The 106888-nt window shown below is 31.6% G+C and overlaps 1 protein-coding gene across 6 annotated transcripts; it reads right to left on the bottom strand.

Annotated features, from left to right (window-relative positions):
* Positions 1-10309: 10309 nt before the first annotated feature.
* Positions 10310-103275, bottom strand: LOC139517757 (fibronectin type-III domain-containing protein 3A-like). 6 transcript variants are annotated; one of them, XM_071309138.1, is made up of 25 exons: positions 103205-103275; positions 92554-93048; positions 50716-50879; positions 46665-46866; positions 42040-42183; positions 36372-36499; positions 35861-36009; positions 33842-33901; positions 33480-33618; positions 32385-32438; positions 30489-30610; positions 29980-30139; positions 29396-29482; positions 28944-29082; positions 25609-25674; positions 24257-24369; positions 23192-23297; positions 21781-21953; positions 21288-21479; positions 20704-20778; positions 20157-20410; positions 19470-19670; positions 18996-19162; positions 17605-17729; positions 10310-16714 (listed from the first exon to the last, which is right to left on the bottom strand). In XM_071309138.1, the coding sequence occupies exons 2-25, from the start codon at positions 93032-93034 to the stop codon at positions 16367-16369; spliced, it is 3849 nt and encodes a 1282-aa protein (XP_071165239.1). In that variant the 5' UTR covers positions 93035-93048; positions 103205-103275; the 3' UTR covers positions 10310-16366. The 6 variants fall into 6 exon arrangements, with proteins under 6 accessions (XP_071165239.1, XP_071165237.1, XP_071165238.1 ...); XM_071309136.1 differs by having other exon boundaries at positions 50704-50879; positions 103205-103272; XM_071309137.1 differs by lacking the exon at positions 103205-103275 and adding an exon at positions 95448-95584 and having other exon boundaries at positions 50704-50879.
* Positions 103276-106888: the final 3613 nt, after the last annotated feature.

The following is a 106888-nucleotide window of genomic DNA, read 5'->3' as shown; positions in this document are numbered from 1 at the left end:
GGTATACTTTGTAGATTTCTGGGATTTTTGTTCGGATTCATGATGCTCTATCTAGTTTATGGGTATACTTTGTAGAAGTCTGGGATTTTTGTTTGGATTCATGACGCACAATCTAGTTTATGGTATACTTTGTTGATTTCTGGGATTTTTGTTCGGATTCATGATGCTCCATCTATTTTATGGGTATACTTTGTTGATTTCTGAGATTTTGTTCGGATTCATGATGCTCAATCTAGTTTATTGATATACTTTGTAGAATTTTGGGATTTTTGTTCAGATTCATGATGCTCAATCTAGTTTATTGATATACTTTGTAGAATTCTGGGATTTTTGTTCGGATTCATGACGCTCAATCTAGTTTATGGGTATACTTTGTAGAATTCTGGGATTTTTGTTTGGATTCATGACGCACAATCTAGTTTATGGGTATACTTTGTTGATTTCTGGGATTTTTGTTCGGATTCATGATGCTCCATCTATTTTATGGGTATACTTTGTTGATTTCTGAGATTTTTGTTCGGATTCATGACGTTCAATCTAGTTTATGGGTATACTTTGTAGATTTCTGAGATTTTTGTTCGGATTCATGACGCTCAATCTAGTTTATTGGAATACTTTGTACAATTCTGGGATTTTTGTTTGGATTCATGACACTCAATCTAGTTTATTGGTATACATTGTAGATTTCTGGGATTTTCGTTTGGATTCATGACGCTCAATCTAGTTTATGGGTATACATTGTAGAATTCTGGGAATTTTGTTCGGATTCATGACACTCAATCTAGTTTATTGATATACTTTGTAGATTTCTGGGATTTTTGTTCGGATTCATGACGCTTAATCTAGTTTATGGGTATACTTTGTTGAATTCTGGGATTTTTGTTTGGATTCATGACGCTCAATCTAGTTTATTGGTATACTTTGTAGATTTCTGGGATTTTTGTTTGGATTCATGACGTTCAATCTAGTTTATGGGTAATACATTGTAGATTTCTGGGATTTTTGTTCGGATTCATGACGCTCAATCTAGTTTGTGGGTATACTTTGTAGATTTCTGGGATTTTTGTTCGGATTCATGATGCTCAATCTAGTTTATGGGTATACTTTGCAGATTTCTGGGATTTTTGTTCGGATTCATGATGCTCAATCTAGTTTATTGGTATACTTTGTAGATTTCTGGGATTTTTGTTCGGATTCATGACGCACAATCTAGTTTATTGATATACTTTGTAGATTTCTGGGATTTTTGTTTGGATTCATGATGCTCAATCTAGTTTGTGGGTATACTTTGTAGATTTCTGGGATTTTATGTTCGGATTCATGACGCTTAATCTAGTTTATTGGTATACTTTGTAGATTTCTGGGATTTTTGTTCGGATTCATGACGCTCCATCTATTTTATGGGTATACTTTGTAGATTTCTGGGATTTTTGTTCGGATTCATGACACTCCATCTAGTTTATTGAGATACTTTGTAGATTTCTGGGATTTTTGTTCGGATTCATGACACTCTATCTAGTTTATTTATATACTTTGTAGAATTCTGGGATTTTGGTTCGGATTCATGACGCTCCATCTAGTTTATTGATATACTTTATAGATTTCTGGATTTTTGTTCGGATTCATGACACTCCATCTAGTTTATTGGTATACTTTGTAGAATTCTGGGATTTTGGTTCGGATTCATGACGTTCTAATCTAGTTTATGGGTATACTTTGTAGATTTCTGGGATTTTGTTTGGATTCATGACACTCAATCTAGTTTATTGGTATACTTTGTAGATTTCTGGGATTTTTGTTTGGATTCATGACGCACAATCTAGTTTATGGGTATACTTTGTTGATTTCTGGGATTTTTGTTCGGATTCATGATGCTCCATCTATTTTATGGGTATACTTTGTTGATTTCTGAGATTTTTGTCGGATTCATGATGCTCAATCTAGTTTATTGGTATACTTTGTAGAATTCTGGGATTTTTGTTTGGATTCATGACGCACAATCTAGTTTATGGGTATAATTTGTTGATTTCTGGGATTTTTGTTCGGATTCATGATGCTCCATCTATTTTATGGGTATACTTTGTTGATTTCTGAGATTTTTGTTCGGATTCATGATGCTCAATCTAGTTTATTGATATACTTTGTAGAATTCTGGGATTTTTGTTCGGATTCATGACGTTCAATCTAGTTGATGGGTATACATTGTAGAATTCTGAGATTTTTGTTTGGACTCATGATGCTCAATCTAGTTTATGGGTATACTTTGTAGATTTCTGAGATTTTTGTTCGGATTCATGACGCTCAATCTAGTTTATTGGAATACTTTGTACAATTCTGGGATTTTTGTTTGGATTCATGACGCTCAATCTAGATTATTGGTATACTTTGTAGAATTCTGGGATTTTTGTTTGGATTCATGACGCACAATCTAGTTTATGGGTATACTTTGTTGATTTCTGGGATTTTTGTTCGGATTCATGATGCTCCAACTATTTTATGGGTATACTTTGTTGATTTCTGAGATTTTTGTTCGGATTCATGATGCTCAATCTAGTTTATTGATATACTTTGTAGAATTCTGGGATTTTTGTTCGGATTCATGACGTTCAATCTAGTTTATGGGTATACATTGTAGAATTCTGAGATTTTTGTTTGGATTCATGATGCTCAATCTAGTTTATGGGTATACTTTGTAGATTTCTGAGATTTTTGTTCGGATTCATGACGCTCAATCTAGTTTATTGGAATACTTTGTACAATTCTGGGATTTTTGTTTGGATTCATGACGCTCAATCTAGTTTATTTGTATACTTTGTAGAATTCTGAGATTTTTGTTCGGATTCATGATGCTCAATCTAGTTTGTGGGTATACTTTGTAGAATTCTGGGATTTTTGTTTGGATTCATGACGCACAATCTATTTTCTGGGTATACTATGTAGATTTCTGAGATTTTTGTTTGGATTCATGACGCACAATCTATTTTCTGGGTATACTTTGTAGATTTCTGAGATTTTTGTTCGGATTCATGATGCTCAATCTAGTTTATTGGTATACTTTGTAGATTTCTGGGATTTTTGTTCGGATTCAAGACGTTCAATCTAGTTTATTGGAATACTTTGTACAATTCTGGGATTTTTGTTCGGATTCATGACGCTCAATCTAGTTTATTGGTATACTTTGTAGAATTCTGGGATTTTTGTTTGGATTCATGACGCACAATCTATTTTCTGGGTATACTATGTAGATTTCTGAGATTTTTGTTTGGATTCATGACGCACAATCTATTTTCTGGGTATACTTTGTAGATTTCTGAGATTTTTGTTCGGATTCATGACACTCAATCTAGTTTATGGGTATACATTGTAGATTTCTGGGATTTTTGTTCGGATTCATGACGCTCAATCTAGTTTATTGGAATACTTTGTTGATTTCTGGGATTTTTGTTTGGATTCATGACGCACAATCTAGTTTATGGGTATACTTTGTAGATTTCAGGGATTTTTGTTCGGATTCATGATGCTCAATCTATTTTATTGGTATACTATGTAGAATTCTGGGATTTTTGTTTGGATTCATGACGCACAATCTAGTTTATGGGTATACTTTGTTGATTTCTGGGATTTTTGTTCGGATTCATGATGCTCAATCTATTTTATTGGTATACTTTGTAGAATTCTGGGATTTTTGTTTGGATTCATGACACTCAATCTAGTTTATTGATATACTTTGTAGATTTCTGGGATTTTTGTTCGGATTCATGACGCTCAATAAATTTTATTGGTATACTTTGTAGAATTCTGGGATTTTTGTTCGGATTCATGACACTCAATCTAGTTTATGGGTATACTTTGTTGATTTCTGGGATTTTTGTTTGGATTCATGACACTCAATCTAGTTTATGGGTATACTTTGTTGATTTCTGGGATTTTTGTTTGGATTCATGACACTCAATCTAGTTGATGGGTATACTTTGTTGATTTCTGGGATTTTTGTTTGGATTCATGATGTTCAATCTAGTTTATTGGTATACTTTGTAGATTTCTGGGATTTTTGTTCGGATTCATGACGCTTAATCTAGTTTATTGGTATACATTGTAGATTTCTGGGATTTTTGTTCGGATTAATGACGCTCAATCTAGTTTATGGGTATACTTTGTAGAATTCTGAGATTTTTGTTTGGATTCATGACGCTCAATCTAGTTTATTGATATACTTTGTAGAATTCTGGGATTTTTGTTTGGATTCATGACGCTTAATCTAGTTTATTGGTATACATTGTTGATTTCTGGGATTTTTGTTCGGATTCAAGACGCTCAATCTAGTTTATTGATATACTTTGTAGAATTCTGGGATTTTTGTTCAGATTCATGACGTTCAATCTAGTTTATGGGTATACATTGTAGAATTCTGAGATTTTTGTTTGGATTCATGATGCTCAATCTAGTTTATGGGTATACTTTGTAGATTTCTGAGATTTTTGTTCGGATTCATGACGCTCAATCTAGTTTATTGGAATACTTTGTACAATTCTGGGATTTTTGTTTGGATTCATGACGCTCAATCTAGTTTATTGATATACTTTGTAGATTTCTGGGATTTTTGTTAGGATTCATGATGCTTAATCTAGTTTATGGGTATACTTTGTAGATTTCTGGGATTTTAGTTCGGATTCATGACACTCAATCTAGTTTATTGGTATAAATTGTAGAGTTCTGGGATTTTTGTTCGGATTCATTAGTACGCTTAATCTAGTTTATTGGTATACTTTGTAGAATTCTGGGATTTTTGTTGGGATTCATGACGCTTAATCTAGTTTGTGGGTATACTTTGTAGATTTCTGGGATTTTTGTTCGGATTCATGACGCTCAATCTAGTTTATTGGAATACTTTGTAGATTTCTGGGATTTTTGTTCGGATTCATGACGCACACTCTAGTTTATGGGTATACTTTGTTGATTTCTGGAATTTTTGTTCGGATTCATGACGCACAATCTAGTTTATGGGTATACTTTGTAGAATTCTGGGATTTTTGTTTGGATTCATGATGCTCAATCTAGTTTATAGGTATACTTTGTTGATTTCTGGGATTTTTGTTCGGATTCATAACGCTCAATCCAGTTTATTGGAATACTTTGTAGATTTCTGGGATTTTTGTTCGGATTCATGACGCACAATGTAGTTTATGGGTATACTTTGTTGATTTCTGGAATTTTTGTTCGGATTCATGATGCACAATCTAGTTTATTGGTAAACTTTGTAGATTTCTGAGATTTTTGTTTGGATTCATGAGGTTCAATCTAGTTTATGGGTATACTTTGTAGAATTCTGGGATTTTTGTTCGGATTCATGACGTTCAATCTAGTTTATGGGTATACATTGTAGAATTCTGAGATTTTTGTTTGGATTCATGATGCTCAATCTAGTTTATGGGTATACTTTGTTGATTTCTGGGACTTTAGTTCGGATTCATGATGCTCCATCTATTTTATGGGTATACTTTGTTGATTTCTGAGATTTTTGTTCGGATTCATGATGCTCAATCTAGTTTATTGATATACTTTGTAGAATTCTGGGATTTTTGTTCGGATTCATGACGTTCAATCTAGTTTATGGGTATACATTGTAGAATTCTGAGATTTTTGTTTGGATTCATGATGCTCAATCTAGTTTATGGGTATACTTTGTAGATTTCTGAGATTTTTCTTCGGATTCATGACGCTCAATCTAGTTTATTGGAATACTTTGTACAATTCTGGGATTTTTGTTTGGATTCATGACGCTCAATCTAGTTTATTGGTATACTTTGTAGAATTCTGAGATTTTTGTTCGGATTCATGATGCTCAATCTAGTTTGTGGGTATACTTTGTAGATTTCTGAGATTTTTGTTCGGATTCGTGACGCTCAATCTAGTTTATGGGTATACTTTGTAGAATTCTGGGATTTTTGTTTGGATTCATGACGCACAATCTATTTTCTGGGTATACTATGTAGATTTCTGAGATTTTTGTTCGGATTCATGACGCTCAATCTAGTTTATTGGTATACTTTGTAGAGTTCTGGGATTTTTGTTCGGATTCAAGACGTTCAATCTAGTTTATTGGAATACTTTGTACAATTCTGGGATTTTTGTTCGGATTCATGACGCTCAATCTAGTTTATTGGTATACTTTGTAGAATTGTGGTATTTTTGTTTGGATTCATGACGCACAATCTATTTTCTGGGTATACTATGGAGATTTCTGAGATTTTTGTTTGGATTCATGACGCACAATCTATTTTCTGGGTATACTTTGTAGATTTCTGAGATTTTTGTTCGGATTCATGACACTCAATCTAGTTTATGGGTATACATTGTAGATTTCTGGGATTTTTGTTCGGATTCATGACGCTCAATCTAGTTTATTGGTATACTTTGTTGATTTCTGGGATTTTTGTTCGGATTCATGATGCTCAATCTATTTTATTGGTATACTATGTAGAATTCTGGGATTTTTGTTTGGATTCATGACGCACAATCTAGTTTATGGGTATACTTTGTTGATTTCTGGGATTTTTGTTCGGATTCATGATGCTCAATCTATTTTATTGGTATACTTTGTAGAATTCTGGGATTTTTGTTTGGATTCATGACACTCAATCTAGTTTATTGATATACTTTGTAGATTTCTGGGATTTTTGTTCGGATTCATGACGCTCAATCTATTTTATTGGTATACTTTGTAGAATTCTGGGATTTTTGTTTGGATTCATGACACTCAATCTAGTTTATGGGTATACTTTGTTGATTTCTGGGATTTTTGTTTGGATTCATGACACTCAATCTAGTTTATGGGTATACTTTGTTGATTTCTGGGATTTTTGTTTGGATTCATGATGTTCAATCTAGTTTATTGGTATACTTTGTAGATTTCTGGGATTTTTGTTTGGATTCATGACACTCAATCTAGTTTATTGGTATACTTTGTAGATTTCTGGGATTTTTGTTTGGATTCATGACACTTAATCTAGTTTATGGGTATACTTTGTAGATTTCTGGGATTTTTGTTTGGATTCATGACACTCAATCTAGTTTATGGGTATACTTTGAAGATTTCTGGGATTTTTGTTCGGATTCATGACGCTTAATCTAGTTTATTGGTATACATTGTAGATTTCTCGGATTTTTGTTCGGATTCATGACGCTCAATCTAGTTTATGGGTATACTTTGTAGAATTCTGAGATTTTTGTTTGGATTCATGACGCTCAATCTAGTTTATTGATATACTTTGTAGAATTCTGGGATTTTTGTTCGGATTCATGACGCTCAATCTAGTTTATTGGTATACATTGTTGATTTCTGGGATTTTTGTTCGGATTCAAGACGCTCAATCTAGTTTATTGATATACTTTGTAGAATTCTGGGATTTTTGTTCGGATTCATGACGTTCAATCTAGTTTATGGGTATACATTGTAGAATTCTGAGATTTTTGTTTGGATTCATGATGCTCAATCTAGTTTATGTGTATACTTTGTAGATTTCTGAGATTTTTGTTCGGATTCATGACGCTCAATCTAGTTTATTGGAATACTTTGTACAATTCTGGGATTTTTGTTTGGATTCATGACGCTCAATCTAGTTTATTGATATACTTTGTAGATTTCTGGGATTTTTGTTAGGATTCATGATGCTTAATCTAGTTTATGGGTATACTTTGTAGATTTCTGGGATTTTTGTTCGGATTCATGACACTCAATCTAGTTTATTGGTATAAATTGTAGAGTTCTGGGATTTTTGTTCGGATTCATTAGTACGCTTAATCTAGTTTATTGGTATACTTTGTAGAATTCTGGGATTTTTGTTGAGATTCATGACGCTTAATCTAGTTTGTGGGTATACTTTGTAGATTTCTGGGATTTTTGTTCGGATTCATGACGCTCAATCTAGTTTATTTGAATACTTTGTAGATTTCTGGGATTTTTGTTCGGATTCATGACGCACACTCTAGTTTATGGGTATACTTTGTAGATTTCTGGGATTTTTGTTCGGATTCATGACGCACAATCTAGTTTATGGGTATACTTTGTAGAATTCTGGGATTTTTGTTTGGATTCATGATGCTCAATCTAGTTTATAGGTATACTTTGTTGATTTCTGGGATTTTTGTTCGGATTCATGACGCTCAATCTAGTTTATTGGAATACTTTGTAGATTTCTGGGATTTTTGTTCGGATTCATGACGCACAATCTAGTTTATGGGTATACTTTGTTGATTTCTGGAATTTTTGTTCGGATTAATGATGCACAATCTAGTTTATTGGTAAACTTTGTAGATTTCTGAGATTTTTGTTTGGATTCATGACGCACAATCTAGTTTATGGGTATACTTTGTAGAATTCTGGGATTTTTGTTTGGATTCATGATGCACAATCTAGTTTATTGGTAAACTTTGTAGAATTCTGAGATTTTGGTTTGGATTCATGACGTTCAATCTAGTTTATGGGTATACATTGTAGAATTCTGAGATTTTTGTTTGGATTCATGATGCTCAATCTAGTTTATTGGTAAACTTTGTAGATTTCTGGGATTTTGGTTTGGATTCATGAGGTTCAATCTAGTTTATGGGTACACATTGTACAATTCTGAGATTTTTCTTTGGATTCATGACGCTCCATCTAGTTTATTGGAATACTTTGTAGATTTCTGGGATTTTTTGTTTGGATTCATGATGCTCAATCTAGTTTATGGGTATACTTTGTAGATTTCTGGGATTTTTGTTCGGATTCATGATGCTCAATCTAGTTTATTGGAATACTTTGTAGATTTCTGGGATTTTTGTTCGGATTCATGACGCACAATCTAGTTTATGGGTATACTTTGTAGATTTCTGGGATTTTTGTTCGGATTCATGATGCACAATCTAGTTTATGGGTACACTTTGTAGATTTCTGGGATTTTTGTTCGGATTCATTAGTACGCTCAATCTAGTTTATGGGTATACTTTGTAGATTTCTGGGATTTTTGTTCCGATTCATTAGTACGCTCAATCTAGTTTATGGGTATACTTTGTAGATTTCTGGGATTTTTGTTCGGATTCATGACGCACAATCTAGTTTATTGGTAAACTTTGTAGAATTCTGAGATTTTGGTTTGGATTCATGACGTTCAATCTAGTTTATGGGTATACATTGTAGAATTCTGAGATTTTTGTTTGGATTCATGATGCTCAATCTAGTTTATTGGTAAACTTTGTAGATTTCTGGGATTTTGGTTTGGATTCATGAGGTTCAATCTAGTTTATGGGTACACATTGTACAATTCTGAGATTTTTCTTTGGATTCATGACGCTCCATCTAGTTTATTGGAATACTTTGTAGATTTCTGGGATTTTTTGTTTGGATTCATGATGCTCAATCTAGTTTATGGGTATACTTTGTAGATTTCTGGGATTTTTGTTCGGATTCATGATGCTCAATCTAGTTTATTGGAATACTTTGTAGATTTCTGGGATTTTTGTTCGGATTCATGACGCACAATCTAGTTTATGGGTATACTTTGTAGATTTCTGGGATTTTTGTTCGGATTCATGATGCACAATCTAGTTTATGGGTACACTTTGTAGATTTCTGGGATTTTTGTTCGGATTCATTAGTACGCTCAATCTAGTTTATGGGTATACTTTGTAGATTTCTGGGATTTTTGTTCGGATTCATTAGTACGCTCAATCTAGTTTATGGGTATACTTTGTAGATTTCTGGGATTTTTGTTTCGGATTCATGACGCACAATCTAGTTTATGGGTACACTTTGTAGATTTCTGGGATTTTTGTTCGGATTCATGACGAACAATCTAGTTTATGGGTACACTTTGTAGATTTCTGGGATTTTTGTTCGGATTCATGACGCACAATCTAGTTTATGGGTACACTTTGTAGATTTCTGGGATTTTTGTTCGGATTCATGACGCACAATCTAGTTTATGGGTACACTTTGTAGATTTCTGGGATTTTTGTTCGGATTCATGACGCACAATCTAGTTTATGGGTATACTTTGTAGATTTCTGGGATTTTTGTTCGGATTCATGACGCTCAATCTAGTTTCTGGGTATACTTTGTAGATTTCTGGGATTTTAGTTTGGATTCCTAAAGCTCAATCTAGTCTTTGGGTATACTTTGTAGATGTCTGTGATTTTTGCCTGCTTTATTTGGTATATAATATATGCCCTTCTTTCAACATAATATTTCTGATAGCTCCCTTCGTATATTTTGTTCTATTGACCACAGATATGTTCAAAGCAGCAAAAAAATAACAAAATTAAGTAAATAACATAAGATTTGAAAGTTTTATTGATAGAATATATATAATATATATTTACTTATGACCCAACATTACAGCATAATAAATATATTAACAACTATTTTGAACAAAGACGGGCATAAATTGTTAACTATTTCATCAATAGACCAATCCATAATTATTCATTTGTTTTGGATATCATTTAAAGCTTCAGGTACGAACAACATGACAGATAAACCATTGTCTTAGAAGAAGATGTGTAAGGTAACTGGGCCAATATTTCACAACACATGTATTTAAAGGCAGTGAATCAACGAATATGTAGGTTTCATAATGTAAGATACACAAATCGTTACATTTCATCAATTGCTGATTTTAAACAAATATCAAGGTCATGAAAGATGTTCTACAGCAATATTTTTATTTAATCTTGTACTTTTATGTAATTAATGTGTAATTTTTACTTATTTCGAATAGTTGATTGCTAAACTTAGACATTAAAAACAAAATATCAAGAAGTTTATAATACCTCAATAATAGTTTTTAAGCTTAAGAAAAATATTAATAATATAAAAATAAAAGCAGAAATTACTGATATGCATTTATTAAGTCAGATTGAAAAGACAACTAAGATTTTATCTATTTATAAAATAAATTTTTTTCCAACTATCTCTGACCTCTGCCTTAACAATGTGCAATTAAAAGACAACAATTAATTTGTTCAAGAAGTTCTGGAAAGAGACCTACACACTAAGAAAATGTTATCTAATACTAAACATTTTGAAATACAACCAATGCAAATCATATTTGAAATTTAATTCATCTGTATCAAAAATTTGTGAGTTTCTATATATTAACACTATGCAAAAATATTTGATTCAGTTATTATCAGATAAACACACTTAAAACAAATCACAAAAATATCCTAGAGATTCCTCATGCAAGACTTGCCCTACCTAATAACAATTTGTGGAGACAGTTCTAGTGTGTGAACATTAAAAGTGATCAATATATAAACAAAATATAGATATGCAAGAGATATAGAATAAATGTCATGCTTAATGAACAAATATATAAGAAAGACAAAGGTACAATGTATAATACCAAACAAATAATCTCTATATATATTTTTGTTTACTAGTGGAAAAAGGTTTGTTTGGTGGATTCTTAAATAAGTTTTTTCTAATGTTAACATTTTCATCAAATAACAAATTAACTAAATCGTAATTTTTTTTGATGAAATAAAACAATATTAACCTTTGTATATCTTCAAATTTGACAAAATAAAACTTTTATCATTAACTTGTAAATATGAGAAATACAGTTCTAAGTTTTTCCAATTTATGTAAGCCCAAAGAAATTGGAACCATCTATGAGACAACCTAATCTGGCAAGAAAAAACATTCTCTACAGGTTAAATACATCCAGAGTCTTGTATAAGAGTGCTCACTATGTCAGATCATTCTTTATTAACTATTTATAGTTTTATTTTTTTCCTGGAAACTGCACTCCTTAATACATCTGGATCTGCCTAATTTTTACTTCTAATTCACATAATATCTATAAATAACATTAAATTTTTAGTTGCTTTTCAAGGAAAAGATAAAACTTCTTATTGCACTCAATACTGGCCATTATCTTACAACCGAAGTTTGGTTTACTATTTAGATGAGGGTTTACAGAAGGTAATGCAGTAAGTTTTGTAAAGAGAGACTTGGTTATTAACAAAACACCACATAAATGGTTGTTCTACAGTGTAATCTGTCTGATTTTACCATTGATAAAGCAGTTAACAATAATTTACATCTAATAAACAATTGATTAAGTTTTGAAGAGACATGAAAACCAGAAAACATTTAATAATGAATAAACCCCAATCCTAGATGAATGGTTTCTCTACACTAATGACCACATGATAAATCATGTGATGTTTGTTGTTCAGCACCGTGTTTACAGGAAATAAAAAGATCTGGGCTATATTAATACACATAAAGAAATTTGGGTCACAAACACAATATTCACAATTGTACATTATTTGCCAATTCATTTTTGTACATTATGCACAACTTCATTTACAGATCATATTTCAAAATAACCTGGAGACAATAAATTTCACACTTATGTTTCTGTTCAGACTGCTGCAGCATATTTATTCTACCTCTAAAGTTAACCCAATGTTAAAATATGCAACCTGCCAATGTTTAAGTAAAAGTTTTTATAAAAAGTTGTTGGTCATAGTTGCTTGCCCCAAATGCTTTTTAAACCAGACAAGCGTTTATTATTTGTTTGGGTGGCAAGCCTATCCCACTCCTTAGCATGCAATCACATGCACTGCAGCATGATACTGTTTTTCGGTTTTTAGTCGAACCAATATCTTCATTGTTTTCCAACCCAATGTAAATTAATGTCAAGGTTGAAAATGGAGGAACATAATAATATCAATTAGAGATTTTAAGATAAAAAAAAAATTAAAATATGGGGAGCAAAAATTCATTTCATCAAAAACAAATCATTGCATGTAGAAACCTAAAAGCAAAATCATTAATATCACTTGTAAAATGGTGTGGTCCCTTGTCATTGGGAAATAAACTCCCTTTTCTGTAAAATATCAGTATAATATTGGAAAAATGAACGGATATAAAGGAAGATATGCAGATGCATATATGGACAGTTGAACAAAACATATTATATTTATATGCAGTTCGCAAAAACTGTAAATTCTAGAGTATAACAATACCCTGCATTCTTTTTTTACACATACTATTAGCTACACCTTATATTGTCTAATGGAACATTTCATTGCCATAGAATTAATAATCTTAATTTTATATTAAAAATTATATATATTGGCAACCGTTCCAGTGTATATCACCTTGTCTTAGGCACAAATTTAAATTTTATTTTCTTCTTCTTTTGCCTCTACTCCTAAAACTGGTCTGTCCTACTTAGTTATGCCCCTTTTCAGTCTAGTAACATTTTATTTCATCAATACTTTATTACCAAATTTTGACTAGCTCTGTTACAAATTGCCAAGTATATTTCTGTCCTCCATGTTCTTTTGTTCACAGAGAGAGAGAAAGAGAGATACATTTATGTCTCCAGAATTTTGAAAATGTCTGTTTGATAATGATGCATTGAACATTTACATGCAGAAAATAAATCTCCTGATTGTTTTGCATTATATAATCACAAAGTTTACAAATAATTTGAAAATATAATACAAATACTATTAGCATTTATGTTTGACTAGTGTAGTATAGCTCCATGTCATTTTAAGATTTCAATCCCAAAAATACAACCTATAAATAAATAAGATGAATATGATTAATTATGCATTATGAATTATAATAAAGCAGACCTCTGTCAAAGATACTAACAGTGTGACAAACAATCTAACAGCCCAGTGTACATTATCCAGAATATGATAGCAAGTTTTATTTTCAAACTTTACAAAAGTATTCTTTTGTACAAATTTTAAACTGTTGTAAAATTATACATATCTAATGTAAATACGCCTTAAATCTAACAATATACCATGAACAAATACATGGTAAAAAGTGGTGCGAAAAACCTCACTACAATTTATTAATTTACAAAAGTATAAACAGACTTCTTTTCCTATTAAGAATGATTGATAAGTTTTTTTAAATGGTTCTTATACCACATATAGCTTTCATATATTATGATATTTAATCATGTACATCATTATACACTGAAATGGTGAATGTTTGTCACACAGTTTTACAAGAAGCAAAACATATCCCCTATCTTAATTTGTTCCATATGATTGTTCTCTATTTTTTATCAATAAAATTACAATGCATGAATTTATGAAAATGAATTTAGCTGATCCCTCTTAACCAACTCTTAAAAGAAAAAATGATTTAATGAGACTGGACTTGACGGTCAAAATCTTAAAATGACATTTACCCCTAAAAATGCCTCTGTATTTATGAATAATCACATGGTAAGTTGTAATATATTGCTGTAACTGTATACATATTTCTCACATGTACATTTGGAAAATATAAATCAAAAGCTATCAGCATTACTGTATACTAGTAAGCTTTCTTTCTGATGATACATAATTGAAACTTACACATTACTAGCATTCATTATCAGGCTTTGATTTAATTTCAATTTTTTTTTCTTCAGAAATTGCTTCTTATTTAAAAAAATTCTGTTAGTGGAATTGGTCTAGGATACTCAAAAAATTCACAACAAAATAAATTCCAAAATTTTTATCATTTAGTTTCAAGGTATTTTGGTCCCATGGAAAACCATTTTATATGCAGACAAATTTCTTTCAATCATAACCAAAGTAGAATATATAATACAGTGCTATGTTTTAATAATAAGTACTGCACAATACAACAGGATGTCAACTAAAGGTCACTAAAAACATCCATCATCTCAGGACCATTGATATCAAAAGTAACAGTAGACACAGTATTGTACTTTACAGAGCTTGAGCAATATAAGTTTATCTTATATAAAGGGAGGTAACCACAGCAGATTTGTAAACTTCCATAAATCATTTCTTACCCAAGAAATATTGAAAACAGTTACAGCAAAACATACAAATAAGAATGATGCTTATTTTATACTTTTTATTGCAATCATATATACAATATATTATCCTTTAATTATCACAGTTGTTAAATGTATAAATGAATTTTAACTTTGATTCAAATATATGAATATTATCAAGTTGATCTGTAAAACATTACTTCACCATTTCAGCTGAAATAATGAAAGTTTGCTATTCGACTGATGCTGTACAGAATCGAACAAATCTAAGAGTACTTTGTTCGTGAAAAGCACACATGAATATAGTATTGCTATGGTTTAAAATGATTTAATTCATTATACTTCTCATTTCATACCTTTAACAATGTATTAATTGGTTGACCAGTAAGAAATAGTTTGTGTAATAGCCTTGTATATATGATTGTAGATAAAAAGATATGTAACAAGCTTATATAATGTATCACATGAATTCAGTAGTTCTCCCACACAAGTATTGATGCATCTCTCACTGGTAATATTACCATTATATAAATAGTTCTCTGGTGGGATTGGTTGTATTGTTGATTGTGCTCATTGCACTATCTACTGTATAAAATAAGCTGAGAAGATATGGCATACTAATTCTAAATAGATAATCTTCAGGTTCCTGCATACATTTATTTTTCTTGTCTATGTTTACTATGTGAAAATGTTTATTTATATTATTTATGAATCAAAGTTTTTCGAAATTGATTATTTGAGTAATAGATTATACATTTTTTAGGCAAAATTTAAGATAAGAAATTTCTTCAGTATTGTAAATAAAAATTTAATATAATATATATTTCCATTACCTTAAATAATAAATGCATTCATGTTTGAATGTCCATCGGGACCCTATATACAATACAGTGAGAGATGCATGCAACATATATAAAACTTCAAACAAATAATCTGTTCAATAAATACCACAAATAAAATATATTATTGATTTTTTTTTTTGGCAAAAATTTCACATTGACTACTTTATTCTACCATTTAGACTACAGAAGCAGTTATTCTAACAATCTGGTCTGGGGAAACCATGTCATGGAAGCAGTTTTAAATGTCAAAAAACATTAAAATTTGTTACAATGATTATGATTGGTCAATATTTATAATCTATTCACAGAAAGCTACAACAATGAGCTCATAACAACTGTCAGTCAGCCAATCGAATCACATTTAACAGGTAAACAACAATTTTTTTTAAAATCAGCCAATCATGTAACATGAAATATAATAAATACCCAGTAGAATGAATCCACCAACAAAAAGTTTTAACAAAATGGATTTGACTTGACAATAGCAATTTAACAAGTGTAAAGGCAGAAAAAATACCCACTGTGGAATACAACAAATATTTCCTTCCACCGGTGAGGTTAAAAATTGTAAAATGAATGACTGTATTCCACTCCAACCATGTAGTAATGCAATGAACACAAGTATACTTTGATGCCTCTGTGGCACCAATTCCTCACCCAAATGCTGATGCAATATCATCCTATTAGTTTGGAGACAATGAAGCAAATAGACTCCTTTCATAATATATCGTCCTCTCTATTTGAATGCCCACTTGACCATGAAATAATCTGTTGCAGCAAAATAGCTACAAGAATGGCTAAAAACACAAATGCACACAAAATAATCACAGCACACTGTTGATCTGTCAATTGCTTTGGTTCCACAAATTTTGTTTCTGACACACGTGTATCCGAGGAAGATATAGGTTCATGACCTCGTGTCATAAATGTGTGACTAGGACTGAATGCACCTATGACGTCCCCTGAACCATCGGAACAATGTCTTATTGCACAAACTCTCAACATGTAGTCTGTCTTAGGGTTTAAATTAGTCAAAAAGAACTGTGATTCAGGTCCACAATACACCTACAAAAGTAATTATAATATAGTAGTATGTCAGATCTAAATGTCTATATTCTTTTGCTAGATATTGTATGTGAAAGATATCTTTAATTTTTTTAAGGTATTGTATGTATAACATACCTATCACATTTGTATCTGTAATATAGTAGACATATTGTTTGCTAAGTATTGTATGTGTCATAAACCTGGCATATTTGTTGTGTAATATACCTGGCATATTTGTTGCTAAGCATGGTATGTGTAATATACCTTGTGTATTTGTTGCCTAGTACTGTATGTAAAATATATTACACATATTTTTTCTTAGAAAACATATGTGTAATATACCTAGCATATTGATTGCTTAGCATTGTATGTTTAATACTCTGTGTATTTGTTATGTCAAGTCCAACATGATAGAGGTCTTTGTATTATATTCCAACCATCATTTTTTGTTGCATGCCTAAAATATCTGACGAATGTATTCCTTTATATTGTATGTGTAATATATCTTAAACAAGAATGTGTCCATAGTACATAGATGCCCCATCTGCACTATCACTTTCTATGTTCAGTGGAACGTGAAAATTGGGTACAGTCTCTAATTTGACATTGAAATAATAAAGATCATATCATAGGGAACATGTGTACTAAGTTTCAAGTTGATTGGAATTCAACTTCATCAAAAACAACCTCGATCAAAAACTTCAACCTGGAGCGGGACAGACAAACAGACTGATGAACAAACAAACTGACGGACAAACTGACCCACAGACCAGAAAACATAATGCCCATAAATGGGGCATAATATGCATTCCTTAACATTGTATATGTTATATACCAGGCACATTGTTTATTTAGTATTGTATGTGTAACATACCTGGCCCATTGTTTGTTAATTATTGTGTATTTACCTGTTTAAAGTCTTGATCTCTACAATATAACTGTAATATGTATGATATGGTATCAGAACCCATGGGTTTACATCCTTGCCATTGGACAAAACAGCTATGTAACTGAACATCCTCTATTGTGGGAGCTGAAATTAATATTATTAATATATTATAACAGGTTCTATGTTGTATTAATTACATGGTTACTTTTATGTATTTCGCTTTATCCTGCATTCCACAAATGAATAATGCTGATTTCTGTTTTTTTGCAATTTCTTTTGTATTTTAGTGATTATTACAGGAGGAATAACTTCTCTGGACATAATATTATTTAATCTAATGCAATATCGTTTGTAACTTTCATTTTGATTGGATAACGTCACTAATTTTCATGGCATCAATTCACAAGTAATGTGTCGCCAGTGAACTTAATTTGAGATCATCAAATCACCAATTGATGCTGTCAGAGCTTAAAAACAATACAGTTATCACCTAAATGCTGAATCTGCATATCAACTTTGTTTCATGGTGTAATTTTAATTCTTTTATTTGATTTCTTTACTTTTACTGTAATGCATCAAATGTAACCTTTCATGTTCCTATTCTTGTGTATGACAAACTTGTGTTTTATGTCACTAGTAAGCAACACATATTTTTATAACTAACATAACCAAAGGGCCTTTCTATATAAAAGTCTCCAAATCTTTTGCATTATATTTCAAGCTCATTTGCTATGAACTTTTGGTTAGTTGTTTACTCTTTAAGTTTCCTATTTGTATATCAAATTTGTTGTTTGTCATTCGAAAAGACTTAACAGCGATACTTTAAATTTACTAACATAAGACAAACTAATATCTAAATAATATTACCCTTGATGCAGGAATTCTTAAAATATTTCATTTTTTATAAAGGTATAGTTAACAACTAATGTTCTTAATGAACATTTTTTTACCACATTTCATCATTTTTAAAGGTAAAGTTTTAAAACTTATGTATTTAATTAGTACTACCTTTGATGCATATTTTTTTACGACATTTCATCTTTTTATTAAAAGGTATAGTTTACCACTTATGTTAAATTATAGATTCATTTATTCTTTATATTTACAAATTATTGAGAATTTCCATAAAGAATATTTTTACAATAATATTTTTACACATACATTTGAACAGTTAAAAAAAAATGTCATTGTTTTCATATACAAAAGTACAACAATATAAAAATGCTGCTTCTTTGGTTTGGCATTTTATTAAGCAAGCAATAACTTCATTAAAAGCAATTCAAAATTTGTAACAATAAAATTGAGAATTGAAATGAGGAAAATGTCAGAACACACCAACCAAAGAGCAGATAACAACAGTCCAAGGCCACCAATGGGTCTTCAATGATTGGTTAAAATAATGATTAATACCTTTGGGAGCAGGAGGTGGTGCTTTTAATGTGGTAAATGTATACACTTCTGAGTATGGTCCACTACCAGCAGCATTACTGGCAAATAATCGCAAGTCATAACTTGTCATCTCTTGTAATTTGTTTATTTTGTAGGAATTAGATGTGCCTTGGTATACCATTTGGAAGCTAAAAGAAAACAAAAATACTTTAATGGAACAATAAAGCAAACGGGAGATAAGTGAAAATTTTAATCTATTTTCTTGAATTTTCAGTTGATTTTTATATTAAATCATTTTATTTATTATACAATTAAGTTATTATTTTTAAATGACTTTGGTGTACTTTTTCACAATAAGAAAGAAAGTTCATAAAAACATAACAATCAATACATTTTCTGCCTTTAAAATGCAAGGATTTGACACTTTGGCATTAATGAAATTGTACAAAAGAATTAATCAGATTCCAGTCCTGTTTAAAAAGACGCCATTCTTACTTTCCATCTTCTTTTTCCATCTCTAAGGTGTAAGTGAGTAGATCCAGGTTACGACCATCACCCCATTTTAACTTGAGACTGTTAGGTGCGTATGATACGCATTCTAATCTTGATGGATTAGGAGGAAGAGGTCGAGTAGTAACCTTTACTGGAGAACTGAAAGCACCTACACCAATTCCATTTACAGCTTGTACTCGTATTCTGTAAATGTAAGAATGAAAATAATATATATATAACTGTTTCATACTAGACATTTATTAATTTATTCATGATAATTCATTATATTCATTTTGAATTACATTCATTCTCATTGCCAAACACAGATGCTCTATTCATATTAGTATAATAGGAACTGATTTATCAGGAAACCTATAACTAATTAATGAACCATAATAATGAGGTCATGATCAGATGAACCCAGTCAGACAAGCCTGTAACCCTAACAACCACTTTCACTGCTAACAATAGTTAATACATTACTTTTAGAATAAGAGGAACTCACCATATCATGATATTTGTTGTCAATCAATAAACCATGAAGTAAGGTTAACCCTTTTGGATGTATTACTGATCTCTACAACCAGACTTACACTCAATCTATGTTTTAGTCTGGAAATGTTGATTTTAACTAACTTTTAATGGACATACTATTGATGAACAGCTTTAAGTTAAATACACCTCACTTACTTATATGAAGTTTCAGGAGCCAGCTCCTCAATAGTATATTCTGTAATGGCACCAATAGATATCAGTTGTTTCTCCCCAATGTCTAGGTTATATCCTATAATGTCACTTCCGTTACAGTTAGGATCTTTCCAGGTGAGATTAATGGTGGTGGCAGTAGCACTAGAACGTATGTGTATTACAGGCGAAGGACTAGAGGGGGGCGTGACCGTTGTGGCTACAGGACTGAAGGGACCAGCCCCAGCACTGTTGATTGCCTGTATAATGAATAAAACACATCTTTAGCATACAATACAAAGTGTTAGAGGAATTCATCAGAAAAAGTTAAATAATAAATGTCTAATAGTAGAGTAAAAGTGAGTCCGTAAACTTATATAAAAAATCACAGAACAAAAAAAATTATTCAACAATGCCCATTTTCTTATGAGCTGTAACCTAAGAGCAGAGCTTGTTCATACAATAATTCCTAGTTAATGGTAAATGTATAATTTATCAAATATATAGCAACATTTAACATTTAAGAACATACTTTCTAATTATAGTTTCTTACCTGAACTCTAAAACTATAAAGTGAAGCAGCAGTCAGACCTTTGACCTCATGACCCAGATTTGGACCAAGATATAACTAAAACAATAAACAAAGTCATCATAATATAAACAATAAAAAAATACTTATTATTGTAGATTATAATATATGAAACACTGATGACATAGCAAAAGAATTGTCACTCATCAAATAAAGTTCATCATTATCAATCTGAAAATACTTAAATGTTACCAGGTTGCTAAATATACATCTTAAAAGTAAAGTTAATCTATTAAAAGAAAATCGGTGCAGTAAATACATCATTAACTATTTGTAATAGTATATAAATACACAAATTAAAATTTTAAGAAGGTTGGATTGCCTCCCCTGACTCACTGCAATAATGAATGAACAAAAGTGTATAAATAGTATACAAGATTATTCAATCCATATTGTATGGAAAAGGATTTATATGGGCTTTACCCTTGTACAATCCATTTGTTTAAATGAACATTTGACATTTAATTAACAAAATACTTCATAATATTTTACAAGAAAACTCCCAAAAAGAGATCTACTAATAAATATAATTCTTAGACAAACTATACCTGCATGAAATCTAGATCTGACTTGTGTTGCCATTCCACTCGATATTCTGTTATTGTAGCACCATTATTGACAGGGGCTTCCCAATTAACCATTGCACTGTGTGGAGACCGACATATAACCATAGGGGCTTTAGGTGGGTCTGGGACCCCTGCACCACTTACAACCTCTAAAGGGTCAGACCATGGTCCTCCCTAAAAATGTTATCATATGTTATCAATGCAATATATAAGTATAGGAATACATTTAAACAAAACAATCTTATTATATTGAAATAAAATTCTAATGGAAGTTTAGTTTCTCGCATAAACCAATCAAATAATTGGTTTCTAAAGATGGTAAACAGTACATGTATCTCATATGATCCTTCTTTAAATTTCTAGAAATAAACAAAAATGATAATAATCTCAGCCTTAAAGAATTGCTCTGGTTGATTCCTTCACAAAGACGTTAATGTAAACAATAGTTTGAAATATCATTATTCTGATGACTTACCCCAACACGATTAATGGCTCGAACTTGGAAGAGATATGGTCGACCTGGAGACAGACCAGCAACTATACAGTCAAGGTCACGACCTTTATACACCTCACGACTAGTGTTATCAGGTGAGATCAACTGGGCAGCAAATTCTGTTATGGATGCCCCACCTTCGTATTCTGGGCAACCTGGAAAATTAAAACACCATTTTTAAATATTTTTCTATACTTAGAAAGAAGTGTTTTTGAATTATCAAAACATTTTTTAGTATTTTTAGTTTTTACAGAACAATAAATCCTTTTATTCTATATCTTTTGTTGCTAACCACTAGGGATATCAAAGTCTTTCTAATTTTGATTATAGCATTGATTGTAAACCTGTCAAGAAATCTGCATGGCAATGAAAGGATCAACATAACTCTAACATGGAACAAACAAGTAATAAATAATTTCATGTCTTTTCTTTTTTTAATAAATTTTCTCGTAGACCAATCTTGAGCTGATTTTTTATGAATGAGTTTCAATGGTTCACCTGGGAACGTTAATCTGTGTGAGTATTGTCATTGAACATTTGAAAGTGGTTAAACTGTTAACATTTAAATAGTCAGCACATGACATATCTTGTTAAATTTTGCCAATGGGTCGCTCAGTTAGTGTCCAAATGATATTTCCCACGCATCTCCTTATATTCAGATTTTAGTTGTAATAAAAAATTTAGGTTAAAAAAATTATTTTCAATAATATCCAAATGTTGAGAAAGATCTTGTCAAGTAAACCACATAAGAATAATGGATTATTTTGATATCACAAGAACATACTCATAGGAAGGTCAGAGGGCTGGTTCACATCCTCTTTTGTCATAAAAAGATATACACATATAGGGAAGTGGTAGATCAATGTAAACCAAAAAAAAATACTTTTGGTTCCTGTGTTTCTTGGTACATACCACAATTTAAGTTTATTATTCACTTGACAAACATCTCCAGATGGTATATGTGGTGAATTCCTTAGGGGACAATTGTTATAAAATGTTTTTTACGTTTTTTTATCTCAATAATGCTCTCAATATCAAACTTCAAAATAATGAGTTTACAGCAATAAGATCAAGCTTTGTAATTTCCAAAAAAGTTGAAAAGGGGCAATACTCTGGAACGATCCGTGCATATGACTCACTGCCTAAATATGAACACTGCTAAGTTTGGTTCTTAGCATTATGTAAGAGTTTTATGAATATGGATGTCAAAGTAAAACTTAAATTATGGTGCAGAAACTAAAATTGGACAGACGGATGGAAGGACAGAAAGATGGTCAATGTTGACACTTAAAATGCCCCAGTTTGTTATGGAGGTATAAAAATATTATCTATATTCTAATGGTCAATTATTTTACAGAGACCATCCTATAACCTACTAGGTGACAATACTTACTCCATCGTAGATGTAGAGACGTAGCTTTAGGTTTGCCTTGTAACTTTGGAGCTTGACATTGTCCTGGCGGTACAGCCTGTGTTGTTGCTATACATTGATCTGAAAACTGAAACAAAGAAAACATGTGATCGTGTGCTTCATGTTATTTATGTGTCAATCTGATATAGCATGGTAACTGGAGATGAAGAATAATGTTTAATATTATATTTTTTTAAGTGAAGTTTCAAGGATTTTTTGTGTAATATAAGGGATGTTTTTGGACACAAAATTACTGAAGTTGAGAGTTTAAAGCATCTTGAATATGTATTTATCAGAGGTAATAAAATTCAAAACAAATTCAGACTACTCATTAACAATAAACATTTGTTTGTATCTTGATAAATTTATAACAAAAACAAACAAAGGGAAAAATATAGGCTTTTCAAAGCAAATTTCCAGTCAAATTCAACAATTCAAAAATCTAATAATCATTTTGTATCCTTTTCTGCTCTCATGATAAGATTCCTGTTCAAACGAATTCTCCAATTTAAATTTCCTCCAACACTTTTATATCTTTCATTTTATTCATTTGATAAATGAAATATTCAGTGTTGAAGTATGTAGTACATGTATTAAGGATGTCCGCTTGTCATGTTTTGGAATTTTTGTTAGATTTTTGGAATCCTCTGGTATTATCCATTTGATTGCCTTAAAAAAAATGCCCATTGACCCCAATTTTTTTTTTTTTAAATCTTTTACATGTATAATGAAGGATAAGCCATCTGTTAAAGTCTTATAAAATTTTTAATTATTTTTTAATAGTTTTTGAGAACTTAAACTTGTCAATTATAAAGCTAAGAAAAGTCAAGAGAGAACATTTTCCTGCCAAAATTTCAATGGCTAATATCTAAAAAAAAAAAAAAAAAAAAATTTTTTTTTTTGCTCTATTGATTCCTTTATCAATCCCCTATCAATATAAACTAGTTTTTTGAAAAGCTTATTATTTTAAACTGAGAAGCAAACTCCCTTAAGAGAGAAAGTCCAGTAATATATTGATCGTAAAATTTAAATATGAGGCAGATTTACCTCACTGCGTCCACCAGCACTACAACACGCTACTCGTACATGGTATGTATGTCCCGGAATAAGATGATCACAGATATGTTCTCGCTCACTACCTTCGTACAACATTTCATAACCTGCAACATCAAATCATACAACTATAAAGTATCATTATTTTACTTTTGTTGCTTGATGATGATAGTTAATTGTCTTGCAAGAGAAATGCCATTTTATAAGCAATTGTATTAAAGTTAGAACGGAAATGTAACTATATCTGATATATTTCTCAATTTGACAGAAAAAGGCTGTTTCCAAAAATTTAATTTACAAAATAATTTTCAAGTCACTTGAGCAAGAAAGAGACATATGGACCCTGAAAACTGCATGCAATTAAAATGCTCATTGTATACCAAATACAAAGAATGTATCACTAACACTTATTCTGAAACAGACCTTTTCATAAAACTCAACATCAATATGTTGATGATACTCACTGCAATCTTAAGGGAAAAAAAGACATTGACACAACATTAAAGGCAGGATAAAACTTCAATTTTCTGTATAAAGAATTTCATGATTTCAAACATCACTTTTAATTGGCTTATCAAATACAAAATTAAGAATATTTATATAGATAAAATGCAGCAAATAACCTTTAAAATTTTTATAACTTCTCTAAGTTGCATGTAAATAGTACTAGCATTGAAAATATTTCACATAATATTTATGTCTGTTAGACAAGCATCTAAATTAAAATGTTAACTTGATTCAGATGGGGAAAACTTAGTGGTCTATTCTTCGGCATATAATAACAAAGAATTAGAGGACATGCAATTAAAATCAAAATAAAGAGAATTTGAAAGGACTTTTTTCAACAACATTTCATTTTACAGAAAAGTGATAACATAAGTACAACACCAGTATAAATGAAATTATTGAGTAAAAATGAGCAAAATGTAGACTGAGAAGGAATGTGTTTAAAGTAAACAATTATAAAAAAATTAAACTGCATAATTATAACATCCATTTTACCTCCTCCTTTTATAAGCATTTTAAAATCAATATGTAATTAAAATTTCACATAAATCGAAAGTGTGTTTAATATGTAATGTAGTCTTACTCATCAACAAAATATAAAAACATAACAATTTTAAATTAAATTCTTCATTTTTCTATCATTAGATTTTATTTTTGTCATTTATAGCTTTTCTTGTTTTACTTATTACTCCTGTAACTTACACTTAATCATTTTCTTATGTACATGTGACAGGTTGCACTAACTGTTTGTAGATCTAACAATCTTTTTTTGCACTGATTTATATTCTATTAATGACATGTTGGAATCATTGTGAAAAGATCAAATAATCGTAACATACCTTTTCCATCGTCCAATTCTACGATATATTTTGTAATTTCTGAGCCACCATTATCTTTAGGAGGTTCTGAAACAAAATTTATCATCATTATTTTCAAAGAAAGTAAGATTGGTTTAATACCAACTGGATAATCTTTACATTGTGATGTTCTTATTATGGCAATAACATAAAATAAATGGTTATGATTAAGAAAACAGCAAACCTTTCTTGTGATATTAAAAGGGGAATCAGACTAAGTAAACATGAATAACAGTTGTTTGACACTTTACTGAACCAATACACCTGTTTTTTTTAGTCTTCTTGGTGACTGTAGTCAAATATAATGGTGAATTATGTTACATTTTTTTCTTCTTTAATTCAATTTGTGTTAGTATAAACCTAACTTAAAAAGCCCTTTCACTATTTATACTGTGAAAGTACTTTAGTTTGTGGGTATCAATTTTCGTGGATTAATTCGTGGATTTTAGTTTTCTTAAAAAAAGTGAAAAATTGAAGCCAGTAGAAACGAAGGTTACAAATTGTCTGGATTGAAGGAAATTGCAAAGTAAACATTGACAAGTGAAAATCGTAGTGATCACCTAATTAACCCAAGATAGAGTGGTCAACAGATTAATACCATCAAAGGTGTTAATTAGGCCATAAACATGTCACCTAAAGAACATGCTATAAACATATCTTTAATCTTAAAGTAACTCTTATCAAAAGCATGCCCAGCAAGAAATTTTTATTTCCCATACATACGAGAATTATAAGGATATAAAATGAACACTTTATCATAGCATATCAATACTGGAAATCTGACTTTCATCCATCAAAAATATTTGTTTATGAGAATTAAAAGATCCATGTTTTACAGTTTAGGTTTTTAAAAATTAAATGGGTATACTCCTGCCTGCAGCTGAAGTTCATATGCGTTTCCCATGTGACTACTATTATAGTATTCTCAGATTTGGCCATATTCAATATATTCTCTACATCATATCAGAAGTCAAACCTACATGGGAATCTTACCATGTCTTAATTTGGACAACAGTTGTTTTATTTCGTTGGACACTTAAATTTGTGGATAAGGTCATCCACGAAAACCACAAAAATTGGTTTCTAACGAATAAAAGTACTTTCACAGTAATACAAATACAATTATGTTCTTTGCCTTAATTCACGGAATATTATAGGATTAAACACATTTTTTCTAGAGGTTATTGATGTGTAAACTGGGGCGATTAAACTCACAAACTGAATAAAAGTCTTCGGACTTTTATGTTGAGTTTGTGAGTAAAAGCCCCGGTTTACACATCAATAACCTCTAGAAACTAGAGGCTCTAAAGAGCCTGTGTCGCTCACCTTGGTCTATGTGAATATCAAACAATAGACACAGATGGATTCATGACAATATTGTGTTTTGGTGATGGTGATGTGTTTGTAGATCTTACTTTACTAAACATTCTTGCTGCTTACAATTATCTCTATCTATAACAGTACTTTCTGTGGAAAATGTTATTGAAAATCTTCAAATTTTAAGAAAATTGTTAAAAATTGACTATGAAGGGCAATAACTCCTTAGGGGGTCAATTGACTATTTTGGTCATACTGACTTATTTTTAGTTCTTACTTTGCTGTACATTATTGCTGTTTACAGTTTATCTCTATCTATAATAATATTCAAGATAACAACCAAAAACTGCAAAATTTCCTTAAAATTACCAATTCAGGGGCAGCAACCCCATAACGGGTGGTTCGATTCATCTGAAAATTTCAGGGCAGATAGATCTGGACCTAATAAACAATTTTACCACATGTCAGATTTGCTCTAAATGCTTTGGTTTTTGAGTTATAAGCCAAAAACTGCATTTTACCCCTATGTTCTATTTTTAGCCATGGCGGCCATCTTGGTTGGTTGGGCGGGTCACCGGACACATTTTTTAAACTAGATACCCCAATGATGATTATGGCCAAGTTTGGTTAAATTTGGCCCAGTAGTTTCAGAGGAGAAGATTTTTCTAAAAGATTAATAATATTTACGAAAAATGGTTAAAAATTGACTATGAAGGGCAATAACTCCTAAAGTGGTCATCTGACCATTTTGGTTATGTTGACTTATTTGTAGATCTTACTTTGCTGAACATTATTGCTGTTTACAGTTTATCTCTATCTATAATAATATTCAAGATAATAACCAAAAACAGCAAAATTTCCTAAAAATTACCATTTCAGGGGCAGCAACCCAACAACGAAATGTCCGATTCAACTGAAAATTTCAGGGCAGATAGATCTTGACCTGTTGAACAATATTACCCCATGTCAAATTTGCTCTAAATGCTTTGGTTTTTGAGTTATAAGCCAAAAACTGCATTTTACCCCTATGTTCTATTTTTAGCCATGGCGGCCATCTTGGTTGGTTGGGCGGGTCACCGGACACATTTTTTAAACTAGATACCCCAATGATGATTGTGGCCAAGTTTGGTTAAATTTGGCCCAGTAGTTTCAGAGGAGAAGATTTTTGTAAAAGTTAACGACGCCAGACGACGACGGACGACGGACGACAGACGACGGACGCCGGACGCCGGACGCCAAGTGCTGAGAAAAGCTCACTTGGCCCTTTGGGCCAGGTGAGCTAAAAATGTGTTTAATCCTTATAATTCTTCAGCCAAACATTTGTGATATTTAATAAACATTTGTTTTGTTGATGGCTACTATATATATTTACCATCAAAAGCACAATGGCAAGTCGTAACTTGACTTTCTAAAAACCATAAATGTCCGATAAATACAACGGAGCTTACATGTAAATGAAATAGCACCTACCTCAAAAACTTCATTTTAATTAAATGTTATCCGAATTTGAAGCGTACACGTAACGAAATAATCTTTCCCTTTAAAATTTCCATTCGTATGACGTCGTGTTTTGCCATGACGTAAATTCGCCAAATCCTTCATGAAATTTTGCGGAATTTTATTAAATTGTATTTTTATACATTTTCGAAGCTTTAGTGCTTTAAATTTCTTTCTTTTTTTTTTGTTATATATGCACTAGAATATTCACAACTGTTATGCAATTGTTTTTAAATCTCAATTTGCTGAAAATCCCGGAATCACTGCAAGCGTGTGTATCGCGCATGAATAGATTACAAAAGTAGTTTCGGAAACATGGTTTATCGAAGTGTAAACTTAGAAAAAAATTCTAATTGACCAATCCAATTCAAGTATTTATAGATATGCAAATCATATAAGAATTATAAGTATATGATAAGTGAATTGTGTAACCATGGACCTTTCATAATATATTTTGCCCTCCATTTACTTTCTTAATCATCTATACAAAATTGTGTACTTACCCCACACAACTTTAAAACTGTGAGCATGTATTTTGCCTTTAATCTGGGGTTTTGGGGGTGCAGCAGGTCTATCAGGCAATGTTTTATATGACACAGCATCACTCCATTTACTTTGGCCCTCGTCATTTATTGCTGCTAGCTGTAAACACAAATGTGTATTGTTTTATTATGAAGTGCACCCTAATCATTTAAAGTAAGTAGCATAAGAATTTACAATTAAATGATTTAGGCAAATAATCAGAGAAATTTTACAATATTCTACAGCCTGAGTGTCATTGAAACATTATCAATAAATAAATCTAGAGTTTTGAACTCTGATAATGAAAATTAAAGGAAATAATACTTATTTACTCATATAAAATATAAAGTTAGGCCAAAGTACTATTAATTAATCAAAATTAATGAATAATGTACATGTGCACTTGTAATTTTTGGTTTGTTATATTACCTACCCGATATTTATAATCTGTATTTCGACGTAGATTTTTTATTTTGTATGATAAGTTTGTACCATTATATACTGGAATAAAACCATGGCCCTGAAAAATAAACACAGAAAAATTAAATCTCAGAATGGAACATTACATATATTGACACGTATAAGTGTTTGCTGACTCAAAATAAGAAACACAAATACTTCTTGTCCCTAATTTATTGTAAGCAGTATAGGGTAGCATGTAGTACTTGTAATGGGTCAATGACAGTCCTTAAACGTTGTACCGATTACGGATGTTGTACCACTCCACAACTAAGTGTTCTATTTATAGGCTTGTCTTCAGGTTAACCAGAGCTAATGATGTAAAACTAAGATAATATTTTATTAATATCAAGTGTTTTAAAACCAACATGACAAAGGATCTGTATAAGGTGCGACAAAATAAAAACATTGAAATAATCTAAATAGAAAACACTTACAAATTCAAGTTATCAGATTAATCAAAATAATTTCATTTTTGGAGTATAAGTTTACTATCAGAATTTTTATTGTCTGGTTTTTTTTTTTGGTATATTTTTTTCTATCTACGTCAAATCTTACTGTTAGTTCATCTTCCATCTGTAAAAGGAATGAATCTTCATTTGACCTTTTGATCCATGATATGAGAAGAGAATTAACAAAAGCTTCTGACAACATGGGAGGATCTGGTAGGTTAGGAACACTGCCGCTGGTGTAAAATGCCACTGGCTCACTGTATTGACTGGAAGAGAAATTTTATAGTTTTCATTCTCATTATTTGTAAATTGTAAGGAATAAAAAATTATTCATCAAGATATATTTCTATACCAACATTTTTTTTTGTACTGGAATTGTTTAGCGAGGCAGAACTACGATTTATATCTGACAGCTATGAGTTGGAATAATTTATTTATCTAATGACTATAACATCATCTGAAAATTCCAGAAGTCCTAAATAGGAATGGTGATCTCTTTAATTTCCCATTCATATCAGTTTTAAAACGCACCTTGCACTCAGCTGATTGCAGGTAAAATGTTAAGCATATATAGGCAATATTCAAGATTAAATTTCAGCATGATAATGTACTAACCTTTTCCCAACATTATTTATTGCAGCTACCCTAAACATATATTTAGTAGAAGCTTGTAACTTTGACACTCTGTGTTGTCTCTGTAAACCATTATATACCTCCACAAAACCATCTCCTAGACCCTATAAAACAAGACAAATGTTTTCATTATAAATAGGTTTCATTTTGAGTTTAAAATTTTTTTTTTAGTACATTGTACAATCTTTTTCTTTCCTGTCTAATTCCAAAAAAAAAAGTTTTAAAAAAACACGCTGTTGGTTTTTTCCTTTGATAAGTTTTATATTTTGTCATTTTGGGGCATTTTATAGCTTTCTTTACAATGTGGATTTGGCTGTACACTGAACTATAGCTGCTTAAATCTATGGTGGATAATTGTTTCATTGGCAATCATAAGACATCTATTTATTTTTATATAAACAAGAGGCTGTCAAAATGACAGCAAACTGGATTTTACTTGTACTATTTATATCCTTGAAAAATCAATAAAGGGTCATAACTCATGAACAGCAATAGTGAAAATTAAAAAAACAATCTCCACCTTCCTTTTTTTTTTATAGGATTCATAATTCTAAGTTTTCACATGGAATCAACGAAGGATTTCTACTGTAAAAGTTTAACCTAAGCCTGAGAAGTTCTGCAGCACCTTATAAATAATGCATACTAGGAATTAATGTAGCAATGTTCTGATGTCACTTGCAATGGTCATATGGGATTCAAAATCAAAAATAAATTCCAACAAATTGACTTAATGTGTGAAATCCTAAATTAAATCAGCTGCATATGTGCACTTTTATCCCACGCTTTTTAGGATGATTTGATTAAAATTTCTATAATTGGTTTAACATTAAAAAAAGTCCAGTTTGACAGATTGAGTGTTACATTACTCTTTATTCATCTGGTACAATACAATTACTGATGTAAATTACTAAGTAACATCCTCTTTTGATTTAATAGTGACACTATCATTTAAAGATGAAGAAAGAAAACATAACATATTGAAAGTTGTACCCTATTTCATAAAATTTATTGACATTTATACACATGAAATAAATAACTTTTTCCTATAGGCTAAATGAGAAAAAGTACTTATTTTAAACAGAAATGTTGAACAAGAATCATTAAACCTCTTAAGCTTTTATAACTTTTGGTACACAAAGCAATTAGATATATATAAGGCACTTGCCCTTATGTTAAATACTTGTCAGGAAAAGATTTTTCAGCAGTTTTAACTGGCTATAATGTTATTAAGTTTTTGCATGTGCCTTCCTTATACTTTGTTTATAATTTATAACCATTACACATTAAATTTCACCTGTCTGATCTAAATATAGCTAGGTCTACAGAAATAAAAAATTTCATGAACAAGGGCAAGTGAAATTTGACAATACAAATTAACACCATCTACTAAAACCATCCCTTAAAGTTATGTTTGCACTAAAACTTGGCATCGCTATCATAATTGTATAATAGCTGCACCCAACCATACAGTGTCAAAAATTCCCAAAGCTATTCTTAATCAAAATATTTCCTCCTTCAGCTGCATGTATTTGAACTGCATAAATAAACCACAACATTCTCTTTAGTTTGTTCTCTTTATTTATCTCTATTTCATCTTGAAAACTAATTAATCCTTGTTTATTTTTGTTTGTTTAACATATTAATTTTCATTATTGCATCTTTTTTTTTAATCTTTAATGACATACATGGTTATCCACAGGTGTTTTGACAATTTTTAGTATTAAGAAATAATAATAAAAAAAAAATTCTTTTTGTAATTTTGACATGACTGACTGTCATAAATCCTTAAAAGATAAAATCATTAACAGTTATGTAACAAGTGTGTAGAACTCTAAAAAGGGCATGTGATAAAAGATATTGAAATAGATAATACCATACCTTATCATAATCTAGCATATAAGTAGTGACCTTCGATCCATTCTCACAGGTTGCCTGAAATAAACAATGAATATTATATGGATTATACAACAATGACTGTGTCTAATCTCTTACATACTAAATCTTTATTTTCTGAGTCCAATCCCACCCTTATAAAAGTTAAGAGCAATAAAGTGACTAAAACATGATAAATGCAATCTATTTTACCAGGGCTACCATTTTTAAGAGTATGCCTGCATTATAAGTAAGAAAATTACAAGAAACTGGCTCGGTGCCAATCTAGGACCCCCATCAATGATACCTATCAGTTTACCTATCACCAACCTGCTAGTCTGAACCAATTATAAAGAGAAATAATATCATCTTCTGGACTTCTCATCTGCAGATAAAGTTAACAAAAAACTTCACCATTTCAATGATAATTTAGAACTTTTTGTGGTTTCTTTATTGATATTGATGGCGGCATTTAGAACAAAATAGTCAAATTTGATTAATTTTTGCTGAATAAGATGGAAATACCAGAAATTAATGACTGCAAGGTTAAACACATCTAACAGTTAAATCTGATAAAGAACCTAATATCTTTTCTACCTGTAATAATAAATTTGTTTTCCCTTACTGTTTCTACCTCAAATTTCTATATGGAACAATTGAAATAATGAAAATAAAAACCTCAATATTGACATAAAATGAACGTTACAAAGCATTACACAGAAAAAGGCATGTATGAGTCAGATCTATTGTACTACAATCTAAATCTAGCTTTGCTCTTAAATATTAATGTAATGAGTACAGGTCATAAATAAATTATCTCCCTTTGATTATAACACAGACAAGCTCTAGCTTAATCTAGGCTATTTTTGGTACATAGCATAATTGTTCAATTACTCTAATCTAAACTTAATGAAGAATTGTTGTTTCTATAAATAAATAAGTATATATATTGAAAACCTATATCATGAAAAAAAAAATAGCATTTAAGGAAAGGGTAAAATAAAATAGACATATTTGTAGATTTTGTAAAGATGACAATTTTCTGTCTTACAAGTTTGTTGGATGGTATAATAATTTTGAAGAAACTAGTCCCAAACTTACATTCCACTTGAGTGTGATAGAAGTTTTAGTTTTAGATGACAGTTTAGGAGGTACGGGAGCATCAGGTTCACAAGTACCCGTTGTAAACTGGACAGCTTTTGTAGGTTTACCCTTCAAATCTTCCAGTGAAGTACACACTCTGTAAAAATAACAAAGCACATGATTAAATAAGGTTATAATGTTAGTCTGTTTATAGTACATATTCCACCTACCAATTTTTCATTAAATATAAAAAAAAAAATTAATTCCCTTTTTGCTAGTATGCCATTTGCATTTAATTCAGAATGAATATCATATAAAAGTTTGCAATTGATCAAATGTAATCATTCAGACGACTGTGAAGATATAAATAGGTAACCTACCTTAGGAAGTAATCTGTAGCAGGTTTTAAATCTTTCAATGTTATTTCTGTGGCATCACCACTGAAAACAAAGAATATATTATATTGCCTATTACGATATCATATATTATAAGGGTAGGTATTATATTCAGGACTCCTTTATCAATCACAAAATTTCAAGACTGACCAATGAACCATGCATATGAGGTCAAGGTCAGATGAACCCTATCAGACATACAAGTTCACCTTAGAATCTTTCTAAATACCCAATATAGTTGACCTATTAATCATAGTACCTGAGAAATGGACCTAATTATAATGTTGATCACTGAACCATGAAATGAGTTCAAGGACAGATGAATCATGTCTGATGGACATGCAATATGTCGGACAGACATGCAATAAATTATTTTCACATAAAATGCCATATTTTGATTGGCTAATACGAGGGTGTTAATTTACTCTATCACATGGCTGAGCGGGTGACAATTTTTTTAAATGTTACCCTCTCGTCTAAACCAATCAAAAATCGATAATTTAAAGGACAATAAATTGAATTTACATCAAGTAATTAAATACAATGCTTAAGTTCTACGTTTGGCTCAGATTTTATTATTTGACTGTCAAAATAAAAAAAAGACAACATCTTGCCTAACTTTTGTTGTTTTTTCTTATACCCATGACGTTGTTAAGTATGTGGCATCATAGCAAATACTTTTAAAACTAAAATTAATCTGTAACAGACAACAATGATAGGACATTCAGTATAATAAATTAAATAACACATAGCTGAGTAGGTGATAGAGCAGATTGGTACCCCTCGAAAAAGCATTGTCAACCTTGGCTTCGCCCCAGTTGACAATGTTTTCTCGGGGTACCAATCTGCTCTAACACCCTCTCAGCTATGTGTTATTTATATAGTATCAAATATAGTTGTCCTTTTACTAATTACAACTGAAAAAACTAAAGTGATAAAAAACTATAGATTTTTTAAATAGTTATTGGACCATAAACATGAAGTCAAGGGCAAAGTAAAAATGCCAGACAGAAACCTCAGACCAAAATGCAACTTTGTACTAGATTTCAAATATTCCGCTCTTTTACTTATGGAAATATGAAGCTTTATATAAAGAGAACCATCATTCTGCACTTAAAAAACTGGTGATTATGTTAATCTAAATTCACTTTTTAAAATAGGTGTCCTTCATAATGAGACATACCATATAAACCAAGCTTGATATTAACAACAGAAGGAATGTTTCATTCACAAAAACCAAAATAAATATCCGATTATGTCATACTTTTGAAATGCATTAAACCGATTCACATTTAAACTTTAATTATTTTGGAATTTTAAAGTTAACCTATTTAATGTCTTCATACTACAATGACCCTTTTATTTTGCAAAGTAAATAAGTTATTTTTGTTATGTAATTATCTCTCAAAGGTCTGATCTTTGGCAATATTTTGGGGGTCAGAAGACCTTAAATAAACTGGTTAAATCTACTTATTAAAGTGACTGGGAAACTGTAGGGGGTCAAAATTATGGTCATTTAAAGAAGTGCACATGAGTCACATTAAAAGTGATCATAGCTGTAAATAAACTAATATGTATTGGTTAGTTTGGGCATATCAAAAGACAAGTATCCTTCCATCATAATACAATGAAAACTTTTGTGAGTGAACCACTTATTTGGTCTTTCCCTTTTACTGTAGAAATAACTCTCTAGGTTTTGTTCCTTTTTTGGTGCACAAGCCAGTTTTCTGTTCTTATAGGTAAAGTACAGACAGACAAGAAACACAACATAACTGAAAAATTAAGAATTGAATAGCTCTGATGAAAACCAGCATCGAAGCTTATAGCAACAGAAGATTTAGATTAAGTTGCTATAACAGGAACAGAAACACAGACAAAGCTGGAACAAGCACAAAGTTAATATATATAGATGAAAAGATTGATTATCCAAATGAAATTTTGATCATGAAAGATACAACTAACTATATATATGTGTAATGTATTCTCAAATGTTATAAATCTTACCTATACACTAGTTTATATTTTCCCTCTTTGCCTTTATCTGATAATAACAATTCATAACGAAATTCTCCAGGGTCAATCTCGAATTCACTTTGGTCATATTCTGGAGGTGCCAACTGTATCAAGGCACTTCTTGATTCAACTTCGCTTACCTAAAATCAATGAAAAAAAATGTTGTTTTTTTCAATTGTTTTTGGTTTTTTTTATAAGGACAAACCAAATATCTATGGTCTATGAACTCTGATGGATTGTTGTCTCATTGGCAATTATACCACATCCCCTTATCTTTATTTTTTTGTTATTCAAAATATTAAACCCCTTTCTGTGTAAATTTCAGATGGTATCATACAAAGAAATACTGGTTCCAAAATCTATAACAATCACAATGAAAGTGTATATATTCTGGCATGTTAGATAATTGTTGTTATACTTATGGCAGGTTCTGGCATGTTGGATAACTGTTGTTATACTTATGGCAGGTTCTGGCATGTTAGATACTTGTTGTTGTACTTACGGCAGGTTCTGGCATGTTAGATAATTGTTGTTGTAGAATTTTTCTTTCTTCTTCCAGTTCCTGGATCTGTCCTGTATCTGGAGCGGCAGGACATGGAGTACTGTTACTGTGTATATCTCCATTCATACCTGCATATAAAGTATTATGATAAAAGGTACAGTATAACTTGTATCATATATGTATGCTACTTATTGAGATTGGAGTTGAGTGCTCCCGCACAAATGGGGTTTCGAACTCACAACCTCACTGTTGACTGGCAAGTGATTACAGCAGTGGAACTACTTAGACCACTTGGCCACTGAGGCCCCTCACCCAGTGGAGAAGTATCATTTCACACATAATGCAGTGTTACAATCTGTTTTAGTTTTGTTGTTGTTGGGTTACTGTCTAATTGACATATTCCTCTCACTTGCCATGTACTGTTATCAAGATGAAATTATGATAAATTCAAGTTTGTAACAGACATTTTAACAAGTGGCGAGGTCAAAATTATAAGTGTTTTGATTGTTTCAAAACCCTCTGTCTGGAATGATATAAAAATTATTTTGTACAACAAACTCTGCATTGGTTCCATGTGCTTATATGTACCTTTAGAAACCAGATTAATTGATACAGGTAAGAAAGGAGCACCAAGAAAGATATAATCTGTTCCTATTAACTTTACCAACAGTATGCTAAATATTTCATCTTAACTGATTATCTAGTGTACATTGAACAAAATTGTGCATTGTTCTATAATTTTCCAAAACTCATTTCTTTCTCTGTTTGAAAATGAAAGTAAAGATGAAGCATATCAAATTTAATGATTTTACTTTCCATAAGCTCTGATGTCTGCTCATATGAAAGTAACTTCATAAAATTTCTGACTCAAATGGCTTATTAGATTATCAATATAAGGCAAAATTCATATTGAGAAGCTTGCATACAGCAACCCATCAAGTTTGTGACATGTCAGAGAAAAAGATATAAAAAGTGATTCACTTTAAACATTGCAAGCACAAGACAAAACTTTTGCTGTGTATCAATCGAGACAAAAAGTTTTTACTCATTATTGATGCATTTTTGTAAGCTTTCTTGTGGAAGTAAACAACTTGGACATATTTTTAACATTGCATTGTAAAAGACTGAAATGTAATAATATGTCTGGGTGAAAGATTTATATCTTGTTTTCAACATATCAATTGAGAAATTTAAAATGGGTCAAATATCTCTTATGAAAGACATTTTATTAAGTCTACAGTTAGATAAAGACATAAAAGCACATAAGAGACAAACTTTAATTTCCTAATTCAAAAAACTCAGAAATTCTTGTAATGAAATAAAAATGAAAGAAAGTTTCACTCCTACACAGTAAATGTCATGTGTGGTAAAAATCTGCTGATTAAGGCGATTTTTTTATTTCTTCTCCATCAAATACTTGCAAGTCAGCAATAACTAGAATCTCTTTAAGATACTAAAATCTAGACTAAAGATACTGTGTTACATTTTCTTTTATGAAAATTACATAAACCTATAAAAATTAATGAATATGTCAGGAACTCATACACATGCATGTTTCCTAAATTAGTTTTCACCGTGTAGATCATGTAAATTATCCATCATGTTACACAAACTTCCTTTTCAATGCCTTACAACGTTATGATAGGTTAACAATTTAGTACAGTCGACACTGCTGAAATTTCCCATCAGATATGCTGATTCAGCAATTTAAAGCCAGCAGACAGTGTGATCCATTATTAATACACCTTTCTCCTTAACACATTCTTTAATCTCCCAATGCCAGTGTTTAAGCATAAACCCAGTCAATCAATAGAAAAGATAGAGATGGTAATGTGGTATTCCCCTTTTTGTGTCTGCTTTTTAAAGGAAGACGTCTTTAAGGCCACCACTTAATACATACTTTACCATTTACCATTTTTCATTAGGTATATTTTGAAAGTTGTAGACAGTTTTTAAATTGGTGAAATTTCTCTTTCTTTTCAATAATAAACACTAGCCAGCGATATAAACTTAAAGAATTGGTAAAACGACAAATAGTTTCAATTATCAAGACATTCATGATTACTTCCAGAGTGGAAAGCCTAGTCCATTGTAGGAAGAGACTGGTCTTTTTAAATACAAAGATTGTTTCTTATTTGGACCTACTACAACATCATTCTTCTAATAAAAGACCTTTTTCCTTAAATTCGACACTTTTGGTGGGAAATTTAACATGTTATGTTGTTATGAGTTGTATATAGTTATAGATATATGAATAAATAGAAGAACATAAATTCATACAATGTATCATTTTTTTATTTTTCAATTGACAACTGTTTTACACTTGAAAGTACAAATCCTTTCCAATAAAATAAATATCTTCCCTCTTTTAACAAAACTTTCATTTTGTGAGATTTATCTTCAATCTATTGGCAGGCAACTTATTTCCTATGAAAGTGACAGTTTCTAACTATAAATCCTATAGAGAAAGACTATGCAACAGGATGTCTGCAAGATTTACCAACACAGTCTATAATTGATTAAATCTCTTTCCATAAAAGGATAGTAAAAGACATCCATTTAATGTGTCTGTAATTGAGGGACAATAATCTTTTTCTACAACTCCAAGTTGATCCAGTGAGACAAAAAATAATCATACCCTATTTTCCAGTATGATAAATTCTGTAGTAGTAAAGTGACACAAAAAATGTGTTAAAATCCCACAATTATAACCTGCAGCATAAACTTGAGACTTAACTAACGATTTCACTAGCAAATGTGTGGGAAATAAATGTACTCTCACAAAGAATTTTACGTACAGAATTACAAATGAGACTGAACTATATGTTGAATTTAATAGTACATTATTAAATATAACTACCTTTTAAAGCATTATTGTTGTTCTACAAAGTACAAGTTCAAAACTAAAATATTTATGAAAATCTTATTTCTTTCTCAATAGTGACCTTGAACTTTTATTCTTATGCAGATGGCAATCTTTATTTGTCTGATTTCTGATTGTGAGTAAACGAAAAATGATAAACATTAACAAGACAGGTATCCAACAACAATTAAAGTCTAAGGGTCATATTGTGGTCTTCAACAATAGACAAATAGCTATAAATACAGATGTAAAACACCTTCTACAGTCAGCTATGCTATTCATACAAGGCTTACAGCAAAATATTTAACATTACGCCCCCCCCCCCCCCCCCTTTTTCCCCCTTTGGAGAATAGAAATATGGTCACTTGGTCTTCTTCCAATCGGCAGTAAAAAGCTTCAATAAAAGGCTTGCTAAAATGAAGCGTCTGTTCGGCTGTGCAGGATCTATCAAGTTTGCAGCCAAGTCAGAATGGGGACATTAAATCCAATGTCTTGTGTAAAGAGAGTGCCACGCTCTTTGCACTTTAAGAACTCTTGCAACAACTCTTTGAGGGGTCCGTAGGTAAATAAGTCATTTTTTATTAACATGAACAAAACCAGTGACAGTCAACCACAAACTAACTATTATGTAATTCAAAACAAATTATATTCTATTTATTTTTCAATGGCCAATTATGTAATAAGTCTCATTATATTTCAATTAACTTAGTGTCATTTTTGCCATTTCAAAATGACTCAACATTCTTTCAGCATATAATTATTCCCATTGGGACAAGAAGCCATCTAAGTGCATGAGTACTTAACCATTTTGTTCATCAAAACTATGAATCATACTTGTGCATGAAAACCTCAAAAGCAAGATATTAACTTAAAGTTAACATTTCAAAGAAAAACATGATAAATCTGTAAATTCATTCCATACAGAGCTGGACAAAAGCCAGAGAGAAAGAGAGAGAAACGCAGGTAACCCTGAGAGGTAACCATGTTTATTTAGGTGTCCAGTATCAAGGTCATCTTTAATAGGTAAAACCCATCAGACACAAATAATCAAAATCATTAGTGGTTGGAAGAGTTCCAGACCCGCCCTAAATACAAATACAGATAAATGTACCTGAGAATACTTCAAGGGATCATATACAATACTTTCCCTTCTTTTATTTTGTTTGTCACCTATTTGGCAGATTTAACAATTGTAAATGAAATACATGTCAAAGGCTGTGAAAAAGTCATTTCTTAGGGCCTTTAAAATTAATCAATTTTACAACTTTATCCTTAAACAGACTTAAGTTAAATTTACCTTAAAATACTCATGACAATTTGTATGTACATATTTCACATCACTGTATTGAGGTACTATGCTTTTGATATATGTACATGTTATCATAGCATAATCACCAATGCATATTTGCCAATGAAAAATGATGATTTTGAATTACTTTTTCTTAAAACTTTCACCTCTTTTGAGATGAACATAGTCATAGAAAAGCCCTTGAGATGAACATAGTCATAGAAAAGCCCTCTAGATGAAAAAAGTCATAGAAAAGCCCTCTAGATGAAAAAAGTCATAGAAAAGCCCTTTAGGAACCTTCATGAATTAAAATTTATAAAAGAACAGAATAATGTGTTCGTGGAATCCAAATACCCAGGTTGTAAATTATATATGACAAATTCATCATTTTTTTTTTGTAAAGGGAAATAACTGAAGAACAGTAAAAGTGACTCCACTCAACTTGATCTTTGTTTGATCATAGTTAGCCTTGTGTATAAAATTCATAACATTTGTTTGAGGCAAAGTTCAGTTAGAATGTGTAAACAGCAAATTTAGAAAATGGTTTTTTATCTTGATTTTGTGGTAATAAGCATTGTGTGTAAGTTTCATAACCTTTGGGTAAGGAAAACTTAAGTCAAGAACAGAAACAAATTTCAGAACATACATTAGGAAAGATGGACAGACAAATATGCATCCTTTCTCAAGCTGTGGGGGAAAACAATTTCACAGGGTTCTGCTGAGCCCTGCGTTGCCCATGCAGGACAAAAATACATTATACTGTCTGGTGATTTAAATAACATTATAAAAATTAAATTTCACTAACAAAAGTTGTACTTTTCTTCCAAAGCGCTTAAATTACAAAATAATTACATTCAATATTAAAAAGCTTTTACAGAAATAATAAATGATATAATATTCTCTCCTCCTGGGGGATAAAAACTGAATAGTGTTACAATCATGCAGTCTGTCTATAAATATTGACTCAAACATTTTAATGCCAGGACATATGTTTGGTCTTTTTTTCAATAATCTGCTGAATAATTCATTACCATGATTAAAAATTAGAACTTCATGCTTTTAATAATCAACAAGAAATGCAGATATGATAGTGTATAAACATGTATCATATTAAAATTCCATGTTAAAATCATGTAGTAATAAAAGTGAGATGTGGTTACACTGACAGGTAATATGTAATAATTAAGGTTGTCTTTGTGAAGCAGGTGGTGATAAAACATGCAAAACATAACATGCTTGTGTGTTCTCTAATTAAATAGAACTGTATAATATCCCTTTGATTAGATAATGGTGACTTAAGGTAAATGTGAACTTGAATTAAGACTCAGAAAATACATTGAAAATGATGTAAACTCATTAATTTACCATAATTTTTAAATGGAATTATAGATCTTGGGGGATAGACATGCCTTCCTTCCCCTTTAAAGTATACCAGTCTCACAACTAAGAATATAAGAATAAACCCTTGAATAGGATTTTTACCCACCAAGTAAATTAAAGTAAATATTTGAATGTACCTTTTTGTTTATTGACTCGACTACGAGGTGGAGGTCTGTTTTGATTTTGATAATGGCCCTCTTCCAGCCTCTGTAGGTATTTTCTCTGTATCTTCTCCCTCTGTCTACTCGCTCGACCCTCCATTGAATTTGGCCTTGTTGGTCCTGTAAAAAGAAAATGTTTCATACAGGTTATTTCATAAGCTTTAGAAAATGAATTTTTTAAATGCAAATATATTATGTCAAAGTTTTTAACCATACTGTTCCTGATGTTATGCTAAATTATAGTTTTTAATTAACATCATTGCATTCCAGTAAATTTCCTTACCCCCTGGGAATTGTGGTCAACCAAATAATCAAATATATTTCTCATTTGCATAATGATAAATAATTCTTAAAATTAAACAACAGTGAATTCAGCAAGGACTGCATTTTTCCTGAGCCTCTCAATACAAGACAGTATTTTGGCCACATTTCTAACTGTTGTAAATCAAGTTATTGGAATCCAATGTGCATCTACAGAACTCCCAATTTAATTTGGTTTTTGTGAAGTAAATTTCTGGAAAGACATGTTTAAACTGAAAGTAGATTAAGATAATATGTCTAGTTGACAGTTTACAAGACTATTCTTTGGTCCATGTATCCATCATGTAAGTCAATTAACAGGTGATTTATTTTGACAATAAAGATTTATGTATCAAAGGAAGTCTTAAATTAAGTCCCAGTCCTAAGAATTTCAGCCCAAGTGGATGAATATTATTTTAATTTGTACAGGAGCTGTTATTTAAGAACAGATCAGCAATAATAGTGCATTTTTATTTGGAAAGAACAATTTTAAATTTGTCACATTCTACTTAAGTTAGTCATCCTTTATTCAAACAAAAACACAATAAAATGCAGCAAAGAGTGACGCAATAAAGGAATAAACACAGTTAGTTAAACAAACAGATATGGGGTCAATTAATGATCAAAATAATCATGTTATTAAATCTAAATCTGCTCCATAACCTTTTCTTGAGAATCTTTCAGATTATCCAATAAACATCAGAAACCTTTCAAGTTCAACTGACAATCACAGATTTAAACTAAAACAAATTTAACTTAGAGTACATGATCATTTTACAGGTAAAAGACATGTCTGGGGATCAAAGACAAACCTCTGAGAGATCAAAGATAAACAGCAGGTAAATTAAAGTCAAGTAAGGATTGACACACCCTATTCTAAAGCTCACAGCACATCCTAAAGTCAGTCTCTGAAATCTTATACCTATACTTATCTATTTGAATGTTGGTTTCACCATCTGATCAGCTGATTGATGATCTGTCTATAAACCAGATTTATCTACAGGTGTGTTAGATCAATCTAAAGGATATTTACATTTTCCATGATGTTAAATTACTTTTAAAATAAGAAGGTAAAAAAGGTATCCATATGCCAATGTCTAATACTGAAACAGCTGTACTGAATACAAAAGCAATTTTACTAACAGTAGCATTTGTTACATCCTCAATCTTTTATAAATGCAAGACAGCTTTTATGCGGATGTATCTCCCATAATTCAACGAAAAAAAGTCCAAACAAGAGATCCTTTTGGGGAATGAAAGGCATGGGTAACAATGTTTGGCTTCCCAAGGGGCCTTGCAAAGAAACTAAGTAAACATAGAACATCAAGAGACCAAATTGATGTACCTTAGGGATAAAATAAATAGTTGTTTCAGTTAGTATGCCATAGTGCCAATTCTAGCTGATGAAACAAAGGTTTTTTTCAGAATGGTATTTTTGTGCTTGTTCTTGGTTATTTTGCAAATTTGTCCCATAAACCAACAAGATATATTTGAACATCTTTAAATTTTCCTAAAGTTTAAACTTGTAAAATGAAGATCATGACCATTGCTTTGATTCAGCTGGTTAGTATGTCAACATTTTATTTTCAACAAGCTTTTGTTCAATATGAAAAAGAAATGCAATTGGTTTTTATTATATTTGTATATCATTTATTATACTTTTCAATTATCTGAATTTTTGGCTTTCAATATTGGATTCTAAAGCAAAGTCCTCTGGTGTCTCTTGAAGTATTGCAGTTGATTGATAGAGCCACTAAAGTTTGTCACTGGGCCACCCTATATATATATATCTATAGTCGTTATCAACCCCAGGCTGAATTCACAGCTCATATCAGCACAATTTTGCTTTACAAATTGTAAATATACCTTGAATGATCTAGATTTAATATAGTGATTTCAGAAATTTCATTATTCATTTATTGGTGTGATTTAAAAATGCAAGATTAATTATTGATATTTCAGCAAATGGGGCATACAAGTAATGCCATCAAAATTTTAAAATGCAAATTTTAATTTTTGTGTAACTGCAAAACTTTCTACAATATCTAAAATTTTGTTTATCGTTTGTTATTGCAAACTGTGGGTCCATGATTTACATTTTAAAATATTGTTTTTGCTTTGATTATATTTAAATGAGTAAACCAATATTAATTATTCTTTTTGGATTGTGACAGTTCTTTTTTAAACTGTCTGACTTTGGACACAAATCTGTGGTTCCAGAAGAATCACTTCATTGTAAGCTTGGTTGTGCCAAAAGGCAGATTTATGTATGGAAGGTTTAAGTACTTGAACCTAACTTCAATAACAAAAGTCTGTCTTAATGTGATCCATGTAGTGGAGCTTTGAATGAACTGTCAAACATTCAAACAATAAATCCTGATAATGGATAATGAACTACTTCAGGCAGAACTAAACATCTGTTAACAGACTGGATCTCATCCAAACATCATACACCTCTCCAAAAAAATTGTTTCACTGCCTGGGTCACAATGCTTTAATGAAGCTGACATACTGACACATATTAAATTTGTAAGCTGTACTTACAAACAAACAGTAGGAAAATTAGTGCTGTCAGAAAATTAGTTATTCCACAATGACCAATATCAAATTTTAGACACCAATTCTTTTCTCTTTTTTATGGACCACAGAATATGGAAAATATTCATTTCCCCTCCATTTAAAAAAAAATTAAATATACATGTAAATTTAACAAGTTTTGTGTTATCGTATTAAATCAATACAAATCTACAGGAAATCATAATACAGCTCCTGTACATGTGTAAAATTTTATAAAAAATTCAGACACATTACAAACCAGAAAAGAAATAATATCACTGCCATTTTGGAGAAGATTTTGCATCATCATGGCCTATTCATTATTAGTAAACAAAAATTGACTCTTCTACCATTTATGCCTCAGGAGTAAAGTAACTCAATGAACTTTTAGCGTGTATCCCTGAACATAATTTTTTAATAGAGTAGCAAAATTGCTGAAGCCTCTAACTTCGGCCTGCCTTATCAGAGCTCTTAGCTGGAGTTCAAAGGATTTTAAACACTAGTGATGTTTGCCCAAAAAAATATGCTTTATAAAACCAATCAAGAACCTTTCAAGATAGCAGTAGAAATTTGCCACCATATGCTGCTAAAGTGAAAGTCAATAAATATTCAGCAGCACTTTAATCAACATAAAGCCAGCTTTGTCAGTTAATCAATTTTTAAGCATTCATAAAATGTGTCTACCTGTCACCTTTATTGCAAAGGTCACCAGACTGTTTTAGAACTAAAACTGCTGATGTGTCAAACTGAAAGTTGTTGTGTATTCCCTCCAGATACAGGAAGTTACATCACAGGATTAGACCTTCTGTACCTCCACATAAAAGATCTCCAAACACCTGTGACACAAAGTTCATTTCGTACAGGTAGAAAAGATATACAGTGATCCCAGTTGACAAAAGAATTAAATTTAAATACCTGACCACAATCGTGACTGCTACAGACTAACAAAAGGTCAAAAATTGGGTTGACAATATCATGTGCTCAAGATATAAACTATGCAGGAATGTGTAAAATGAATGAATTTTTAAGAAACTTGTTAATTCATTCATGCATACCTTAATTTATTATTACAAAAAGTCTAATATTTACACTTTTCAATATATTTCAACCAATTGACTATGTAATTTACAAAGATGAATACATGGCACTAGGGGGCAAATATCTTGAAAATAAATAACAATGTACTTCTGTCAAGTATATGCAAATTATAACAAAATAATCTTTTTATGTATTGAATTAGGAGTCAGTTTACCCCAAAAAATATGACTAAGATTGATCAAAAGTCATGAACAATTCAGTTTACTTAGGATTAATCTTAGTCGTAAGTTTTTTAGTGAAACCGAATCCAGATTAGATCATACTGAATCAAAAAGCTGTGAATATAAATGGGCACCAAAAGGACTACATGTATGATTCATCTCATCATGTATATCTCAAATATTCTTCTTCTTTAGTATAAACAGCCATTATGTGCTTCCCTCCAGGATTTGAATAATGTACTGTAAATCCAGAAGTTATTGCAATCTTTTTAATCTACAGCAAAATTTGCAACAGTCTTAAGTACTAAGGCAATAATAATAACTCACATTCATAATTTCAGTAGTCATTTTCCTCCATAAATTTTTTACAATTACTAGTACATTACTAAGTACTAGGATTTAAATTGCATGAATGCATTTATTTCTGGAGTTACATTTACAGTTTTCCATGGTACCTAGTTGAAATCACATGTAAGAACTAATTACCTTGAGGGTGAACTGGTCCACTGGGATGACTGTTACAACTGTTCTGTGGTGGTGGTGGTGGTGGTGGTGGTGTCCCATGGGTAGGGCCACTAGGATGTATGTGTGATGGATGTTGGGTGGGATGATGATGAGGAGGGTATGGAGGTGTTGGGTAGTGTGGTCCGTACGGATAATACTGAGGTGCTGTGTTGTTTGGTCCTCCCTGAAAAAAATAACTAAACAAATTAGTTCAAAATATAAATGATTCAAATAATATTAAACAAAATTCAAACATTTGGTACATGTATATATAAAAAAAAAAGGACAACAGATTCACCTAAAATATTTTGTTTATACAATTGATTCAGCATACCCATATAGAAAGACAACAATTCTCAGGTTTTTTTTTACTTTTGTTTATCTATAATGTTGACTGCCGGCCTCATGCCTTGACCTCCAATTTTTATTTTTTTTATCATTATTACCATGTATTAACTATCATAGTTGCATTTTTCTTTTTAAATAAAGTAATTAAATTATTGTTGCAAGATACAAATAGCATCCTTTGAACATGCATGGGACAGTTCAAGCTCCACTATATCAGGGTTTTTCTAAGGTTCTGTTATTGCTTATAAAAGGACAATTTTTCTTTACTTGATTATACTTTCATTAACTTCGCCTCTACGTGTTAATTTCACATACATGTACAACACTGACATTACAAATACACAAGTGCAATTACTGTTTACATGTATGTAAGTTCATAATTTGATAATTTATAATTAACTAAAACATGCAGACTCCATAACTGTATATAAGTATCTATTTAAAGCACTTTTGATACAGACAGCAGTTAAATATTCATATACAACAAAGCCACATATAAATATATATAGGGACTACATATACATAAAGACTTGGGGCTACAAAACTGATTTTTTTTTTCATCAAAGGGGGTAATAATTGTAGGCCAATAATCAGTTACTGTAGATTCATTTATTTGCGTGGATTGCTGAACACATCCATATTCGTGGATATTTGATTTCGTGGTTTTGCCAAACTCTGTATGCAAAGCCTATTAAAAATATGATATTCGTTGAACATTTGAATTCGTGGTTCACATGTACCCACGAAACCCATGAAAATTGGTCTCCAACGAATAATAATGAATCCACAGTAACTTTGACAATTTATACACAAGTTTTACATATGATATAAGTACACATGTACTTAGATTTTAAAGAACTCAATTATCCCAGTTTGCTTCTTTAATTTTACCATACAAACATTATAGCAATTACACATAATACTTGAATAACTTGGGCTGTTTCCCAAACTTCAGAATATAGTTTAGAGGACAATTTTTACTAAAAATCTATAGTGTAGTATTTAATCTTTATTGATGTTTTTATATGAAAAAATGAACTTGCTGTCCCATAACAGGTAGAAGATACATTATCTTTATTACAACTGGTAAATGTCTATAGTGATTTGTGAACAATCATCTGATAACAATCATCACAGTGAATATAGATTGACAATTGTTTACCCCAGAAGCCAGTAGCAGGTAATGTACATTTGAGAAACAAAGTATAGGACATTTGAGTGCTTAAATTTTAGGACATCTTAGCAAAAACAAAAAAAAAGCATAGGACACAGTACCCTGGACATGCCCAATTTTGTAATTAAAAATAAATGTCTGGTCACAGTTTAAAGAAGACTTTATAATTTCTTTTAAGGCTAAGAAAAATAAAATATCTTCCTTTCAGTAAGTTAAGTCTGTGGAAGAGTGTATTTGGCATCTTGTATCAGTTTAAGTTGTAAGTTATGAACAGAAGAAAATTATGTTTGGTTTAGAGTCCAGATATGGATATCAATAAATGAAGATGAGGACATTTGGAGGTGAACATACAGTTTCAACTATAGACATTGTTGTACTATAAATTATCTGATAACATTAACCCCCAAAAATACCGTAAGCAGTTAAGTTATCTAACTACAAGACTTTAATTATAATCTTTATCAATAAGTCTACTAAGATAAAACAAAGGGATTTTAGAGACAAAGATAAGACAGAAAAGAAAAATTGACTATCTGAAAACTAAAATCCTGTTTATCATATAGTTCTTTGATCTAACAAATATAAACAATGGCCTATTTATATGCTTATCACAAGTTATCATTCATTTTTAGATCATTCTGACAAAAGAATAGATTAAATTTTTATTTTTAATTTATTGTTTACTAAATAAAGAATGTAAACTTGAATTTAAGGACATTGCAAACATCAATTTTTGAAGATGCATGTTGACGATTTACTACAATTCATTGTTGCATTAGGAGAGTTATTGAACTTACCACAAATTCAAGTCATTATTTTCTTACTTTGTGCATTTTATAATAATGCTTTGTAAGACAGTTTCTATCTTCAATGCAGCATTGTATACCTGTGTTCTCAGAGGTTAAAGTGATTTGAACATATATTTGTACTAATAGTTAAATTAACAGAATGAGGGGTTAAAAACATGTATATCAATAACTTTTTTTTCATTCAGTGGTTGTCATTTGTTTCTTTTTGCCACATTTGTTTTTTGTTTAATAAAAGATTTCAGCATTAATCATGCCATTTTGTTTTCTCTTTTGCTTTGTTTTACAGTTTTGTCCTGCTGGGTGTTCATAAAACTTACTTATACAGTATAGAGTTTTTCATCATTCAAAGCGGACTGTAGTGACCTATTTAGTTGTTTACATCCTACCCCTTTGATATCTGATGGACATTAGTTTCATTGACAATAATACCACATCTTCTAATTTCTTATTGTAGCTAAAAAACTAAAGTTGAACCTCAAAATTACACAAAGTTTAAATTTCATAATATAGACTGCACTTAATCTTAACAGTCTGCAGTAGATTTTGAACACAAATAAATATCTTTTCTTGAATGGCCTTGAAGTGAAGTGGAAATTCCAGACAAATCTATAAGCCTGACTGAGATTTCACCAAGATTTAGAAGATTACATAAATATTGGAACAATCTTTATTCTTTGAAAACCAAATTACATAACCAGACATCTATGCAAGTGGTTAACATGGTAATGTCTGCCACATGGTGTTTACAAACAGAATCTTCCTGGTGAGCAGCATTCAATTCATGTCTCAACAAATTGACTACTTAAAGTACAATGCGTTTTTGGTCTGAAATCTGAGAAATCTTAGCAGTGTTCTAGGATTGCCATTTCCAGTAATATGAGAATTTCTTAATTTAGACATGAGAAAGTACAATGTCGAGACACTATTGTTCCTTTGGCAAACAAAATTGATTTTAGATAAATGTATATTTCAACTTAACTGATAAAATAGGACACTTTTAAAAATATTCTGTAGACCTTACGTAAGAGGAATATGACCCCACAAGGAATGTGAACGGACACAGGGTTAATCATGATACAAGAAATAAAAGTTAATTCAAAGCATCAAGTATGAAAGTTTTTTTGGTCAAACTTTTACATTGGAAAGTTGAAGACATCGAAAGATCGTAAAGCACTAGGGTTACAAGGGTTGCTGTGGGTTGATAAGGACTGCGATTCAACTTTGAAAAATTTGGGAAGATGGTGGATTTGGTGGCACTCTTAGTTCATCTTAACAGGGGAAAGAATACAATCTACGATAGAAAGGAACTACCTCAACTCAGTTAGGTGTTATTCTTTCTCACTTCAAATGGGACAAATAATTTTAAATCCAAGCAATTACAACAGACAAACATTCAATACATTTATAGTACAAAGAAAACTACATTATATCCAAAATCTTCCTTTTTCCTGTATCTAATTATAGAGCATTGTGAGATGGTCTAGGTGGTTACATTCATTAAAAGACAAAATATATACGATATACATATTAAATATACCTCTTTTCTGCCATAACAAACAAATACATGTATACCAAGAGACACAGCCTCATTCTCAACCAGGCACATGCATGTTCAATAAAGCTAGGCATTCAATCCCAGCATTCCAAGGTCAGCTGAGGGTGGGAAGGGAGAAAAACAATAAATACATACATAATATCCTACCGTCATTGGTTGATTGGGCATGCCTGGTGGATTTGGTGATAAGATGACATGGGTTAGGATCCCATGTTCATCAACGATCTGTTGAACCATGTGACCTGGTGGCACCTGCATGGGCATGGGTAATGGAGGCCCGTTATTAGATACCATTCTTACTGTAGCAGGACCTGTAAGAAAAAAAATATATATAATTCATCTCAAATTTAGACCAACAATGTTAGATCTAATGAATGTTTAATTCTCCTCTTAGCGGGATTCAAACCTTTGCTTCTATGACATTGCAGGAACACTACCTGCACCATGTCCAGTGTCTTGGACCACTTTACCACCTAAACTACATAAAATTAAGCTTTCAGTGGTCGTTAATTGTCCTGTCTTTCCTCATAAGCTTATATATATATATATACATATATCACTCTTTGTTTTTAGAGTCATTATAGTAGACATAATGTTAAATCTTTAGAACTGAAGTATCTTAAAGATCTCATTTCTCAACATTCATTGCATTATACTCCTCACATTTCAATTGTCTATATGATTAGGTATATAATGAAATAATTATTACATCAAGTGCCAAAGTGGCTACTGTTGCAAACTAAACATTTACCTACAAAAAAAATGTTTCAAAACTGTGACCAGCACATACAATAAACCTTCTTAATGTAGAGGAGCATCAAAAACTACTGAGAATGAAAAAAAATACATAACAAATTATAAAATACAAATGTTTTATGACAAATAAAATGATGTTCAATCAGTCAAAATTATAAAAAAATGAAAAATGTTGTGTCTTACTTACAATGAAATTTTTTTATATTTGAACAATAAAACAATAGATCTTCAATAAATGAATGAGTATTTATCCATCCTAAGAGTGTCCTTACTTACTGAACAAACAAAAAATATGTAACTTATGTATTAACCTGGGGGGACTAAATAGTCAAGACACAAATAGTCATGTAACAACTATTTTATATGGAGACATACAAATCGATTTCTGACTAGCTGACATTAACATTTGTCTATTAAGGATACTATAATCAGTTATATAATTCACTTATCATATTTCATAAATACTTAATCTACATTTATCGTATAATTTAAATATAATTTAATTTCTAGATGGATGAATAATCTGTAGATAGTTTAAATTCCTCTTGGGGGATCTCAAATCAGATTTTTTTTACACAACTTGATGCCAATATAGTTTTCATAAATTATGTACGTGTCCAAGGTTTTTTTTATGACAAAGTTTTGAACATTGTTATCTGATTGCACTTTACAGAAATTCAAGTATTTTATAGCTGTTTCTCATCTCATGATCCCATCTTGGCCTTCAGATCAAGTGACTTTAAAAGATATATTCAGGATAATATATACATAATAAATTGCCAGAAACTATATTATTATGGTCATTTTCATGTAATCATGATGCAGCATTTTATTAGTCCTGATAAACATATCCTGATTTTCTATAACAACTTTTAATAGTAGTTTGTCATACTGTGGATACACTATCATACTTATGGATACCTATTTTATACTTATTGGGTACCTATTTTATACTTATGGGCTACCTATTTTATACTTATTGGCTACCTATTTTATACTTATTGGCTACCTATTTTATACTTATTGGCTACCTATTTTATACTTATTGGGTACCTATTTTATACTTATTGGGTACCTATTTCATACTTATTGGGTACCTATTTTATACTTATTGGCTACCTATTTTATACTTATTGGGTACCTATTTTATACTTATTGGGTACCTATTTCATACTTATTGGGTACCTATTTTATACTTATTGGCTACCTATTTTATACTTATTGGCTACCTATTTGCTACCTATTTTATACTTATTGGGTACCTATTTTATACTTATTGGGTACCTATTTTATACTTATTGGCTACCTATTTTATACTTATTGGGTACTTATTTTATACATATTGGCTACCTATTTTATACTTATTGGGTACCTATTTCATACTTATTGGGTACCTATTTTATACTTATTGGGTACCTATTTTATACTTATTGGGTACCTATTTTATACTTATTGGGTACCTATTTTATACTTATTGGGTACCTATTTTATACTTATTGGGTACCTATTTTATACTTATTGGGTACCTATTTTATACTTATTGGCTACCTATTTTATACTTATTGGCTACCTATTTTATACTTATTGGGTACCTACGTTATACTTATTGGCTACCTATTTTATACTTATTGGCTACCTATTTTATACTTATTGGGTACTTATTGGCTACCTATTTTATACTTATTGGCTACCTATTTTATACTTATTGGCTACCTATTTTATACTTATTGGGTACCTATTTTATACTTATTGGCTACCTATTTCATACTTATTGGGTACCTATTTCATACTTATTGGGTACCTATTTTATACTTATTGGCTACCTATTTTATACTTATTGGGTACCTATTTTATACTTATTGGGTACCTATTTTATACTTATTTTTATACTTATTGAGTACCTATTTTATACTTATTGGGTACCTATTTTATACTTATTGGCTACCTATTTTATACTTATTGGCTACCTATTTTATACTTATTGGGTACCTATTTTATACTTATTGGCTACCTATTTTATACTTATTGGGTACCTATTTTATACTTATTGGCTACCTATTTTATACTTATTGGGTACCTATTTTATACTTATTGGGTACTTATTTTATACTTATTGGCTACCTATTTTATACTTATTGGCTACCTATTTTATACTTATTGGGTACCTATTTTATACTTATTGGCTACCTATTTTATACTTATTGGGTACCTATTTTATACTTATTGGCTACCTATTTCATACTTATTGGGTACCTATTTTGTACTTATTACCTATTTTATACTTATTGGGTACCTATTTTGTACTTATTGGCTACCTATTTCATACTTATTGGGTACCTATTTTGTACTTATTACCTATTTTATACTTATTGGGTACCTATTTTATACTTATTGGCTACCTATTTTATACTTATTGGGTACCTATTTTATACTTATTGGCTACCTATTTTATACTTATTGGGTACCTATTTTATACTTATTTTTATACTTATTGAGTACCTATTTTATACTTATTGGGTACCTATTTTATACTTATTGGCTACCTATTTTATACTTATTGGGTACCTATTTTATACTTATTGGGTACTTATTTTATACTTTTTGGCTACCTATTTTATACTTATTGGGTACCTACTTTATACTTATTGGGTACCTATTTTATACTTATTGGCTACCTATTTTATACTTATTTTTATACTTATTGAGTATCTATTTTATACTTATTGGGTACCTATTTTATACTTATTGGCTACCTATTTTATACTTACTGGGTACCTATTTTATACTTATTGGCTACCTATTTTATACTTATTGGGTATCTTAGTATTTTCGATAATTTGATGGGTAAACTGTAATGAACCATAAGGTTAATTGTTCAACAAAGTATACATTTCTCTTAGAATTGTATGCAAACTTTGGAAAGACCATACCTTGGTCTCTTTTCACAAAAAATTATTGTGACAATAATTGATGTGGAGTTTTTATAGCGAACTTATGCAATCTTTGTTTTGCTCATTGTTGAAGGCTGTACAATGACCTATAAATGTTAACTTCTATGTCATTTGGTCAGTCTTACAGAGAGTTTTCTCATTGGCAATCATACCATATCTTCTTATTTTTCATGCTGAATTGTTCATTTTTTTAAAGAATTTTGTGAAATCAGTTCCTGGAACTGTATAACAACAAATATTTACATTCTGTTAAGCTGAGAAAATGTTTATAGTATTTCCACAGAAAACAATTGATTATACTACCTAATTGCTGGAACAGCAGACTTATAACATTGTCAAATGACATTACCCTAATGATCAATAATAAGTGTACTCATTTCATAACTGACTATTTTATAATCAGTCATTGTATTTCTAAGTTAATCAGGGGTAAAAGGAGGTCAGACGTCTCGCCAAGGTGATTGGCAAATTCTCCATCTTTCATTAACCATATAAGACCTTTGATTCAGATTGAGTTGAAAATTGAGAAAAGTTTGGCCCTTACCAGTCAAGAGGACACTGAGGCAACACTTTGTTCATAAATGTAGTATTTCGAAACAATTGTTCTTTCTACTGATAATTACATCTAATAAACACAAATTAGTTCTCTAAGAAATTTTTATTTTTAACCAAACATGAAGACTTACAAATCAGAAAATGAGACGCTATTTGTATTGGTTTTGGCTATCATTTGAAGACATGGTGCATGGAAAGATATTGTAAAATAGATGAAAGGACATCCCATTCTCTCCTGTGCATCTATTTCTTTTGATCTTCCCTTGCACCAGTATAAGAAGATTTATCTTAATGCACTCCATCTTCATGTTTACCTCTCTAAAAGTGCGTATAGGTTAAGCTGTTGACTCTTTGTAAAAAGGCAATCTAGACTAATTACTTTCAGTAATTGAATACTATAACAATTCTGGCATCAGATTTCATGTTAATGACCTGTCAGTAATTAAAAAATCCAACTTTCCTTTAGATTAAACTACCCACATAAATTGTTCCTCATCTGTGGCAATAATATGATGAATAATACTTCTACAGAATTTTTATATTGTATCAGTTTTGGAAATCTTGTAAACTGTATAAATAAAATTAATTACTGTTTAAGAGTATAAAAAAAATTCATTGTAAAGTTTTTTTATATCAATATTTCAAAATTAAGTGTGCTGTGATTTTATGATATCTTCTGTAACAATTATTTAATACTTTCAATTTATATATGGTATTTAATTTTATAATGCTTTTAAAATTGCATCCCATGATTCATTATTTTTAATTTGAAATAGTCATGGAGTGGAGCTGTCAATTGTATTTCTAAGTCACGAAGTTAAACTTTTTAAAGAACAATCAAATTGTTTCATTCATCAATGGCATGACTTCAAGCTTTTCAATGACCATGAACAGGAAACAAATGTTGTCATGTGATGGTTATTTGAAGTGGAGGAAGACACTTATAGAAGAAAAATTGTGATCAACAAATATTCTAATGTGACCTAATAAATTATGTAGAAATCAAAAAGTTTCTACATCCCACAGTCAGAAAAATAATGTTAATGTAAGCATGTTGCAGAATTCCCATAACCGATAAAACAGAAACTTGTCTTACTTCAATAATAATATCAGGTTGATTTTTTCTTTGACAAGATTGCCATATGTTTAATATTAAAGTTCATGACTAATGGAACCTAGACCTTCATTATATAATAGATCCATCAAAGTTGGAGCCAATATTGGAAGAAGTTAAAGACACTAAGCCTCTTTCTATAAAATAAATCATATATGTCCATCAGTACAAAATAAAATGGCAAAGAAAAATAATGAGTTACATAATCTACTGCACCATTTCTAATGTCATGACTTATTATTCTGCTGACTCATACCTCTCTCCCAGACTAACTTCATCAAGGTTTAGATAAGTGACATTACAATTTCTAGATATGACAGAAGAAAATCAAAGAAGTGAACAATTACATTGGTTCTTGATAAATCAATTATGACCAATGTCTAGTCAGTATGTGTGTTGGTCTACAGACTCAGTGATTAGCTGTCTCACACACATATCAAGATATTGCAGCCTTCAATTAGAGCTGCACTGCAAATAACAAATACTAAAACACCTGCTGATCTGCAGAATAAGTTGCCAAAAATCTTTTTTCAAACCGGAAAAACATATATTATTATAAAATTCTTCTTGTCAACGGTTCCTTATTTCTAGAAGCAAATATTTTTTGAATTTATGTTAAATAAATAAGATTGAATGAATCTATTTCCCATGATGTTGCAAATAAACAGAGAAATGGAATTGATTTTGCAATAAATCTTAATCATAAAATGCAGTCAGCTGCCTCCCAGAAGCGCTCAGATGTCTACAATCTTGATAATTCCTATATCTTTAACATAAAATCCAGCACATGGAGGATTCAAGGTTTTGGCTAATAACCACAGTAACTGTCAGTTTCACCAACACACCCATTTGACTTACTGCTTTTTAAAGTCAATGCCCTTTTTCGAAATTTCCTATAGTTTCAAGACATTTATTTCATGTAACTTGAAATAACATTGCCTAGTAGTATAACATGAATAATGAATACCTTGCAACAGATGCTATCCTTAGACATACAAATTGCAGCATTGGTGCTTTAACAATGAGCAAATTTTTAAAAATATCTAAATCAGTAAAAATAAAGCACATACAAGCATACAGGAAAAGACACGAAGCTACTAACTAAAGGTACATTTTTTAATACCTGTATACAATTTTAGCATTGTGTAAATATAAGTACTGTTCATATGCCTTCAACATCTCTGTGTATAAATATGCATTTATTTAATAAATAAATCAACTAATTCCAAAATTTGATGTTTGGCTGGAAAGAATAGCTGTTTAATATCTGTAGAGATTTGGGTTTTGCAAACATTGCAAAAATTTCACTTCGCAAAATGGTGACAAGTGATTGATCAGACACATTAACTTACTTATTCCTTGATAAAAACTGGCACTGTAAATTATTCTTTGACATATAGATATATTTGCTGTATATTCACAAGAATTTGGTTTGTGTGTCACTGACATTTCATGTTATTTATAAATCACCAGCTGTTACTACTTATCATTTCTGTTGCTAAAATATTTTGGAAATTTTGCATGTTATTATTTCCATGCTGTGTATATGTGCATACAGATGTCTGTTTACATTCTTTATTGCATGACAAATCTGAAAAATATTTTTAAAAGATTTTTGTCTCCTAAATAAGACTGTATATTTTGCAGAGAACAGGGAATTATGAATGTTATATGTATCTAATTAAATGTCTGGGGGTTGGACCCCCTTTTTATGGACAGCCCTACTTTAATGGGTCTTTAACTTCAAAAGGTTTCATCACAATAAAACCTTTCTTTAAATTTACAATAAAAAAAAGAATTCTATACCCAAAGCATAATACTCCTTAATCTGGTGTGGTTGTCTAAATGCATACTATCTTAATAATATGATCATAATTGATCAACTATAACTGCTTCAAAGTTTATCTTACTGAACTGTGCATTACCAACAGATTTTTGTTACTTGGACTATATAACTTGACACATGTGACATCATGATCATGCTTTCTGTAAATGTCTGAAATACCAGTCATATTTCACCATTCTTATCACATCAAAATTCCAGTATTTTTTTCAGCATTGGTATATTTTGAAGTCATAGCACCAGTTTAACCTCATAGTACTAGTTTAACGTCATAACACCAGCATTGTCATTTTGTGACACCATAAAACCAATATCACAGTTTTGAGCATTGTCATGTTGTGACTCCAGTTTACTAATAATGTTTTCAGCATTGGTATATTCTGACAACATAATACCAGTATAGTTTTCTGCATTGTTATGTTGCGACACAAAAAATATAGTTATCTACATTGTTATGTTGTGACACCATAATTCCAGTTCTGTTGTCTACATTGTTAAGTTGTGACACCATTATTCCAGTACTGTTGTCTACATTGTTATGTTCATGGTGTTGGCTATGTTTTCAGCATTGGTATTTTGTGAGGGCTATGTTTTCAGCATTGATATGTTGTGAGGGCTATGTTTTCAGCATTGGCATGTTGTTTTGGGCTTTGTTTTCAGCATAGATATGTTGTGTAGGCTATGTTTTCAGCATCGGTATGTTGTATGGGCTATGTTTTCGGCATTGGTATGTTGTGTGGGCTATGCTTTCGGCATTGGTATGTTGTGTGGACTATGTTATCGGCATTGGTATGCTGTGTGGGCTATGTTTTCGGCATTGGTATGTTGTGTGGGCTATGCTTTCGGCATTGGTATGTTGTGTGGGCTATGTTTTCAGCATTGGTATGTTGTGTGGGCTATGTTTTCAGCATTGGTATGTTGTGTGGGCTATGTTTTCAGCATTGGTATGTTGTGTGGGCTATCTTTTTCGGCATTGGTATGTTGTGTGGGCTATGTTTTCGACATTGGTATGTTTTGTGGGCTATGCTTAAGGCATTGGTATGTTGTGTTGTGGGCTATGTTATCGGCATTGATATGTTGTGTGGTCTATGTTTTCGACATTGGTATGTTGTGTGGGCTATGCTTTAAGCATTGGTATGTTGTGTGGTCTATGTTTTCGACATTGGTATGTTGTGTGGGCTATGCTTTAAGCATTGGTATGTTGTGTGGGCTATGTTATCGACATTGGTATGTTGTGTGGGCTATGTTTTCGACATTGGTATGTTGTGTGGGCTATGCTTTAAGCATTGGTATGTTGTGTGGTCTATGTTTTCGACATTGGTATTTTGTGTGGGCTATGTTTTCAACATTGGTATGTTGTGTGGGCTATGCTTTAAGCATTGGTATGTTGTGTGGGCTATGTTTTCAGCATTGATATGTTGTGTGGGCTATGTTTTCGACATTGGTATGTTGTGTGGGCTATGCTTTAAGCATTGGTATGTTGTGTGGGCTATGTTTTCAGCATTGGTATGTTGTGTGGGCTATGTTTTCGACATTAGTATGCTGTGTGGGCTATGCTTTAGGCATTGGTATGTTGTGTGGGCTATGTTATTGGCATTGGTATGTTGTGTGGTCTATGTTTTCGACATTGATATCTTGTGTTGGCTATGTTTTCGACATTGGTATGTTGTGTGGGCTATGTTTTCGCATTGGTATGTTGTGTGGGCTATGTTATCGGCATTGGTATGTTGTGTGGTCTATGTTTTCGACATTGGTATGTTGTGTGGGCTATGCTTTAGGCATTGGTATGTTTTGTGGGCTATATTTTCGGCATTGGTATGTTTTGTGGACTATGTTTTTGGCATTGGTTTCTTGTTTGGGCTATGTTTTCAGCATTGGTATGTTGTTTGGGCTATGTTTTTGGCATTGGTATCTTGTGGGGGCCATGTTTTCAGCATTGGTATGTTGTAATACCATTATATCAGTATTGTCTCCAGCATTATTGTACCACCACTATACCATGATATCTTTTTAAAACTAAAATATATGGTGTTTTCTGTATTGTATACACAATACTTCAAGACTCCAATGACATTAAAATTTCTTGCAATAGAAATAATAACAAATTACTCTGTCTTCATTAAAATTAATTTCCCTCCAAGTCTAAAAATCATTAATATTGCCTTTAATTTTACTGGGTCATATTTCTCTTGTCAAAATAATGCAACATGTTGAATGTAAACATTGATTTTTCCTCTTTATTATTTGAAGAACTATCGATTAAAAAAAAAATGGTAAACTTGTGGAAATAAACATAAAAATACAATCGATGTTCATTTGGACCTATTAGCACAGCATCAGAATTGACAATTACTGCCGAGTTTCTAGTGACAATTCCTTTCTTCCATTCTTTTAGATATAGTGTTTGATTGTTGTCAAATCAATGCTTGTTTTGACTGGGACTTCTGATGTTACACAATTGCTGATAAAGAATATCTTTCCAAAGCATAGAATATCTCACAAAACCCAAACAATTGCTGCACACTACTACTCTTTATGTATATAATTATTTTTTTTGTTCACAATAGTTTTCCTGAGTCATATAATACACATGGTGTGATTCCTTACAATGCTCACTTTTCTAAGTGTTTTTAATTCTTACAAAGTTTTAATTCTTTTCTGATTTTGTGACTGAGTAGACTCATTACAATTAAGCACCTAAATTTTTGACAGAGTAATATCTGACACAATTACAGGATGGAAAGAAAATGACTTGGAAGCACCTTGATCCAAAGTAGTCCAAGATTATGGCCCCATAATAGATCGAAAGATGGGAAAATGCAGACTCATAAAAAGACCTTGTGAATACACTATCAGCATTCAATACTAAAAATTCACAAATATAAACGCTGACAACATGTCTTTTATTACAGGACTTTTTTGTTTTTTTGTTTGTTAAAGAACATCAGTCAGGTAGATACAATCATACTAAATATCTTTTACTTCTCAGAGCTGAGATTGGCCACCTTTTGAATTCAAAATGAAAATGGGCGATGAGCACATGATTATATGCCTATATTTTTTTTTCAAAGTTAAATTTTATCAGCAAGCCCATTTTCCTTTCCATGTAATTAACTAGCTCTGTTTAAATCAGATTGAATTAGCAGACCAGTATATCACTTCTTTGTTTAATGTAAGTTCACTGCACCCACTGTGGCCATTCACCTTCAACCTCTGACAACTTTAACCTGTATAATGATCTTAGAAAATAACAGTCTATTATTTGAACTTGGAATTATTTTTAACTATGGAATTTGCTTAATTTCTTGTTATTGAAATTTTTAATAAATTCCATGTTTATTCTGTATTGAAATGTCCTGTGCTGCGCACAACACTTTCTATTACAAAGAAAATAGTATATTTTCAATAGAATGTACTGTGCCGCGCACAACACTTTCTAACCAAAATACATTGTATGGAAAGTGTTATTAACCGCTCAAAAGATCATAAAACAAAATAAACATGGAATTTATAAAAAATTTTAAACACAAGAAATTATGCGAATTCCATAATTAAAAATAATTCCAAGTTCAAATAATAGCCTGTTAAATGTTTTTTACTGCAAGTTACATTTGATGTTTAACACACTTTCTCTGTTGGATTTCCCTTCAATTAAACTCAACAGGTACTTGTCAAACATATGTTCTTTTATTCTAATATAATCAAATCTGAGCTATACATTTTTTAGGTCACAGACATAAAGTAAAGTACATATTCAATGTACAAAAATGTACTCTTTATGAACAGTCTCACTATTGTAATGTATAATATTTCAAATATTTTATTTCCAATTCTACATAATGAAGGAGATGGAAACAGCACACAATATGCATTGTGATATTTTTGACAAACTCACTATGAGTTAATCTTTGAAGAATTGTATAGCAGGTTTCTACGTAACTTAATCCTTTTGATCTGGTTGGCTAAAGTTAGACATTATATGGTATGACACTTAGCCTTGTCCTTAGTATACCCCCAAGAAAAACTACAAGATCCCATGTCATGTAAAAAAACGACTGCAAAAGACATTAGATTAATGAGCCCAGATTGTATTTACCTTTTACAAACATGTATAAAAAGAATGCAATATCTATAAAGAGAAGAAAAGATTAATGACCATGGATTGTATATATACCTTTTTAAACAACATGTCATCAGTTAAATATTCCTTTTAAAGAAAAACATTTACTTTGTCTGGAGGTCATCAATGTTTCCCATACAAAATTGTAATAAAACAATTTATACCGGTACGGATATCAGTTTACATGCTAAATAATGAGACATGTACACTGGATAAACCTTGTAAGCATACAGATGATGATTACTGTACTGTCAGCAGTGCCTTAGCAGTGTCAGGATGTACTGAGAAATAAACCTTGTAAGCATACAGATGATGATGACTGTACTGTCAGCAGTGCCTTAGCAGTGTCAGGATGTACTGGTCAGAAATAAACCTTATACGCACACTGATGATGATGACTGTATTGTCAGCAGTGCCTTAGCAGTGCCAAAATGTACTGGTCAGAAATAAACCTTGTAAGCATACAGATGATGATGACTGTATTGTCAGCAGTGCCTTAGCAGTGTCAGGATGTACTGGTCAGAAATAAACCTTGTAAGCACACTGATGATGATGACAGTATTGTGAGCAGTGCCTTAGCAGTGCCAAGATGTACTGGTCAGAAATAAACCTTGTAAGCATACAGATGATGATGACTGTATTGTCAGCAGTGCCTTAGCAGTGTCAGGATGTACTGGTCAGAAATAAACCTTGTAAGCACACTGATGATGATGACTGTATTGTCAGCAGTGCCTTAGCAGTGCCAAGATGTACTGGTCAGAAATAAACCTTGTAAGCACACTGATGATGATGACTGTATTGTCAGCAGTGCCAAGATGTACTGGTCAGAAATAAACCTTATACGCACACTGATGTTGATGACTGTATTGTCAGCAGTGCCTTAGCAGTGCCAAGATGTACTGGTCAGAAATAAACCTTGTAAGCACACTGATGATGATGACTGCACTGTTAGTATTGCCAGGATGTACTGGTCAGAAATAAATACCACCCACAAAAGATGTTTACATTCTTTATACATTTCAACATCCTCCATGTACATCTATAATTAAAATATATTATCTATGTCTGTAGCACTGATAATTAGTATCTCTAAGTACTTGTTTCACATATAAAAACCAGGTGCTCCGCAGGGCGCAGCTTTATACGACCCCAGTGGTTGAACCCTGAACAGTTGGGGCAAATTTGGTCAAAATATTCAAGCTTGATACTGTTTGAATTTGGATTATGATCAAATTTTTGACATAATATAGGTTTTTGTCACAAACTTAATGTGGTCAAAGATCTAACAAATCTATTGCACAATACTGTGCAATTGAAGATTTCTTCTTAAAACTTTTTCAAAATTTGAAATTTGAAAATTTTGAAAAAAAAAAGGAATCCTTTAAAAAAATGGTAAACAAAATATACCCCCCTCAATGTTTTGAACCCCCCCCCCCCCCTTGGAGCAATAACCCTCAAACTCAATCTCATGCTTTCCTTTGTAAGTATTGAACCTTGTACATGTAGTACAATTTCAGAGAGATCCATACACTTAAACACAAGTTATTGTCATGATTGTTTGGAAACTAGAAACATGCTTCTTTTTGGCCCTTTTTTGGTCCCTAATTCCTACATATTTTGGGCAATTAACCCAAAACTTAATCCCAGCATCCCCTTTGTTATATGGTACATTGTGGTACAATTTTAGAGAGAACCATACAATACACTCAAGTTATTGTCTGGAAACTAGAAAAATGCTTGTTTTGGCCCCTTTTTGGCATCATAATTCCAGTATTGGACATCATAATTTCAGTATTGTTTTCAGCATTGGTATATTTTGAAGTCATAGTACCAATTTAACATCATAACACCAACATTGTTATGTTGTGACACCATAAAACCAGTATCACAGTTTTAAGCATTGTCATGTTGTGACTCCAGTTTACTAATAATGTTTTCAGCATTGGTATATTCTGACAACATAATACTTGAGTATAGTTTTTCTGCTTTTTATGTACCAGTTATTTTCCTTTAAGTACATGTTATTTCCCTTTATGTACAAGTTATTTCCCGTTATGTAAAAGTTATTTCCCTTTATGTACAGGTTATTTCCCTTTATGTACAAGTTATTTCCCTTTATGTACAAGTTATTTCCCTTTATGTACAGTTATTTCCCGTTATGTAAAAGGTATTTCCCGTTATGTACTATGTACAAATTATTTCCTTTTATGTACAGGTTGTTTCCCTTTATGTACAGGTTATTTCCCTTTATGTACAGGTTGTTTCCATTATGTAAAGGTTATTTCCTGTATGTATCTCCCTAAAGCCTCTTAGGAGTTCCTATATTATATAAATTACTCCTACTATGATCCTGATCATCTGGTCACTACTGTAAGCATATTCCAAGAAAGACTTATAAAAAGCCAATATATTGTAAAATTTAATGAGCTGTAGTAGTGACTGGTATACAGGCCTATTATAATTATCATGTCACTAGTTATCAGGATGTATATAGATCATCATGTCTGTCTACAGAGCTTCCTTTTATTAAGGCCACACCATAGGTAATTCTTAGATTTGATTCCAATCCTTTTATTAAGGCCACACCATAGGTAATTCTTAGATTTGATTCCAATCCTTTTATTAAGGCCACACCATAGGTAATTCTTAGATTTCATTCCAATCCTTTTATTAAGGTCACATAATAGGTAATTCTTAGATTTCATTCCAATCGACTTTACATATTAAATATAAGTTTTTGTACTTGGGGTGATCAGTTAAAAAACTTTAGACATTTGCAGAAGAGAGCAGGTCAGAATGCAAAGTATCAGTACAAATGTAACTGAGTTTGATATTTTAGTACTGATGTGAAATTCATTTATGAAAAAGGTGGGAAATTTAGTTGCATGCATTGCTGATCACAGAGTTAGTATATGAGTAAACAATGCCTTTGTTTATAAATCTGTCATTCTATAAGATAATTATTGCATTTGTTTTTTAGAGCTTTAAGTTTACAGTGAATGATAATTGGTGTTGACAAGAATATAAGGTTATGAATGTGTGCTGTTTAACTCAGCTGTGATATCTCTTTTTCACAGGTACAAGGAGCTTTAGGGGCTCTTATGCTGACAGGTAATATATGTAAACCATTGACACCTTCCTAAAAGAAGTTTCCTTCAACAACTTAAATTTCCATAATAGAACCTATAAAAAGTTGCATCTAACCTAAAAAAAAAAAGTTTCATACAGGGAATATTCTTATAATAGACTTCCAGTCATCCAGTGTAAGATTTTGAACTCTATGTCAATCATGCATTTGTCATACATGCAGTGGTCCCAAGAAATTACTATTCCTAACTCTTTCAATTTTTCCTGACTTTTGATAGACACAGCAGACCCTGGATCACAGCAGAACTCATGGTCACAGACCCTTTATATAAAATTAGGAAGATGACTGGTATTATATTGATTGCCAATGAGACGACTCTCCAGAGACCAAGTGACACAAAAATTACCAACTGTAGGTCATTATACAACCTTCAATGATGAGTAAAACCCACACTACATAGTCAGCTATAAAAGCTCATTTCTACCATCAAAACTCACATTGAAGAGTCCTGATCATATCAAATCTCACAAACAAACCTCAGACCTGAGAACATAAAAAATCCTCCTGATTACAACCCTGACCAAAGCAATACTCATGATTACTGTAACCCCTGACCACAATGAAAACTGACAAGATCATATCAAGTTGATTTCGAAATGAAATTTGCTTTCTGATTCACCATCTGGTGAACTTATTATGTTTTTTGTATTTAAAATGTATAATTGTTTGATTGTATTGCTTGACCCTTATGGGTGTAATTTTGCAATAAAGATATATATAATGAGACAACTATCCATCAGAGTTCAAGTGAGGTCACGGAGTCAGTAATTATAGGTACACTTATACTAAAATAATAAGTAGGTCAAACCAGACTAAAGTTCAAGTATTTCCTTTGATATTATAGACAATTTTGATGATTGACCATCACTAACTCTATCTACTTCAAGAGAAAACATAAAATAAATTTAGTAATCTTTATTAACTTGACATGTTTATAACATTTATCATGTATTATATGTTTCTTGTCACTTGTGTATATTATGTTTGCATTTTAACCCATTAGGGTTTCACTTTTTGCAATAAAGTTTTATTATAAAAAAAAAAAAATGTTAATTCAGCAAAAACTATTTAAGACAATTTTCAACGAAAAGCCTAAATGCACGGAGAATTTTAATAATTACATATGAGGAATTTCTTAATTTTTCTTCCTTAAAACACAGTTCTTAAAGTTTTAAGAGAAGGATTTTCTTGCAAAAGATCTTAATAAAAAAAACTTTGTAACTGTCCAACTGCAACCTCCACAAAAATCACTGTAATACTGCTGTGGATTCACAGAATCTTTCTATAGGGTTTGATTTTTGTATCTTGAAAGTTTACACCATCAATGTAAAATTGCGATCTTCTATTTCAAATAATTTTCAATACAGACAAGCAAAAACACACAATTTTATATTGAATCATACTTCCTATTCTGATATTGCAAAAAAAAAAATGGTGCCTCATTTTTTGGTAGTTGGCCAATGTTACAGAATGAGCCTTTGAAGTTTTATCGGTTTTACAGTTAATTGATGTAGGTAGGTATACAGACACACCTTTCGTTAACTAAGTCCAGATACTCCTCTTACATACAATTTTTGCATAATCTGGATGTTCTTGTATAAGCTTTTTATGACATAAAGATGTTCAACTGTATTGAGGTGAAGCAGTACACTCAAACCTACAGATCTAGGAAATAACTGTCCTATTCAGTTCCTTCTATCAATAGATCTATACATGTATAGCAACCATGATTTTGTTCAGGTAAAAAGAATACATATATTTCCCTGTTAGTGGGTCATTTACAGAGCTTTTATACAAGAATATCAATTAGTCTGCAGAGAAATGTCTCAGAATCTTACATTTGTCTTATGTAGGCAGGAGTTAAAAGGTGGTTATTATTAATTCTTGAATTTTTCTTTGTTAAATAGATTTCCTCAAGTAGATATATTTTTATTTTTCAACCAGAAAATACAGAATTAAACAAAATATACATTAATTCTAAGCATTTAAGTATTTTTGGATGAGTAATAACCATGATAACATATAAATACCGAAAATGAGAGTACTTTATGCCTAATACCAAATGCATTGAACTGTTACGTAATAGATGTATTGAATTGTTACCTAATAGATGCATTGAACTGTTACCTAATAAATGCATTGAACTGTTACCTAATTGATGAACTAATAAACTGCAATAATGTAAAATATAGATTTGCTTCCTGCAGTTATCTTTTGAAAGTTAAAAAAATAATGAAAAATAACCTAAATTCAGGATAAAAGTACTATCTTAACATTTTTAAAAATGACAAAACAATTTTCTAAAATATCTCAATTGCACTTTGCATCTTATAAAAGCCGTCGGTTATTTTATTTTTGACTTTTTTGTTTATTTTTTAAGGGTAAAGCCAATTACGTAATGAGTTGCTAATTCTGTTAAAACTTACCAGGGGAGATTCCCTAGTGTACTCAAATAGATCTGCATTATTATGTAATTGATTACTAAGAATTTTCATGCAAGCTTGCCAAAAGGAAATTATAATTTCCCAATTTACCCCAATGGGAAATATGCGAGGAATGTACACAACATTCAGAACTAATAGCATCTGTTCATTTGGAACTGTTTACAAACAAATAAATATATTAATAAACAAAAAGAAAAACCAGTTACCCACCTCCATAACCTGCATAAGTTTCTTCAATACAAATGCTGCACATCACTTTTGGAGCAAAGTAATTCACATCAGAACACTTCATTTAGAACTAAAGTAAATCTCGTCCTCAAAAAACAAACATATGGCACTTTAGCCAACTTCCTTTAAAAATGGCACACCTTTGCCAAATTGTTGTGGTTGATAATGTACAAGTATATCCGTAATGAAAGTTTTATAAATGATTGTCACTGTAAATGTTCCACTTAATTCGCTATGAATGAAAATATAATGTTATTTACAATACTGCACTATTAAACGCAACCTAGATTTTTGACTCCTGGTAAAATTCCCTCGATCTGACAGATGTAATTTATTAGCCTATAAACATGAGAAAATTTGTCTTTCTCATGTAAGTTCATGTAGACATTCATGTCTTAGCCATCTCAGGCTTATTATCCTCATAAAATATTCAATTTTTCACAAGGTACTTGAACTAGAGGTGTGAAACTTCTATTCTGCCTCTCAACAGTGTTCCTTATGTCTGGAGTAATAATTTACTTCTAATTAACTTGAGAATATTTATACTTTGTTGTTTATAAACTGTCTACAAAACTCACTCTCTTATTTTTTACTAATTGTACTTCCTAAAGAACCACTGACTTCTTAATCAACAACACTGGATCCCTTCAAAACCAAGAGCTCACTTATAATAAATTCACAAATATTCTGCCAATAATTTGCCCTCTGTGTGTTTATCTGAATAGATATACAGATTGAGAATTATACTTATTTTGCTTGGAGTCAGATTACACACTTCTTTACTGCAGAGAACCTTGAAGTATATTAAGGTAATCCTATTACACAATATGACAAACCACTAGGCTACATTTTTTTCTTCAACAATTAACCACTCAATAAATGTTATTTTCTGAAAACCCAAAAGAAAAGTTCCTGTATTTATCACAATAAAATCCCAATTTATATGTCCAAGATAATAATTGTATGTTAATTTATCACCACGTTGTATAATTACACTTTTGTATATGTTAATTATATATAGTTCCAAGGTACATCATGAAGCATAAGGTCAGCTGACCTTTTCCTGTCTGAATTATATGACTATTACCAAGTGGACAAAATGAGAACACAGTGATCAGATCACACACCATATAAATATATAATACCCATATAAATCACAGCTATCAAAATTGTTAAAGCAATATAAAAACAATATGTGTAGATATGTCACTCTTAAGTCCCATTAATCATCCAAAAACTCCACTAAAAATGTCACTGACAGATGTTTATTAAGAACTTGTCCTCCTGCCCTAAAACTTGAGGGTTACACCTGGTCAGTTGTCTAATCACCTTACATAACACTCTATAATCTATATCTGATAATGATGGCTATTATTATAAAACTTAAAACTTCTTCCACATCCACTAGACCTTAAAACCACAGATGGAGAGAAATCTGGTCAAGAATTAAATATCTTACATTCCATGTCAGTCAACTGTGAACAGAGTGTGAACATCGTGATACCATACAGTTATAAATAAATCTACGAGACCATCTAAATGATAATTATAACCCAATTTGTCCCCGATATATTTTATTATTAACTTATGTATGTAGTCTGTTCAATCAGCCATTTTTTCAGCCAACAGAGGTCATGTTCATTTCTTTCTGCAGTCACTGTGCCTAAATTTACATATTTCTTATATAAAATCAAAACTTGTTTACCAACATTGATATAATCTTTGACCTCAGGTTATGTTTACATATTTATCAATTTATCAAGTAAATATATAATAGCTTTCATCTAGTAAATATGCTCCTCATTATAAAACATTAATCTTTGTCAGGATTTATCCTAAAGCCTTGAAGTCATCAAAAATCTTAAATCAAAATAACAATTAATTATGAACATATGCGGAATTTTGAAACTCATAAGTCTATAAAACAAAACACAGAAACACAACACATTTATGTGTATGAATTTCATTAAATTAAAATAATGTAGATCTTTGTCTCTTTATAAAATTCTAAACTTTATGTTAGAGGAAGAAATTACAGTCTTATATTTGTGTTCAGTTCTCAGGTTTCTAATTAAATTATTACAGATTTAAGAAATGTTTTCATAGAATTGCATTCTCAGCCATATTTTCTGGTTTTAGTCTAGGTTTTCATATTTTCATTAAATTCTTAATTATAATGTCTGAACACAATATAAATGTGAACAAAATGATGAGGTGACAAATACTCTCTATTCCACACATTATGCTGAAACCATTATCTAGAGGCTAGACATTTTATCACTTTACTGATACTTTAATTTCCTGTAAAAGGACTATAAAAACATATAAATTATATTTTTATAGCCAAGATCAGAACTTTACTGCTTCTACATTAATATTAAAATGTCTGAATTATGAGCCAACTAAAATTCTCCAGGTACAAGCCAGGAGGAATTATCTCCCTTACTATGTATGTTTATATCTTGAATCAATACCTTAGTCATAGTCACTAATATGAATTATTTACTATATATTTCCCTTCTGTAATATGAATAATCATGACCCAGGCTTATAGAATTTTCAAATATGTCTTGTGACCACAATGCATTTCCGTTACATAATCCAGTTAAGGCAGTTTAGACAAGCAATAAAATGACATTGACCTTTCATACCTTATCCGGATTTACCAACTTGATACAACAATTAAGATTTGTTGAAAGTACGCCAGAAGTATTCCATTGACATACATATTTTCATTCATAAGATGATTTACCAACATATATTTAGTTTAAAATACAAGAGGCTCCTACTTCTTCTATAAGTTAATATAAAAGACTAAAGATTCACCAATTGTTACAATGATTTACCTGTCCTTCAGCTTTTTAGAAATTATAGATCCTTTATGAGCACTCTTACATACCCCATGCCCAAACATTGCCACTTGACAAACAAAATAACCCCAGATTTTTAAGTTTTAGAGACTCAAAACTCCAACAAAGTCAACTGATGAAAATTCTTGTGAACATGCACATCTGCATAATATGGCCTAATTATCTACAAAGTGCCATGAAACTATGTTGTGTGATTTCAGAGAAGTTGCGATGAAAAGCTGTTGCAGTAGTATATTAAGGCCTTAAAATACTATATTTAAATGGGCTTAATTTCTAGAAAAAAAAGAATCATAATTTCCTGTTGATATGCACATCTACATAATATGTTCTTATTATCTACAGAGTGTCATGAAAATTTGTGTGGATTCACAAGAGTTGCAATGAAATCTGTTGCACTATCACAAAGCCAAATTCAGAGTTCAAAGAGGCATAACTCTTAGAAAAAATCTCTTGGTAGGGTGTGTTAATGAACAGGATTGTCAGTTTTCATGAGGTAACATGGGTTGCTGGTTCTCTCAAAGAATTACAAACAGTGACCAGAAACTCATTAGTGCCTGAATCTCTCACTACTCAAAATGTCTTTTAGAGTATTTAAGTAAAAGGCAAGAACTTTGAAAAAAGTAAAATATCATAATTGGTTCACATCAGCTATAACTCAAATAAGGAATAATCCAACAATTTCTCTCATTTTGTCAGTTTTGCAGCTCTTGTTTTTCCTTATCTCTTTTGCTATTAACCTTTCTTCCTATTTACAGTTGTCAAGACATTAAAAGGTCTTATGCTTTTAATTTTTTTTTTTTTTTTTAAAGAAATATTATTTTCTCTTTTTTTTTCTGTAATAATTTTAGAACATATAACCTCTTAAATCTTAACCTTATCAGGAAACCACTACCGCTTCAAATTATCAACTTGCATTCAAAAGGAATAAAGATACTGACAATAATAATAGAAATGGTAGTCACATGACTGTAGACAATTAGTCACTTGTTTATTAAGTCTATTCTGATCAGGTCTAAGTTGGGAATATCTATTTCCTTTATACATGGATACAGCAATAATCAAGTTGATATGAAAATTGATTTTCCTTGACAAAGATTTAATCAATTTTCAGCACTGGAACGAAAGGACAAGAAAAGCTAAGTGTATTTAAAACTGTCATTTAAAGTACAAGAAGACAGCACACTGACACTTCTACACATTTCAGCTGTCAAACTTTATCCTAAGTATTGTTAAAGAGGACCAATGTTTCACTTAAGTAAAAGAAATATAAAGCATGTATATATAATAAACTCTTCAATTTATAGCTTATTTCTTGTAGAAAATTAACGTGGTGTCTTCTTTTAAAAAGAGTTTCTTCCTGAACAACCAAGCATTTCCATTAAGAATATTTCAAAAATGTATATTTATTCCCATTTCAACATGACATATTTTCTTATTATATCGGGCTGCAAAAATTCATACAATTCTGGAGACATTTTCCCCCAAATGTTACAAGACAGTATATATATGACACTTTTTTGAGGAACAAATAAGTTTCAGTACATTTCTTATTTCCTAGTCTTATGTCCAACTGGTATAAAAACAAAGATTGAGCTAATAAAAGAAAAATTAAAACATCTGAAATCCAGACAGATGAAAAATAAATGCAAAATTCCAATAAATAAACAATTACAAAGGAAGGAGATTATATGTCCAATCACCTCCCCTAATCTACTGGTTGTAACTGACTTGTTGCTTATCAAGCATGTAGATTAAAGGATAGACATATTTTTATCTTAATCAACTTCACCTTTATCAAACCTACAAGATAATGTAATCACTAACAGCCTTTCTCATGGTTTCTACAAACACCTGTTTCTAAATGATATCTACGTTATACTGGTACAAGGAAATTATTCACATCTTTTCAAAACAATACAAAATCCAGAACAACTACAAGTCACTCACCTCCTTTAACAATGAGCAAATCTAACACCTTGAAGAATTAGCCTTCAGGTGCAGAATTTTCTAGCTGCGTTGAAGACCATTGGTGGCCTTGGGCTGCTTTCTGCTCATTGGTCAGGTTGTTGTTTTTTGAGACATTCTCAATCTTATTTTTAAGGCATGACATTAATTATGCCGCATGTGGATGACAAAATGGGAAATAATTGAAAAAAGAAAAGGAAACTGTAACAGGGCATAACACTAAATTGGTAAAAGTCATGCCACAAAAGTTCAAACTTGACCTGTGTTTAGTGGTAATTAAAGCATTGTGTGTACATACGTTTCATAACATTTGGTTGAGGTAAACTAAGTAAAAGAGTGGAAACGAGAAATTCAACATTTTATTTTTTCATTTGTACAGGGGATAACTCTTTGTGGTAATAAGCATTGTGTACAAGTTTGATAGCATTTGGTTGAGGCAGCATTTGGTTGAGGCAAACTAAAGTTAGAGAAGAGACAATTTCAGGACATATGGACACAGATGTAAGGATGGACATGAGCAAAACTTAATGCCCCCTCTGCTATGACAGGGGCATTAGAAGGTTGTGACAGACACCAACCATATTCAGCTGGATTATATGATTTGAGCTTTATACAGACACATTTTAAAAGAAAATGTAACAGGATTACACATAGTTGTGAGCCCTGAACCCTCCCCTAACCATGAGCAGGTGTCAACAGCCCACTGTAAAAGACACTTGTAAGGGTCCACAGGAATAGTTTTCTTTGTATTCAAACATCCCCTCAAATATGTCACTGGAAATATCAAATTGCATAAGGCTATCCTGTTCCGCAAGAAGTGCAACAATAGTTCATAAGGTCAGTCAGAAAAAATAGTACCATGATTTACTAAAAAAAAAAAAATAAGCATAAATCTGTATTGAAATATTTGAAAGATTTGAAAGAGTTCCTCAAAAGACACCAACCCAATGAATAATGACATAAATACAAGATGACCATTACCGGTATATATGTCAATGAAAGGGACAGGTAATAATCACCATTAAAACTATAAGTTCCCTGTACAGTATATGTCAAAAGACTGCTCATCCCATCTATTTACTATATCTACTGATAAAATGAAAGAAATTAAAATCATATTCCTACCAATCAAATACATGTATCCTTTCCAATGTATATCCATAACACAATCAAGAAAACATGAAGCTTTCAACATCAAAAAGAATGTTGAAAAAGACAATTTGGGAGTTGATCCAAGGCATGTCAAAAATTAGTGCTTGGCAGCTGACAGAATAGTTTCATTAAAGTTCTACATTCCACTCTATCACAGAATAAATAAATTTCAATTTCCCATTTAGAGATGATTATTATACTGTTAAGTATTTCTGACCAACTGAATTATTGCTTCATGTTGGTTTCTGCAAATTCCATGAAATTCGAACCTCTTTTTGTTTATATGGATTTCTATCTCTTAGAACTTACAATTTTCAAATCCTTATGTTTTAATTTCTGTGAATATCTGAAATTTGAACTTTATTTCGTCTCAGACACAACTTTATTTCGTCTCAGACACAGACTATTATGCAAATGAATTTTATATTAATTTTTCCTTCTGAAAAAACAAAACGCATGTATGCATCTTTAAAATGTTCAAAATTGATATCAGTTTCTTAATTACTGTTGATGTATAGTTTTGTACTAAAAACATCATCACAAAACAGGTTTATATTAAATCAGTTGTCAATAGAAGATTGAATACATATCATTGTTCGGAGATGTATACTTAAATCAAAACATATAATACAAAAAAATATCTTTACTATAGAAAACATTAATTATGATTGATCTTTTAAACAAACAATTAACATTGTATCAATTATAATGTTCACATTTACGTATCTCATAATTTGGTTTACTTGAGGTTAATAATTCACAGTCTTGGAGTTCACTTTGACACAGACTTTAATCAGAATATTACCATTCCTTCATAATTTAACAAGATATTCAGGTAACAATATTTACCTACAAATACTGAATCAGTTTGATGGTCAACTTACTATACTGACAGACAATCCTTGGTTATTGTATTATTTTTGCAAGCTTTGCAGAATTAAAACAACCACAAAAGATGATATTTCATACGACCACCCTCACATATTTCATAACAATATCTAAAGATTAGTGTAAAAAGGATAATCTACTTTCATTATGAGTAATGCTACTGCTATATTGATGAACATGATATATAAGATATCTGTCTATCATGTCTAGCATGTATTTAGATTTGTTTTATGGAGTACACAGGAATTTATTTTTGAAACATGCTCAGCACAGCAAAATAAATACCTTCACACTTCTTTTTTTTTTGTCAGTCTAATATATAGATTTTATATATAACAGCTTAGTTTTATAGCAATGATTGCCATGTAATTTAAAGCAGATTTCTATTATAATTTGTTGATATAAAACACTTAATGTGTTCAAAGGGTCATAACTCTTGTATTTGTCAACTTCTCAATTAGTTGGGATGTTATCATAATAAATAAATAAGTAGGTGAATATGGGTCCACAAAGTGCATACTGAATATTATTTAAAAAAATTCATAGCACAAAAATACTTATCAAAGGTACCAGGATTATAATTTAATACGCCAGACACGCGTTTTGTCTACATAAGACTACCGGTAATCAGTGACACTCAAATCAAAATACTCCCGTTATTAAGCCAAAAAAGGGACATAATTCTGAGATTTGGTAACTGACCAGAATGTCCAACTAATATCAACATTGAATTAGTAATTACAATGTACAAAATCTCATGAACATCTGCTGAAATATGTAATAGGAAATGAGTCCACAAAAAGAATACTATATAGTATCAGATGTGCAAAAGGCATGACTCTAGGATTTGACAACTGACCATTATGCCTTTCCTATTATAACTTATATATCTTCTATGATAACTGGATCTTACATTGAACAATGTACAAAGTTTTATAAACATCTGCTGAAGAATTTAGAATGACATGTCTTAAAGCATGAAGTGCATAATGAAAAACATGAATTTTGTAAATTCAGGGGCATAATACCAGATATTATACTTGAGTCTGGGAGAACAGGGTTCATTTATTAGTTACAAATTGGGCTTTGAACTAGCTTTCAGTAAGTCAATACCTGTATTTTTGTTTTCATTTCAACTGCATAACTTGAAGGTGCACTATTCATCATGTTAGCTGACTCATTATATGATGATCTTAACACAAATATGACTTGATTAGTTGATATTTGGACAGTTTTATTTAGTCCTGACATGAACAACAATCTATTGATTTTACTCTCAAATATTTAACCATTTTCCTGGTAATTGCTATCATATTTCATTGTTTACTGCTTATTGAAGTACATTTGTTGGAGAAGTTATTCTGACTTTATCAGGGATGAAAGCCAATCTTTACTGGACTAAGTTATATGATTCTTATTTCAGGCTCCCATGGGATCTACTTGTCAAAATTCTGTTTTTTTAGACAAACCCTAAATTATGTATTATTTTTACTCCTGGCCCTGCATCTTTTTTTTAAATGTGTAATATGTCATCACAGAAATAATGCTTACATGTTTAAGGTCAAATGTAAAGCATGAATACATTAATTGAATACAAAATCCTTATCACTAGTTAGAAAACCAAATTCTAACTTGAAGACCTCTCCCCCCTTTTCTGCTGAACATTGAAAGATATTTAATCTTCTTTAATTCTGCCATTCAAATTTAGATAACTGAAAATTAATTGTCAATGAAATGCTTAATCCATTGTTATATTTTAATAGGATTGGTTTTAATCATTGGCATTTGATTACCAGGTGATTTGTTCTTTTCTGTATAAGAAATCCTTAAAGACTATTTTCATTTATTTACCTGGTGTGTTTTGATATTTTTTCATGTTGCCAAAGCAGCTATTGCCCTGTAATATGGTATTTATAATCAAGACAACAATGATCAGGATTCTCAAAATTAATTTCCAATAATATAAAGGTCTTCAAATTGTATTTACTATCGTTTTTTTATTAATTATAAAATTTAATCAATACAATTACCTTATGTCTCCATTAAAATCTCCTTAATATTACAATGAAAACTGTATTGACTCTGATCTTTAAGTTGATTAATGAATGAACTTAGTCAAATACTCCCCCACTAATTTCTTAGAACATTGTTATGAATTTTCTATTAAAAGTTGTAGCCAGATAAGGAAAGACTGAATGAAGACAATCCATATACTATTTAACCTGCAGGATATTGTAGACAGAACTTAATGTAACATTATTGATCTAACATACATCTCAAATACATCACCTATTGGACAAGACTTGGTGGCATTTTGAAAAAAAAGTTTGATGCTTAAAAAGGTGAGAGAATTTGTTGGTTTTTAGGTCTTCCATTATGAATAAACTCATCATAGATACCAGGACTAAATTTTGTATATACGCCAGACGTGCGTTTCGTCTACAAAAGACTCATCAATGACTCCAAAAAAGTTAAAAAGGCCAAATAAAGTACGAAGTTGAAGAGCACTGAGGACCAAAATTCCTAAAAATTTTGCCAAATCCAGCTTAGGTAATCTACATGCATGAGGTAGAAAAGCCTTAGTATTTCAAAAATTCTTAATTTTGTAAACAGTTAATTTATAAATATAACCATATCACGTCAATACCTATAAGGTTTGTCACATATGATTTCTATACTTGATATCACATACTGTATTGCCTTTTAAACAGATGTTACTGAGGACAATAACTATAAAAGACTTTAACAGACTTATTAATTCATACATTGATACTACTACTATTTACGTCAAACTGACTAATGTATACTCCCACTCTTTTGAGGGAAGGGAATTACATAAACCAAACAATGTTAAAGCAGACAACAAAACAATGATAAGGCACATAGGGTAAAACCTTTAGACAATGAGAGCTTCAGAAAAATATCTAAAAATCTCTTGGGCTTTTAACCAAAAAATACAATAGAAGTCTCTATTCTTTTAGGTTTTAAACTTTGCTTTAGCGATTTATTAACTTATCTGCTTTATCCTTTCCCTTTGCAAGGTTAAGGCTAAGAAGTCCATCTACAAAGGTTGTCAAATATCAACACAGGTCTTTCAAGTTCAGTTTTCCTGTACACCTACTTTTGGCTTTCCATAAAACTTATTTCCTTTTGGATCAAATATCAATCTATGAAATATAAGTTGTCATTTACTTGTCCAACAAAATTTTCCTATGGTAAAACTGGACAATCTAACAAGCATTATAGTGAAGGAAACTGCAATTCAAATCAAGCTGCAAATATCATGTATTTATTTCACAACATTTGAAAAGGAAATATTAGCTTAAAATTTGCAGAGGAAAAAAACAAAAAAACAAACAATTGTATAACATATAAATCTTAAAATCTGCAGAGGAAGAAAACAAAAACAAACACTTTTATAACATATATATCTTTAAAATTCATTCATACAAAAAAACAGACTAAAGAATTTTGAAGATTTCAAATGTTTGGGTCTTGTGTTTACATACATGTAACTGCAGACTATACACGGCAGATTACGGTAAACACTTTGATCGCCATTTCAAGCCAAGTAAATTTATATTTCTTGCACTAAATTGTGACTATCATTTTGCAGTCTTCATAAGAATCCTAAGTGCCATTGGTTCAGCTAAAAGTGATTGAGCTATGTTCCTGGTCTTAGTTGGTTTCAGATAATGGTGGAGATAATAATAACACGTCAGTTTGGAGCTAAAGAGTCATTAACGATGAAGGGTATTAAACAATAATTATAACTCTCACACGGTCTACAACGCAGTCACATTTTATAAACTGTTGAAAAAATCAAAGGGAGATAATAGATCGTTTGAAACATTCTCAATTTAACTTTCATTTCATATTTTTTAAAAGCTTTCAGACAAATAAAAGTATTTCAATAAATCTATGTTTTATATCAGTGTGACTAATCCCAAATTTCGATTGCCTTTTAATGATAGGCAAATAGGTAAACTTGAGACAATCTGAATGATTACAATTGCTTTATTTATATTCTAACTGGGCAAGCTTTGAATTGATATTGAGGAATCAGTCAAGCATTGTTTCTGTAGCTTTCAAACCAGATGCTCCGCAGGGTGCAGCTTTATACAACCGCAGAGGTCAAACACTGAACAGTTGATACAGCTCTGAATTTGGATTGTGATTAAATAGTTGACACAACATAGGTTTCTGACACAGAATGAATGTGGTCTAAGAACATAAACTTAAAAACTTTAAAATTTTAAATTGGACATTTACCTATTATGGTCCAATATCCAAAATCTAAATACATGGTTAGATTCAGCATATCATAGAACCCCAAGAATTCAATTTTAGATGAAAGCAAATAATGGTCAAAACTCCCAAAATCAATCCCAACCTTCCTTTTATGGTCATACACCTTGTGTTTAAATTTCATAGATTTCTATTCACTTATACTAAAGTTATAGTGCGAAAACCAAATGTCTTTGGAGGACGACGACGCCAACGTCATACCAATATACGACCAAAATTTTTTTCATTTTTTGCGGTCGTATAAAAAGGTGGGAAATAAACCATATATTTGTATAAAATCTTAAAAGGAAAAATAATGTCATCCACCATAAGGAATATGCTGTCAATTCAAAAATCCAGCATCTCAGCGATGTTAGTTTGTGAGAAATGACTATGGTTTCTATCTAATTTATCCTACACAAAATACAAACATTTGTTTCATTTTCTGGCTTTTTTGGCAATATTTTTTTTAATTATTCTAAGAAACAGTATATCTTGTCTCTTCCCAAATTGGACCCTGAGTGTGGAAGTCCTATCAATACCACAGAACATGTAGTAAAATCTCACAATTTTAAGTTCATCCCATTTCTTCAATCATCTTTCAAAATTCTTGTTTTCCCCCTGGATTATGAAGATTCTAATTTTTTTTCTGTATATAAATCTGTGGAGGCAGATGTTGATTGTTGTGTTTTAAGCTTCCTCATTCACACAGAGAATTGATTTTCTGTTCACACCAATCCATTCTCTCCTGACAAGGATATCCTTAAATGAATGAGATTTCGGTGACACGCTAAATGTCTTTATTTGAAAATTATTCATTTCAAAGAGACATACTCAATAAACATAGCTCCAATTTTGTGTGCATCCTACCCATTTTTTTACATATAAAAATTCTCTTCCCATCCTCCCTCAAGATTTGCAAGAGATTTGTGATATTGTTGATAAATTTATCAATTATTTACTGGTCTCTAACTCATCAATAACTAATTAAAAATACAATACTTCTGAAGTTACAGGTAATGTCAAAGTTGCTCAAAATAGAGAAACCTTTATACTTCCATATGAACTAAATAATGTCTTTATATTTATTACTAATATTCTAAATAGAACAATAAGAAAATTAAACAGCAATATCATGGAACTTTTATTATCAATATATCTAAAAGGCTAACACTTATTTTCAAATCTAATTTCATTTTCTGTGATAATTTTGTTGTCATCACTGTATAAAAGACACCACCTACTCAATTACGTCTTAAAAAAAAATCACTCAATGACTGGCATTTTCTTTTACTATTTACCAAAACAGAGTCAAGACATATTTGTATTAATATAATTGATTGTTGTTTGGTGCTAAATGAAAACTCAGGCTCCTTACAATCATTGGCCAGTTCAACCTCATTTTTTATACTGAAAATGATAATGGATATAAGTTCATGTAACTGGGTAAATTTAATTTGTAGGTTTACTTTTACAGCATTGAAAGCGAGGCCTTTTTTTAATTAGATTACAGATTACACAAATTTACACCATTACGTTCATCAGCATAACTTTCAGCCATATCTATCAAATCCTGTCTAAACTGTTTCAAAGTTGAAATCTGTGACCAAGAAAAGCCAACAAAATTAAAAAACCTTTCTCAAGAAACTCTGAAGTTCATGATCATCTATTAAATATTTTGTATGTGTGTGGCACAAGGAAATAAAAGGAGAATATGAAGTGTTTTCATTATTATAGAGTCTTGATAGGCTTGTTCTTTAATTGACCTCAACATGATTTCAACAACTAAGACATTAACAATTAACATGTACTTTGTCCAAACAGACATTCTGGCATTTTATATTAGCATTCACCATTCCCACTATACATGCATTAATTCAAAACAGCAATCATTTAACTTCCTTCTTCAAAACTATTAAACAAGTTTAACTGTCTTTCACCATTGGGAAACCTTTACACTAAAATTTAGAATGGAAAAAAAGAATTGTAATTGAGTATTTCTGATAAGGTTACATGTATATTGCAGAATTCTCTATTCAATAGTTGATCATTTTTGTAAATCAAACTTAAAACTCTTAAGAGTAATGAAGCTCCCTCTGGGAAAAGGGCTAGTTATTTTAAGGTCAATATTGATATATATGTATATATCCCTCTTTGATTCTGATATTTCAACAAGGATTAATACAAAGTTCATACAAAGGATATAAAGGATATGCAAATTAGATATGCAAAGTTAATCAAGAAATGCAAATCAAACCAAGCCTTTTTTCAATCTCGCAATTTACATTTTACAGCAAAAAAAGAAGCTGTATTTACCAAAAATATTGAACATGTGTATAATACAAGTATCTTAAATTACAAGTTCAAATGAACATAGATAAAAAAAAAAAAACTAGAGGCTCTAAAGAGCCTCTGTCACTCACCTTGGTCTATGTGACTATTAAACAAAGGAAGCAGATGGATTCATGACAAAATTGTATTTTGGTGATGGTGATGTGTTTGTACATCTTACTTTACTGAACATCCTTGCTTCTTACAATTATCTCTATCTATAATTAACTTGGCCCAGTAGTTTCAGTGGAAAATGATAGTAAAAATTTACAAATTTTATAAAAATTGTTGAAAATTGACTATGAAGGGCAATAACTCCTAAAGGGGTCAACTGACCATTTCGGTCATGTTGACTTATTTGTAAATCTTACTCTGCTGAACATAATGGCTGTCTACAGTTTTTCTCTATCTATAATAATATACAAGATAATAACCAAAAACAGCAAAATTTCCTTAAAATTACCAATTCAGGGGCAGCAACCCAACAACAGGTTGTCAGATTCATCTGAAAATTTCAGGGTAAATAGATCTTGACCTGATAAACAATTTTACCAAATGTCAGATTTGCTCTAAACGCTTTGGTTTTTAAGTTATAAGCCAAAAACTGCATTTTACCCCTATGTTCTATTTTTAGCCATGGCGGCCATCTTGGTTGGTTGGCCGGGTCACCGGACACATTTGTTAAACTAGATACCCCAAAGATAATTGTGGACAAGTTTAATTTGGCCCAATAGTTTCAGAGGAGAAGATTTTTGTAAAAGATTACTAAGATTTACGAAAAATGGTTAAAAATTGACTATAAAGGGCAATAACTCCTATATGGGTCAACTGACTATTTCGGTCATGTTGACTTATTTGTCAATCTTACTTTGCTGAACATTATTGCTGTTTACAGTTTATTTCTATCTATAATTATTTTCAAGACAATAACCAAAAACAGTAAAATTTCCTTAAAATTACCAATTCAGGGGCAGGAACCCAACAACGAGTTATCCGATTCATCTGAAAATTTCAGAGCAGATAGACTTGATAAACAATTTTACCCCATGTCAGATTTGCTCTAAATGCTTTGGTTTTTGAGTTATAAGCCAAAAACTGCATTTTACCCCTATGTTCTATTTTTAGCCATGGCAGCCATCTTGATTGGATGGCCGGGTCATCGGACACATTTTTTAAACTAGATACCCCAATGATGATTGTGGCCAAGTTTGGTTTAATTTAGCCCAGTAGTTTCAGAGGAGAAGATTTTTGTAAAAGTTAACACAGGACGACGACGGACGACGACGGACACCAAGTGATGGGAAAAGCTCACTTGGTCCTTCGGGCCAGGTGAGTTAAAAAAGAAGAACATGCCCAAGGAACACAGATGCGCCAGTGCTTGGTAATATAAGGAAAATTCAGCAATTTTTCCATATATAACGTGTCAACTTGAGAACAGTGCGAAAGTGACCCCATCCAAATTTGAACTGATCTGCATTTACAAGTTATATATAATTACAGTGTAAATATTAGCTTGGTTCATGAAGCAATGTAAGACTAATGCCTTTATCATGCTTATACTTATAGAGCATTAACAACTGCAGAGTAATATGTACATTTTTATTTCATCCTGAATTGCATGAAATATTAGTCACTTGACATTAGATCTACCAACTTGAAAATGTCCTATTTAACTACAAAACTTGTTAAAGAACAGATGAACATTTGAGTATTGTTTTTAATAGATCTTACTGTAGGTTGTAAAATAATACCTCTAAAAGTACTTCTAAATTAAATATCATGTATCAAATTTTCTCATTTCCTCTTTGTCATACCTGAAATATTGTCATGTCTGCTGTAAATTGTTAAACGGAAGTAACTATTATATATAATTAACCTTAAGACTTATGTAGCCATATTTAGTTTTTCTTTTTTATTGTTTTCATGTCTGCATTTCTTTATATTTTATTATATACAAAAAAACGCCCCAGAAAGTCTTCATAATCATAAATATTTCACATATCTTGCCCGCCCAACACTACATATGGAACACAATAAACAATAGAAACTTTGACAATAACAGACTTGTACACAACTATGACATCTTAAATAGAATATGGAACACAATAAACAATAGAAACTTTGACATTAACAGACTTGTACACAACTATGATATCTTAAACTACATATGGAACACAATAAACAATAGAAACTTTGACATTAACAGACTTGTACACAATTATGACATCTTAAACTACATATGGAACACAATAAACAATAGAAACTTTGACAATAACAGACTTGTACACAACTATGACATCTTAAATAGAATATGGAACACAATAAACAATAGAAACTTTGACATTAACAGACTTGTACACAACTATGATATCTTAAACTACATATGGAACACAATAAACAATAGAAACTTTGACATTAACAAACTTGTACACAATTATGAAATCTAAAACAGCATATGGAACACAATAAACAATAGAAACTTTGATAACAACAGACTTGTACACAACTAGGCTATCTTGACTAGCATATGGAACACAATAAACAATAGAAACTTTGACAATAACATACTTGTACACAACTACAATGTATGATATCTTGAGAAACTTTGACAATAACAGACTTGTACACAACCAGCATATGGAACACAGTAAACAATAAACTGCCAAAAGCAGACTTGTACACAAACATGTTTTCTTCCAACCCTAGATGGAACACAACAGCAAAGTAAATCTTAGACAAAAGTATGTATTCATTTTTGTGTGCACACCAAATACATGAACAATTAATTTTTATAGTTGAATAAACGAATCTAAATAAATACATGTAACATTCTCAAGGTGAAATATTATTTGCTTAACTTTCAGTAGCTAATATGATATGCATGTTGAGGGCCAAAGGCAGGTAAAAAAAATTGTGATCTCTGAAACAAATGAAAAATACACAATTTTACATTGCTAACTTGACAATTTCATTTGGTTAACTCAACTTAAATGTAAATGACTAGTTTAAATATAGAAACAGAAACAATGTCACCCTAACAATGTGCCTTGGGCTACCATGAAAAGTAAACTTGTGCTATAACAGGTCACAATCTATCATGAATACCGTCACAACGTTGATATACGAGGGAAACACCTTAACGGAATCGACCTAATTTGACATACTGACCTGATAGACACTAACATGTTGGAATCCTGTCTGATAATTCATGCATTTAACAACAAGTGAGATTGAAATTAGTTAAATTTTGATATATTCATATGAATCACACAACAGACATTGTTTCAAGTGACCTTGTCTTAGACATGTATACATTGCAATTAAATAAGATAAAATAATGCACTTTCATCCAGGCTTTTTTAGAAGAAAGATCAAATCTCTTATTATGCAACATACTGAATAGGATCTGTAAAATCTGCAAGTTAAGCAGAAACAGTTTTGAGTTGTATTAACACTTTCAAAGGCATTTCTTTTAAGGTTGGATTGCAGGACTAATTATCTTATACTGAAGCAAGATTATATAGCTGAGATAACTGAATCCTGATACCTTATCAAAGTAGAATTTCAATTCATGAGTATTTCTATTTAAATTTCATCAAAAGCAAAAATCCTGCTGAACCAAGCTCTTGCTCAGCATTAAATTGCCTACAGTGACTGATGTATAAGGAATTAGAAACAGCCATGTTTTGTATATTTTTTCATTCACATTTCTAGTAAAGTTTTTAATACAAAACTCAGAGCTATCTATTCATGTTGTTACAACCTTTTTTGTTAATATATAGGAATAACTAACATTTTTTAAACACGAACACCCAAAGAATAATATTAATTGTTGTCAAGTTTGGTCCAGACCAACTGAGTGGTCTAATGTTATTCTATAAGAATCTTTATCTGTATATCTTCCAAACAGATATAATTTTTTTCTGATGTGAATTCTAAAATTGACATCGAAGGATAAATATTGTTAGTTTCTGCAAAGATTTTACTTCAATAATTGTATAAAATATTTGTATATGTACAAACTGAAACAAAACAAACTGTTCTTCAATCATTTATTTCTTCTGTTTCTGACAACCAATGCATTTAGTAATGAAACAGAATACAGCTTAGTAAGTGACGTCAGTTATGTGGTATCGTTACTGAGAAAACCGTTACATTATAGAGGACTCACTTCTACAGTTTGCTAATCAATATCAAACAAGGCAGCAACACGTACATTTCAATATTAAGGAGAAATCAAAATAACGTTTAATCCACTCCCTGTTTATAAACACTAGATTATCAATGAAAATTAGGTCTTTACTGACGACACCTGCGGAATTACTACAAATAGTAAAATCAATAAAGCGTGGATGACCTCTTCATATTATTCTATATATGTCCATAATAAGATATATGACTAACATTAACAAACACAATTAGCCTTCTACATGTGGCCAATACAGCTATTAAACTGCTGGCAATCTGATCTCTTACTAAGTGATTTTATTGCAACACTGAACTTGAAGACAATCTGAGAAAATTATATTTTACGTAATTATCAATATGAGAATATTCCAGACAAATTTCCTGTAGAATTTCAATTGCTGAAGCTAGAAAACATTCAGTGAAGTTCTATACAGATGAATAGACTGATTCTAATGATTTTTAAGCACATAACTTACATGTAGGACACTAGTTTGATTGGAACCCTTCTTTGAATAAGACCACATAAAGAAAAAATATGGTAAAATTCAAATATGATGTAGAATGTATATTGGTTACGAGAATTCATACATGTATAAATTTCTACCAATTCTTAATATTTTATCTTAAGAAGACTAATTATATATAAGCTTATTTATCAAAATGCTTTATGTTCATGTGTATATGCATAAAGCTGATCGAAAGGAAATGCAGTTTAGATGTCATTAGCAATGATACAGTAACCCAGCATCACAGTAGACAAGATAAGACATGTATGTTAACATACTGCACCATAGACATGTTTCTTTACAAGCTGTGGCAAGTGTAGGATGGTGAGTTTATCTGCTGACAACCGACAAGGTTATTGGTTCTCTCCTTGCACTACGACTTCCTCCGCCAATAAAAACTACCTGCTGACAACCGACAAGGTTATTGGTTCTCTCCTTGCACTACGACTTCCTCCGCCAATAAAAACTACCTGCTGACAACCGACAAGGTTATTGGTTCTCTCCTTGCACTACGACTTCCTCCGCCAATTAAAACTACCTGCTGACAACCGACAAGGTTATTGGTTCTCTCCTTGCACTACGACTTCCTCCGCCAATAAAAACTACCTGCTGACAACCGACAAGGTTATTGGTTCTCTCCTTGCACTACGACTTCCTCCGCCAATAAAAACTACCTGCTGACAACCGACAAGGTTATTGGTTCTCTCCTTGCACTACGACTTCCTCCGCCAATAAAAACTACCTGCTGACAACCGACAAGGTTATTGGTTCTCTCCTTGCACTACGACTTCCTCCGCCAATAAAAACTACCTGCTGACAACCGACAAGGTTATTGGTTCTCTCCTTGCACTACGACTTCCTCCGCCAATAAAAACTACCTGCTGACAACCGACAAGGTTATTGGTTCTCTCCTTGCACTACGACTTCCTCCGCCAATTAAAACTACCTGCTGACAACCGACAAGGTTATTGGTTCTCTCCTTGCACTACGACTTCCTCCGCCAATAAAAACTACCTGCTGACAACCGACAAGGTTATTGGTTCTCTCCTTGCACTACGACTTCCTCCGCCAATAAAAACTACCTGCTGACAACCGACAAGGTTATTGGTTCTCTCCTTGCACTACGACTTCCTCCGCCAATAAAAACTACCTGCTGACAACCGACAAGGTTATTGGTTCTCTCCTTGCACTACGACTTCCTCCGCCAATAAAAACTACCTGCTGACAACCGACAAGGTTATTGGTTCTCTCCTTGCACTACGACTTCCTCCGCCAATTAAAACTACCTGCTGACAACCGACAAGGTTATTGGTTCTCTCCTTGCACTACGACTTCCTCCGCCAATAAAAACTACCTGCTGACAACCGACAAGGTTATTGGTTCTCTCCTTGCACTACGACTTCCTCCGCCAATAAAAACTACCTGCTGACAACCGACAAGGTTATTGGTTCTCTCCTTGCACTACGACTTCCTCCGCCAATAAAAACTACCTGCTGACAACCGACAAGGTTATTGGTTCTCTCCTTGCACTACGACTTCCTCCGCCAATAAAAACTACCTGCTGACAACCGACAAGGTTATTGGTTCTCTCCTTGCACTACGACTTCCTCCGCCAATAAAAACTACCTGCTGACAACCGACAAGGTTATTGGTTCTCTCCTTGCACTACGACTTCCTCCGCCAATAAAAACTACCTGCTGACAACCGACAAGGTTATTGGTTCTCTCCTTGCACTACGACTTCCTCCGCCAATAAAAACTACCTGCTGACAACCGACAAGGTTATTGGTTCTCTCCTTGCACTACGACTTCCTCCGCCAATAAAAACTACCTGCTGACAACCGACAAGGTTATTGGTTCTCTCCTTGCACTACGACTTCCTCCGCCAATAAAAACTACCTGCTGACAACCGACAAGGTTATTGGTTCTCTCCTTGCACTACGACTTCCTCCGCCAATAAAAACTACCTGCTGACAACCGACAAGGTTATTGGTTCTCTCCTTGCACTACGACTTCCTCCGCCAATAAAAACTACCTGCTGACAACCGACAAGGTTATTGGTTCTCTCCTTGCACTACGACTTCCTCCGCCAATAAAAACTACCTGCTGACAACCGACAAGGTTATTGGTTCTCTCCTTGCACTACGACTTCCTCCGCCAATAAAAACAAACCACCAGAAAACAGCTCAATGGTGTTCACTGTTGAGAGTGACTATATCATTAACACCAAGCAATCAATACATGCTTGAGAAAATGGGAATATATTAAACAACATGAATTGTTCATACACGTATACGTAGGTCTAAAATTTAATGAACAATGTTCATTGATAGGTAAAGTGACTTGTGGAAGGGATTATCCAAACAGAAAAGGAGATATGGTATGATTTCAAATGAGACAACTATCTAATAAAGATAAAATGACATAGATGTTTATAGTCTAGTTTTTTCGGAATATATAATAATAATGTTCTTAAAACTTGTAAACCTGAACCAAAGGGACAGAATTTGAACTATTCTAAAAATCTAATATGAGACATACAAAACATGTCTACCATTTGTGGAGGGGGGGCAATGTATTGAACTTCAATACTCAAAACCTTTTGTAAACATGAATTTAATGATGTGACGACTCATTACATTAAAACTGTAGTCCACAGAGAAAATATTTGAAACCCATATCATATGATAAAATAAGATAAGGGGTCTATGGGTACGCCTTAAAGACAGTTTAAAACCAACTTTTCATCAATAACTTTAAATGATTTTTTCAAAGTATAGCTATAGGTACAAATTTGAATCCATACATGTTAATCAACTATTAGACAGTTTGAAATATATCCAGTTTCTGACACAAGAACAAAAAGTGGTGACATGCAATACCAATACAGGAAATGAAATCTTAGACAATATTGTTTAGTGCCATCCAGAACAGGTTACATCGATATTCAACAATCAAATCATCGATGTTTTAAAAGGTTTTCATGGCTTTCCTATTACAAGCTTATATTTCCCAGCTATTTCTCTATATTTCTTTTGGGTGTTGATACATATAGATCTCCAAATGTCAAATCTGTAAGATTATTCCGCATTAACAGAACAGAATGTACACAAAATGTTGAATCTAAGGTTATTTAGGAGATAACTGTATTGTATTTGAAGCTCTGACGGCATCAATTTGGGATTTGATGGTCGCAAATTAAGTTTACTGGCAACGCGTTAGCGGAGAGAGTAAACAGGTATTAGCGACCATCAAATCCCCAATTGATGCCGTCCTAGCTTAAAATACAATATTGTTATCTCCATTCTAATGAATCTGACAGAAAACAACGTTAAAACATGTATTTAAAGTCTGTCATATGCCGTCTGTGCTTGCGTGCAAGTCCCATAGCATCAATTGTCAATTGATGCCATGTAAATAAGTGACATTATCCAATCAAAATGAACGTTACAAACTTTGTTGCATTAAAATTTTAAATTAAGTTCAAATAAATTGACAAAAGTAAAAATCTTGAAAACTGGTGCTGCCTGAAGCAAAATATTCAAATATTCAAACATACATGTATATTAAAATTCAAGTCTAAAATTCATTAGTGGAAACAAAACAAGAGAATCTGTAACAGACTAACCTTTATTTTGAGAAAGTTTACTTTAATATATGGTTTGCATGGTTTGGTCTGATCAAAATATTTCTCTACTTGTAGTTTAAATCATGTTTTTAATTATATTAACACACTACAATAAAAATACGAGTGAACCAACACCTGAAGTGGTGATTGTGCGGTAGGGTAAAAATGAGTGGATACCGCTAGGTATTCACAGTCATCTTGAAAATAAAGAATGTGTCGACACACTACAAATCAAATGACCTAAAGAAGGTCCACTACTGCCCAAAAAATACTATTTAGTGCTTTAAAATTCTGAACCAAATGTCAATGTCTAATAAATACATTGTATTTTGTAACCAGACATATTAAGTATAAGACTGACTGGCAGTATTCAAATTTCAAATAGTAAACTTACCACAAAACTCACAAGTATGAGATGTATGGTGCCTTGTCATCATTTCAAACCCCTCAAACAAACCCTTTGAAAATCATTGTGTATGCAAAATGTACAAAATATAACAATGGTATATAATATACTGTATGGATGACCCTTTATGTATTTTAAGCATATTAACAAAAACCTACATGAAATTGTACGTCATCTGACAAAAGTGTGAATTTCTAATGATGTCATTATCAAATACGTCAAGCTGTAAATGTATAATTCCTAACCTTTTAAAACCATTCTACTAAAATATAAAAGATGCCAAGTGGCAAAACAAAATTTAAGAAATTTGGAGAAACAACTTTGAAGTTTATACAATTTGTACATGTACATGTACTTTGTAATATGAAAGGACAGACAACACCAAAAGAAAAAGATAAACAATTGTAAAAAAAAATTCAAAGAGATTCATGCCTCAGCAACACAGTGTCTATCCTTTTTATATTAAATTGTGAAACAAATTGTTGAAGCATGAAATTTAGGTCAAACTGATCATGTTGTTCCCAAAATCATACGGAACAAAAGTGTATCAGAGTGACAGGAAACCAGATGTTTAACATTTATTTGCCGAAACACCATTTTTCAATCTTTCAAGAACCTTTACTCCTGAACGGTGAGAGTGAAAATCATCAATATTGAACTTGACCTCCATTTTGTCATCAATAACAATATATTATAAGTTGAACACCTTTAGTTTAAAGGTTCATTTGTTAAAGCATGAACACCACTGGAAACACCATTTTTCAATCTTTCAAGAACCATAACTCCTGAACAGTCAAACCGTCAATATTGAACAATTTGAACTCCAATCTTATATCAGTAACAACTTATTAAATTTAGTTGAATTGTTCATGAGTAAACACACAGAGACTGTTTGGTGGCTGCTGCCCAGTTGCCCACTCTATATACACAAATCAATAACCAATTTTTCCTTTGGAAATCCTGTTAAAAATTGAAGACAAGAAGATCCTTCATCTATTGTCCAAAGACATATAACTTATTCCGGCAAGGCTTAGAGTTTTACTGGCATATCTAAGATATACACATGTACATGTACATGTCATATATAAAATGTTCCAAATTAAATGGACATATAAATACAAATATATCAATATACAGTTATATAGATAAAGAAAAGCACCTGTGAAACAGATGTAACTATATACAATATCATAAACATTTATTCATTAAAATTAACACATTCAGTTCCATGCCCCAGAATTTTTACAATACATTTAAAAAGTACTGTATACATTAAAATGTGCAGCCTTACAATAACAGACATGAACATTAAATTTTAAAGTCAATTAGTGATATACTGATATAAAACTTCTGGATAATGATAATTAGGGGAACCTTAGTATTATTGATCTGATCTATTGTACATGTACTTTATAAACATGATAATGATGTTTAAATTAAATGTTGAATTTAAATAGGATTAGCAAGACTCAACTGCAGCACTTTGTTGTAATTATTTGTGTATACTTGATTTTCTTCTATGTTGTGAAAACTAAAAGACATGTTGTAGGATATTTACATCCTAGAAAAACATACACTTGAATAGCATACACATTTATATAATAGGAACAGCGTTTTATTGCTTTTTTATTTAAATTGGTTTTTTATTTATACATTGTTATACATTTCTTTGTTTTGGTAAATTATATGTATTAAGATTTACAAATGACACATTTTAGAAGAAATTATAATAATTTCATTCTATTAAGTACATCAAAAATTTTAATTAGCTCTCATGAATGTCAAGACAATGTAAATTCTTTGCAATGATACATTTGTTTTTATCTTGAAATAATAAATTTATCATAATTACCAGTCATTTCAACAACAAACAATCATGTTAAATCAATAAGGGCTATGATATGACCTGTGTTTGTCTATCAAAAGTAAATACTGGACCTCATAGTCATTTGACACTATCTATGGTCTAGGAAAACTGTGATTTTCAGCCCCTTTTAATAGCGAATTGTACATTGGGAACTGTAAGGAATAAGGTAATGTACAATGTATGCATCAGTTATAAATTACCAAACTATAGCTTGGAAACTATGCAGAATAAGTAGTAGTATAGCATGAAAATCTCAGGAATATTAACAAATAACAGAATGGTAAAACCCAAAATCGGAAAAATCTGAGCAGGGACTTTAATAGGGAATTAAAATGGAAGCATAAACAATGTCTTAGGGTAATAAATTTAAATGAAGAGTATTTTGTTATTTGCCCTGCAAGTAGTATCATTGGCACTTATACCAGATCTTCTTATTGGATGATTCACAATATTTGTGTACCTCCAGGGAAACAGCTGATTCTTGACCAAGCTCTTACATATATTAAGACAATGAACTAACGTACATGTACATTTTGTACCTAAAATATCTTGCATGTCTTACTAATTTTGATTAAATTTAGTCTTTGGAACCAAGGTCTTATACAGGTATCATAAAACTTACCATTATCAATAGCAAGAATAGTATTGACATGTTTACATTACACCTTATAGAAACTGGTCATAGATATTTATAAAGGGGCATACAAATGTTTTGTGAATGAGTGTTCAAATGACCTACCTTGTATATGCTGAATCTGGTCTCCTACTCGTACTGAAAATGTCTCTCCAGGATTAACATGAACATGAACAACATGCTGGTGGTTAGGGGGAGAACTACTGTTATTCTGTGGATCATGCGGACTTTCTCCTCTCGACAGCTGCTGTGGGGTGTTAGGTGAAATTTGACTGGGTGAGCTCCCTGGTTCATGATTATGCTGATGACTGTTACAATTTGGTGTTGATGGATCGACTTCAGGTGATGCAGACTCATGATTTATAACAGGGATAGAGGAAAATGTAATGGACGAACCCGCACCACCATTTTGAATGACACATGGTGTATCGCTGTTACTACTTGTTTCACTGTCTAGTCCATTCTTAAGAGATTCTACCGGACTGATATGTCCATTAGTTTTGGCATCAGAATTATTTTGGTTTGTGTTTACTTCAGGCATCTCTTTACCTTTCTCAGTACCATCATCCATTGTCTGTACTGGCATCAATCTATCAAATTCTGGAGAGAAAAAACAAATAATTATAAAACAATAGTGCACATTTTGCAATACCTTGCAATTAACAGGTTTACAGAACATAACATTTATGCAGAATGTCTTTATAATAAATGTTTTACTATAAATTTAATACTGTGGATTCATTTATTTTTCCACTGTATCTATTTTTGTGGATAGCTGAAAACTTGATTAAGTGGTTTTGCCAATCTCTGTATACAAAGCCTATTGAAAATAGGATATTTGTTGAACATTTGAATTCATATGGTTCTCCTGTACCCATGAAAATAGGTATCCAATGAAATTTAACGAATCCACAGTATCACAGAAAATTAATACATTGTATCCCCAATTTCAATGATCAATGATCAAGGTCAAATTAATCTTGCAAGAGGGACATGTATGCAATATTTTCTTACACTAAATGTAGTTGACCTATTGCTTACAGTATCTTAGAAAATATTGATTATATTAGTTTAGATTGTGGACAGCTGAAAAATACACTAGTGTGTTTTAAAGAAAAGTTAGATAACATCAGTTCCAGGCATAATTATGGAAAATTCAACTGTTCCAGATTAAAACTACAGACACACTCAACAGTTCCAGGCCCAGAGCATGACTATAGAAACATTCAACAGTTATAGAGCATTATTACTGACACGTTCCAACAGTTCCTGAGCATGATTATAGAACCATTCAACAGTTATAGAGCATTATTACTGACACACTCAACAGCTCCAGAGCATGATTACAGAAACATTCAAGTTATAGAGCATTATTACTGACACTTTCAACAGTTCCTGAGCATGATTATAGAACCATTCAACAGTTATAGAGCATTATTACTGACACACTCAACAGCTCCAGAGCATGATTACAGAAACATTCAACAGTTATAGAGCATTATTACCGACACATTCAACAAGGCCATAAAAAAGAATAGGTTTGTTTGCCCAAACCCTACCTACCCAGAAAAAAGCTGCCTACTCAAATTCTTTTGTTGTCCTGATTTGAGGAAGTTTTTTTTTAATCAGATAGGCATGAAGACTAATGAACATCCGTTACTTCAATTTCTTTAAAAAAAAAAAAAAAAAAAAAATGCCTACCTACCTACCCACTGTCTCAACTTTGGGTAAGGTTTGGGCAAACCAAAATATTTTTAATTGTGGCCCAATTCTATATAGCATGACTATAGAAACATTCAACAGTTATAGAGCATGATTACTGACACTTTCAACAGTTCCAGAGCATGATTATTGACACTTTCAACAGTTACATAGCATGATTATGGAACCATTCAGCAGTTCTAGAGCATAGTTACTGACATGTTCAACAAATCCAGAGCATGATTATAGAAACATTCAACAGTTCTAGTGCATTATTACTGACACTTTCAACAGTTCCAGAGCATGATTATAGAACCAATTAGCAGTTCTACAGCATGATTACTGACACTACATGTAATTATACATGTATAACATCATGCTTATTCTACTGATATCACTATGTTATGGAAAGCAAATTATTTTCCATGCTACGCGTACATGTTCATGTATACATTGTATATTAATATTATTGAGTAACAGTTATTCTTTCAAAAATTTCAACCTATCTATTTTAATGGAAAAATACAATGTTTGTAGGTACATGTACCATGATTTCATGTTTTAATGACTTAGACAGGAAATCCAGGAAAACAAATCATGCTTCAAAATATTATATTCTATATTATATTGTTTATGAAATGAATTACTGATCATCAAGTTGCAGGTGACCTAAAAATCACAATTTTCTATTGTAACACTAACTGCAAAACTGTGAACATCAAATATGGCCATTTATTCATAATATTAATATCATTGTTAAACTAATCCATTCATATAAATATTGTAAGTCAAATTTGGATGAATTAAAGAAAAGCCACGTCAGACATCACAAGAATGTGATAATTTCAATATTATTCGCTCATTCAGCTATATAAGGTTAGTAAAATCTTGATACATTTAATGAAAAAAAAGCCATATGAACGTCACAATATATGATAATTCAATATTATAAACTCATTGAACTATATAAATAACATATGTCATATTAAGATGAAAAAGAGCCATGTACATGTAAGTATAAGACAGACATCACTGTCAATATTGTACACTAGTTACCTTTTTTAGAACAAATCTATACATTTTATATCAATTCAAAATGCAATGCAGTGCAAGTTCAGTACACAAAATATGTTGTACTGTTTACTATGCATTAACTTGAATGAACATGAAATGTACATGTTTACTGTAGGTGTAGCTATTAGCATTTCTGATATAAACCACCAAACTTGAATACAAAAATTAACCAAGGTAATCAATAAATAAAATCAATTAAGCAATAACTAATTAATGATTCTTACCACATCTTTTGTCTATGTTAACAAGAATAGTGACAGTCACATGTCAACTGAAGTAAAATTTGCATGCCATTGTTAAGAATTTCAAGTGATAAATTATCCTTCATACCTTTGTATTCCTTACACAAACTAATAAAGATGTTTAATTTATATTGTATTAATAAGTACATAAAAAGTATATAAAAACACTGTAACAGGTCGTTTCTTTAATATACATTTAAGGAAAGAACAAAAAAAACTTTTATACAACATAAGGCTTTCATCATGACCGTATTGCCACACTGTACATGTACAAAAAAATGTCATACATTTGATTCGAGTTTATTTAATAAGAGATTAGATGAAATCTTGACCCTGTACCATGTGTACAGTATACCTGACGTTTTCAGGTGTAAATGAACATTCAATATTTTGCCTTTTATTTCTCTTTATACTAAACATGCATGACGAAAACAATGTACACAGCTGTTTCAGTGACGTCAATCAATAAGTGAAATTAGACAGGAATCAGAAGTCAATTCAACATTTTCTCCTTTTATGAATATATATTGAATATATACCAACATACATGTAAATATCTGCAAACAGCTTCAGGGGAGCTATTGCAGATTCAAAAGTTTAAATTGGTGCATTTTTTAATTGTGAGTTAACAAATTCTGATACATGTACATGTGGTTCCAGTGATAACATATAACACAACAAAGATAATAATCAGTGTTTACCCTACATATTTAAGTAGCCAACTGACAAGTAAATGGTAGGGTGGTATTGCTAGCAAAATTTTATTGATAAACTTTATAATAAACAAAAGAGTAGACAACTTAAGTAGTGAAGGCATTTTCAGCTACCGTCAAACCAAAGTTCAGATTTACTCAAGTTTGAAATACATGTATCATGTTTTGTCTACTTACATGTACCCAATCATGAACATGAAAGTGATCTTAACTAAAAGAAAATTGTAAAGTATAGTCCACAATGACTCTAACTTCTAGATTCTGAAAAATTTCTGAAAATGCACGTTTTCACAAATCTTATTACATGTAATTATAACTAGAACTTCTAAAAAGTAAAGTTACGGATACCGAACTAATCAGACTATAATTTAAAATTAAATATAACCAAGGTAAATTAAGAATGAAATGCTGGTCACAGTGACCTTATTTTTCTTGGATACTGGTGCAACCTATACAGGTAAATGCTCATATTATCTACAATGTATGCATGTACTGATATATAATGTACATGTATGAACTAGTCATTCCTAAGGCCGCAGGACATTTGACAAAGTCCAGTAAAATTTGGTTCAACTCATATCTGTAATAGCTTACTGGACCAAATGTCCAGTTCATTTCTGAAAGCCTTAGGAACCACTATTACTCAAAATTACTGCAATATGAACTCTGACATTAACAGTAACTTGGACCTAAACATAAACCAAAGTTATTGAACCTTGTAATCTACAGGTCACATGACCTTCTTCTTGAAACAGAAAGCCTGATGCCATGCTTCTTCTTCCAGTTAAAGAAGAGGAGTCCTCACAAACTGTTTCAAGTTCATTACAGTACAAATGTACCTATTAACAAAGTTATTGATCTACTTGTCATTCAAATAGAGCTATTAACACGGTGGCACACACATATATATCACATACAATGTATGATCAGCATACACAAAAATATTGAGTCCCAAGTTAAAAATGCAAAAACAAAACTCATGTTTAGAAGTTTTTTTTAATAACATGTAAATATATTTTGATTTACACAATATTTATTTATGCAAATTTATTACATTGGTTGCAATAAATTACATTGATTTCCCAGTTGAATAAAAACCGATAATTTCACATGTGAAATAAACGTGGTTATTTCACTCTCTGACGTCATACAACAATAGGTGTTGTCAAGACGTCGATAACGGCGGATCAAAACAAATTGTGAATGCGTAGAAAAAAGATATAGTTCCTTACATGTTTTACGTTAATTTCTTTGAAAAAAAGCCATTTGCCAATGTAATAAAAAGAATAACTAATCAAAGAATTTAAATATCGAAAAATATTCAACTCGTGACCGAACAACACTGATAATTAACTCATGCGCTACGCGCATTCGTGAATTAATGTATTGTTCAGTCACTCGTTGAATATTTTTCTCTGTTTAAATTCTTCGATTAGTTATTCTATAAGTATTACTTCAATTCATTTAAGTTATTTCAATATTTCCAAGGTTATCTTTTAAGAAGGGCAAAATAGACCCAAAAAGAGATACATTTGTATAAATGAATTTGATTTTTTTTAAATTGTATATTCTTTTTTCTTCTTTTTTCATATCAGTGGCAGTCCATTATCATTCATTTAATCCATGAAATAATCATGCTCCTACATTCAAATGTATGCAATGCACATGCAATATTTTAGAATTGTTTTAAAAAAAGAGGCAGGGAGTCACAACTCCTAGAGAAATCAAGGATGATACAAAAACAAAAGCAATTGGTCAATATTCTTATCATGTTCTAAAATATTTAAATTTTTTTTTCTTCTTTTTGCTGAATCAGCAAATGAACAAAAAATATAAAGTGGCATGCAGTATTTCCTTCTTAATCTCCGTTCTAAATATATTTTAACACTATTTTGAGAAGAGACATGTTGTCACGTTTTCAATTTTTATTTAATTTGTCACTGTTACATGTTCATGTTTGTATTGTTTATGCATGTCATATTTTTTTTCTTTTCAAGTTACAGTCTTATGTTTGTATTATAAACTTATATACTTCTTCTTCTTGTTTTACAATAACATGGTCCTCTGTCTCACATTCAGGTCAATGATTAAGATAGGATGTAAATGTAATTTTCAATCAATTAATATCAACACTAATAAAAGTTATCAAATACAATTACAACTTATTAGTCAAAAACAAAACAAAGGATTAATGGACACGTCTTATATATCTATGACACGAAATTCTGAAATGAATGATTGGTCAGAAAATGTTATGGATATTTGTCACATTAAACAGGCTAGAAATAATGTTAATGTTACATATAATTATAGAAACATTAATGATTATTAAACTATTTATATATCTTTTATAACTTATGTTATTTAATTAAACGTCAATGTGTATTTTCATAGAAAATGTGATGCGAGATTATTAGAAGGTGTGATGTGGGACCTTTTGGGACCATCAGAATGTGTGATGTTGGACCATGAGAAGGTGTGATGTGGGACCAGCCACAGGTGTGAATTGGAACCATCATAACATGTGATGTAGGACCATCAGAATATGTGATGTGGAACCATCAGAAAATACGATTTGGAACCATCAGAACATATGATGTGGGACCATCAGAACATGTGATGTGGGACCATTAGAAGGTGTGATGTGGGACCATCAAAACATGTGAAGTTTGACTATCAGACCATGTGATGTGGGACCATCAGAAAGTGTGATGTCAAACAATCAGAAAGTGTGATGGTGGACCATCAGAACATACAATGTAGGACCATCAGAAAGTGTGACGTTGGACCATCAGAAGGTGTGATGCGGGACCATTAGAAAGTGTGATGTGGAACCTGCCGAAGGTGTGATGTGGGACCTTCAAAATATGTGATGTCAGACAATCAGAACATGTGATGTGGGACCATCAGAACATGTGATGTGAGACCATTAGAAGATGTGAAGTGGAACCATCAGAAAATGTGATGGGTGACCAACAGAACATGTGATGTGGGACGATCAAAAGGTGTGATGTGGGACCATCAAAATATGTGATATGGGACCATCAGAAAATGTGATGTGAAACCACCAGAACATTCCACGTCTGCCCATCAGAACATGTGAGTGGGATCATCCGAACATGTGATGAGGCACTACAAATGTATCAAGACATGTGAGATTGGACCATCAGGATACATGATGAGGAACTTTCAGAAGGCGTGATGTGGGACCATTAGAACAGGTGATGTGGGATAGTCAGAAGGTGTGATGTGGGACCATGAGAAAATGTGATGTTAGACCATCAGAAGGTGTGGAGTGGGACCATTAGAACATGTGATGTTGGACCATGAAAAGGTGTGATGTGGGACCATTAGAACATCTGATGTGGGACAGTCAGAAGGTGTGATGTAGGATCATTAGAACATGTGACATGGGACCATTAAAAAATGTGACTTGGAACCATCAGAACATATGATGTGGGACCATCAGAACATGTGATGTGGGACAAATAAGACATGTGATGTGGGATCGGCAATCTGAACATGCAATTTGGGACAATCAGAACTAGCAATTTGGGACCTTCAGAACATGTGGTGTTGGACAACATTTGATACATGTACATATGATGTACCTACATTTATACCTACAAAATCATTAAATTTTTGGATCTGATCAAAATTTGTCAAAAACAAAAAAACATTTTGGTTCTAATGCTAGGCACACAGCTTTCCTAGGTAAAAGTGTTAAGATTGATACATATATGTACATGATGTAGAGGTGTTGTTATAATTAGGTTCCTGTTTAATATTATCTAGGTTTTTTTTTTAATTTGTTGGTTTATGGAAACACTGATTTTTCATGCTACTCTAGTCTCTTCCAATTTCATTATCTCTGAAATATAAATTTATCTATCTCCATTGAAGCATATGCATTATAGGAATTTAAGTCAAAAGCATTATACAATAAGTTAGTTTTAGTTTTAAGGCTTATTCTGCAGGGCTTTCCATTGAAGCCGGTAGCCGGCGGAAATCCGCCGTTTACGGTGACTTCAAGTGCCGGCTACTTCACTGCCAAAAATATAAATTCAAAAAGAAAAAAATATCTTTTTCAAATGTTTACAGGCAGCCGAGAGACGTATATTGTCGCAAAGTCGCGGTCACGATACACAAGGATGAAAAGTCAATGTTTACCTTGGGCTAAATATAGTTCACATGAATTCAGGTCACTGATTGGTTGTCTATTTAAAGTCAGAATGCATCGTTTCTTTTCAAAGATAACAAGAGAGAGACGTTCCGGTGGTCATTTAACGATAACAATAGAGATGTTCTGATGGTCATTAACTCGTTGGCTTTTTTTGGCTTTTAAAACGTGAAGACAATCAGATAGGATGACAATCTTATGTTATGGAATAATATTAGTCAAATTAAAGAAAGTGTAGTAGATCATATTGTTCAGAATCTGGAAAACAGTATCTTTTGAAGTTCATTTTTCAAAGCCCACGTGGTATTCAGAAAATCAAGGTCAAAAACGAAAGTAGAATATTGTCGACTCGACTTCAAATAAATAACATTTCCAAATGATTTATGTATCCGACTTATTGAACAGTTTACAAAAAAAAGAGAAAATCAGGATATATCAATTTTCTGTCAATGCTTGAGAAATAATTGTATGATTTAAATACGCATAACAGTCTTTAGAGAGAAAAGGGGGGTCATTTGTATACAAATGCACGTAGTTATGCAAAATAAATGATCGATCAAGATTTCTAACAAACCGGATGATTATTTAATTAAACTCCTTTAAAAGTAAATGAATTTTAAGCATACAAGGTAATGAAAATAAAAAACAGACATAAAAAAAATGAAATTTCTTTGAGTTTTTTTTTTCTTTCTTTAATTTCATACATAAAAAATGGTCATTTGAAAGAATAAATTAGGTGCCAGGAGATTGCGAGAATGCAGGATTTTGTTTTATTTATGCCAGAGCTTCTGGGGGCCTTGAGCGGCCCCCAGACCCCCTGCCGTAAGGCACCAAGCTTACAGCTTGGTGGGCATCCGGCTTCGCCGAACGCATGTTATAGCCGCTTATAATTTTAATTCAGCCTTCTACTTCCATTTCAATGGAAAGCCCTGAATTCTGTAAGATTTTCTTTAACACCATTCTTTAAGGAAAAAGCTGTTTTATCCTCATATATGAAATGAACCCGTCCAAACAGGAAAGATGGTTTATAAAAATTAACAAAATAATTTGGGAATATTTGTAAGAAAAAAAAATCAATTTAGATATCAAACCAGATGGGAAAAGCATATTTTTTTTTATTTTCCTTCATTATGAAAAAAAAAATAATCATTTATTTCCTGTTTGTAAATACACAAACCCCTGATTATTTGTTTAACTTAAATGATGATGACCTGCAGCATTCTATGTATGTATGTATGTATGTATGTATGTACTTGTAGAACCCTTCGAGAGCTGCGAGGGTACAGTGGAATCCATGTACATTCCCTATCGGAATTAATGGAGATGTGTCACTAACGTATTTACAATGGTTAATATGTACAAGGACCATCCCCACCCCATCAACAAGGAGTTTTAGGACACCGGCAGGGTCTGTTATTATGATGGAGGAAGTTAAAGTACTCTGAGAAAACCACCGGGCAGCTCAGCGGGAACAGACAAACCGAAGAGATATCAGGAGATTGATCTCCATGTCAAAGTCGGGAACAACTTTGACCAACGGAGGCCCCCATAGTACCCATGCTAGTTTAAACTCCGGTCTGGGTACCAGAGATTTGTGTGAGAGGGTGAAAATCACCCTTCTGATGTACTGACATGTTTAGCACCCCGAGTGAGGATTGATCTCAGGACCTTCAGCACTGTAGAAATCAGTCTTAACCACTACACCACGAACTCATATACATATACTATGTTTAAAAGAGCACAGAAAAAAATAACCTAATTTTTTTAAGAATGAAAAGAAACAGGAGATCACAAACATTAGAATAATGTTATAGTATTATTAATTTCTTGAAAAATATTTTGATTAATCTTTTGCAACCCAATTTTTTCAGTAAAAAAAAATATAAACCAACGGCAACCTGGTCTTAGGAGTGGAATCAGAATAACTTTTCCTTGCCAGACATATGCCATTTATTTAAATACATGTATCATCAAGTGTTTTTTTTTAAATATATATATGTGTGACTTTCATAGACATTATCATACAAGATTTAAGTTAAGTATTAAATGGTAATAAACATATTTGTATTTATTATTTTCACCATTCTTATCTTAAAATTTGTCACATATGCAATATATACAATGTAGACATATGATAGACAATAAAATTAATTTCAACAAACCTGCTCCTTTTGTCATTTCAACATTTTTTTCCACCAATAAATTTACACGTTATTCTATATCCCTTTAACAAACTATTTGATCAAATTATCATACATCTTACAACTATATTCACCCACACATTTGCTTTAAATGACAGTCCTTTATAATTAATTATAATCAATATAATTTATCAATAAAATTGGTTAAATATATCGTATATGGTTTATAAAATTGTTTGCAAACTTTAAAAATATGCTTTTCAAGTGAAAATCTCATAGTCATTTGTAAAAATAAAGTTAATTAGGCAAATTTGTACAAACTCTAAAAACATATGTTGTTTACAATCACGTCTGTGCTCGAGGGTAGTCCTTTTTATCAGCAGTATGACTTGCCCCATTTAAGCTATATAGCAATCAACCCTTACCATAAATTCGTGGATTGTATCATCGTGTTACAACAAAGTTGTGCAATGTGTTTTACAACAAGCATTATATTACTTTGAATTAATACTTTTTAGGTCTACGTGTCAGCATATTGCATTTTTGCACTTAAAATCTGCAGAAGACTTTTGCTGAAAGCGGGAATTACGACGGAAGACATGTCTCAGTTGCAAAAATATTTCAACTGAAAGTTGGGAGTGTTACAGGGTAAAATTCATTGAATGTCGTACATATTCGACGATTATTAGGGATGAGGATCATTACCTGCTCATCTATAGCGCCATTTTGAATATGATTTTAGGATGTGCTGCTGTGCATTGTGGGAATGTTCTTTTGACATTTATCCGGAACGCGTTATACTTTTTCGTTAGATTCAAGGTAAAATTTGAAGTAAATAACATTGCGAACGGAACATGCGTTGTTTACTGTAAACAAACTGACAAAACCACATGCAGAAATGTTATTAATAACTTCATACTGTTTTGACGTACACAATAAAAAATATTGTCACGAAGGTTAGAACCTGTGCGCATAGAATTAATTTTTATTAAGAAGCTCAATTTCAAGGAATATAAGGTTAAGTTGAGATTATATTCCGTATGTGTGTTTCAGTCTCCAAAGATGCTGAATGAAAAAGGGATTTCGAATAAAATATGGAAATTTAGGTTTGTTCTTATTTTAAATATGTGGGTTTTAAATCCAAACTTGTTAAAATTTGTTCATCAAACGAGATGTTATTTTTAATATTGACTTGATTATACATAAGAAAGTCGGATGGATGTGTTTGAGTTTTGATTTTGTCATGGGGACTTTCCGTCTTGTACTTTCTTCCGTCGGAGTTCAGTATTTTTATGATTTTACTTATTTTATTTTTTGTAATAGAACAAGGACAAAATGTGCCCATTATTATATTATAAAGTGGGAAAATTAGGAACGAAATAAAATATTAAGAATTAGAGAAAATGGACAAAATAAATAAAGAATATAGAATGATGGACAAAATGAGTAAATGAAGAATAGAGGAATCTATATTATGAAAGATAATTAAAGGAATAACTAACTTTGGAAATCGAGATGTTCCAATTCTATAGTGGCCGGCTAAAGCGGCCATTTCGCGTTTTTGCGTTTTCGTATTTTGATAGGCCGTATACGCGTAATTGCGAAGTCGAAAAAACTAGAAAGGCGAATTCGAAAACGCGAATATGTGAAGTCAAAAACATGAAAACGCCAAGCTGAAAACGCGAAATCGCGAAATATTTATTCTCTCCGATTTCGCGTTTTCGCCGGACTTCGCGTTCGCATTTCTCGACTTCGCGGCGATTTCGCGTCAGTTTCGCTTAAAAATTCTTCCAAAAGATAATGCAAGCTTTTTGATTAAGAAACAATATGAAAAAGAATTAACAGAAACTGCGTTTTCGACTTCGCGTTGTCGACTTTGCGATTTCGCGTTTTCGCCATATACAATATGCATTAGCCCGTCCTCATCTTGAATATGCTAGTAGTGTATGGAACCCCCACAAAAAGAAAGATATAGAGACAATTGAAAATGTCCAACGTAGAGCAACAAAAATGTTACCCAACCTTAGAGATTTGTCATACGAAGAGCGCTTAAAAATTCTGAAAATTCCAACTTTAAAATTTAGAAGGCTAAGAGGCGACATGATAGAAACATACAAGATAACTACAGGTGTATATGACTCAAAAGTGACAGAAGGTCTATTTACTCGTAATACCAGCTCGACAACAAGAGGCAACTCTATGAAATTGGTAAAATATAGAAGCAGACTAGACATTAGAAAATACTACTTTACTAACAGAGTAGTGGAAGTATGGAACAGCCTACCAGACATCGCAGTGACCGCAAAGAATGTTAAGATTTTTGGAAATCGCCTAGACAAGCATTGGAAAGAACACCCAATGATTTATAACTTTGACACTGAATACACCTATAACACCGGAAGTAGCACAAGTGTAGTTAGTGACGATGAACCAGAGCCAAATATAGAGGAGCAAACTGATCTCCTGCGTTTGGAAACACTTAGGTAGACACTTAGGTAGAAAGGTGAAAACGCAAAATTACTTTAACTGGCCACCATACAATTCAGACCCTCTTCACGTGATGGTGAATATAAAAAGGTACAATTGTCTCATTTGCATTCATACCACATCTTCTTGCAAGTTTAGATTATATATAACTCATCAGATCGGTTCCAAAAAACTGACTTATTAAAATTTAAAACACCATAGACAAGAAGTACAGATCAGAGAGTAGTACCATTTACTGAAAGCTATTCCAAAGTCAATAACAGTTAATACCACTCCCCCCCCCCCCCCCCCCCCCAAAAAAAAAGACTAAAATATCAATCAGTACTCATCCATCTTCATAATATAAATATAATAATTGACAGCTTGAACTAATGTCACAAATTGACCACGTTACCCTTTTTATCCAAAGAGCGAAAGCTCGCTCAGGTGTGTGAACACATAACACTTGGATATTACAAAAATAACAAATGACGCAAACTCTTATAGCTGACTATGCGGTATGGGCTTTGCTCATTGTTGAAGGCCGTACGGTGACCTATAGTTGTTAATTTGTGTGTCATTGATTTGGTCTCTTGTGGAGAGTTGTCTCATTGGCAATCATACCACATCTTTTTTTTTTTATATATCAGTTGAGTTGTATCATAGGTTAGTATCCTTTACTTCATTTTCAAAAGAATATATGCTGTCGGTTCAATAAGATTATAGATGCCATCGGAAATTTTAATGCGAAAGATTCTATCAGCAAGCTCAACGTGATAGATGTATCGGCAAGTTAAATAAAATATATTCTAGCGACAAGTTTAATGAAAAACATGCTTTCGACAAGTCGAACGGGCATGTTCACATATGTTATCGACAATTTCAGTTCTAACGAAAATTTCATAGATGCTATTGGCTAGTTCAATTTGAAAGATACAATCGACAAGTCACAAGTTCACTGGAATATATGCTTTAGGTGGGTTCGATTGGATAGATGATCGGAAGGTTCACTTGTTTAGATGCTATAGTTTTGAAACTTCAATGTGATAAATGCTATCGGCCAGTTCAATGTGATGGATGTTATTGGCTAGTTCAATAGGATAGCTGCTATCGACAAGTTCAATGGGATAGATGCAATCGGAAAGTTCCAAATAGAAGAACATGAACATAAAAGTGAATGCTGACTTTTTGTTCTTATTAAAAATTCCCTCCGTGAAACCGGACTCAAATAAAAAGAAAAATAAGTGGCCGAGAAGAGCACAGTTATAATAGATAATCAAGTTCGGAACGAGGAATACTTCAGAAAAAAGATTTTACAGTTAAATCTTTGTTGAATGATGAGGTTAACCATGATTGTATTTCCTTTTGATATATGTTTGAGTATCCACAACAGTTACATATTCACAATGACCTTTCTTAAACAAGATTTGAATTGCTGTTATTAATGTAAGTGACACATATTAAGGCATGAAAGAGACACCAACAGTTATGTAGCACTACAAAGTGCATCGGAATTGAAAAGAACTATAGGAAGGCCAAAAACTACATGGAGAACAACAACAGATGGAGAAAAGAACCAACAAGGATGGACAAGTTGGAACGTGGCTAGAACAGCGGCAACAGATAGAAAAGGGTGGAATATAGCAATGTGGAGGCCTAATGTGACTTCTGGCGCGTAGAGAATTAGGACTTTGAAAGAGGAATTGCTGAGCATTTGAATTTTGAAAAGACTGTGCAGAAAAAAATTCCTTTCCATTTTTTCTTCTTCGACTATATGTCTTAAATGATTAAGTATCCTGTAAGTAACAACTTCTAATATTATAACACTTTCGTGTCTATTGTGAAATTTTTGAAAGCACGATTACCCTCTTTATTTTCGGGGTTGGAGTCGTAATATTACTTAGGTTTTTCAGTTTTGTCCGA

Source organism: Mytilus edulis, chromosome 3, assembly GCF_963676685.1.
Source record: "Mytilus edulis chromosome 3, xbMytEdul2.2, whole genome shotgun sequence".
Classification (NCBI taxonomy): domain Eukaryota; kingdom Metazoa; phylum Mollusca; class Bivalvia; order Mytilida; family Mytilidae; genus Mytilus; species Mytilus edulis.
This window is presented reverse-complemented; position numbering and strand designations above follow the sequence as displayed.

Excerpts from the sequence above, each read along its gene's own strand:
- LOC139517757 (XM_071309136.1), bottom strand. The coding sequence starts at position 93,034 with ATGCCAGTACAGACAATGGATGATGGTACTGAGAAAGGTAAAGAGATG. Across the intron at positions 46,867-50,703 it reads CAATGACGGTAGGATATTAT|GGAGGACCAAACAACACAGC; the intron begins GTATGTATTTAT and ends TATTTTTTTCAG. Across the intron at positions 16,715-17,604 it reads GAGATCAAGACTTTAAACAG|GTGTATTGTGGACCTGAATC; the intron begins GTAAATACACAA and ends TTACTTTTGTAG.